This window comes from Monodelphis domestica, chromosome X (assembly GCF_027887165.1).
Source record: "Monodelphis domestica isolate mMonDom1 chromosome X, mMonDom1.pri, whole genome shotgun sequence".
Classification (NCBI taxonomy): Eukaryota; Metazoa; Chordata; class Mammalia; order Didelphimorphia; family Didelphidae; genus Monodelphis; species Monodelphis domestica.
Window position 1 is genome coordinate 12470850 of NC_077235.1, and position 144179 is coordinate 12615028.

General features: G+C 40.5%; 1 long non-coding RNA gene across 2 annotated transcripts; it reads right to left on the reverse strand.

Moving 5' to 3' along the window:
- Positions 1–29037: 29037 nt before the first annotated feature.
- Positions 29038–104121, reverse strand: LOC103098577 (uncharacterized). 2 transcript variants are annotated; one of them, XR_474896.2, is made up of 4 exons: positions 104054–104121; positions 93746–93792; positions 31614–31704; positions 29038–29449 (listed from the first exon to the last, which is right to left on the reverse strand). It is a non-coding gene; the product is annotated as an uncharacterized LOC103098577 (long non-coding RNA). The 2 variants fall into 2 exon arrangements; XR_474895.2 differs by having other exon boundaries at positions 31614–31727.
- Between the last annotated feature and the right edge of the window lie 40058 nt (positions 104122–144179).

Here is a 144179-nt window from a genome sequence, read left to right on the forward strand (position 1 = left end):
TCTCCATGGAACTCCTCCACTTTATTATTCCTTTTAGCACAATAGTATTCCATCACCAACATATACCACAGTTTGTTCAGCCATTCCCCAATTGATGGGCATCCCCTCGTTTTCCAGTTTTTGGCCACCACAAGGAGCGCAGCTATGAATATTTTTTTACAAGTCTTTTTGTCCATTATCTCTTTGGGGTACAGACCCAGCAGTGCTATGGCTGGATCAAAGGGCAGACATCCTTTTGTCGCCCTTTGGGCATAGTTCCAAATTGCCCTCCAGAATGGTTGCATCAGTTCACAACTCCACCAGCAATGAATTAATGTCCCTACTTTGCCACATCCCCTCCAGCATTCATTACTTTCCTTTGCTGTTATGTTAGCCAATCTGCTAGGTGTGAGGTGATACCTCAGAGTTGTTTTGATTTGCATCTCTCTGATTATAAGAGATGTAGAACACTTCTTCATGTGCTTGTTAATAGTTTTGATTTCTTTATCTGAGAACTGCCTATCCATTTCCCTTGCCCATTTATCAATTGGAGAATGGCTTGATTTTTTGTACAATTGATTTAGCTCATTATAAATATGAGTAATTAAACCTTTGTCAGAGGTTTCTATGAAGATTTTTTCCCAATTTGTTGTTTCCCTTCTGATTTTAGTTATATTGGTTTTGTTTGTACAAAAGCTTTTTAGTTTGATGTAGTCAAAATTATTTATTTTACATTTTGTGATTCTTTCTATATCTTGCTTGGTTTTAAAGCCTTTCCCCTCCCAAAGGTCTGACATGTATACTATTCTGTGTTTACCCAATTTACTTATGGTTTCCTTCTTTATGTTTAAGTCACTCACCCATTTTGAATTTATCTTGGTGTAGGGTGTGAGGTGTTGATCTATTCCTAGTCTCTCCCACACTGTCTTCCAATTTTCCCAGCAGTTTTTATCGAATAGTGGATTTTTGTCCCAAAAGCTGGGATCTTTGGGTTTATCGTATACTGTCTTGCTGAGGTCGTTTTCCCCCAGTCTATTCCACTGATCTTCCTTTCTGTTTCTTAGCCAGTACCAAATTGTTTTGATGACTGCTGCTTTGTAATATAGTTTGAGGTCTGGGACTGCAAGGCCCCCATCATATGTGTTTTTTTTCATTATTTCCCTGGATATCCTTGATCTTTTGTTCTTCCAAATGAACTTTGTTATGGTTTTTTCTAAATCAGTGAAGAAGTATTTTGGTAGTTCAATGGGTATGGCACTAAATAGATAAATAAGTTTGGGTAGGATGGTCATTTTTATTATATTGGCTCGTCCTATCCATGAGCAGTTAATGTTTTTCCAATTGTTCAAGTCTAGTTTTAGTTGTGTGGCGAGTGTTTTGTAGTTGTGTTCATATAGTTCCTGTGTTTGTCTTGGGAGATAGATTCCTAGGTATTTTATTTTTTCTAAGGTGATTTTGAATGGGATTTTTCTTTCTAGTTCTTGCTGCTGAGCTGTGTTGGAGATATATAGAAAAGCTGATGATTTATGTGGGTTTATTTTGTATCCTGCAACTTTGCTAAAGTTGTTGATTATTTCAATTAGCTTTTTGGTTGAATCTCTAGGATTCTTTAAGTAGACCATCATGTCATCCGCAAAGAGTGATAACTTGGTCTCCTCCTTGCCTATTCTGATGCCTTCAATTTCTTTATCTTCTCTAATTGCTACTGCTAGTGTTTCTAGTACAATGTCAAATAGTAGATGTGATAATGGGCATCCTTGTTTCACTCCTGATCTTATTGGGAATGCATCTAGTTTATCCCCATTGCAGATGATATTAGCTGTTGGTTTTAGATATATACTGTTTATTATTTTTAGGAATGACCCTTCTATTCCTATGCTTTCTAGTGTTTTTAATAGGAATGGGTGTTGTATTTTATCAAAGGCTTTTTCTGCATCTATTGAGATAATCATGTGGTTCTTGCTAGTTTGCTTGTTGATGTGGTCAATTATGTGGATGGTTTTCCTAATGTTGAACCAGCCCTGCATCCCTGGTATGAATCCTACTTGATCATGGTGTATGATCCTTCTGATCACTTGCTGGAGTCTTTTTGCTAGTATCCTATTTAAAATTTTTGCATCTATATTCATTAGGGAGATTGGTCTATAGTTTTCTTTCTCTGTTTTTGACCTGCCTGGTTTTGGAATCAGTACCATGTTTGTGTCGTAAAAGGAGTTTGGTAGAACTCCCTCTTTGCTTATTATGTCAAATAGTTTGTATAGTATTGGGGTTAACTGTTCTCTGAATGTTTGATAGAATTCACAGGTGAATCCATCAGGCCCTGGGGATTTTTTCTTAGGAAGTTCTTTGATGGCTTGATGGATTTCAATTTCTGATATGGGATTATTTAAGAATTCTATTTCCTCTTCTGTTAGTCTAGGCAGTTTGTATTTTTGTATATATTCATCCATTTCTCCTAAATTGGTGTATTTATTGCCATATAATTGGGCAAAGTAATTTCTAATGATTGCCTTAATTTCCTCCTCATTGGAGGTGCTGTCCCCCTTTTCATCTTTAATGCTGTGAATTTGCTTTTCTTCCTTCCTTTTTTTAATTAGATTGACCAGTACTTTGTCTATTTTGTTTGTTTTTTCAAAGTACCAGCTTCTTGTCTTATTTATTAAATCAATAGTTCTATCACTTTCGATTTTATTAATTTCTCCCTTAATTTTTAGGATTTCTAATTTGGTTTTCTGCTGGGGGTTTTTAATTTGATCGCTTTCGAGTTTTTTCAATTGCATTTCCAATTGATTGATCTCTGCTCTCCCTTGTTTGTTAATATGAGCTTTCAGGGATATGAATTTGCCTCTGATTACCGCTTTGGCTGCATCCCAAAAGGTTTGAAAGGATGTTTCGCCATTGTCATTTTCCTTGATGAAATTATTAATTGTTTCTATGATTTCTTCTTTAGCTAAACGGTTTTGGAGTATCATATTGTTTAATTTCCAATTGGTTTTAGATTTGGTTTTCCATGTACCATTACTAATCATTATTTTTATTGCCTTGTGATCTGAGAAGGCTGCATTCATTATTTCTGCTTTTTTGCATTTGTGTGCTATGTTTCTGTGACCTAATGTATGGTCAATTTTTGTGAATGTGCCATGTGGTGCTGAGAAGAAGGTGTATTCCTTTTTATCCCTATTTATTTTTCTCCATATGTCTATTAATTCTAATTTTTCTAAGATTTCATTCACTTCTTTTACCTCTTTCTTATTTATTTTTTGATTTGATTTATCTAAATTTGATAATGGTTGGTTTAAGTCTCCCACTAGTATGGTTTTATTGTCTATTTCTTCCTTCAATTCTCCTAGTTTCTCCATTAGAAATTTGGGTGCTATATTATTTGGTGCATACATGTTGATTAATGATATTTCCTCATTGTCTAGAGTCCCTTTTAACAAAATATAATTACCTTCCCTATCCCTTTTGATCAGGTCTATTTTTGCATTGGCTTTATCAGATATCATGATTACCACTCCTGCCTTCTTTCTATCAGTTGAGGCCCAGAAGGTCTTACTCCATCCTTTAATTCTGACCTTGTGGGTGTCAACCCGCCTCATGTGTGTTTCTTGAAGACAACATATGGTAGGGTTTTGGATTCTAATCCATTCAGCTATTCGTCTACGTTTTATGGGTGAGTTCATCCCATTCACGTTCAAAGTTATGATTGTCATTTGTGGACTCCCTGGCATTTTGATTGCCTTCCCTAATTCTAACCTTTTCTTCTTCGGCTCTACCTTTTAGTCCAGTGATTTACTTTGAATCAGTCCCCCTTGTCCCCTCCCTTGATGTTTCCCTTTTTAGTCCCTCCCTTTTTGTTCCCTCCCCCTCCCCCCTCTCTTTCCCTCCCTTTTTGTTCTCCCTCTCCCCCTCCCCCCCTTGGTTTTCCCTTCTCCTTACCCTTGTTGGGTAAGATAGAATTCAAGATCCCAATGGATCTGGATGTTTTTCCCTCTCAGAGTTGATTTCCCTGAGATTGAGGTTTAAGTAAACCCCCCCCCTCTCTTCCTCTCCTTCTTATAGGAGTTTTCTTCCCCTCCCCTTCCCCTGTGAATCTTTGTGTGAGAACCATTATTCTATTTGGTCTTTCTTTACCCCCTATTTATACATTACATTTTCCCCACATATTAGTATACATAGGTTGATATAAATGTAGTCCTTATAGAAGAGAGTTTGAGTAAAAGAAGATGACATTTTTCCCCTTTCCTTAATATTTACCTTTTCAGGTATTCCTTGCTCTTTGATTTTCGGTATCAAACTTTCCACAGAGCTCTGGTCTTTTCTTTGCAAAAAGTTGGAAGTCTTCTATTTTGTTGAATGCCCATACTTTCCCTTGGAAGTATATAGTCAGTTTTGCTGGGTAGCTGATTCTTGGTTGGAGACCCAGCTCTCTTGCCTTTCTGAAGATCATGTTCCATGCCTTACGATCATTCAGAGTAGAACTTGCAAGGTCTTGTGTGACCCTGATTGGCATTCCTTTATATCTAAATTGTCTTTTTCTGGCTTCCTGTAGGATTTTTTCTTTTGTTTGATAGCTTTGGAATTTGGCAATTACATTCCTGGGAGTTGTCTTTTGGGGGTTTAGTGTAGAAGGTGTTCTGTGAGCTCTGTCAGTGGATGTATTGCCCCCTTGTTCTAGAATCTCTGGGCAATTTTCTTTGATTATATCTTGTATCACCATGTCCAGTTTGGTGTTTATTTCTGGCTTTTCTGGGAGTCCAATTATTCTTAAATTTTCTCTTCTCCCCCTGTTTTCCAGATCTATCACCTTGTCGGTGAGATATTTTATGTTCTCTTCTAATTTCTTGGTGTTTTGGCTTTGCTTTATTAGTTCTTGCTTTAAAGCCTGGTTTTCTTTTACAGTTTGGTCAAACTGGTTTTGTAGATGCGTGAATTTCTTTTGCATCATTTCCCACTTTTCCTCCCAGAGGGCTTCCATCTTTTTGGTCCTTTCTGATTCAAATTCTTCATGGGTTTGTGGAGAGTTTCTATTTCCTTTGGAAGATTTTGGAGAATTTTCTTGTATATCTTCTTCTATCTGCTCTGTATTTTGTATTTTGGCTCCATAGAATGTGTCCAGAGTCGCCCCTTTCTTCTTATTTTTCTTGGTATTTTGGGGCTTCTGTGCTTCTGTGGAGTTTGTCATCTCTGAACGTGGAGGATTGGCTTTTCTTGTCTTTGTCTGGTGATCAGAGGCTTTAGTCCTGGGCAGATGTTGGTTCTATGAGCGTTCCCTGGGTTAAACTGAATATGCCTCACTGGAACTGGAATGGAAGGGTCGGACCACGAGGCCACACTCTCCCCCTGGCTCGATTTCCGGAAGTTGCCTTCAGAATCCCTGGCCGTGAGGCTGTTTCGTCGGCCTGCGGGGGGATGGGCTGCCGCTTCCCCAAGCTCCGAGAGCACAGACTTTCACTGAGACTTGGATAGCAGGATCCAGCCCGTGAGGCTGTCTTGCCCGCCCTGAGGGTTGCTGTTGTTTTGACCAGCTCTCTGCAGCGGAGGCCCCAGGCAGTAACTTTCACCCGGACCGACAGGCTCTTTGCAGCGGAGGCCCCAGGCAGTAACTTTCACCCGGACCAACAGGCTCTTTGACTGACCGGCTCTTTGCAGCGGAAGCCCAATGTGGAGGATTAGCTTTTCTTATCTCTGTCTGGTGTTCAGAGCCTTTAGTCCTGGGCAGATTGTCGGTTCTATGAGGTTTTCCTGGGTTCAATTGAATATGCCTCACTGGAACTGGAGTGGAAGGGTAGGACCAGGAGGCCACACTCTCCCCTGGCTCTCTGGGTTGGGTTGCTTTCCAGAAGTTGCCTTCAGAATAGCTGGCCGTGAGGCTTTTTCGTCGGCCTGCGGGGGGGATGGGCTGTGGCTTCCCAGAGCTCCGAGGGCAGTGACTTTCGCTGAGGCTTGGATAGCAGGATCCAGCCCGTGTGGCTGTCTTGCCCGCCCTGAGGGTTGCTGTTGTTTCAGACAAGCCTGCTCTCTGCAGCGGGTAGCTCCGAGGGCAGTGACTTTCACTGGGACTTGGATAGCAGGATCCAGCCCGTGAGGCTGTCTTGCCCGCCCTGAGGGTTGCTGTTGTTTCAGACAAGCCTGCTCTCTGCGGTGGGGAGCTCCGAGGGCAGTGACTTTCACTGGGACTTGGATAGAAGGCCCTGAGGGTTGCTGTTGTTTCGACCCTGCTCTCTGCCGGGGGAGCTCCAAGGGCAGTGACTTTCACTGGGACTCGGATAGAAGGCCCTGAGGGTTGTTGTTCCGAAGACCCTGCTCTCTGAGCCGGGCGGGGCTGCGGCTTCCGGGAGCTTTGGACTCTGCACTCCTACCCCTTTGGTCCGAGTGATCTCGGGTTCCGGCTTTTGAGGGGGCCGTACCTTTTGATCCGGGTCCAGGTCCAGGAGGGTTCCCAAGGTCTATGCTGTTGATCGTTTTGAATTTCGGCGCCTTAGGAGCTTATAGTTTGAGATCGGTCGGGAAGGGTTTTCCGGAGATCTGAACTTCAGCTTTCTCTAAGCCGCCATCTTAACCAGAAGTCAATCCTGTTTTTAAATGCATCAAATTATTCAAAGAAACAAATTCTCAGACCCCAAGTCTACTGTCCCAAATGTTCAATGTATTGACTTGCCTGTTATCAGTACCCACAGTACCATACTGTTTTATGTGGTTTGCATTACAAGATAAACAATTGCAATAAATGGGAGCTCTTCAGGAAAACCTCCAAGAGGTGCCTTTTCCATGTAATGGACCTCGCCACTCTCAACCATTCAGATTGGTGTCTGCTTCTGGCAATGGGAAGCTTTCTAGCATATCATAATCCAATGGCTCCTCCTTTTCACTTCACCTAAAGTCCATGGTTTTCCCAAGAGAACCAAACCCAAAGAACATGGCATTAATTCCTTGTCATTGATTTTTATTAAGCGGGACACATTGCTAGTGCTATATAGCAAGACTGACTCAGAGTGGCCTCCGTAGAGCATTTGATGAGCTCATTTTATTATTATTTATTCTTCCTTTCCATTTTTTCACATTAGGTCTCTTTTGTGTTGAATCTCTCCTGAGGGTCTCAAACTTGGCAAGAGTTGATCTTTTACCTTGTGATTTTTTAAATTTTTTTTTGGTGGGAAAGGGAATAAGTGTGTTGTTTGTTGATTTCTCTCCCTCCCATACCTCCTCAGGCTTTTACCACTTTCCATTTCAGCTTCTTTGCTTAATGAAAGAAGTTGGGTTGTTTTATGGACACTGGCTTTGGCAAGGAGCCTGATCACACTTGCAGAGTAAGTAGTGATGGCAAGGAATTAATTGAAATGCTGAGACCAGGGTACCTACCCAGAGGGGCTACAAATGAGAATTCTAGAAAATAACTGTCTTCCCTTCTCCCTGTGTTTCTTTGTTGATTTGTGGCAATACCTCTAGGATACAATATACGGGCTTCCATTTCAGTCTGCAAGGTGACAGGAGGCAATGTGACATGCCAGTTGTTTTATGATAAAATTATAAGGGAAAAGATTCCACCTCCCATATTCTTTGACTACATGATAAAGCTGCTTCAAGAACCAAGCGAAGTTGCAGCGCCTGCAGATTCCTTTCAGCCAATCAGGAGCCTGGGATCCTTGGAAGGAGAGCTTTCTCTTTGTGCAACTACTTGAGTGGGACACACTTGTGAACACTTGGGAGCCAAGCAATTTGCTACTTTCCGTCACTGGCATACAACCACAGTGTGGTGTTTGGAGTCCACTATTCAGGATGTGTGTTGTATGCTCAGAGGGGCTAATAATCAAATTAGGCCTCTAACAAATGGCAATTTATAATGCTGAAACTAATGAGAGGTCAGAGATCTCAGCTCTGCTCGGCATTTTAATTATCCCATCCGATGTGACTCCATAGGAACATTTTTAGAGGAACAATGTCACACAGCTTTCAATGGATACTTTAGGTTTCATTAAGAAGATTTACGCAACCTATTAGAGAAATGTGAAATATGCTCTTTAATTCCAAGTAGGGGAGAGACTTAGTTGTCCACTTCAGGGGTGGGAAGCAAACAGCCTTAATTTGGTGTTCCAATAGAGTCACATTTGTGGAGCCCCTGCTTTCCCATAGATGCTGTGAAATGAGGCATTGGATAACAACCCAGGAGCTAAAGATGCAGGTTTTGAGGTAAACAGCTGCAGAATTAGGTAGGGCAGTAACTACCTTGGGCTAAAAATCTAGGAGCGGTAGCTGCCCTTAGATAGAATGGGCTTTCTTGGTAATTAGCACATTGGTCATTACTAGGAATCTTTGGACACAGGCTGGATGACAGGCATGTTGTGGAGGAGATTACTGTTTAGAAGTGAGCTATCTAGATGACCTCATTCTTTCCTTCATTTCTACAACATGCATCAATTAAACACCTGCCATATGCAAGATATATGGTGACAGATGCTATGGATACAAAAACAAAACAATTGAGCCCTCCAGGAAGCATTTAAATGGAGAGGCTAAGTACTCTAAGAGGTGAAGGTGAGGAGGGGGTACATTCTAGACATGGGATACCACTTGCCCAAAGGTATGGAGGTGAGAAATATAATATCATGTCCAAAGAACAGCACATGAACCTTTTTACGTGGAGCACAGAATATTGGGGTGGGTGAGAAGAAGAATGTGTGATTGGTCTAGAGAGATGGATTTAAAGCCTATCGCAGAGCTGTATGAATGGAGAGAACAGGACTTGTATGAAAGATGTTGTATTGGCAAAATTTAGCAACTGATTAGACATGGGGAGGGGAGGTCTAAAGGACAGAGAGAAATCTGGGATGACTTCAAGGTTGCCAAAGTAGGTGGCTCTAAGTTTGTGCTGTCCACAGAAATATGGAAGTTAGGATGTGATGGATTTGGGGGGAAAGACAGCGAGTTCTGTTTTGGATGTGCTAAATTTGAAATACCTATGCATCCTCCAGTGGAGACAGTCTAAAATCAGTTGGAGATGTAGGCCTAGAGTTCAAAAGATACAGAATCTTTGTGTGTGTGTGTGTGTGTGTGTGTGTGTTTATCTGAGAGACCCTGCATACAGATAACTGCACTTTGGGGAACAGATGATTACCAAAAGAACAGATATAAAAAGGGAAGAGGACCCTGTTCAGAGACTTAGGAGGTACCTATGATTAGAGAATAGGACAGGGATGATGGTCCATAAAAGATAATTAAGAAGCAGCCAGTTAGGGAAGAGGAGAATCAGTAGAAAGCAAGACCCCATACACTTTTCTGGAGGATTTAGTAATTAGGAAAAGGTGGTCAATAATGCTAAATTTGACGTAGAAGTCAAGCAGGATAAGGACTAAGAAACAAGTCATTAGGTTTAACAGTTAGGAGACCCCAGAAGTCCTTTGCAACTCGGAAGATTTTCTCCTCCAGAAGCTGACTTTCTAAAATGGGCAACATAGATAAAAATGAGAAATGGGGGTGGAGGGAAGGGGGTAGCTGGAATTCTAATTCATTGGATAATTGCATTATACTTATTCACTTTCCCTTTCTTATGTATTTTTCCACTACCATTAGGTTCCTCTCTTCATAGGATGAGATTACCAAATTGAATTTCTTGTCATTTTGCTATCTCCCCATAAAAGGAAAATATATATAAGTTTGAAGTTCCCTGTTTAGCAGTGGTGTGGATCCTTCCCTATGTCATTCACTCAATAAGCACTAATTATGCATATACTTTGTTCCAGCAACTGTACTAAACACTGGAGAGAGAATAAAAGGCAGTTACTCTTCTCAAAGAGTTCGTAGTCTAATAGGGGAGGCAACCTGAAAACAACTATATACAAACAAGTTAGGTGTAGGATAGATCAGAAATAATCAATAGAGGGAAGATACTAGAAAAAAGAGGCATTGGGACAGGCTTTGTTTAGAAGGTGAGACTTTTACTGGGATTTGAAGGAATCCAGGGGGTAGAAATGAAGAGGGAAGAAATGTATTTCAGGACTGGAGGATAGCCAGTAAAAATGCCTGGAGTCTGGAGATGGAATGTCTTGTGGAAGGAATAGCAAGACCTCAGAGTACAGGGGAGTGGGCAAGGAGATATAACAAGACTGGAAGAAGAGTGGGGGAAATAGGGTAAAAGTGATGAAAGGCTTTCAATACAAAACAAAGTGTTTTCTTTTTGATCCTAGAGGTGACAAGGGGCCAAAGGACTTTATTGATTAGGATGACTCAGTTTAGAATGATTCACTTGACACATAAATGGAGGTAAGCAGACCAACCAAAAGGCTATTGTAGTTAGGTCCTGATTTGTGGGGATGACAGATTTCTTCTCTAGGTGGCACAGTGGATAGAGCATTGGGCTCAAATTCAGGCTCAGACACTTAACTAGCTTTGTGACCCTGGACAAGTCACTTAACCCTGTTTGCCTCACTTTCCTCATTTATAAAATAAGCTGGAGAAGGCAATGACAAACTATTCTAATATCTCTGATAAAAAAAACACACACACAACAAATGGGTTCACAAAGAGTCACGCAGGATTGAAATAATGGAACAAACAAAAAGTGAGAATAATGAATCCCCTGACATGGTTACATTATTTGAATTCATACTGCATACTTCCATTAGGATGCAAACATCTACCAAAATGTACATAATTATAACTTCTAATAGTGTGAATGACTGCATATAACCACTTCAGCAGATTTATTATTTGTGCTAATCAAGACTAATTGTAGCCCAGGTATGAGGTGATAAAGGCCTGAACCAAGTCATCGCAGCATGAAAGGAGAGAAGGGAGGCATATCCAAGTGATGTTAGAAAAGTAAAATCAACCTTAGGATCTAGAGTAGCAGGGAAGCAAACTCTGCTTGTTATATTCTACAAGTGAATGCCATATATGTGTATATTTGCAAATATGATCTACTGAAAAGAGTTCCAAAAGCCAAGGAATAGAGAATATAAAATATTTCATCTTTGGTCTAAAAGAACAGTGAGGGAAAAATCTTGCTAAGCTTGAGTGCCATGAGTGAGATGAAGTTAAATCAGTGGAGAATTTAGTCTCAATAGGACTAAGTCTTATTGGATTAGACAGGCCTTTTTTCTCCAAAGGCGTTAACAAATGGTAGAACCCACTAGTCTAAATACTTTGAGGTCAAAGATGCAAGCTCAATTCGGCAAGGATTTTTTGAGTGTCTACTGTATGTCAGGTACATAGTAGGTGCTGCCTTTCTCAGTGTGATTATTTGGTGAAATACATTGAGAGTAATGCTGGGAATTTGAGCATTTAGGTATCAACAGGTCCACAAGTTGACCAGGTCAAGTATTAAGATCAGCTGACCCCACTTGCAGAATCACCTCAAGAATATGAATGAAAAAGCAAGGAAATTTGAACCTAAGCTCCTAGGAGATTTGCCTTCATGGGTGAAAAGGCCCAATGCATGAATTTCCAAATTCAAAACCAGGAGAACATTGTACACAGAGATGGATACACTGTGGTACGATTGAATGTAATGGACTTCTCCATTAGTGGCAATGCAATGATCCAGGACAATTCTGAGGGACTTATGAGAAAGATGCTCTCCACATCCAGAGAAAGAACTGTGGGAGCAGAAAGGCAGAGGAAAAACAACTGCTTGATCATGTGGGTCGATGGGGATAGGATTGGGGATGCAGACTCTAGGTGATCACCCTAGTGCAAATATCAATAATATGGAAATAGGGCTGGATCAAAGACACATATAAAACCCAGTGGAATTGCTCATTGGCTATGGGAGGGGGTGAGAGGAGGGGAGGGAAAGAACATGAATCATGGAACCATGGAAAATTTTTCTTAATAAAATTAAATTAAAAAAATAATTTCCAAATGTCATCTATTATCTTCTTATGTTTCTTCTTCATGTCTTATCTTCTTAGTTTAGTGTTTCAAATGTGTCTCTCCAGCTCTTGTATTTTTCAGTCATTTCAATCATGTCTGACTTCATGACTGCATTTAAGGGTTTTTTGGCAGAGATAGCAGAGGGATTTTCCACTTCCTTCTTTAGCTCATTTTATAGAGTCTAACAGGGTCAAGTGACTTATCAAGGGTCACACAGCTAGTAAGTGTCTATGACTGGATTTTGAACTCATGAAGATGAATCTTCTGGATTATGGACCCAGTGCCCTATCCTCTATACCACCTAGCTGCTCATGCCTCTCTAGCTAGTGAGAAATTTTGAAAATCACGAATGATTTCTTATATGTATTATTTTAAATGATTTGATTAATGGTCATTGGTCAGATCCTATATGTCAATTAGCTAATATTCATTGACTAATAATCTTGTGCAAGGTACTGTGGAAGAGACAGAAGGATGAAAATGAAGCCCATCCTCTTAACCACTGTGTCTAGAGCAGAAGGGTCAAAATCAAATAGAAATAATAGGCCACTTAAAAACATACATAGGGGGTGGGGACAAGCAGCTAGATAGCTTAGTGGGTAGAGAGCCAGGCCTAGAGATAGGATGTCAAATTTAGCCTGAGACATTTTCTAGCTGTGTAACCCTAGGCAAGTCACTTAACCTCCATTGCTTAGCCTTTACTGCTCATCTGCCTTAGAACCAATACCTAATATTGACTCTAAGAAGAGAGATAAAGGTTTTAAAAAGGTCATACATCAGGATATTTATTAAATATTTCCCAATTACTTTTTAATCTGATTTGAGCTGCATCTGGGAATGCTACAAACTGTGGGTTTGACACCTCTGGTTTAAAGTAAAAAAGAGCCTAAAGAAAGGTACGATTACTAAGTGAAGTATTAGTTTGCATTACACAGAAGTAACATCTCCCATATACGAATTAATGAGAGTACACCATGTGAAACACTCCATTGATTTGGGGGTAATCTGCTACCAAAATGGCATAAAAAATTCAAAGGATTCAGCAAGTGAGAGAACAAAAAGATTAATCTCATGAAGGGATTGGCTTACAATAAAAGATGAAAGGACTTTAAAGTGTAGCTTTTCTGTCATCAGTAATAGTTTACACATATTTGAAAGATATCTGAAAAAGTGTAGGAGGAATTTGTTATCCAAGAAAAAGAAGGTCTAATTAATTTGTTAAGTAAAGGAATTTAATTGACCAGTTTCTCAATTGGTTCAACTCAATGAACAAAAAGCCTACTCATTCTCTTCATCACTGTACTATGCCATAAGAACTACACATTTTTTTTCTGAACTGAACCCTTGATGAAGAAATTATCCCACCAGTCCAGTTTTTGCAACATACACACTTATGAGACACCACCAGTGTGGTAGGTACCAGCAATAATAGCAGAAACAGCAGCAAAAATTAGATTATAGTGAAGTGAAGGAAGTATAATACTTATGGAAATATGCATGATATGTAGCAAAATGTGATTAAGGGCAAAGGAACTATCCAGACAAAGTGTACCACGCAAATCTGAGACAGGAAAATCATTTTCAACTTCAGGCATCAGGGAAATCTTCACAGGAGAGGTGGCTCTCAATTCTTAATTTAAGCAAACAATTATTAAGTAACTTCTATTGCAAACTCTTAAGACACTAAGTTGACAATCAGTAGCTCCATTTGTCACTTACAGCAATGGTTTCTTTGCTGAAAATGAGTATGAAATGACTTCGTTGGAAACTTGACAAATCCCAAATGAGGACTTCTAAAGAGAGAACCAAGATGGTGGTAGGAGGGAAAGCATTCAGCTGGGATCCTCCTAAACAATTTTATTATATGCGCTGCTGAACCGAGCACTAAACAGTTTTAAAATAATGCCTCAAATCAAATTTTTAAGTGGCAGAGCCAACAAAGGGTCATAGTGTGACATTCTACTAGGTTAAAACAATTTAGGAGGTCAGAAAAAGAGATCTGAGACGTGGAAGTGGAGGCTGGCTGGCAGACCAGTAGTTGAAATACCAGTGGTAATGGTGGCAACAGAAACAGCAGTAGCTTCAGCAACTCTCATGCTACAGATGGTAAGGGAACCTGGCAAGTGATCAGAAAGAGATTACAGATGGCAGCTAGGTAGCTTAGTGGATTGAGAGTTAGACCTAGAGATGAGAGGTCCTGCATTCAAATCAGGCTTCAGACACTTCCTTCTCATTGCCTAATAGAGATTACGCAGCACTCCACTTCCAACCCTAAAGAATCAGGGAACCTGGAGCAGTCCCAATGTAGCAAGAGTCCTGAGGAACAGTAGTAAGAATCAAAGCCATCTATAGTCACATGAGAAAAAGAAAATCATTATTAATTTGAGAAATGCAAATTAAAACAACTTTGAGGTACTGCCTTGTATCAGAGTGGCTAGCATAACAGAAAAGGAAAATGGCATATGCTGGAAGGGATGTGGAAAAATGGAGACACTATGTACTGTTGGTGGAGCTGGGATCTCATCTAAGCATTCCAGAAAACAATTTGGAGCTGTAAAAAAGTGTGCATATGCTTTGACCCAGCAATATCATTACCAGGTTTGTACCTGAAAAAGATCAAAGAAAAGGGGAAATGACCTATTTGTATAAAAATATTTATAACACCTCTTTTTGTGGTGGCAAAGAATGAGAAATCATGGGAATACTCATCAATTCAGGAATGGTTGAACAAGTTGTAGTTTATGTTTGTGATGGAATTCTATAGTGCTATAGGAAATGATGAGCTTGATGGTTTGAGACAAAGCCTAGAAAGACAAATTAATTGATGCAAAGTGAAGTGAGCAGAACCAAAGGACCATTGTACATAGTTAACTGTAATACTGGAAGGCTAATCAACTGTGACTTATTAAGACAATGATCCAAAACAATTCCAAAGGACCCATAATGAAAATTACTATTTCCTCCCTGAGAGAGAACTGATGAACTGTGAGAGAAGATGGAAGCATACTTATCTTTATTTTTCTTGTTTTACTTTTTGTCTGTGCTTTCTTTTGCAACATGGCTAATATAGAAGCATATTTTGCATGACTTCACATATATAATCTATATCAAATTTCTTGCCTTCTCAAGGAGTAGGGGGATAGGAATGAAGATAATTTAGAATTCAAATAATTAAAAATTATTTTTAAATAGTTTACATATAATTGAGAAATATTTTAGGAAATAAATATACCCTTTTTTAAAAAAGACCCAACTAAGCTAGATCTTCCAGAAAATGTTTTTGATAAAGCTAGAAAGGACAACAAATGTGAAATGATACAGATCTGCCTATATGACTATAGTGATCTATTCTTATCATTGCCATTCTTGGATTTTCTCTTTTCACAATTTACTGCATTTGAACATAAATATTACCACTCATGTTGCTCTAAGAGGAAGTGAAAATGACTTTTGAAAGAGTGAAAGGTCCTGACTAAACAGATCCAAGAAAAATTCAGTCCAGAAGCAAGACAATTGAAAGGTATTCAAGATATTCCAAAGAAAGGAAAATTCCAAAATGATGGAAAAGATTACTCCCTTCCCTAAGGCTTATGTAAGCATTTATCAGAAGCTAAGAACCTAGACTCCCATTTGGTCTTTTAAATCCTGATGAGAATATGTAGAGAATATCTTTGATGAAAACATGAAAACAGAGGAATTTTTACATTTGATTTCCTAAAGTAGACTATCTTTTCATAGTCACACAATTTACTGACAGATAGAGAGAAAAATAAAATACCATTGTTTATTTGATTGCAAAAAAAGCATTCTAATTGGGAGAACAAAAAGCAGCCTTAAAGGCTTTTTGAGTATATTTAAGCAACATTTATTAAGCATGTCTTGTGTGCAAGGTACTCTGTAATTAGATGTCCCCAATACATATATTAAGATCTTACTCATTGATAGATATGATCACATAAACAATATTTAGCTTATTATCAACATCAGGCTAGACAGACAACGGGGAGGACTCACTGGAAGTGTTCACCATTTGTAGAAGCTATCTTGTGCAAAGGCCAAGTCAAAGAGAGATTTCCTGTGAACATTCCCTAGGAGTTCTCTTCTGTGAATAGCGTTATGCCACTTGGATCAAGTGGTAAATTCTAGGACTTCTTCATAGTCCCTTCAAAAAGATCATCCTAGAGATCCACACAGGAAATACAAAGTGGATAAAGAATATATTTTTCAAATTATATGACATGTGATTGAATGGGAAAGTCAATGAATTAGGTCCTAAGTTTACTTACGTGTTTGCATGTGCTTTCATGTGTGTATGTATGTTTGTTTATATGCAAAAGTGAGTATGTGTACACAAGTGACTGTGTAAGCAGAATGTGTACACTTGTACATATGTGAACACATGTGACTATTTAAGTGTGAATATAAGTATACACGTGTGTGTGTGCTTGTAGGCTTATACACACCCCAGAATTGATTGATTTTTATTGCTTACACCCATAATTTTCACAAAATTGATCCTATAATTTTATTTGTTTTGATTTGCCACTTTTTAAAGGACAGATTTCTATAAAAAAAAAGCTGGCATGTGCTCTTGGGCTATCTCTAGTTAAAGAGCCCTCCCCACTTCAGTGGGCCATGAGGTTGTTACAGCTTAGTACAATAACTAACATTAATAGTAATAACCAAGTCATTAAGAAAAGATATATTTTGAAAGGATTTCTTTCTATCATGATCTAAAAAAAATTTGATGCTTAAGAAGGTAAACCAATCAGTTGAGAAAATTTACCCATGTGGTAAATTATGCTTTAAAATGATAGTAATAATCTGAACCATAGAAATGAAGTATTGTTAGATGCATAAATCCTCACCATCTGTGCCAAAATGGCTGAACTAGATTAGGTTTTTCCACAGGCTATTATCAATCTATGACATAATGGATAGAATCAGAGAGCTTTGTAGTCAGGAAGGCCTGGATTCAGGTCCTGCCTCTAACACTTGCTCTTCGTTTTAGCAAGTTATTCAGTATCTTTCCAGTATCTCCCTGCCCCTCTCTCAGACTATAAATTGCATATGAGTTGCTAATCTGTGTAGGTGACAGGACTTTCTGCCCTGGAGTTCTGAACACTATTGGATTCCCATATGGTTCATGGAATACTGGTACTTTGATCAGAGACTAAAATGAAAGTGTGGAAAGGAAGGTGTTTCCAGCTTATTCTCTTTGTTACTTCTTAAGGCTGTTGTAGGCTTTTAAAAAGTATCTCAGAGCCTCAAAATCTATCTTGATAGGCGGCCACATCATTTGACTGTCCCACCTTTGATGTGTTTTGAGTTTGGGCTTTTTTTAAGTTCCAAAAGCAGCCATTTCCCATCCAGCAGAACAGGTCATCACCAAGTCAACCTCACTGTCATTAAGATGGATGAAACAAGCAGACATTGTCAAGATATCTTTGGAGTGACCAGTTGTGTCTAGGTCTGAAAGGAAACAACAGGAAGTCTAAGGGTACCTCCATGGCTCCAATCTGGCAATGATTACAACATTCCCAGGCCAAGGTGAATTCCCAGGCCACTGTAACTGGGGTGAGAGAAATAGGGTGGAGAAGAGTAAAAGGATTGGGAGGCAAGGGTATGCCATATTGCTTAAAGAGCAATTGGAAAACCCAAAGGCTTCTCTCTGCCTTAGAACTCTGCTTGGCACACAGTATCTGTTCAGGAAAAACTTGTTAAATGACTGGCAAGTCTTCATTTCTTTACCACCACTCCCAATTATACAACAAAGAAGAAAAAGAATTTCTAAGAGTACTTCCGTTAAAGTATATACACACCAGGGGGTACTGAGGCTCCATTGAATTGAACTGGGTTGAAAATTAGTCTCTTTAAAGGAGGCATTTTTATCATTTTTTTTATCTTGAAATATGAACAAAGGGTTTGATTAATGAGGAAACATTCTCTCCAACTGCTCCAGGTGTGTACATCCAAGGGAGGTACTTTTAGTAGGCATTCATTTTAATGCTCACATCCTCAAAAAATACAAGTGGTACCTCTTGTGTCTCAACAACTCTGTTTTTCAAGTCATCGGTTCTACTTGTGTCATAAGAGTGCCAAGAAATAATTGGTTGACAATCAGTGACCTTAAATAAGCGAGTGCCACCTCTTCAGGTAAGAAGCAATTTGAAGCACCATTCATGGACAGTATCAAAGTAGGATGTTGTATGCCTCTTTGTAAAGAATGGATCATAGCTATTGAATTTGAATTGCAAATTACAAGTGGGAAAACAGTGAAAGTTGAGGCTACAAATCTAAGTGGAACCTTAATGTTGGCCTAAATGTAGTCACCTAGGAGCAATCAGAAGTTAAAGGCTGGACAAGAGTCACCTCTGACTCAAGGATCTCCTAAAGGCTCCTCTTGAAGATCTATTTTTCTACCTGGCTTCATTTCCACATGCATGTTTGACTTCCCTAGCAAAAAGATTCCTTAAATGAATTCAAGAAAAAAGCCAGTAAGAAATCTATGAAATAGAGCAAAATGATTTATATCTGTCTTTGTATTATTTATCAGTTAGACCCAGAAAAAATGGCTTCCAATGTGCATCTAAGCCTTGAATTCCACTAAAATCCTATGACTTTAGCATTAGCTGTTAAACATTTGGGTTTAGGGACTATAAAGACAGAGCTTGGGATATGAGGGAGTGGGGCACTGGCCATGTGGCTTGGGCTGTGTACCTTTTTAAGGGGTTATCCCTGAATTTCAGTTGTCAAAGACTCAAGGGCCCATTTACTTCAACCTTTCCCTGCCCAGGAAATATGGTACAGTGGAAGACCACTGGCTTTGGAGTTAGAGAAACTGGCCCTGGGCAAGTGGCCTCTCCTTTGTAAAATGTAAAATGATGTAGGATGATTTCAGAGATCCCTTCATGGCTCTACTTCTCTGATCTCTGTTTGAGGACCTCTGGGAAGCAAAGATTCCACTACCTCTCAAGGCTTCCCATTCTACTAACAGACAACACTAAATGACAAGAAAAAATGTTAATTATATCAACCCTAAATTGTTCTCTTTGCAGCTTGTACCCACTGCCCTCTCAGACCAAGCATAGCAAATCCAATCTCTTTTTCACATGTCTTTCATTTGCTTTTAAAGACAGTTATAATATCCCCCACCCAAGACTTAACCTTCTCCAACCAGTTCATTCAATTCATATGATATGGAATCTAGAATCTTCAGCATCCCAGTTGCCCTCCTCTGGTCATTCTCTGTGACCAGTGTCCTTCCTAAATTGTGACACCCCAAATTCCACCAGATGTACCATTTGTGCTCTGACTGGGGTTAAGTACTATGGCAATTATTGTCATCGTTACTCTAGATGCAGCCAAGAAGCCTTATTGGTCCTTACGAAATTCGATGAGACGCCAAAGCAAATGTGCTCAGTAGGATTCCTTGAGAACGCTTATGAGTTTGACACTGAATCATCACCTTGGTCACAGTCAGTCTGAACAAGGCAGTGACATTCTGGGAAGAAGAAGATAACTCTGTCTTGTGACAGACTGTTTTGTCACATTAAGATTGTTTTTTTGACGCACCCCAAACCCTGTAGTCACACTCTGACCATAATGCTGAAACATAATTTTGTCTGGAATAAGCCAGTATAAAAGTGATGGGCAAAATGTGAGTCCTGGGCTCAGTGGCAATGGAAAAGATAATTGAAAGAAGAGCCATGGAATCACATTATTTAAAGGGGAAGGGATAGAGGTCATCGAGTCCAATTTACAAATTTACAAAGTCCTCTTTTACAAATGAGGAAACTAAGGATCCAAAAAGGGAAGCTCCCAGGCTAAAACTAGACGATGTCCATCCAAATGAGTCACTGGATTCTGGATCTTACCTCTTGGCTCGATCTTTAGTTGTTGGGGCAGTTTGTTTCTTTTTAAATTAACAGTTCCTAATACTTCATGTTTCAAGATCTAAACTGAGCGACTTTTTCTATGTACTGTTCCTTGGTTCTGGACTCTCTGAAGCTCCCTGGTACCATCAAGTTTGCTTAAATAAAAGAGGGTTTAGGCTAGGATAACACTCTTGGGATCTGTAAACTGACGTTTTTTCCAAGCCTTCCTTTCCTGTGTTCCTTGTTCCCTCTTGTCTATGTGACTTAAAAATTAAACCCAATTTTAACTATGACATTCAAGATATTTGTGTCCAAAAAGACATTTGTTTTTAAAGGAACAGATGAACCCTTCAATCCCTTTACATCTATAAAATGCTCACATATAAGAAATCCACATAACATTTTTTGTCTCAGCCAGCATGACCATATGCAGATAAGGGGCCACAATTACTTCTACCCTCTTCCCCTTTCCCTAAGGCGTGACCCAGATGAGGTATACATGTCTAAGATTCTCTGGGGCTCACTTATGTCCAGCTGAACCCATGAACAGTATATGTCTGTGCCCACATTCCAAGTACTGCACTCAGAAGGGGTTTTTTGTTTGTTTTTGTTTTTAGCAGAGGAGGAAGCTGGAGCTGACTGCATGAAAGTGACTTACCTATGTTCACATAGCTAATCAATGAAAGGCCTAAGCTTAGAATCCAGCTGCCCTAATTCCTGATTCAGTGTTCATACCTTAGTTCTACCACTCAGAGCATTACCCTACCACACACCCACATTCCTTCAATTTTAGGAAAGCTGAGAGAAGAAAGCCACTGAATTTATAGTCACTTCCAGTTTTGCCATTTGATCCCATAACCCTGAGCAACATAGTACTGTTGAGAGCAAATGTGGCCCATATATGAAAGCATCATTTACTCACATACATTGGGCAGTTGATTAGATTGGCCAGAATAATGAGTTATCTGGCCATGGCGTCTCTGGAAGACATTTGCCAACCTCTAGGGAATAGCTGGGAAGAGTTATAGTACATAGAATGCTGGACTTTTAGTCAGGAAGACTGGAGCTCAAATCCTGTCTCAGTCCCTTACTAGCTGCCCAAGGTCTCACAGGTAGGAAATGTCTGAGGCCAGATTTGAACTCACGTCCTCCTGACTCCAGGCCACTGAGCCACTTAGCTTTTCCCTAGGCAAGTCTCTTTCCCCTCTGTCTTCCTCAATTTCCGCTTCTGTGCCATGGGGATAATGATAGCTGTGTAAGGATTAAATGAGAGAACATCCATTTTGAAGCACTCTAGAAATACTATTTCTTTTTCTTCTTCTTCTTATTGAAGCAGAACTTATACCAGTGAAGTCACCAATCCTGAATTATTGAGAAGTTGTTATTTGGGTTTGCTCAAAACCTTTGATTTCATCCATATGGGCAGTTCTATCTGTGCAAGTCAACACATTCTCTGAACTGAATGTCCTTGGAGAGTTGAAGTGATCTGCTCATGATCACATAGCTGCCCTGTGTCCGAGGCTGAGCAGGACTGGAACCCAGGCCTCCCAGACTCCAAGGCTGGCTCTCTCTCGATTATGCCATTGTGCCCTTCTGACATGGTATTAAAAATACAGCTCAGAAGGATGAGGATGTAAAAAAGTTAAATTCGGATGGTACATCAGAGACAAAGAAAGCATACTTTTCAAATTTGCAGATGAACGAAACCTTGGGAAAATAAAAACACTGGAGAATCCAAACTCAAAAACTTCTGTAGGGGCTGAAACTAACAAGATGGAATGTAATAAGGATAAATGAAAAATCTCGCATTCAGGTCTAAGGTCCCTGCCAGCTCTGAAGTTCTAGGCTTCTCAGGCCAGATTAAAGGAAAATGTGGGAGGAATGAAGGACACCTTTTCCACCCCCAGCGTATGGAACACATACATTTCTCAGCATAAAAAGAGAATTGATCTTTTCCAGGCCTATAAGCATTTATTCAACACTTCCTGTGTAAAATGCACAGTTCTATTTTGACCACCACTATAATCAGTCCAAAACTGCAGGGGGTGAGGGTGGGGGTGGGGAGTGCATCGCTTCTTTTAATAGCTTTCATACTGATGCTACCATTTAGTATTTATAAAAGCAAGGACGATTTGCTACTACTTCAAATAGGAACAAAGCCTACTTTCAGGATGCAAAAGTGGGAGCACTAGGAGGAACCTGGAAATAAAGTATGCATGGCAGACCCTTAGATATTGAACTGAAGGATGAGGGTAGTATGGTTTGGGGAAGGAGTGTTAGGTTCTGCAAATAAGGAATCTGTGGTCTCTGCCTTGTTCTGCTTGATGCGGGTGAAAGAGTGATGTGACAACATCCTCACATCTCATCTGAACCAATCCCTCCCTTAGAGCATCTTTTGTAGGTGGCCATCTCAACAATTCTAGAGAACCTGGAGAGATGGGAGAGACTCCTAAAGAGGCATCTCTTCTTCTGAATATTCCTTAGTGTTAAGCACTTGTTTCCTTAGGTCAGACCAAAAGATGCCTTCATGACTTCACTGATTCTCATTTGGGCATCTAGGACAGGCAAGTCAAGCCAAGGTCTTTGTCCCCTTAACATCCCTTCTGATGCTTGAAGACTACACCATGCCATCCTCTAGCTTTTCTGTTCCAAGGTAACTATTCCCACTTACTTCAACTAGCCTTCATTAAAAGTTCATGGTTTGAAGTTTCCTCGCTTTACCCTTGGCTCACCCTTGGTTTGTGAATGGTGTTCCCAAAATATGGCATCTGGAACTGGACATAATACCCAAGGTATGTTTAGTCATCTCCTCTGCCCGAGGAAATTTGATTCCACAGAGGAAGTTTAAGAAGGTACTAGCTTTGGGGGTGACTGTGTCATGTTCCTGATTCTTGTTGGGCATCATCAAACTGAAGGAAGAGTGCTGGGTTTGGGGTCATGGAATAAGTATTTAAATCCCAATTCTGTCACACTACTCTTATGACCTTGAACAAGTCACCTAACTTCTATGGGTATTAGTTTCCTTAAAAATAAGGGATTAGATGCCCTCTGTGGCCCCTTTCAGGTATTATCTCTGATACTGTGAGCCTGCAGTCCAATAAAATGTCACGTCTTTTTTAGCCATAACTCCCCCCATACTATACCTGCACTGTTGATTTTTTAAACCCAGCTGAAAGAATTTATATTTACCCCTATTCAGTCTTGTTGAATTCAGCTCATGAACAAATCACTTAAGTTCTAAGTGCCTTGGTTTGTACTTCTGGTAAAATAGCTATAAAATAATACATACCTCATGAGGTAGTCCAGCAAAAAAGAAAGAATCCTAGCCTTGGGATCAGGAAGATCTGGGTTTGAATGCTACCTTAAATGTTTTATTACTTGTTCAATCCTAGGCAAGTCATTAAACATTTCAAAACCTAGTTCCATATGTAATCCCAATACTAAGTTGCACTGTTAGGAACTCATTCCTTAATTGGAGAGATGAAAATATTATTCTATGGGAGGGACAAGGCAGAGTTGGGAAGAGGCAAGAGCTGATTCAGTTCCAGACCTGTTTTCTTCAAATAGCAAATTGCTCTGGGTACTTTGGGCTTTTACTGAGAATGATAAAGGGAGAGGCTTAAGGAGAAGGCTCTAGGAAGACACAAGAGGAGCTGGTAGCCTCCATCATGTCTTTATTCTTAGCTAGCTTCAATAAGAGACTTAGGGGTTTCCCCTTGGGTAAGATTCGGCACTCATTTTCTCACTTTCTCTCTCTCTCTCTCTCTCTCTCTCTCTCTCTCTCTCTCTCTCTCTCTCTCTCTCTCTCTCTCTCTCTCTCACACACACACACACACACACACACACACACCTCTTCCTTATTTCTCTCCTTAAAAAGCTCCTTAACATTTTATTGTCTGGAATGTAATCTTTTATGCATATGTTCTGATTTCAGTTTTGTTACTATTTGTTTAAATGGGTTTTCTTGGCTAGATGCTATGTGCATTCACTGTGGGATTGGTGTGAGATAAAAGAAGAGGTCAAGCCTAGGATATAAAGCTTGGGGAGTCATTCTTCCCCATCAATAAAGGCCTAGTGATCAGAAGTTAGCATGAATCTGACCATATCCCCTGGACTAACACTGAGAACAAAGATATAATTCCTACTAACCTCTCTCTTTTTAAGAAGAGCTGAGTAGTGGCTTCTGACCCCAATCTCCTGCTTCCCATCCTGGAAGAAATTAATCTCCCTTGGCATAGGGTATGGGGAGAAGAGGCTAGAGATGCCTCTTGTGCCTACTTCAAGCCATACACCACTCATGTGTTGCAAGCAGGAAAAATCCTTACTACACATGGGGTCTCATTACATATAAAATAGGAATACTAATAGCACTTACCCACTTATCCAGGGTTATCCACAGGCTCAATAGAGACAATCTATGGAAAAGGCTTTGCATAGCTTTTAAAGGTGATATATAAATGTCTGTATTAGTGCTCTATCCAGTCAAGCCCCTCAAGGGTCCCTTCTTTGTCCCAATATCCCCCAGAGTTTTGTCTTCTGCAGTGTTAATAAATGTGCCATCTACATCTTCATATAAGTCACTGATAAAAAATGTTGATCTCCAATCTACAAATGGTCAAGGGACATGAATAGACAATTTTCAGTCAAATAAATCAGAACTATTAATAAGCACATGAAAAAGTGTTCTAAATCTCTTATAATCAGAGAGATGCAAATCAAAACAACTCTGAGGTATCACCTCACACCTAGCAGATTAGCTGATATGGCAGCAAAGGAAAGTAATGAATGCTGGAGGGGATGTGGCAAAGTTGGGACATTAATGCATTGATGGTGGAGTTGTGAATTGATCCAACAATTCTGGAGGGCAATTTGGAACTATGCCCAAAGGGCACTAAAAGACTGTCTGCCCTTTGATTCAGCCATAGCACTGCTGGTTTGTACCCCAAAGAGATAATAAGGAAAAAGACTTGTACAAGAATATTCATAGCTGCGCTCTTTGTGGTGGCCAAAAATTGGAGAATGAAGGGATGCCCTTCAATTGGAGGATGGCTGAACAAATTGTTGTGTATGTTGGTGATGGAATACTATTGTGCTAAAAGGAATAATAAAGTGGAGGAATTCCATGGGGATTGGAACAACCTCCAGGAAGTGATGCAGAGTGAGAGGAGCAGAGCCAGGAGAATGTTGTAGCAATGCAATGATCCAGGACAACACTGATGAAATTATGAAAAGAACACTATCCACATCTAGAGAATGAACTGTGGAAACAGAAACACAGAAGAAAAACATATGATTTATCACATGGTTCAATAGGGATATGCTTGGGATTTTGATGTTAAAAGATGACTTTACTGCAAATATGAATAACATGGAAATAGGTTTTGAACAATGATACATGTTTAACCCAATGGAACTGCTTATTAGCTCCAGGAGGGGGGATGGAAGATGGGTAGGGGAAATCATGAATCATGGAACCATGGAAAAATATTCTAAAGAAATAAATAAATTGTAGAAAAAACATTGATCAAAGATAAAGCTCGTGACTACCAGAAACCTCCCTCTATGTTTACACTTTTTCATTAATTACCACTTTATAGATTTAGTTATTCAAGCAATTTAGAGCATACCTAACTACCTGTACTGTCATCCAGCCCATACATCTTTGTATTTCCATCTTATTCAGGATATTGAGAGAAAGGTTTACGGAAGCTGTGCTGTATTCCCTAAACAATCTTTTTGCCCTCTTAGGATGGCCATCTCTAGCAATATTTCCCTATTCAGCAGTTAAAGCAACCATTTTACTTCCAGTTCTTTGCTTACAACATGCAAAAGAACCCGAGGGAATGACCCATACAGGCAAGGATTGCAATTGTTCCTTCCTGACTCCCTCTGATTGTTCCTCTACTACGTCGTTCTATTCTCCAGGTTGCCTGTTTTCCACTTACCTTACATGTTGATTTACAGTGGCTTTAAATCATTACCCAATAGTATACCTCCTTCTCCATGTAGTCTAGGTGGGGTTCATAGAATCTGAGTTCTTAAAGGACCTTAGAGGCAAACACATGTAACTCAGAATCCCCTCTACAAGTTGACACACTTTTCAGCATTTGTAAAAAATGTCTAGAGACCTGGAACAACTGTAATGGCTAGGGAATTTTTCCTGACATTGAACCTAATTCTTCCTTCCTTCAATTTCTACCCACTACTCCTAGTTTTGCCCTATGGGGCCAAGCAGAGGTAAGCTAATGCCTATTTATTAGAGATGTCTTTCATATGATGACTCTTCAGATACTTTGAGGACAACTAACATATCATCCCTAACATCTTTTCAATGCTAAACACCCCCAATTCCTTTAATCAGTCCTCTACACTCACATAGCCACCACCTAGTTAAGACCCTTATTGCCTTTAGCTTATACTACAGAAGTTTTGGAACTGGTCTCTCTGCTTCATCTTCCCTTTCTTCAATCAAGCCTCCACACAACTGCCAAAATGACTTTCCTACAGCATTTGGCCTTTTCTTATCCATGCCCTGGCTTCCCAGCTACTGTTGTCTCTTCTTCACAATGGTATTTGTGCTAATTTTCCATATGTGTATACATGTTGACCATCTTCTCTTGGTCTTTTGAGTGAAAGTTGCTAATCATTAAAATGAGGGGAAGAATAGCACTTACCTTCCAGTGTTGGTGTTGGGTTAAAATGAGAAATTTGCAAAGTGCTTGTTAAATCTTGAAATTGCCATATCAATACTAGATGATGTTGTTGTCATTGTCAATAATTAATTCCTCAAGGGTAGAACTATTGTAAGCTTTTGTCTTTGTATCTTTAGCCCCTAACATACTTCCCTGCACCTAATGGATGCAAAATAAATGCTTACTGATGTATTAGTGTCCGGTTCTCTCACCATCCCGACCCTCTTCTGAATGTAAAGTACTTTGTCATTGTCCTTTCTAAAATATGACACTGAGAACTGAACACAGTACTCCATACGTGGTTTGACAAGGGCAAAATACAGTGTAACTATGGGTCCCTTGCCTTCTCTCTGTCTAGGTCACTATTAACTGTTCTGGCTGCCATACCATTCTTTATTCACACTGAATGTGCAGTCCCCTAAAATGCCCATATTCTCTTCAGAGAAATTGTTATTTAGCCACCCATCCTTGATACTGTGCTTGTGAAGTTGATTTTCTGAACCGAGATTATATCATGCCCATTATCTTCCTTGAATTAGACTTAGTCTATTGTTCTTGCCTGTTAAGATCTCTTTTGATATTAGTTCTTCTTTGTATCATCTGCGCCAAAAATAAAAATTTCACCTTTAAGTTGATGTCTTTCAAATGGCATTAAGCATGTAGAAGCATGGTCCGTTTTGAAATTGTAAAATCTGCTTGCGAAGGATTCCTGAGAACCATGTCGCTATATTGCCCTCTTGATTGGAAGAGTTCACAGGAAGGTATCATCTGAGGAACTAAGTTTTTGCAGGGCAAGTCTACCCAAAGAGATGACAAGTTCTCAAGGGCTAAGCAAAAACAATTCCAATGAGGAAGAAAAAAAGCTTTCTAAAAAGACCATTAAGGGAGCTCACCGAACAATATCAGCTTTAAAGAGACATGTACAGAAGTTAAAAGCAAAGGCAGGTAAAAAAGGCTGAATACAAAAGCACGGCTTAGTCCTGTCAGAACCATGTCAAATGTGTGAAGAATCTCCGAATGAGAGGAAAGCAAATGGCAAGGATAGAATTTTTTAAAGCTGGATTGGGGAAAGACAGAGGATCAATGAAGGTTAGGTCCATGGCTTATGTAATGATGATAACTGGTACCAAGAGGAGGCAGAGATGCTTGATTTTTCTTTTGTTTCTGTTTTCTCTACCAAGGAGAATGACCTTTAGTTTGAAAGGAAGGACTAAATATGGCATGTCAAGGAGTTAATATCTCAGAAAAGGAAAGAGTAAAAAGAACATCCAGATGCCTCTGATGTGGTTCACCGTGCCTGACCCAGGTGAACCTCAGGCAATGGAAAAAAATGGCATGCATATACTGTCAGTGAACTTTAAAAGACTGGGAGAAGTCCTGTAACACGAGTAGGAAAATTTCATGATTTCCCAAAAGAGATAGAGAATGGCTGCCTCAGTTCTCTAGGCCAGTGGGTTTTTCCTCAGTCCAAACTGTGACACTAACAGGCACTATTAGTAGTGGCCATTTAAGAAAAAAGAATAATCTTTATCAACAGCAGGACACATTGGATCTACTTTATTTATGGTCACCTTCCTAAGATGGCAGTTCAGGAAAATGCTGCCAATAATAGTATGACTAGATGTCAGTAAAAAAATATTATAAAATCTCTTCTCCTGTTCTTAGGGAGAAGACGGAGAGATGTGTGCTAAATAAAAGTGCAATTAAATGTAGGCTAGATGAAAGTGCATTTACCTGGCTGAAAATATTTGGCCAGATGAAATAAGATTAAATGTAATAAGGATAAATGTAAAATTTCACACTTGGGCTCCAAAGTCAACTTCACATCTACAGGGTTTCAGTTCCTCTGAAAAAGATCTGGGAAATAAACCACCAGCTCAGTGTAAGTCCAGAGTGCAAGGAGACAACTTAGAAAGGTAATGCAATCCTGGGCTTTTTATTAAGAGGCATACTCTCCAGGAATAAAGATGGGACAATCCCATATTCCTAAGACCATAGTGTACTGTATTTGCTTCTGAGCCATGTATTTTAAGAATGATTAATATTATTAATATTATTAATTAGCCAGATTGCCATGAAGAAGATGATGATGGTGATGGACCTCATGATGGTCTATGAATTGATTCCGTATAAGGAATATATATATATATATATATATATATATATACATATATATATATATATATATATATACATATATATATATATATACATATATATATATATATATATATATATAAATATAAAGAAAATGAGCAAGTTTTGTCAGCAGAAGAGGTGATATAGGTGGGACAAAGTAAGCTATCTTCAGGAGTTTGAATGTCTGATGTATGACAAGATTAGAACTTTTCTGTTTGGTCCTAAAGACTAGCTCTTGGAGCACTAGTTCTGAGTTCAAGGGAGACAAATTCGAACTTATCATTTAGAGCTAGACCACAAAAGAATAAGAGTTAGCAGGCTGTCCCTTCAAGGAAGGGCTCAGTGACCACTTGATGAATATGGTATAAGTGGGCTTTTTTTCAGATTTGGGTTGTATTGCAATGGCCAGTGAGGTCTCTTCTAACTCTGAAATGTAACACACTGTTTTTAGTCTGAAAAGTACCAGAGGCTCATTTGCAGAATACATCTTTTATTTCATTTCATACAGACTTGGGAAATGCTAATCAATGAGTAGCCCCTGAAGGTTTATAATATCTCAAATTCTCCTGGTACATTCTTTCAAGTTTTGTTATTTGCCACAGAGCACTTTTGGGAGGGAGGACGGGTCACTATGTAGATAAGAATTACAACAAAGAGAATCAGGATAACCATTGTGGGTAGCACCACAGTGGTGACCTGTCGCCGGGCCTCCATCATTGACTTTCTCCGTTCCCTCTTTTCTCTTGCGCTCTCCTTCTTCAGTTTCCCTCTCAGATGCCTCATCCTGCCAGGAAATCTTTCAAGAGCCAGAATTTGCTTCTAAGTGAAATCCTCTTCCTTTAGTCCCACCACCACAGCTGGCAAATTGACAAGCCAGCCGGTTGAGTTATCCTGTGAAAAAAAAAGGAAATGAGGTTAGTATGGCACAATCTGGTTTTGATGAAGTCGTACTGGCTGAGTGAATTAGTGATTCCCTAAGTGCCCACAAACCATCTCCTTAACAATATGTTGTAGAATTTAGCCATAAATAGGAGTCAAGTTCACCAACCAATAGTGAGGTCTCATTTTTGGAAATAGAAGCATCATTTGCCCTTTTCTAGTCCTGTAGCACCTCCTCTGTTATCTACCGTCTTTTCAAAGAGCATTGAAGGTCAGCAATCAATCACATATCAGTTTCTTGTCACTGCCTTAGGATGTCATTCCTAGGATGATTTGAACTTACTGGCCACAGCTTGGTTCTCTTAACTTCTCCCTTATCTTGGTTCTCAATTTCCTATTAATCATCATTGTTCCAGCCTTCCCAGATCAACAAGAAAATAAAGAATGGAAAAATGTTTGTTTTTATCACTACATCCAATGCAAGCAGTGAACCTATCTTTTGTTTGATACTGTACTTTCCAATCAATATAGCTTTAAAAAAAGAAAAAAAAAGAACAGGATGTGGGAGGATCATGCACAGAGGAGATGCTCTGTCAATGGTCGTAAGTGCCCCAAGGGAAAGAGGAACAATATTGACTGTGTGTTTTTATGGTGATACTCTGCTCTTCAACAAAACTTATGTCTAAAAGCAAAACAAATCTACAATGTGATATCAGTTAACAACAGGTATAACAGTTTAACCAAATGGATGAAAAAAAATTACTTCTATGTCTTATATTTTGTAAACCTTAAAGCACTACATAAATGCTAAATTGTCATTATCTTACTGCATCACTCTTACTGCAACCAATTCTAAACTGTAATTGACTTTCGGGACTCAGCAAAATGACAAAAGGTATCAACTGGTTCCAGTCCTACTGAGTCTTTCTTTGATCTCACTGGCCATATAAACTGGCACAAGCTAGGTTCCTGATAGTAGCCATCAAATGAATGCATATACACTGGCATAGGTTATGGTTTCATTGATGCCCTCTTTTCCTCTTTCTGAGAGATCTCAGGCATTCCAGGTTCCTTGAGAATATCCATCCCTTCCTTTAGCTATTTCTAACTCATACTTAACATACTTTGGAAATGACTATTTGGTCTCAACAGTGGAGAAAGGCTTGGGCTTTTTGCCAGGCAAGTGTGGGTTCAGAATTGTAGTAAAAACTTAGCCCTCCACCCCCAAAGAGTAGTGCCTTGGGAGTGGCTATTTAGAGTAAGCTCCCTGGACCACTAGGGGAAAACCAATCCAATTCCTTCTAAATCTGTTTAGCTTAAAGTCTGTGATCCTGATTCTGCCACTGAGTTACTTAAGGATTAGGAGCATGGTTGACCCTTGTTTGAATGTAAACATGTTAGCAGCTCTGAGCAGAGGGGCGCTGAGGCAGACAGAAAAAAGCAGCCCACTTTGTATTAGAATCAGAAGCCCAAAGGCCATGCTTGATGCTGGTATAATTTGTAAATGGAGATTTACCAGAAGCCATGAAGGAGCCACAGTCCTCTGCAATGAACTCCCCCCCCCCAAATCAAATGCCCAAGTTTGGGTTCTCTGACCCTTAATGGAGCCACTGATTGCTTCACCTCTTCCAGAACAGTGTAATACAATAATTCCAAAGCTGATCGAAGAACAGCAACTTAGCATGTGTGTACCCAAGTAGCTGTGGGGAACTAGGGAAAGTTTGATTTCATGGTTGAGATCATTCCCTAGTTGATTGAGCATTTTGCATTCAGAATCTTTGTATTGTTATACCTTCAGTGCTACCCTCTCTCCCTATCTCCTCTAAGTCCCACCTCTGTTTGACTCCCTAGAGCCATGGTGGCAAACCTATGGCACCGGTGCCAGAAGGGGCACTCAGACCCCTCTCTGTGGGCTGTGCACCATCACCCTAGCACAGTGTTTCCCAGAGTTGCTAGAAAGCCAGAGGGATGAGGCCAGACTGCATCCCTTCCCCTCTCCAACTGCATCTGAGGACATCACCCACCCCTCTAAAAGGTTCACCATCATTGCCCTAGAGCCCATTTTTTATGTTTGGGTTGGTATTCATTTCTCTGGAAAGGGATACCCTGGTGAGATGAGTGTGCCAGCAGTTGGCTTTGGGATGTAAATTGAAATCTGAGTTAGAGGAAAGTTCACCTAGTACTGTGTACACCAAGGAAAGATACCAGCTGAATCCTCTGTAGACCACCTGCCGAACGGACTCAGTGATCTTCAGGAACTTCGGAACCTGTTAAGAAATAAGTCCAGCAGCTGAAAGACACAGAACAAGTAGGAAAGCAAAGCCAATTAATGGAAGAAGGCAATAGTCATTTTCTTCTTTGAACAGCATGCATAAGCAAACCTCCTTCCCCCTTCACCCTCTCCCTCTGTCTCCCTCTTTTTCCCTTCAACATGCAAATGAATATTGGCCACTTCCCTTTTAAGGCTCACTGACTAATTCAGCTGTTCCTTGAAACTGAACTTTGAAACATATGGGCACACAGACCAATCTATATGCAGAACGATTCTTTGAACAGCATGAGAACAGTTTGGCATTACATGCTAGGTATCACACAAGCACATTTCTACCACACAAAAGAATGCAGTTCCTTATTGTGACACTTGAGATAGCAATAGAAGTAGCATAGAAAAAAAAGACTGAGCTCAACTTGAAATTGTTCCACCCAGTTTTTGTGTGTTTCCTGATAAGAGTATTAGCCTTCATTAGCTTCTTGTTCCTTCTTTTAAGTATGGAGATCCAGGCTCTAGGATGGGATCATTCTCTGGATCCAGAGATCAAGAAACATACACAGGAGCTAGAGATCAAATCTGACCTCAATTTCAACTCCCTAAATCTAGGACTCTCATCTCAGAGAACATGAAGGGTTCCTCATTGGCCTTGTGTTCTCTGACTTATTTCTGTTTGGGAATTAGGGTGAGAGTGAAAATTTTCTCCTCATGGGACCTTCTTCCATGAAAAGAGACCAAAATGGGGGCAGCTTTTTTTTCAGAATTATGGGAAGGCACAGAAAAGAGATAGCCATGAGACAGGGTTTGATCTATATTACTAAAGAAGACTTGAAGATCCTCTAAATATCTAAGTATTAATTATAAAATTTGGTGATTTTTCAATCACCAAATGTGTGTTTATGGCTCTCTGTATCATGTGCACATCTCAGGTGATATGGAAAAGAAATTTCCATGGGGGCAGTTAGATGGCACAGTAGATACAGTGCCAGGCCTGGAGTTCAGAAGACCTGAGTTCAAATCTGGCCTCAGATACTTTCTAGCTGTGTGACCATCACCAATCATTTAACCCCAGTTGTCCAGGCCTAGCCCTTCTGTCTCAGAGTTTTTACCAAGACAGAAGGTAAAGGGTTGTTTTTTTTAAAGAATTTTCAACATTTATGGGAGGCATTCATATCATATGATTTAGAAATGGGACTATGCGTAGGAACTCCTAAATAATACAATATGGGTTATTTTGGCTCATGAATTATTGCTAATGGTTGTCTTGTGTCTCTGAAAATAACAATGAAGAAAGATGACAAAAGTGTAAAAAGTCTTCAACCGATGAGCCCTATTGCTCTTTTCTTAATGATGAAAAAAAATCACAGTGCAAATGCTCATTAGTTTGAAATCCACTAATCAGTTTTTTTAAGTTTTCTAGACAATATATATCATGATTTTAGAAAAAGAGGGATGAAATTATTTCTTTCTCCATGAATCAGTAGTCTTATATCTTAGTAAAAGTCAGTAGCTTCATCAAACCAAGGGATCAAAAGAAAATGAAATATTGCATCCACGTGTCTCCAACTTCTGGGTCTCGGAGTTAATTCTTTTACCTTAAAAAGACTTTTGTGGTTAATGGATATTATTGTATAATTTAGATCTGGAATGAATCATTTTCCAATATATTTTACATATTAAAACAACAGCATGAAAAATGGCACAATATAGTAAAGAACTAGCCCAAGTCATCATGAACTGGGTTAAGATACCACCTCATATGCGTGTCAAATGTGTATTCTTTCTTTTTTAAAGGAAAGAACCCATATGTTCTGTCTTAGAATCAATTCCACATATTGGTTCCAAGGCAGAAGAGCAGTAAGGGCTAGGCAATGGTAGTGAAGTGACTTGCCCAGGATCTCACAGGTAGGAAGTGTTTGAGACCAGATCTGAACCCAAGACCTCCCCTCTTAAGGTCTGACTCTCTATCCACTGAGCCTCCCAGCTGCTCCCTAGTGTGACTTTTAGATTTACTCCACCCTGATTAGTCTTTAGAATTCTAGCAACCAGGAATGTATACACCCCCACTTAAGGATTAACTGTGAGGAGGATGGCCTCTGACTGACATGTGCTAGCAAATGACAAATCAGAAACAACTGACTGACACCCCTGAGCTGTCCTAAGCCAAGCTTAAGCTACCACTGGTATATGTGAGACACAGGAAGCGATGTAAAGAACTGCTTATATAATTCGCATCACTTCCTGTGAGCTCTCTCTCTCGATGACGTTGGGAGCTCCGGGTGGCATTTTGGTGTGCTTGCAGCATTTGGCTCTATAGCATGGTTTAGGTGAGGCACCTTCCCTGAGAGACATTGGTGAGTAAACCAAGGCTTATTCCTCCTTTCCTTGACCTCCTGAAAGGCACTATCCTCTGAGGAAGCCCCTCATCTTGGAGGAGGCCTCATGGCTGAAAGCTGAGCTATATTTAATCTTCTGAGAAGGCCCCTTGGCTTAGGCCTCTGAACTTCCCTTGGCTTAGGCTAGGCCGGAGAAATCTTATACCCTTTCCTCTCTCTCTCCTTCTTAATTTCTTCCTACTATTGTAATTAAACCACCATAAAAATCCCAAAGTGACTTGAGTATTTGATTGGGATTGAATTTAAATCCCTGGTGACCACTAATAAAATATATTCAGTTAACAACCCTAATTTTACCCTTAACACTAGGTATGTGCTCTTGGTATGTGACTAAATCTATCAGTGCACTAGACAACGCTTTAAAGATTCCACATTGAAGAGCAGTTGCCACTCTGCATGCAAAAGACACAGCTACCATTCTGACCTCCACCCTCTCAAATGCATACTGTCATTGCTCTCTAGTACTATGGTCTCCAAATTATCCTCCTCACAACACTCTGGTTTGGTATGCTAAGTATTCTATTTCATCTTCTCCTTATTCTCATTCATGTGGGCCCTTACTGGCGAGAGCCACCCATCCCTGTTTTCTCATTCAATGCTGATATTATTCATTTTGTTTAACTGAGACCCAGATGAGGAAAGTTTGGAATCCTAGAATCTTTAGGGCCAGAAATAACCTTAGAAGTCATCTTATCCAATTCCTTTGTTTTACAGATGAGTAAACTGAAGCCCTGAGGAGGGCTACAAAATCTTGACACCTCACATAGCACAACACTGTCTGGGTAACAGGGAGAGTTGGGACCTGAACATAGCGATATTATTGTATTTGAAAATAATGGATCTACATGCCTTTAGAGCTCTTCTATGATTCCCACCCTCTCATTAGTTAAGCCAGATTGGCCTCATCCCCCCCCCCAAATTATTTGGAAATCGTGATGTGCTACATTGCTGCACTACTTGAATATAAGCTACAAGCAGCAGCAAAGTAATTAATTTGCAAGTGGAAGGTAACTTCAGACCATATGATACCATATTGGGTTGTAAGGACAATTCTAAGTTTACTGATAAAATCAATTTTTATCAGCTTACTTACACTCCATAATAAGGCCACTGTGGCCCTTCCTGCTCAAGGCACATAAGTGAGAGCTAGTGCAGATTTGATTTTAATAAATACTGTCTGTGGGAAGCATGGACAGGGAAGAACAGATGTTGGAACCATATGATAACAGTGTGTCAGGATAAAAAACCTGGGCATTTCTATGGCACACCTGGTGTTTATGATACTTCGGCAACTTTTATAGCTAAAGCATCTGGCCCTGTGCTGCTGTTCTTTAATTTTCAAATACCCAGGATCTTATGCCTCTTGCAGTGTAGACATGTCCATCAGGGAAAAAAACAACATCAACAGGAAACCTGGCATGAGTCTCACAGAGAGACTGTTGCCTCCCCACAAGGAAAACATGTGAAATCTGTTAGTGGAATAAACCAATACAAGAAAGTGTGACAATTCATATGTCTGTAACCTTTTCAGTCAGAATATTTCTCTGAAGAAGAAAGAAGTGTTTAATCTAGAGCAGAAGAGGCAAATCTTTTGCATTCCTGATTCCCCTGTCCCTTCCATCTTATCTCTGAAGGCAAGCTAGAGCACTTGCATATGAGTGTGTTCAAAATAAATGTAACAATATATTATGCATCCTGTACTAATCTGTCCAAGGGCTATTGGTTGCCTTGGGACAGAGAGGATGACACTGTCCACTTTGACTGACCAGTGTGTTCTAAGCTATTTTTTTAATCTTGTCCATGGGACCAAATATACCAGATTGAAACATGCCCCCTCTGACATTTCTGGATGTCTTGGCAGCCAAGTGAGAATAATACAACAACCAATTCAACTTCTGTGGAAGAAAAATATTAATAGTGACAACCCACTACTCTAGTGCTCTCAATTTTGTAAAGGGCTGTCCTCACAATTACCCTATGAGGTAACTAGGGATCTTCTACTTTTATTTAAGAGAAAACAGATGCTAAAACTAAGTCTCAAGGAGGTCAACATCCATCCACTGCTCCCAATTCTGCCTTTTGGAGCCAAGCAGAGCAAAGCTAATTCTTTTGCCATTGGACTGCCCTTCTGATACTTGGATGTATTTCCCCTAATTCTTCTCTACTCTAAATTAAATGGGCCCAGATCCTTCCCCAATCCTCACATGGCATGATTTGGAGGTTTTGCCCATGGTAACAGGACTCACAAGTGGCATAGTCAGAATTCAAACCTAGGGTTCTTGATCCCCAGTTTCTAAGTGTGGTTGATTTTACGTGCTGAACCCTGTCAACTCCACCAGCCAAAACCAGATCAGAATACGAGAAAAATGATCTTCCCACCCGAATGGTGCTGCCAATGTGGACAACTGTCTGCTCGTGTTACCTTAATCTCTCACTCAGAGTCACTTGTGGGATATTCAGGTCTAAAATCAAAACTGACCCAAGAACAATGGACTGAAAGGGCTGGAATGGAATGTAAAATCATAGACTTAAGTGAACATACAATCCAGAATCTAGGGAATCATATCTGAGCTTGCGGGCTCTCTTCTCCAGTACCAGAACAAGAATCCATATTCAGCCCCTTCAACAGGAAATTATTCAGCTTTGTTGAGAAGGTAGATTGCCCTGACTCCTGGGGCAGTATGTACCACCCATAGGGCAGTCAAGGCAGCCTAGCTAAAGCAGCTTGGTACCGTGTGGGAGTGACAGGATGCACTACATGCTACATAAATGAAATCACCGCCATGACTACCTCATCTACCATTTCCCCTCATATCCCTAAGATGATAGTTCAGAACCATGGACCCAAAAGGGATCCAGAATTGGGAATAGTATTGTCCCCAACTGTATTCATCTCTCTGATGTTTAGCCTAGCACTTGAATACAGTAGATACTTTTCTGATCATTAGGATGATTTTCTTTATATCTAACCTAGATTTGTTTCTAATTTCAATTCAATGCTCCCTTTGGACCAAAGCTTAATGCCTATTCTTTATGACAACCCTTCAGATATTTAAACCCCCTTCTTGCATATCCAGAATAAACATACCTAGTCCCTTCAACTGTTCCTCATATGATATCACCTGGAGTCCTCTCACTATCCCTGTTTCTTTCCCCTGGAGCTCTCTTGCTTATAGTATTGTCTTTCCTGAAAGGCAATATCTAGAACCTAACACAGAAGGATCTAGATATGTCTGTTTCACTTGAAGAAGATAATACTCAGGGAAAACATGATAGCTGTCTTCAAGTATTTTAAGGGCTCTTATTTGGTAAAGGACCTAAACTGGTTCTACTTGGCCCCAAAAGGCAGAATCAGGAGCAAAATTTTGACGAAGTCAATTAGACTTAATAGCAGGAAAAACTGCCTAACAAATAGTGTGGCCAAGAAAGAATAATAGGCTACCTAAGGAGGTAGTGAGCTTCCTCTCCCTGGAGATTTTCAAAAAGAAACTGGATGACCACTTGTTTGGTCTATTATACTGGGAATTCCTTGTGTCAGGATGGGATGGACTCTGATTTCTGAGTTTCTTCTCAGCTCAAGAAATTCTGATTGTGATTCTGAGGGCCTGTTCAGTGACTTCCAAGGACACCAAACTGTACTCTCACCTTTTTGCTTCACCATCTTGTCCACAAAAATTGAACGAAAAACTTTCTCAGATGTTTTCCTAAAAAGAATATTCTTGATGAAGCAGTGTTGCCATTTCTGTAACCACCACTTCCTTTTTAAGATGTTCACTCACCATCCTCTTAATAAAGGCATTCTTTCATTTTCCTTAGAAACAAATTCAATCTCACTAGTCGAGTTCCAAAAAATTTATTCTTTTTTTGTTTTTGAAAATTAAATGAGATGTGAATTTTCAGAAATCACTAATGGTGGCTTAAAAATCACATCCGTTAACTCTTTTGATCTCCTAGGATGTAGATCATTTGGACTCAGTGAACCAATTTCACCAGCCTCTACCTCTAATTCCCCTTCCTATTTTTGACCCCAACTCCAAAGAGAGAGAGTTCACGCTATGAAGCTGACCCTTACCCTACTAGGAAGCTCTTTCTGACATGTTGCTCTGCTCCATCCTTGGGATTATTCAGTCTTGAATGGTTAGTTCTCCTTATATAAATGGTAAGCCCCAGGCCTGGCCTATTACTGATTTGTACTCCCCCTTGCCCATCCAGTCCTCTAGCTCCTGTTTGCTAGTTTACCGCCTAGTCAGAAGTCACCTCATCTAGACACCTAAACCTTCTACACAATGTACTCCAGCCATCTTCTTGCTATACTATGGGCCACTGTCCCCATACTGCACCCCTTCTCTCTTATAAATAATTTTTCCATTCATTTCATTCACTGAAGTTAGCTCAGTGGTCACTTACTATCTCTTTGTCTTCAATTACAGCTCCCTCTTAGGCATTATTTGATGTCCTACATAGTCCAGTGATCAAGACAGAAAGAACAATATTGAATGGTTCTCCCTTCTCTTCATCTGTTATCATTGTCCAGACAACCCCCAGCACCAGTCCTATCCCTCCTGATTCTCCTCTTTTCCCTAATGGAGATTTTAAAAACCTTCCCCTGAGTCCCTATTTTGCTGTCCTTAGCTTTTATTGGCTAGCTCAGTCCGTAGCACCCATAACACAGTAGTGTTACAGGCCTTTTGCACCTTGTATTCATTCTCTTTATTTGCCCTTGCTTCCATCTTCTTCTATATCTTTTTAGAACCTCAGTTCAATCAATGAATTCAACATTCTCTTTGGGTACTATTCCTTAGTCTTCTTCAATGAAATTTCTTTGTGTCTTCAGAATTTCTATTCTTTAGTTTCCCATCAACCTAGAAATAACTCCTATAGAATTTTAGGACATGGCATACCTGTCTTTCCTCTGAAGCATTTGAAATCTGCTCTGCGGAATCTAGGGCACACATGAGACTATGCCCTGTTTTCTTCTCATCTATCACTAATTTTAAGATAGAGTGGACATTTTCCCCCTAAGGTCTCCAACATTTTTATTGCAGCAACTAGTTCACTGTTGGTGAGAAATCAGTTACAGAATAACAATTCCCCCTTGATAGCTAGCTGGCATAGATTGGAGAGACCACTGGACTTGGAATAAGGAAAATATGAATTGAAATACTAGCTCAGATACTTACTGTCTATGAACAAGACTCTGAGCAAAGCTAACCTTTTCCAGTCTCAGTTTCCTTACTGGGAATAATAAAAATAGTACCTATTTCACCAGGTTGTTTTGAGAACTGAATGAGAAATATGTGTAAAGGATACTGCAACCCTCAAAGTGATATAAATAAGATACAATTATTATTATTGCTTCTTCCACCTTTTGAAGGATGCAGTGATCATTGACATTGAATCTAGAAAGGAAAGGACTACTGTTTGAGGTTGACCAAATAATTAAAATAGCTGATATCCAGTAGTAGCCAGGATGATGGAGCTGATTTGAATCTCATCTTATTTCCATGGGATTTTAATCTCCTCTGCTAGGTCTATATAGTTTGAAAACTTTTCAGTCTAAGTAGCTTGGAGATTGAGTATAGACAGCAACATCAATTTAATGTTCTCAAATTAGTAAAGATCAATGTTATGTCTAGATAGTTATAAGCTTAGTGCAGGATTTGATTCTAGTATAATTTATTTGTTTAATTTTCTAGAGTATCTGTATTTGAGGTCTGTATTTATAATATGGGGATTTGGAATCTGTCAATCCATTTGGAAATAGTGAACTTTTAATGTATAAGTTTAGCCACAAGGTCATGACTTGCTAGATATTTTTCAGCCTATGGTGAGTAATGTATTCCATATCCTTGGATAATATGCATTTTGATGATCAAGCTCAAGGTCCTGCAGGATAGTCCTTCTGTAATTTTTGGTGATGATAATCTGGTCACTCTTCTCCATTAGCTTAAGTCTACAAGATATAGCCTGTTTATATAGGCTACCTACCATGTATAAACAGTGATGCATTCAAGAAGTGACAGGAATGATGTAATCAAGTATGGCCAGAAAAGGAAGTGATGAGTGAAATAGCAAGACTAAGGAAAAACTGATGGCCAGACTGGGCCTAGCTCCAGTATCCATGAAGAAGATTTCTGATACATTGGGAATTCCTCAATGGAAGACATGGACAAGACTCTAGAAGGCTGAAAGACACAGACTGATTGTGATCTGCCATAATGGAGGCTTAGTCATATAGTTACTCACATTGACGAGATGACACATCCAGAGAAGTATACTTACATCTTTCAAAACTAGAATTATTCTCTTTCTGAAGTACATTAAAAGTGTAATTATAAGTCAATAAGATATAACAAAGTAATGTGGAGATTGGAGAGGCTGTCCAGCCCACCCCTCTTAGTTTACAGACAGTTGAAATTACAGACAGACTAGACCAAGGTCACATAGGGTAATAAATGCTAAGGCTGAAATTAGAATTCAGGCCCTCTCAGTCTAAATTCAGTCTGTTTTATGTATACTAGATAGTGGGAAACGTTAGAATCTGCTTCATTTGTGACCATTTACCACTCTTTAGTTTAGATTTTTCTTAAGCAGTGTATATTAGTCAAGAACCACTCACAGTTCCAGCCTTCAAGAAGTTTACACTTGATTGAGGAGTATCCTGCCCCATACCTTTGTGAAAGACGAGGATAGGCTGCTCCACAAACAAAGGCCCAAACACCCCTATCATGTCTACTTTGAGTCACAGTGGCCCACACACAGCACAGGTAACTCATTTCTGCCAACAGCCTGGGACTAGAAGAGTAGTATGACAAGGCTACTAGAAAAGGTATTCCCAAGGCAGGCCATGAAGGCATATTTAGCAATGCTCCTTATTTTGGAACAATGGATTTCACTGTGAGGTAAATTCCCTGTGCTCAGAGTCTCTGTTTGTCTGCCCTAGATCATCAACCCAATAAATAGGAAACATCAGCATTTTGTATGGCTTCCAAGTAATAGCAAAAGCAGACCAAAACAACTACACATGGGCTATTATTGACATCGACCAGCCTTTTTGAGCCCACAGATGTCTACTATAGTCTCTAGGGAGCATACTGTTGAAAAATTTGCCAAGGGTCTTCATATGGTTGGGGTAAAGAAAGCAGAAAAAAATACACCTGTTATTTCTAAAGTCTTCTACGCAATTTAAGTGAAAACAATAAAAGTTTGTTCCCCTTTCAATTAGTATTAATAAAATAATACCACTGAGATTGCTTACTATGATAAGCGCCGAGGAACCAATGAAAAATTATTAGCAAATAATTCCTTATTAGCAGAGAAATTACACAATCATGCCATTATACATAATTTTGAATAAGCAGCTTCTCATAATTATGAAATATAGAGTTATGGAACCTAATTTAAATAATTCTACTATTCTCTAAGGTTCTTAATCACACCTATAATTTTGTTCAGGAAGAACAAAGATTATAGGTTTCCCTTTTGTGGAGGAAGACAATTTACTTATCAACAAATTTTCTTCGTATAAAATGGCTATGTCTATTTTCCTTTTGGCATTGGTTTTAAAATCTTTAATTATACAAATGTTGCCATTATTTAATACTGTAGATGAGCTTTGAACCTGACATTGTATTCTCTTCAGAGTCACTTCTGATCAAAATGTCTCAGATAATATTCTATCTGTATGTATGCTTATGACAGAAGATGGGGCTGCTTGCTGCTGGCGAGCTCTTTTCATGGGTGTTTCTATAAGAGGAAGGTGATGGGGTCTCCACTTACCACCCTGATAGCTAGTAAAGTTTGATCCCTTGGTCAGAGGCTTCAACCATCACTTGGAGAGGGTTGCCACTCACTGTTGACTACTCTTCATGTTCAACTCAGAGTCAGTTTCCATAGCAGCGTCCATACCACCTGCTGTTGGTTCCTCAGCTAGCTGCAGTTAGGCTGCCTTGCTAGAAATGAGACTTCAGGGTCTCCTTAAAATATTTCCCTCACATAGCAGATTATTCCCAGGGAAAATAAGGAAAGAAAAGGAGGATCTACATACATTGATTTTTTCATGACCATTAGAGTCATTAACTTTTATTAATTAAAAAAGGAAGTTTCTCACTTTTATGCCTAGTGGACCTAACTGCTCCCCATTGTACTCTAACTACAGTACAGTAAGGGCACAGTATGGATTTCTTTCATAGAACTCACTCTGTGTCTTCCTTCCCCAGGATTTAACCACATTCTTCCCTCAGACTGAACTGTAAGTAAGTTTAAAACACTCACTACGTTATAATAATAATAATAATAATAATAATAATAATAATAATAATGGGGCAGCTGGGTGGCTCAGTGGATTGAGAGCCAGGCCTAGAGACGGGAGGTCCTGGGTTCAAATCTGGCCTCAGACACCTCCTAGCTGTGTGACCTTGGGCAAGTCACTTGACCCCCATTGCCTAGCCCTTACCACTCTTCTGCCTTGGAGCCAAAACACAGTATTGACTCCAAGACAGAAGGTGAGGGTTTTAAAAAATAATATTAATAACCTTTTTTTATCCAGTCCTAGTATTTCCATAAACACTCAGTGAAATCGTAATCCTTTATGACTCATTGGAAATGATTGGCTTGGTCAGGACCACAGTGACTCCCAGCAAAATTCCAGGCACCTTTATCTGGAGGGATGCTCTTCCATACGGGGAAAAAGCTGTGCTGTCTCTGTCACTCTCAATAAGTGTTTCATCAAATGAACCTGTCTGCTATGAACCCAAACTACTAAGAAACCATGGACTTAATTAATTGACTTGTAGAATATGGCCTGCAACACCTTGGTTTCTGTTTGAGCTGATGTTTTCTAGACGAGTTCAGGGGTCATTATTCCAAGACGGAGGTGAAGGCTCTTATCTTGTTATTGTTTTGAGACCTCATTGAGTGTTTGATGTAGGTTAGAAGCCACAGAAATGATGTAGCGCTGAAATCCGTTTTCTACACCATTAGTTGAGTAGTTGGAAACTAAAGAAAATTAGGACCTCTGCACTGATTACATCTCTACTGTGCTGAAATGTGTGACTAGTAAGGAGCCAAAGATCAAGTGTGCAAGGCCAGCTTTTGCATCCTCCTGCCTCGGTTTGGGCAGAACCATTTGTAAATATAAGATAACATCCCAGAGTAGATGGGAAGCCATCTGGGTCCACCTTCCCTGCATTCTTCTACAACTCTGAGTGCTTGGAGTGTTCGTCTCCTCTGCAATACCTAAAACAAAGACTCACACTCCCTAAGGAGCCCACCATCTTTTTTCCTTCTCTACCTAAAAAGCCAATAACGCATGTGTAGCTTCCTTACAGAAAAGGGCTTTGACATTCCCAGGGAACAGAGAAAGTCTTTGTTGTAGGAGGTTATTTGTTTCAGATAAAACAGTGCTAGTACACTGGGTCATCTAATGGGGTAGGATGATTACTCTGTGAAAATGAGTCTTTCTTTAGCTCTATTGTCTGTAATGCTCTACCTTTAGGCCAATTCTCTCTTTGTCCAGGCTCACATTCAAGCTAGGATCCAAAACATCTCCCTGATCATTAAGTATAACAACATCTCGCCACAATGGCAGTTGACCATCATTTTGCCTTCTGGAAACTTTATTTTCCTTCCTAAATAATAGCAGAGCAGGCAATTCTATTTCGCTCCCCCAGTCAGCTTGCAGCGCCTTTTTCCAGCTCGATTTCATTTGGTAAAAAGGCACTTCTGATTTAGTTACATGGCTTTAACCAGTAGCAAACATTTCTCCAATCTTCACATCCCCTTCTGCTAGAGCTTGGGTTTGTTTGTCTCTGCGAAGCAGTGTCTAAAGGAAGGCTCTGAATGTTTCGAAGTAGGTGAATTGCCTTTTCTCCCATCCTGGAGGTCAAGGAAGGAGTGAGGTGGCTTCATTGCACTCTTGATTTTCTGATGTTTCAGTGCAGTGAGTGCCCCCACCTTTATTAGCTTTCTTTGGAGGTATTAATACATTGGACTCAATCTTCTTGCCTTGGACTTGATTGATGTTTCATCATTTTGAAAGCTGTTCTTCCCTCCTGCACACATCGTTATCCTCAGGACCTAATCATCCATTTGAGGCTCTGGCTTCCTCTGTTTGGACTTAACCTCCAACAAGCCTCCTAGCTCCCTCCTCCCCCTCAAGTGCTTTGGCTGTGTCATAATGGATGTGTTCAATAGAATGACTTCATGAACTTTTCACTCTCTCTGGCTTTCATTTTAACAACATTAAGTCCCGCTGAAGTCATTCCCTGCTCTCTTAGGAGTTTTCTCTCTGTTCCACATTTAAGATAAGATAAGGTAGACTTGTGTGTCACACCTTTTTGGTCTAGTTCCCAGGTAGCTGAAGGCCAAAGTAGCTTACAGGCATTGAAAGCTGAGGCTATCTTGCAAGTTTGCAAAGGCCCATCTTGCCTACATCCTGAGCCATGAGTTTGCATTCTGAGTGATGCAACAGAACCCTCTGTACTGTTCTGGTGGCCATGGCAAAGCCAAGGAGGATGAACAAATCTAGGGCTTCTTAAACTATTCAGTGGTTGTGTCCATGAAATATAGCTTGATGTTCTTCACACATGGTGCTCATGAATCTGAACTTCTGATACACAGCTCAGATAAATTCTTGGACAGAACTGAGTTATTAGTTCTTAATGCAGGTGAATGACAGCTTAGGCCCTTTATCAGAGAACAAATGTTCTCAAGAAATTCAGGATAATTTGTGGGGCATTCATCTAGATGAAAGGTTCTTAACCTGTGGCCCAAGATTAAATCTGAGAGGGTCTGTGAACTTGGATGGGGGGGGGAATCACATCCTTATTCTTACTAACTTCTAGCTGAAGTTCAGTAGAGGTCCATAGGTACCTCAAAAAAAAACATGAGAAAAAAAGTTAAGAAATCCCTGTGCTCTATTCATTCACAGAAGCAAAACATCTAGCACGTTCTTTAACCAGAATTACCCGCCATCTGATGCCCAGACCCTGCTTTTCCAAAGTCAAACTGAACTCTAGCCAGCCAGTGTGAAGATTAAGGACTAACCTAGAATATGTCTAGGGAGCATATTAGAATATTCAGGGGACATATGCCCTCAAGATGTTTCCATATGGGTCTACTCAGTAGAAACTGGCACACTCTAATATGGGCATTAAGGAGGTCTCAGGGACATTAGCAAGGAGAGGGTACGAGGCAAATCTTGCCTACCACCCCAGTGCCCAAATGGATTCTGGGAATCTTGAGAGATGGACCATGAAATATGCTTTAGCTATGGGATCTTCACTATGACATTCCCACATCCTGGCAATAATACAGCAATGTTCCATTGCTAGAGATGGGGGCCTAGAGGAGACCAACAAAATGTTCTAGCTCACCTCTGGAGCAAATACCCTCTCTTTTCCTTCAATACTAAGAATACCCTTAATTCCTAATAGCTCCATGTAGGTCAAGAGTAATGGCACAACTTATAATTTCATTGGTAACAGAGAACTACCAGTTACTGGAAAAGGTCAGCACCTCTTCTTCCACTTACAGTCTTAGAGTTGCTGAGAGGTTCAGTGACTTAATTGTGATGACTGGGATGAGACTTGAACCCAGATCTCAACTCTGGGGCCAGCTCTCTCTCTCCTCCCCCACCAACTAGGGGAGATTATATGTATAAAGAGTCATATTGACAGTTACTCCTGAGAGGACAGAATCTTTTCCAGGCTGACAGTGTTTACTTTCCTCCTTTGAGTCCTTACTATTTCTTGTAGTAACCTGGTAAAGGATCTCTTTGCCCTTGTCCGTGGTCTTCACTTGCTGAGTGCCCATCACGACCCCGATGCCCTTAAGTACTTGAAGTCTGCTGGGCTCTTCTGCAACAGTGCTTCCATCTTTTGCAATTGATTTTTCTCACTGCAGCAGACAGAGGCACAATGTGCCCAGTGATCCATGGCCTGAACACAGTCTGCGTAACAGCCCTGCCACAGAAGATGGGAAGACAGCCACTCTCAGAGCCGCATGGAAGTCTCACAGCAGACAGGAGCGTCATGAAGACTTCTCTTCTGAGTAAAGTCGCAGGCAGATTGCATCACTGGAGTAAACTGGGAAATGCCATGGAGTTCCAGTGAAAGGTGAGGAGTTTCAGACTACCTAGAAAAGTCTCTTCTGGGCAGTGTTTATTCATCACAGTCTGATAGGCAAATGGTTCTTTTTGGTAGTTTCCCACTTGAGCTGCTCTCTCTCTAGATACCCAGTGCTTTCATGCTTCTTGCTAGCCCATTCCATACTCTACCACAGAATCTCCTGTTACTAACTGTTGTGAAATGGATACATGAATTCTTATTATAATGTAAATGACTCGTGTGGAGTTCATGTGCTATTTTTCCCACAAATGTTAACATTTTAATAGCAGTTAATCCTTTCAGTGGAATAAATCTAGTAAAAGCACATCCTAGTAAAGTGGGGGTAAAATGTGCCAGATGTGGAATTAGGGAATTTACTACCTTTGTGACCATGGTCAAATGACTTAGCTGCTCTAGGACTCAATTTCCTGATCTGTAAAATGACAGTAGAATAAATTCTGAAGTTTCTTCTAGATCTAATTTGAAATTAGGAAAACTTAGCATGAACTGCCTCTAACAGTAGCTGTCTATGTACAGCCTTCTCAGCCTCAGTTTCCTTATCTATGAAGTGGAGACAATGCCAGTAGTCATCTAATCTTTACTGAAAGACCTCAATCAAGACAAATCTCAGATTGTCAAAAGCCCTGAATTCCATACAAAGGGGTTGGGCCTTTACTTAGTAGATAGGTGGGAGCTGGCAAAGCTCTTTCAGGAGTGCTATAGCTGGATTTGTGTCAAGAATAATTACTTTGGCACTGGCATGGATGTCAGAGGAGGAAAAGGAGAAATGCTATTAGGAGGGAGTACCAGTACTAAGATGGTGGCTGTGGGAATAGAAAAGAGATGGATGTGGGGAATGTTGCAGAGGAATAATCAGCAAGATTTGGTAAGGGTCCAGGTAGGAAAGCTAAGGAAAAGGTAGGTTAAAGGAAGGTTAGTCACATGGTAGTAAGTGGAGAGTAAGTGCAGTGGCTAGAGCTTACTTACTAGTTGTGTTCATTTGGGCCAGTCCTTTCTCCTCCTTGGGCCTCAGTTTGCCATGCTACAAAATAAGAGGGCTAGATTCGATAGTGAGTGTTTAGATGAAGAAGAGACCTCGTGCATCATCAACCAATGAACAAGTATTTATTAGGCACTGAGGTGGGGAAAGAGGGCGACAAAGGCAAAAGCCAAATGTTTCCTATGCACAAGATGAGCAGAGACAGAGAGAAGGCATCCCAGACAAAAGGAGTGCCCTCAGCAAGGGTACAAGACACAGCATGTACTGAGAGGATGATACCAAGTTCAGTTGAGCTGAAATGTGTGTTGGGAGGGAGAGGGAAGAAGGCCATAATCAAGAGATTCTAGTACAGTTTAATTAGTATGGGGAAAGTCTAAGTGAAACAGTGTAAGATTTGGCCAGAGAAAGGTCAGCAGAAACAGTGATTTTATTGTTGTTCAGTCTGCAGAAGAACACAGTGCCTTGGTGGATCAGCCTACCATCTTCTTCCATTTCGCTCCTAAGAAACATTACCTTTAAAATGTTCTAAATCATTCTTTATTAGAAATTCAAATTAAGACAACTCTGAGGTACCGCGTCACACCTATCAGGTTGGTTAACTTGATAGAAAATAAAAATAATAAATGCTGGATGGGATGTGAGAAAATTGGGTTACTAATGCCCTACTGGTGGATCCAACCATTCTGGAGGGCAATATGGAACTATGCCCAAAGGGCTATAATACGGTGCATACCTTTTTGCCCAGCAATACCACTACCAGGTCTGTATCCCAAAGAAATTTTTAAAAGGGAAAAAAAACATATTTGTACCAAAAATAGTTATAGCAGCTTTTTGTGGTAGCAAAGAACTGGATACTGGGGGGATGTCCCTCAATTGGGACATGGCTGAACAAACTATGGTATATGATTGTAATGGTATACTACTGTCCTATAGCAAGTATGGAACACGTAGCACAAGGGATCTATGAACCACCCACTGAGCCCGTGGTTCCATGGAGCATGCTTGTACAATTCACTTCCTTTTCTTCTCCCCTTCAGGGATGTGGCTTTCGCTTTCCAAGAAACTCATTCCTCTTTCTTTGTGGAGCATAATTTCCTTTACAAAGCATAGTAGGGCAAATGAGGCATCAAGTCAAACAAAAAGGGAAAGGGTCAAAAACACCCACATCTGAATCTGCAGTCTGCTGTTTTCCCCAGGTTGCCATTTTATTTCTAGAGTATCAAAATTCAAAATTCAACTCCAGGCTTATACTGTCTTCTCCTTTGTCCAGTTGTTATTAATTAGATCCCAAAGTCCCAGGTTCTGTCTGAAACTACCTTTTTTCTCGCCCTGGGTTAAAAAACCTACTCTCTCTTTTCCCTTCGCTTCATTTATGAGCCTTCACTAAAATACATACCCAGCTTAATATTTCTGCTGATAAGGAACAAATCAGCTTGTTTAGTTGCCTAACAAGAAAAGAGTCAGAAAAGAGAAACTTAGGATTGGAAGGGGGCACCAAATTAGTCCTGTCTCTTTGGCCATCTCTTGCTGCACCAAAGTGCCACATCCCCAATGCTCCTGCCCTGGCTTCAGTGGAATCAAAATAAAGGATTAATCTCATTGCTTGGACAGGTCCCTCCTGGCTTATTTAACTCAGATTCTGTTCTCCTCCATGCTCTGGCTCTCACATCTTTTATTTCTTCTTGCTCAGTGGTGGATTTTTCCATCTTCTACCTACATATTCTTCAAGTAAGTAAGAATTTATGAAGAGCTTATTTTCTTCCAGGCCCTGTGCTAACATCTAAGGATACACAAAAAGGCAGAAACAGTTCCTACAACCAAGGAGCTTACACTTCTAGTCTAATGGGGAGACAACACACAAATGGTTACGTATGTGTGAGCTATATTCAGCTGTATACATCCCATCCAAGATCTATTCTCCCAAAGGTGGAAGGAGATGGGGAGAAAGGCTTGGGAGTCAATGCAACTGTCTATCTCACCATCAAAAACAGGTTTTCATCAAATAGAAATAGTTTAAGGCCATTCATCCTGTAGGTGCAACCCTAAAGTCTCTTCCCTTAAGAGAAATTACCCAGAGTCCAAATGAGCTACAAATAAAGCACACTGCTAAAGAAATGGAATGTTTGAATTTGGATCCAGTAATGTGGTTTCATGGAGGCAGCAAGAAAGAGGGAATAGGCAGTTTTGAGTGGACCTAAAATAGTTTAGGGGTCTAGCGGAGGAAACTAGAATTAAATGAGAAATAAAGAATAGATATCAAGTAGGTAGAACCTCAAATTGTCTCCATCCAGGAAATACTCTGTGAATAAGCCACATTTTAAAGCAGCTCACTAGAGCAACTTGAAAGTAATCAGGTGCTTTGGGGGAAAGACAGAGGGAGGTGAGTTTCCGTAAAATGAGTTATATCAGAGACTTTCCATCTCTGATATTCTTCATTTCATATTTAATGAAAAAGAGGCACAAGAAAGAAACTGCCCATTTCCACTCTTTCAAAAATTTTAATTTACTGCAGTGTTACCTATATAATGAAGGCAGCCCCACTCCCCACCACATTAGCATGGGGGTATCATCATATAACTCGAAAAGAAGTAAAAGAGACATTTCTAGCCTCTTCTCCCCACCCCTGTTCTCTAAAGACTTTTAATTCCTACCAGGAGGGAAAACAAGCTGTTGGGGCCAATGGCCACCACTCTGCTTTCCTCAGAGAGGGGGTACCCAGCTACAAGTATATTTATCTACCCACTTAAATACTGTTATATATTGTTAGTGTAGAAGATGTGGATTTTAGGTTCCTCATAAACTTCTGATCACTATGTTTAACTGCTGGAGTGGGATCCTAAGCTCTATAGTCAAAGTTTGCCTACTTTCCCTCCAAATATCAGTTCTACAATCAACATACATACCCCAAAGCTATGGAATTTTCCATTTTGATTCCTGGAATGCACAAGTTGGCTCCTTAATTTCTTGCTGTAGTGTATGGAGTGGCACGTCAACCAGCCTTTGGTGGGGATGAAGGCAAGTGCAGCCAACACCATGGTCCTGTCTTGCCTCCAGGCCTTTGTACTGGCTTGGCCCCCAAACCTGGACTGCACTCCCTCCTCAGTTCCTGGGATGCTTGGTTTCCTTTTAAAGCTCAACTTTGTGTCTAGCTCCCACACAAAGCTTCTCCTCATCCAACAAGTTGTAAGTGCTCTTTCTTTCCTGATATTCCTTTGCTTCTATCTGTTTCAAAGGCCTGTGTCATTCAGGTAAATTGTAGGCTCTTTGGTGGGGCATGAGGGAAGGGATGAGGGAGGAGGGTTTTATCCAATTATTGGATGTTACCATACAAAGTAAGGAGCAGAGACGGGAAATAATGGAGATAGTAATGCCTGGCCCCGTGGTCCCTTTGCAAAGTATGAAAAAAATTGTCTATGTGAACTAGCAGGGCTGACACTGGCCACACCACTGAAGGTTCTCAAAATGCTAAGTCTGACAAGCCCTGAAGACAGTCCCAGAGTTTGAGGCATTCAGAAAGAGAACAACTCTGTGGAAGGTAACCTCCCAATACTGGGAGGGAGGGTATCTACCTTCCCCGCCCCAGATCAGCCCTGACATCTCACAGCAAAGCCATCTACCTTTGTAGGGGAGTCTCACAGTTTGAGGCTTGGAGCAGGGGTGCAGATCCTCTAGACAGATATAGGCAGAAAGATACAATAAGAATCAGAGAGAGATGGAGAGAGAGACAGAGAGACAGAGACCGAATGTCCAACCTAGAGTGCACTATGGTAGTTATGTGTCTAGATGTCAAAAGAAACAGATCTAGGGAGCCCAGTTGAATGACCCACCTAGCAGAGATGCCATGTTCAGGGAACAGTAGGATGTAGACTCCAGAAGAGAAAGAGAATGGGATAGAGGTGGTAGGTAAAAGTCCTATCTTAAGGAATTGGATTAAGAGTGGAAACTAGAGGTGTATGGATAAATTTTTAGCAGCCAATTCTCTGAAAACAACACACTTAAAAAAAAAACAACCCTGACCTTCCATCTTAGAATCATTAATGTGTATTGGTTCTAATGCAGAAGAGAATTGAATGCTAGTTAACACTTTTTCACGTGCTTACTGATAGTTTTGATTTCTTCATGTAAAAACTGCCTATTCATGTCCCTTGACCATTTGTCAAAGGGAAATGGCTTGATTTTTTATAGATTTGACTTAGTTCCTTATATGTTTAGGAAATTGAACCTTTGTCAAAGAGTTTTATTATAAAAATGTTTTCCCAATTTGTTGTTTTCCTTCTAATTTTAGTTGCATTGGTTTTGTTGGGGGGGGTTCCTTCTACATTCATACAGTAAAGTTACACTCCCTCTTCCCACTTAATATTTGTGGGAGATTTGCACCATTTTTTACTAGAGGGTATGTTTTGTAGGTACTGCTGTCTTGGTAACAGGCTTTGCTTTAAATGTCTATTACAGTGGTTTGTAGTTAACTCGGGGTCCATAGACCACTAAAGATTCTGTGGATAGATTTCAGGAGGCCCATGGGTTTGAATGGGAAAAGGAAAAATCTTGCTTTATTTTCACTAACCTCTAACTGAATTTTACATTTGCTTTGATTGTTTAAAATATATTACTCTGAGAAGGGGTCCATAGGCTTACCAAGACTGCCTGCCAAAGGGGTCCACACACACAAACAAAAAAAAACCCACAAAAACAAAAAAAGGGTAAAGATCCCCATGTCTGTTGGTTATGAGAGACAAGTTTGTAACCAAGCCTGCGCAAGTTGTATTGTAAAGAACATGGCCTACATCCTTGAATCTGAGAGTAATAGCCACCATCTGGAGGGCGGCCCAGGGAAGGTACTCCATTGTCTGTCTATATTCCTCAAACTATAACTCACAAGCTTCAAACCCCAGGTAGCCATCATCCCTCTAGTGGACCCAACGGATAACTGAGAGGTTAGGACTAGTTCCTGAAGGGTGAATTATAAGAGGATGATAGCTACAGAGCTAGAAAGAAACCCTGGAGGCCAACTGGTCCAAGTCCCTCATTTTGCAGTTGATGAAACTCATGCCCAGAGTTGAAATGACTTGCCCAAGGACACAGCAATAGTAGCATCAGAGGCAACATTGGAATTTGTGTCAAGTAGCAGAGTCCACACTGTTGGACTGTTCCATGTTGCCTGGGCTCTCTCATTTTTGTTTCTAAATCTCCAGGATCTAAAAGAGGTAAACCTTTAATATAGTGGACACTAAAATAGCTGTCAAGTTGAATTAAGACTGTAACTAATTTGAGACAGCAAAAAACACTAGCTAGAGGAGAGGCTGGAGGTGGGGGCAGATAAAGGAAGGCCTCACTTAGGAGACTGCACATGAACTCAGCCCTAAAGAAGGCTAGGGGCTGAACATGCTGAATTTAGGCACAGCTCACAGGCCAGTTTAGCTGGAATGTAGAGAATAAGCAAAAGTTTTGCTGTTTATCATTGGCTTTTTTTCAGTCAAGTTCAAAGTTTTGTGACCCCACTTGCAGTTTTCTCAACAAAGATCCTGAAGTGGTTCACCATTTTCTTCTCGAGATCATTTTACAGATGAGGAGCCTGGGGACAACAGGGTAAATTGACTTGCCCAGGGTCACAAAACTAGTAAGTGTCTGAGGCCAGATTTGAATTCAGGAAAATGAGTCTTGTTGACTCTAGTCCACTGTGCCATCTAGTTGCCCTAATGTGCAAGAAAGTGGCATGAAATAAGTAAAAATGTGAATGTAGTGGAATTCTCCAATTCCATGTGGAATCCAATGAATCTTTGATATAGACCAGGGACAGGAAATTTGGGAATCAATTTTGTTCTTCCCCTTGTGGTGGAATACATGCTCATAATTTCCAATGCAAGAAAATACAAAGTTTAATCTTGTTCATGGATATAAGCCAAGGCAAGGAGAAGGATCATTTTCCTAAGGGGCAAGTGAATCTTTGAATAGAAACTACTTCCCAAAGGTATTTCAATTCTATAGAAAACAGTTAGTCAGGCTGGGCTCACAGTTGGGGCAGGCAGTCTTCCCAATCTGCTATGCTGTCATTAGCCTTTGGGGAAGAGAACAGGAAAGGCATCGGGGGGAAAAGTGGAGTGGACCAAGATATGGTAGATAGTGTCTTTCAGGTGGCCTTGCAAAAGGGCTTGGTTGGATAGTTACACTTACTTTAGAGTAGTGTTATTCATGTCAAGGAAAAGAAAACACAGCTACCCCTCACTCCCCACCATCCCACCCCCGAACCACTACACCCTTAGAAGAATATGGGTCATTTACCAAAGTTTCTATTCTGCCAGTCTATGTTGCCTTGGTGGGTACCAGTCAAAAAAGACCACCAGAAAATAATGGGTCTGTCATTTCCCAGAGTAAGCATCTTGGATTCTCTCTGATGCCAAGCTTATTCAAAGTGATACACTTTTAATAAACACTGAGCTAATAAAAATAGTCCTATTTTGACCTTACAAATTGTTAGGACTATTTTTTGTAATGATTAATGAAGAATCATTTTCTAAAGCTTGGGTTATTCATCAAAGGAACAGCATGCCCTTAACTTGGGTGTTCTGGGAAATCTTGAGTTTTACAACACAAAATTTTAATACTCCTTGTAATGGGGGAATTCCTCAGTCACCCCAAAATGTGAACTCAGTCACAGGAAAATGGAAAGTCTCTACGCCTAGCTCTCTGCTACTTCCGGTCTAGAGTGATCTTAAGAAATTCAACCATTTCCAAATGTAAACTACCTATGGAGTCCCATTTCAAAAGAACACTAGAAATGCTATCTGAAAAGGCCTATGTGGTACTTATGCCATTCTCCTTCTTTCAAGTGCTCTGGACCTGCTGTGTTACCTTAAAGGATTAAGAAAACTGAGATAGCAGCAAATATGGGTCTGCCCTAGAGCTCAGATGTTTAAGAAAAAAAGAGACCATTTTCATGGAGTCAATCTTTAAAAGGAGGTTCATTGGTAAACTTTATTTGAAATGGAGGAAGGAAGATAGGTCAAATACCAAGGCAAAGAAGGAGCCAAACCACCTGGTAGACTATGTTCTTCTGAACTCAAGAAAACTATCATGGGATGGATTGAAAAATAATGATCATAAAGAATGCTCTCTTAAGCTTCTTCCCCAATCCCAACCTGAGATTTCATTGGCATAGAGTTCTTTTTTAATAATTTTATTTTTTATAATTTTTAGATCTCTTTTCAGAAGAGAGACTTTTCACATCCCCATGCCAAACCCTAAGTTAAGAAACTTTGACCTGAGGCCATGGTACCTAGGCCTATTTGTGAGTCAGCATCCCCCCCTCCCACTCCCGGGGTACGGGATTCATCTTTAAAGCAACTAGGTGGTTTAATGGATGGAGTGCTGGATTTGGAGTTCTAACGACCTAAGTTCAAGTCCTGCCTCTTACACCTACTAGTTTTGTGACCCTAGGAAAATAATAACTTCTCTTTATCTCAGTTTCTTCATCTGTAAAAAAGCCTCTAAGATCCATTTCATCCTGAAATCTAAGGTACAGGGTGTATTATCAGTGGCTCATGCTTTATCCAGGGTTTTCCCTGGAATAGTGTTGGCGAACCTTTCAGAGATTGCTTGCCAAAACTGCACTTTCAAGCTGCCTTTGAGCCCGCCACATTACCCCATACAGTGGAGGGAGGAAGTACTCACACTGGGCTGCTGGGCAGAGGGGCAGGGCATGTGAAAAATGTCCTCAGGCATGGTGGAGAGGGAGAATGGAGCAGCTTTTGCCAATATAGCCCTGGAACATCAAAATAGTTTTCTGCCTTTTTCTCTAAAAGGGCCTTTGGTTTCCATGAAAGCACTCATAGTAACAGTATATCAACTACAGGACAAGTTTTATTTAACTTGAGAGAGAATACAAAGGATTCATATCCAAGATCGTAAGTTAGACGGACTCTACTCTCTCTGGTGAGCTCCATCTCTTCTAATATGTGTATTAGAATTATATATATATATATATATATATACATATATATATATATATATAAAATATTAATTAATTTAAATGAATAAAATTTAAAAATAAAAATTATTTAATATTAATATAATATAGCCTATTTTGTGTATATTTATATAAATAAATCCCTCTGGGGTTGAGGGTTCCCTCCATGTGGGGAAAGGAATCAGATTTCCTAGGGAGTCAAGCAAAACAACCTTCCAATCTCATGAATTCCATGCTCTTTCAAATTTTCTTTCCCCTTTTGTGGCCTACAAGATTCTCTCCAGGTCCCAGTGTGATCAGTCTTCTCCATCACCTTTCCTATCTTCTCTCAGTGAGGGAGCTAGGGGGCATGGTGGATAGAGTGCTGAGCCTGGAGTAAGAAAAACCTTAGTTCAAATCCAGCCTGACAAGCTGTGTGATTCTAGCAAGTAACTTAAAAAACTGTGCCTGACTCAAGTTTCCTCATCTGTAAAAATTATATATTTGTGAAAACACTTTACAAACCTTAAAGAATTATATAAATGCTAGCTCCTTATTAATATTAATTTTGCTACTGCTACTGCTACTACTACAGTTATCTTTCTTTGTATGTCTATACTAGCAACAATCTCTCTTATGAGTGACCTCCCTTCAGATACTTTACCTCTAATTTCCCATTAGTTGATGTCTCTACATCAGTGTGTTTCTCTGGAACCCTTTCAGTCTGCAGTTCCTTGTAATGCCACTATCACAGTTTGTATGGTATCATGAGGGGTCTGGGTGAATTCAAAATCCTTAGTCAGTCTTGTGACCCAAAAAAGCTAGGTATGAATTGAGTCTTTACAAGACCAATGGCTTCAACAGTTAAGCAAGAAGGACCCAGGACAAGAAAAAGCTATACCTTATTCAGGAGATGAAAGAGAAAAAAGAACCATATCTGAATTCCCTCTTCATGTGCCAGGTGTGTCCCATTACACAGCAAAATATTTTCACCCAGTTACTATTTATTAAGTCATTTTTTGTTTCCCATAATTACTTATTCCTTTTCTTTATTGCATCACATAGGGGTTATGGGAGTTTTTTGTTTGTCACTGGTATGCATTATGATTTGTAGTGTACTGGATATCTGTTTTTTCTGTATTTGCTTATATCATCTTTGTGGCCCAGCGTATGATCAATTTCTGTATAAAATCTGAGAATCTAGGAAAAATATGAGTATACTCTTGCTTTTTCCTATTAAATTCTCTCCACATATTTATTAGATCTAATTTATTCAATAGTGTATTTAGTTCTGTAATTTTTCTTATTTATCTTTTTGTTATATTTATGATATACTGATAATAGGATGTTAAAAATCTCTGACTACTTCATTTCTTTTTGCAAAGCTATGCAGGTTCCCTTTATGAATTTTGTTGCAGAATTAATAAGCGCATATGTATTTAAGATTGATATACTCTAGAGAGCCTTTTAAAATAATATAATGTCATTTATCTCCCTTAGTACTTTCTGGTTTGAATTCAACTTTATTCAGTACCATTTGTGTCATTCCTACACTGCATTGTTTGGCAGCAGCCTGGCAAATTTTAGACCTGCTTTTCATTTTGAATTTATTTAGATCTTTCTAGGATAAGGCATACTGTTTAGTACTCTGACTCTTTTGCACTTATTGGGGAGATTTATCCATTTTCATTTAGTAATACAGTTAGGCCTGTCTTTTATTTGACCACTCTAAAAGAAAGGAATACATACCTTTTATTCTTCATATTCTTATCATTAATTCAAAATTGACAAAGCCTTTATAAACAAAGTCACTATGCCTAATAATAATTGTTTGTTTCTTTACCTTGGATTTCCAAATCAGTCAAGGGAGTTTCACTTTGAGGATTATGCTGACCCCTCCTTGCCCACTTTAAAAAAAAATTATCTCTTTAAAATCTTTAGAGATTTATATTTAGGGCTATTACTTTTTCTACTTGCCAATGATTTTGTCTTGATTTAAAAAATACTTATCTCTTTTGGTTGGGAGATGTGTTTGTTGTTTAAAGATTTCCTTGAAGTGGCTATTTCCCTTTAAACTTTTCAAAGTCGGTCTGCTTCTCAGATATCCATCTCTCCTCTTCATAAAGCTTGCTCAATTTTGTTGGGTGAATAATTCTGGGCGCCTGGTTTGTACTGCTTAATTTTGCAAATGTTATATTCCAAATTCTGCATCCTCCATTATCCCCCTTGAAAAGTCTGCTTCTGATTCTTATTCTTACAGTCTGTGATTTTTTCACTTTAAGCAGCTTTTTTTTTCCTGTTCTCATAGCCTCGGAACATAACTACGAGATGGTAAACGTGGGGTTTTTATACCAACAACAAAAGACTGACATTTATTTAGAACTTTACTTACATTCTAATTTGAGCCTCACAACAACTCTACAAAGTAGATACTGTAGATATGATTATCCCCATTTTACAGATGAGGAAATGGAGGCTACGTGACTTGACTATGGTCACATAGCAATTAAGTGTCAGAGGTCTTCTTAATTCCAGATAAAGCACTCTATTCACTTAACCACACTGTGTTTCTCACCAGAGCCTTACAGATTATTTCTCTCCTTTACAGTTATTCCTTTTTGGCATTTTCACTTTCTGAGATATTAAGAGTTCAGATCATCAATAATGGAAATCACTTACTAAGGAAATGTTGGTTGGTTATTATTGTTTTTTTCCATACCTATGTTTTCCTCCCAGTTTTATCTGTAAATGCCCTTATGATGACCCTACTCTATAGGTTCATTCTTCATCCACTAGTTTTTCTCTTTTGTTGTACCTTTAAATCTTCTTTCATCTTCCTCAGTGATGCTCTAAAGATGAGCTCATATTCTAAACTGGTCTTTTCCTGGGCTGCTAGCATTTCTTTCCACACCCAAAAGAATGAAGTTGGGAGGAGATAATAAAATACATTTGGAAAAAGAGATGGGCACTGAGAGATGGGCACTGCAGGATGAATTTTGAAAATCGTTCAGACGGCAACAGATTACAAAAATGACATTTGTTCAGAATAATCTCTAATTTCATAATCCCACATAATAATAATAATAATTACTAATAGCCTCTTCCATCCTCTTAGGAGAGCTAGTTAAGGGCAACAGACAGTACCATGGAAGCACTGGTTAGAGTGGCAGGATTTTTATGTGTTAAATGTCACGTGAGAGCTGGAAAGATTTCTGAAAAGTTGCAGGTGTCCAAAGGCACGAGGATCTCTGCCCTAAGATCGCTCCCCATTCCTTTTAGATAGTAAGCTCTCATTTTGGCATCCTTCACAATGCCTGGAGCAGAACTAATATTTATGTAAGAGATTCGACAAAAACTCAGTGGAGTGAGGAAAACCAGTTTCTCTAGAAGGTAGGATCAGTGCTTTCATTAATGCTTGTATTTTGGAGGGGGTCGGGAGGGTGGTTGTAGCTACTTTTTAATAATTTGACAGTTCTCTTCTATAAAAGACTTGAGTGCAGCAGTAATAGGCACTAAATAAGTAAGAGAGAATGGTGCATTTGTGTTTTAAAAGCCCTTGAAAAGACTATTAAGATAGAATATATACTTGGTATATAATCATAATCCTATTCATAAAAGTCTCAGAGATATAAGCATGCTTGGGCTCCCTGGGACTAATAAACAAAATTGAACTTTACTTCTTGTAAATGGCACTTAAAAAAATCAGAGCCTGTCAATAAGAGAAAGCACAGGACATCCAATTACCCAGAAAGACTCAGCCTTTTTATGATTTCCAAAATGCTCATAACCAAAGGTGAACTGAGGGACTGGCCTCCAAGATTGGTTTGTGAAAGGCAGAGCACCCAGCATAATGTCACAGAGATGACCATGAAATGAATGCCTCTCCCCACCCCATTGGCAGTCTCATCTCCACAGGCCAAAGGGCTTGGGGAATCAAGAGAGTGCTGTAGATTGCATGATCCCAAAGTTCAGTGGTAAGGAGGCCCCGGGGTGATTGCAGGTACCTCCAGCCTTATCCAGGGAGGAAGTCTGTAGCAGCTTTGGAAATACTTATTAGACGAGAGAAGGGAAGCTGAGGCCCTGACACGATATTTTGGAAATGAGGCTTCCTTCCACTGGCATAGCCTCTACCTTCTTACTTCCTGGGGTGCATATGATTAAAACAGATTTTCAGCTGCTTTCTACTGAAGCCGTCCTCTCACCCCCTGGGAAGGAGAGGAAAAGGGTTCAAGACCAGCGCTATCTTTCCCCAAGTAGGTGGCACAGTGAGTGATCCATTCATCAGTACAGAAAGTCTGAAAGCATAGGAGCTAATATCAGGAGAGCCTTTGCTTGAAAATAAAAATTCTACCATACAATGTATATGATAAGGCCATCAACAGGCAAAAAACACCCAACAAATCCACACAACAAGGAGACATTTTATATCAAGCCCATAGCATTTTACCAAGCATGTCCAAATAAATGACGCAACCAGAGAACAAGCCAAGGGTTTCTTTTGTTCTGTGCCTTCTTCCAGGTGCCTCTGAAGTTAAGCTACCTCAAGTCTACTTGTGTACCTTTGGTCTCTAGTGCTGCTTCCTGCCGCCTCCTGCAGGTCTTTCCATATTACTTCCTTCTACACATCAAACTCCGGGGTTTTATAGGACAACTTCCCAGGGTTCCACCACAGCTGGGGGACCTAGCAGTGCTTTTCCAAAAGAACCAGGCACGTTACAGAAAAGTAAAAGACATTTCCTTATGTCACTGGTGCAGGTTGTACAAGAGGAGGCCTAGGGCACAGGATGAAACCTCTGGGATGAGCCAAGGACAAAGACAGGGTCAGGAAAGGGATAGGGGTGCAAAGTTCTGGAAACTACATGCTTGTTCCTGAGCACAGCAGGATGCCGAAGGGTCCATGGAAGAGGCTGTTCAGGATATGTCAGTCCAATAATACTAACCATCACTACTGTCTGTGAGGGATGCATGGGTGCCAGTCATTTTTATGCCAGGGCAACATAAATCATTAATCTCATAGGGATGGGTAGGTTCTTTGCCAAATATGTCTGATGGCTCTCCTCTCTTTAGTGTCACAGGGAGGAAATGTGATGTATTGGCTAATGCAAGGCACGTGGATGACTCAGACAGAAATGACAAACATGGGATATGGGAAGGTTTCAGAAACTATCAGGGATACCAAGAACAAAGAGGGGGATAGCCAGGGTCTGGAGCAAAGACAGCCTTCTGCGATAGATGAATAGATAGATAGATAGACAGGCAGGCAGGTAGGCAGACAGACAGCGGGACCCTTTATAGAAATAATATTTACTATGCACTATGTGTGGGGGATATAAATACAAGCAGGCAAGATAGCCTTGCCCTCAAGGAGCTTATATTTTGGAGGGAAAAGACTATATATAAGGAGAAACTAGGGGAAGGGGTACATAAAATAAGGCCAAAGCAGGCCTCTCAAAGTCCACGGTGGCTGCAGGAATAGAGTCCAATTAGAGATTTGGGAGAAAGTAGAGGTGATGGCCTGAGTTGAGATAAAATGGCTAGAGATGTGCAGGAAGACAGGGTGAAAAGCTCTACATCATTTGGGATTATCACCTTCCAGCATTTATTCATCTCTTTTGTAATTATTCAGCATTGAGCCTGCAGACACAATTGCATAGAGCTGGGAATTTGTAATAGCATCCAATTCCTAGGTGCTGTGACCAAAGTACTTAAATCTCAGTATTTTCAACTTTATTGACCAAGCCCTGAAATAAGACAGGAGAACCTAAGAAATTGAGACGCACTGGGTGCTAGCTAAGCAAAAGCTTAATAGTCATAATGAGGCTACATTACAATTTTAGACTGCTGAGGGTTTACACTCTCTTGACTCTGTTAATATGCCCCTTGATTAAGGACATATGGGTCAAAACCTTATCATTCAAGGTCACTCGAGATTGCTCCTTTTGCTCAGACAGGGTTTAGTAGCCCAGACAAGTCATGAAATTCAAATGTTTTTATTTGCAAAATGAAATGAAAGATATTTAAATTGTTAGAGCAGGTCAAAATAATTTGTCTAATGGTTCGCCATGCAGTCGCTGTCCTCTGTAATCTAAGTTGACACTGCTGAGAATGGCATTTTCCCTAACAGGCTCTTCCCCATCTACATCACAGTGCCCGAAGTCAAACCCAAATGGCTAATGGGGCAGAGTCGGGCCCAGGAATTATAATAGGGGGCAATGAGAATTTTCTGGTCCTTGAAGGTCAATACAGACTCAGTGGGAGAAGACTATATAGAGAAAAAAGAAGGAAAGAATCAGGGCAGTGAGGAAGAAGAAAAAGCTCTGCAGAATGCTTCAGTAGCTGAAGACCCTTGCTGAGGTCTTCTTCTCTTACTTTGGGTGTTCCTTCACCCAAATGGAAAGAGCTTTTCTAAAAGCTCAGGCAGGAGCAATCTTCACAGATAGATGGTGTTCGGAGGGCTCCCAAATATGGTGGATTCTGAGGGAGGGAGTGGAGTTAAGATGGCAGCTTAGAGACAGCAATAGCTCAGACCTCCTCAAACCCTTCTTCACCAATCAGAAACACAATGCTTTGAGGTGACTGAAAACCAAATTTAACAACAAGACGGATCTAGGGAACCCTCCTCCTGGTCCCAACTTAAAAGTATGCCCCCCCCAAAAGCCTGAACTCTAGAACACGCAGGTTTAAGGGGAAGGAAGAAGGAAGGTCCCAGGACGCCTCCCCCACCTACAGTGCTGAGCCTTCAGCAGTGGCTGGAATCTCTGGGTGGGCAAGGGTGCTAGTCCAGAAGGGAGTACCTTGCTGACAAAGCTGAGTCAGGATCAGAGCTTAGGACACAGGTGGTGGGGGAGATAGCTGGAGAAGCTCAGAGGAGGCAGCCCAGTCACAGCCAAGATGTTCCATCTTTTTCCGCCCCTTTTCTGGAAGTTTTGGCCTCAGGGCACATCCAGCTTTGCAGATCAACTCTTCTGCCCTGGCTCAGTCTCATCAATAGGGCAGATAAGAAGCTTTCAGAGGGCAAGGGAAGCTCAAGCTCCAACACCCCGCCCCCACAGACTGATCTGAGAGCCTTGCTGACTAAGCTTCAAGGGGCAAAGGCAGCAGCAAACTACAGGCAACAATGTTGACAACAGGGAGGGAAGCCCAGCTCCTTTTCAGTTCTGCTATCAGCCAGGGAAGATCTGACTAACCTGATCAAACAGCAGAACAGAGAAGAAGCCCCTTCAGGACAGAACAGCCCAAACTCATAGATCTAGCATAAAATGAGAGGAACAAGACTTCAGGCAACTACAGAGAGGAAAGAAGGGGGGAAATATGAATAAACAACAGAAAAAGAAAAACGAAATTATTATTGACCAGTTCTATCCAGGCAAGGAACAAAGAGCAAACAAAACAGAGGAGGATCAAAGAATGCCAAGCAAAAACACAGAAACTCCAGTGAATTGGACACAGGCTTTGGAAGAACTCAAAATACAATTCAAAAAACAAATAAGAGAAGCTGAAGGCAACTGGGGAAAGAACTTAAAAAGCAAAATTAATCATCTGGAAACAGATAATGGTGTCTTGAAAGCCAAAATTCATCAGCTTAAAAATGAGGCAAAGGAGATGAAAGATCAGAAGGAGAAGGATGACCCAAGAGCCACGGATGAAATTCAGTCTTTACAAACTAGAATCCAACAGTTAGAAGCAAATGACTTCTTCACAAGGCATCAAGAAACTATAAAACAAAATCAAAAGAATGAAAAAATTGAAGAAAATATGGAATGCCTCATCCAGTAAACGGAAGATTTAGAAAACAGGTCCAGGAGAGACAACAATCAAACAATCATTGGTCTACTGAAAGATCATGACAGAAAAAAAAGCCTGGACATCATTCTACAGGAAATTATCCAAGAAAACTACTCCAACGTTCTAGAGCAAGAGGGAAAAGAGGAGATTGAAAGAATCCACAGATCACCTCCTGTACTTAATCCCCAACTGACAACACCCAGAAATGTTATAGACAAATTTAAGACCTACCAGATCAAGGAAAAATATTACAAACTGCTAAGAAGAAGTCATTCAGATGCCATGGAACCACAGTTAGGATAACAGGATCTGGCTACATCTACACTGAAGGACTGAAAGGCATGGAATATGATATTCCAGAAAGCAGGAAACTAGGTTTACAACCAAGAATCAACTACCCAGAAAAACTGACAGTAGTCTTACAGAGGATGTCATGGTTATTTAATAAAATAGAAGACTTCCAAGCATTTGTAAAGAAAAGACCAGACCTGAACAGAAAATGTGATGACCAAACACAGAATTCAAGAGAATTACCAAAAGGTAATTAAGAAGGAAAAAAGAAAAGCAAAAAAAAACCCCAACTTTTTTTAAGAGACCCAATAAGTTAAAATATGTATCCCTATAAGAAAAGAAGTCATTGGTAATTCTTCAAAATTGTTATTATCACTTGGGTAGTTAGAAAAGTTACTTATACTTAGAGGCAACAGTGACAAATTGTATAGGATGGAATGCCAAGATATAAATAGGTATATAAAATATATATATGCATAAATATATAGAGAGTTAAAAAGAGGTTAATACTAAGAGAAATGGGAAAAGAAACAAAATGGGGTAAATTTATATGTCATAAAGAAGCTCATGGCGTGAGTGAGGGAGAACACCAATACACTGGAAGGGTAAAGACGTTGGGAGATCAGAAATATTTAATTCTTACGTGCATTGAAATTGACTTACAGAGGGAAGAAAAACCAAATCCATTGGGGCAGAGAATTTATTTCTGCCCTATAGAGAAGTAGAAGGGTAACAAACAGACTGGTGGGGAGGGAAGCAATACAAGGGAGGGAGAGGGTGGGGGAGTAGTTTAAAAAGACCATAAAGAAAATAAGAGGGGAATAAGAAGGGAGGGAGGTAGAAAGGGAAGCAAAATAAGGGTAGGAATTAGGGGGGCTAATTAAAAACAAAACACTGGTGTAGAAGGAAACAGTGAAAGAAGAAAGGGCAGGACTAGGAGTAGAAATCAAAATGTTGGGAAATACACAGCTGGTAATCATAACTCTGAATGTGAATGGAATGAACTCACCCATAAAACAGAAGCAAATACAGTGGATTAGAAACCAAAATCCTACCATATGTTATCTATAAGAAACACACATGAGGAAGATCAACTGAGAAAAAGAAAGCAGGAGTCTCAATCATGATATCTGACAAAGCCAAAGTAAAAATAGATCTAGTCAAATAGATTGGGAAGGTAATTACACCCAGATAAAAGGCAGCATAGACAATGAGTAAATATCAGTATTCAACATGTATGAACCAAGTGGCATAGCATCCATATTTCTAAAGGAGAAACTAGTGGAGCTCAAGAATGAAATAGACAGAAAAACTATACTAGTAGGAGACCTGAACCTTCCTCTATCCTTACTAGATAAATCAAACCAAAAAATAAATAAGAAAGAGGTAAGAGAAATGAATGAAATCTTAGAAAAATTAGAGTTAGTAGATATGTTGAGAAAAATAAATAGGGACAAAAAGGAATACACCTTCTTTTCAGCAGCACATGGTACATTCACAAAGATTGACCATTTTACTAGGGCATAAAAACATTGCAAACAAGTGCAAAAGAGCACAAATAATAAATGCAACCTTTTCAGATCACAATGCAATAAAAATAATAATTAGGGTACATGGAGAGGCAAATCAAAAATTAGTTGGAAATTAAATAATACAATTCTCCAAAGTTGGTTAGTCAAAGAATAAATCATAGAAATGATTAATAATTTCATTAAAGAAAATGACAATGATGAAACATCCTTTCAAAATCTATGGATGCAGCTAAAGCAGTACTTAGTGGGAAATTTATATCCTTGAGTTTATATATTAACAAATTAGGGAGGGCAGAGGTCAATGAATGAGGCATGCAAATTAAAAATCTAGAAAGTGAATAAGTTAAAAATCTTCATAGGAAAACTAAATTCGAGATCCTATAAATTAAAGGAAAAAATTTTAAAAATTTAAAGTCAAAGAACTATTGATTTAATAAATAAGACTAGAAGCTGGTACTTTGAAAAAAAAAACAAATAAAACAGACAAAGAACTGGTCAATCTAATTTTAAAAAAGGAAAGAAAATCAAATTAACAGTATCAAATATTAAAAAGGAGACCTCACCTCTAATGAAGAGGAAATTGAGGCAATCATTAAAAACTATTATGCCCAATTATATGGCAATAAATAATGGCAATCTAGATGATATGGATGAATATTTACCAAAAAAAAATTCCTGGATTAACAGAAGAAGAAATAGAATACTTAATCCCATATCAGAAAAAGAAATTGAACAAGCCATCAAAGAAGTCCCTAAGAAAAAATCCCCAGGGCCTGATAGATTCACAAGTGAATTCTAACAAACATTCAACGAACAACTAATCCCGATATTATACAAACTATTTGACATAAGCAAAGAGGGAGTTCTACCAAATTCCTTTTATGACATAAATATGGTACTGATTCCAAAACCAGGCAGGTAAAAACAGAGAAAGAAAAGTACAGACCAATATCCTTAATGAACATAGATGCAAAAATCTTAAATAGTATACTAGCAAAAAGACTCTAGCAAGTGATCACAAGGATTATTCACTATGATCAAGAGGGATTTATACCAGGAATGCAAGGATGGTTCAATATTAGGAAAATCATCCACATAATTGACCATATCAACAAGCAAATCAATAAAAAAATCACATGGTTATCTCAATAGATGCAGAAAAAGTCAAATATGGTGGATTCTTTTCTTGATGCTGCCCTCCATCAAACCTTGTCCTAATCATGCCCTGTATCCTCAGCACTAAAATCTTTTTGAAGTAAGTAACACCTTAATGAAATAGACTAACCCCTGCTCATGTGTAACATCAATCATCAACCAACCTTCAGGAATTGCTCACTATGTGCCAAGCCCTGGGCTATGTAATTACGGACAGGTACTGAAGCTATGATTTCACTGGTACAAGGAACTCCTAGGGAGGACACTCCTAAATAGAGCTCAGCATCTTCTTTCTAACTTATCATCCTAAACTAAGGCACTGAGCCGGCTTCAAAGTGAGGAAGATGTGGATTCAAGGCCTATCTCTGAAACATACTGGCTTTGTGTACCTGAACAGGTCAAGTGACCTCTCAGTAGCCCTGAGAGCAATGTAAGGTGCAGAAATAAAGGTACTTCCAGGGGAAGAGGTACTAGCAAATGGAAGGAGCTGGTAGAAACGAGGTGACATAGTGTAAAGAGCACTAGATAGACTTGGACTCAGGAAGTGCTGAGTACAAATATGGCCTTAAACACATAATAGCTAGGCCCTGGCAAAGTCACTTCACCTCTTTGTGACTCAGTTTCCTCATCTATAAAATGGAGATAATTATAGCAGGGGAGGGGTCTTTGTAAGTACCAAATGAGATATTTATAAAGTGCTCTGTGACATTTAAAGCAATATATGAATGCTTGTCTATTACAGGCAAAGTAGAGGAGTGGAGTCATTCTAGGTATAGGAGATGGAAGGTCAGGTGAGAAACAGAACAAGAGTTTAGCCAAAAAAAGAATATGTTAATGGAAACCATATAAGGCTGAAAAGAAAGGCTGAAGCCTGGCTTCAAAAGGCTTTAAAAGCCAATATGAGGGGTGCGCCAGCTAAGTGGTTCAGTGGATTGAGAGCCAGGCCTAGAGACTGGAGATCCTGGGTTCAAATCTGGTTTCAGATACTTCCTAGTTATGTGACCCTGGGCAAGTCACTTAACCCCCCATTGTCCAACCCTTACCACTCTTCTGCCTTGGAACCAATACACAGTACTCATTCTAAGATGGAAGGTAGGAGTTTTTAAAAAATAAAATCAAAGCCTTCATTTAATCTTTGAAGAGTTTACTGAGTACAGGAGGGCCAAAGTCAAAACTGTGCCACAAAAATATCATTGAGGCAGCTATATGGAATATGGAGAGGAGTGGGAAGAGGATTGTGATAAAGAGATCAGTTGGGAATCTATTCTAGTAATCTATGGAAGAGGTTGCTGTGGGCCTTAACTAGGATGGCACTCCTGTGATTGCAGAGAAGGGGACAGATATGAGAGATAAAGAGATGTCACTAAGAATCCACAGCAACTACTTCGGCATAAGGATAGAGAAAGTAAGGCTGAATCTGAGGATGTGAAACTGGGTGACAGGAAGGATGAGAGAAATAAGGAATTCCTAGTTGGTGGGCAAGTGCCAATGTGGCCTTTGGCTCTCCCCAATCAATAAGTGTCATATACACCATCACACCCTAAGGCACTCAGTAACCTTGTATGCAGTCTCTACCCCCCAAAAAAGCAAGGAGGAGGAGCTCAAAAATTCGGTGGGACCCTACTGCATGAGACAGAACTGACCTCTTACAGTAAGGCCTCTCTCTATTGACATTTCACTAAAGTAGGAGGACAATAGGACCAAGGTCACATCCCTACCAGGACATAATGGACAGCTGGGTATATACTCTTACACTCTCACATGTGACTGCTAAATTCAAATTCACTCAGTCATTGCTAATTATTCTCCCTCTTCAAGGAGTCTAAGGGCTCTTGCATCAAAACAAATGCTAGCTAGCTCAAGAGCATCAAGTCCTGCCCTACCCCCAAATTGGCTTTTAAAACCTTTCATAGGAGCCTTTTAGAGGGGTGGAGCCAAGATGATGGCTTATTAGTAGCAAAAGCTCAGAATTTCCCCAAAACAACCTTAAAATGGCACCTAAAAATGACTGAAGTCAGAAAACCAGCAAGGAGACAAAGTGAGAAGATTCTCCTACAGAAAACAACTTGAAAGTTCAGCAGAGAAGGTAAATTTTCACCAAATAAGGGAGGACCAGAAGTAAGACTGCACATAGGAGTGTGGGCCGGGCCCACCCCACTGCATTAGGTTCTGAATCCGAGCATAAGCCAACTTTGGGATCCTGGGACCCTGCCTAAGGCAAAAGCAGAGTACCCTGCACCCACCCTTAAAAGTCCAAAGTCCTGGTACTAACCTGCAGTGAGGCACTGAAGTCCATAGCAGTTGGCCCTTTCAAACCTATGGTGAAATACCTAGCCCCAGGGCAAAATAGTTCACAGTGCTGAGTCTTGCAAGACATCCATAGAGGAGACAGAATCAGCAATTTTCGGAATGCCTATTCCACAGGCAAAAATGGCAAACAGCAAAAGAAACACCTAAACATAGAACATTTTTATGGAGACAAAGAAGAGCAAAGAACTGATTAAGTAGGGAAGGTGAGATCAAAGCAACCTCATGCAAAACTTCAAAGAAAAATTTGAAATGGTCTCAGGTGCTAGAAGAGTTCAAAAATCAAAACTGAAAGGAGGAAGAAAATGGGAAAAAGAAATGAAAGTAATACAAAAAGAAAATAACAGGTTAAAGAGCAAATTTGTTCAACTGGAAAAAGAGGCACAAAATTCCAATGAAGAAAACAGTTCCATGAAAAGTAGAGTTGTCCAATTGGAAAAGGAGGATCAAAATATCACACAAGAAAATAAGTCTTTAAAAATTAGAATTGGGCAAATAGAAGCTAATGACTTCATAAGATACCAAGAAACAAGAAAACAAAATCAAAAGAAAAAATAGAATAGGAAATGTCTAATTGATAAAACAACTGACTTCAGAAATATATTCAGGAGAATCTAAGAAATATCATGAAAGTCATGATAAAAAGCCTACACATCATATTAAAGGAAAATATCAAAGAAAATTGCCCTGATGTCCTTGAAAGAATTGGGCATGCAACTTAAAAAAATAGAAGACAAATTAAATGTCCCCAATTAAAGATTAAATTGGACATCCATTTTGGACATCAATTGGACATCAAAGGAGAAATTAATAAAATTTAAAGTATATATAATATATATAATATATAATATACAAGTATAATAAATTAAAGTAAAAGAACTATTGAACTAATAAATAAAACTAGGAACTGGTTATAGGAGAAAACAAAATAGATAGGGCATTGGTTAATTTGATTTAAAAAATGATAACTAGAGTATCAAATTACCAGTATCAAAAATGAAAAGTGAGATTTTACCCGCAATGAAGAGGAAATTAAAGCAATCATTAAAAGCTATTTTGCCCAATGATATGACAATAAATATTACAATTTAGGTGAAATAGATCAATATTTACAAAAATATAAATTGCCTAGAATTACAAAAGAGGAAATTAGAATACTTAATTAATTCCATCTCAGAAAAAGAATTGAGCAAGCCATTGATGAATTCCTTAAAGGAAAATCCCCAAGCCTAGATGGATTCACAAGTGAATTCTATCAAACATGTAATAACAATTAATCCCATTCAATATTACATAAACTATTTGGCAAAATAAGCAAAGGAGGAGTCCTACAAAAGTCTTTTTATGACACAACTAAGGTGCTAATACTAATACCTAAGCCAGAAGACTAAAAACAGAAAAAGAAAATTACAGACCAATTTTCTTAATAAACATTAATGCAAAAATTTTGAAGAAAATATATTAGGAAATCTACAAGCATAATTGACCATGTCAATAATTAAACTAACAGAAATCCCATGATTATCTCAATAGATGCAGAAAAAGCCTTTGACAAAATACAACACAAATTCCTATTAAAACAATAGAAATCATAGGAATAAAAGGGCCTTTCCTTAAAATAATGAGTATCTATCTGAAATCATCAGCAAGTATCATCTGCAATGGGGAATAAGATAGAAGCCTTCCCTATAAGATCAGGGGTGAAACAAGGATTCCCATTATCACCACTATTATTTAATAGAGTTCTAGCAATAAGAAAATGTGAAGGATGCCTAGCAGTTCCAGATCTTAAACTGTATTATAAAGCAGCAATCATCAAAACAATTTGGTACCAGCTAAGAAATAGAAGGGTGGGTCAATGGAATAGACTAGAGGTAAATGACCTCAGCAATCTGGTGTTTGATAAACCCCAAGGTCCTAGCTTTTGAGATAAGAACTCACTACTTGACAAAAAATGCTGGGAAAACTGGAAAACAGTATGTCAGAAATTAGGTATCAATGATTATCTCACACCCTCTTCCAAGATAAGGTCAAAATGGGTATATGATTTAGACATAAAAGGTGATATTATAAGTAAATCAGGGCAACACATAATAGTTTACTTGTCAAATCTATGGAGAAGAGAAAAATTTATGACCAAATAGGAGATAGAGAACATCATAAGATGTAACATGAATAATTTTGATTGTATTAAATTAAAAAGGTTTTGTACAAATAAAACCAATGTAACAAAGATTAGAAGGGAAACAACACATACTAGGTAAAATTTTTTTATAACCAATTTCTCTGATAAAGGTCTAATTTCTCAAATTTATAGAGAACTAAGTCAAATTTATAAGAATACATACCATTCCTCAGTTGACAAATGGTCAAAAGATACGAACAAGCAATTTTCAGATAAAAAAAATCACAACCGTCAATAATTATAAGAAAAATTGTTCTGATTTTTTTGTTTTGTTTTTGGATTTGTTCTAATTTGTTCTGCTGACTAGAGAAATGCAAATCAAAACAACTATGAGGTACCACCTCACAACTATCACACTGGCCAAAATGAGAGTAAAAGAAAAATGATAAATGTTGGAGGGGATGTGCCGAAGTTGGGACATTAATGCATTGCTGGTGGAGCTGTGAACTGATCCAACCATTCTGGAGGACAATTTGGAATTATGTCCAAAGGGCTATAAAATAACATAGACCCTCTGATCCAGTCATGCCACTACTAGGTCTGTATCCTAGAGACATTTTTTAAAAGGAAAATATATATATATAAATATTTGCAGCTGCTCTTTTTGTGGTGGCACTCCCAAGAAGAGTCAGTCTAGAGTACAAAGTCTCCCTCGACATCATTCCCCATCCCCAGCACACTCCTTTTCTGATTCCCTGCCATAGCATTCCAGATCTATGATGTGGGAATTGACTGGTCTGAGATGTCCAGGCTAGATTTCATTGCTAAGTTATAAGAAATATAAAATATCGAATAATTTTAATCAGCATGGCAGGAAACATGCTTTTTAAAGAACATGCCATACTTATTATCATGATCACAATGAATTAAGCAGAGAAAGACTAAAAGAAAACAAGACTCTCTCTAAAACACCCCCCAACCCTACCTCTCTTTAAGTTAAGCTATGACAATTTCCAATTGATTTCAAGCTCTTTCTCTTAATCACATATTTAATTCCTCTATTGAATTGCCTATTTATGCGTGTGCACACACCCAATTACTAGCTCCTGCAGAGAATTTTAACTCTGCCAGCTAGCTAGCTACCATGCAAAATCCTCTGCAAAAAGCCAAAGGGGTGACTTGATCAAAATCCCTTGGATTTCTCTTCCTCACTAAAGCAAAGATGTGCACCTTGGCCTCCAAGCACTTGTCCCCAGGATTGGGCCTATTTAAGGAGGGCCCAAAGGAGGTGGCTGGGCCTCCCCTCACCCTCTTGGCTGCTGGAATACATGGCTGATGTAGGCTGGGGCTCCTATCTATAGGCAAAGTGATCTTGAAAAATGAGACTGCCTGGCTCAAATGATTTTCACCCAAGCGTGGGGATTTCGGGGGCTACTTCTCACACTCAGCAGCAACTTCTTTTTGGACACTGAGGGATTACTTCTTCACTAAAGCCAACAGGATAGGCTGGGTTTCTTTTTCTGTGTGCATACAAATGAAGAATGCTATTCTTGAAAAGAAAGCCAAATAGAGAGCAATGAAGAGGAGAAGGAAACTTGCTGTAATTGCAGGACTATAGCAACCTGGGGTTCTTGATTACACTTTGCTATAAGAATCCATTAAATAGGGACCCAGACATCTTAAGAATGTGGAAGGCCATGTTCCCACTGACCAGATACTAAGTCATGCAGTAGGGCAGAGTTGGGAAGACCTAAGTTCAAATCCTACCTCAGATACTTATCTTTGACCATGGACAAGTCATTTAAGTTGTCTGCCTTAGTTTCCTCATCTATAAAACGGAGATAATAGGAACTACCTCGCAGGTTTGTTATGATGATCAAATAAAATATCATATATAAAGAGAATTGCAAACCTTAAAGCACCATATAAATGTTAGCTATAATTATTATTATTATTATTATTATTATTATTATACTCTTGTGCTAGAAATTTAAGGCATTTTTAGGGCCCTGGCCTCCATAGCTCACCCTACGCTCCTTGGCCCAACTACCACATAGTACCAGAGACTGGGTCCACTTTCTCAGGTTATATATCTCACTTCACTGTGATTTCCTTTAAGGGAAGTCATAAGAAACAATATACGATGGTCACATATAATTGCAGGACCCTTGGATCCATTTTCGGGGTTACCAGAGACTCTACTAGTACTAGTATTCAGTGTCATAGAGAGAGAAGGAAATGGAATAGAAGTGGTCTTCTGGACCCCAAACAGACAGGGTCTCCCAGAAGTCTCTACAGCACCACCCTCCCTGCCGCAGACACTAGAATGACAGACCCCAGGCCTTTAATGGTTCCAAAGAGTTGATTAAGGCTTTGCAGCTATCTATCAGTGAGCCAAAGGATATCTTCAACCCTGAGGGAGTTGAACTCATTGACTTTTTAAAGTGTTGCTTTATGATGTTTAGGTATTAATATCATTTTCATTTCTCATAATACCCACTCATCCTACTCTAATGCTTTCTCAGGATGTGTAGATAAGCCTAGCTTCCCAAAGGCTATGCCAGTGGAACATAAGCTCAGAAAAGTGCTTTGAGTGAGTCAGAAAGACTTTGCATTCTAGCCTCCTGACAGAATGGATCTCTATCATTAGAGGCCAGTCTACCCATGTTCCCAGGCTGACCACAAGAATGGTGATGGTGACAACTCGTCTATGAAATGACAGAGGGGTTTTGATCTATACTGGCAACACAGATCCCGTGCAGGTTGTTTACTGAACGTCTACAGGCTGAATGGCCAGGATAAAGTAGGCCTTGTTTGGTCCAAATTAGTTTGTTTTTGTTTTTTTAAAGGCTGCATGAATTCTAAACCTGTTCAGTGTTCAATAAAAAAAATGTCAAAAATCTGCCAATTGGTTGCACAAGGCAGCATTAATTGCCCCAAATTCTGTAGCATTTTGGATTGCTACCTAAACTTCTAAATGTGAATTTTGGTAGGCTATCATACAAAGTTCAAAGTAACAGTAAGATCTTACATTATAAATCTGTCTAGATTTTTGTGTGCCACAAGTCAGTGTGTTGGTCTCATACTTTTGGCTTAAATATTTTATTTCCAAGGATAAAAAAGATCTGGCGGATGATATAAAACGTGGGGAACTTGGCAGTTAGTCAAAAATGTACCTGCTAATAAGCATATGCTCTAGCAACCAGGAGAAGCCTTAGGCAAAGCGATGATGATGGCTTCTGTGTTTCTAGAAAACGAGAGCAAAGCCTAGAGAACAGACTGCTGCCCTCATTGGCAATCTACAAGGCAAGTGTCTAGCTCCAAGGGACTAAGCTTGGGGAAGGGCTCCCCGCCCCATCACACAGCTCAGCCTTCTGTCTACTAGGAAGGCCCCAGCCCCACAGAGGCCATGCCCACTCATTAAAGCCCAAGAGAGGTCGACAACCCAGGGCAAGTTACAGTAAGACCCAAGAAGCAGACATTGTAGTCAAAAAAGGCCTCGGGCATTTCTTCATGTGTGTGCAGTTGGAACAAGTGAGCTGAATGGCAGGACTCCTGTTCAACGAATGTTTCTGGAGAGTAGCTGTATAGCAACAGAAAGTCAGTGAGTGTGCAAGAGTGAGGACCTGCTCAATGACCATGCCTGTGACTGCAGCCTAGTCTCCAATGTCCCCCTTCTCACAACACCAGGTGTGCTGGGAAAAACAATGACATCAGCCACAACTTAGCACATACAAGTTATTTCCTTTCCCAAGAAATGGCCTGAGAGGGCACCAGGTGGGGAGAAAGAAGGAAACAGCAAGGGTCTGAATGATTTGAAGGGAAGCTGAGGGTCCACGGGAGGCAACGGAGGAATGGCTTTTGTACTTAGATTGCCAAATGCACCTAGTGAGAATCTCATAAAGAAAACACACAGCCAAGACGCCAATGCGCAGGTGAATGAGCAGGCGGGCTGCTAGCAGGTGTACCAAGTCATAAAAAACCCAGCTTTTGCTCACTCACCATTCTGTCCTTGATAGCTGCTCTTGCTGCTTCTCTCCTGGCATGCCAAGATTGTTTCAGTGCCCGGCCTTTTGAAACACAATTATCCTCCACAGAGGAATCCAAAGGATCTGCGTTGGTGGGAGTTCAGGGGGTCACTAAGCTGTTCTCCCCATGACCAGAGAAGCAGGGCAAACAGAAGGATTTAATAAAATGCTTGGATAGAAAAAGCAGTGGCTAAAGCAAGCACTGTATGGTGATCAGAGAAGACCTGGTGGGCACTAGGGCACTCCCACAGAAGAGAAGCCAAGTCTTTGCAGGTTCTAGAGAACCAAGCCCACTGAGGCTAATAAAGTAAAAATCAGTTCCATTTTTGTGACATTATTCAACTTACTTGTGGACTGCCTACTGTTTAGCAATAGCCTATTTGCTTATGGCCATAGGTTCCCTCACCGCCAGCCATCAACAGCCTCATCTCACCCTCAGCCTCTTTGTGGACCATCACTATTGGCCAATTCCTTCTTTCCCGAGTTCCAGAAGAAGACAAGTGAAGTCCTTTGTCCTCAGGGATTTCATCTTAATATTTGTCATAGCAATAAGAAGGGACAGACTACTATCCATCTGAGCTACTTTAACTGACAAAAAGGAACAGCAAGTCTGACAGCGAGCATTCACTGCCCCAGCCATGTCACCTACATTGTGCCAAGCACAATGGGGATACAAAGACCAAAAGAAATTCTCTCTCGATGGAGATAAAGCATGTATACATGCCTATACAAACAGATGTAGACGTTTAATGCAGTAAAATTTCATTGCACAAGCAACTTCACTTAGAAGGTAAATATTGAGGAGGTTTGAGGGAAACTAAGGATTCTCCAAGACAGAAATGAGGAAGATGGTGCATTCAGGATACAGGGGCCAGCCTATGAAAAGCGCAGAGACAGGGACGTGCAAGGAAGAGCAAGATGATTTTGGCAAGACTATAGTCATGAAAAGTGATATGTCATGGTTTCTAAAGTGAGAAAGGGAGACTGGAGCTAGCTCATGAAGGCATTCAATTAGAGAAGAGTTTGTAGTTGATGCTAGGTCATAGGGAGCCAATGCAGTTTAAATGAGCAGGGGAGCAACATGGTCACCCCTATGCTTTAGGACTAAGAGGGAAGAGAGACACCTCACTCACCTGACATATGCATTCTGTCATCAAATCTTGTCATTTCTACTTTCACAATATCTCTGATTTATACCCTTTTCTTTCCACTCACAGAGCTATGAGCTTCATACAAACCTTCATTCATTACCTTCCCCCCCACACTCTGGTCCATTCTCCACTGAGATGCCTAAAGGATCTTTCTCAAGTACATGACCTGATCATGCCTCATGCACACACACACACATAGAGCTGTAATGGCTCCCTACTACCTCTAGGATCAAGTATAAAATACTCTTGGGTGAGCACATAGTGCTTCTCATCTCCATTACTCGACTGGATCCCTACCATTTTCCAAACTGTGACCTTGTCAGCCAGTGGGGGTATCATGGCCTCCAGCACTTGGGAGCATTTACAGTCCTTCACAACCCAATTCCTTCCAACCTTCCCAGAGTTCTTCTACTTTCCTCCCCTCTACACTCTACAAACCAACTATGTTGGCTTCCTTGCCATTCCATATCCACATCCCCTCACCCTGTGTCTTTGTATGGGCTACCTGGAATGCTCTCCTCAATTCCACTCCTAGATTCTCTGGTTTCCTTCAATTCAATAAACATTTATTAAGCACCTGGTATGTGCTAGATATCTGTGCTAAGCCCTGGGGAAACAAAAAGAGACAAAAGACAGTTCCTGCCCTCAAGGAGGTTACAATCAAATGAAAGAGATAACACACACACACACACACACACACACAATAAACAGATCTACAGATACTGGGAAAATAGTCTGGCTGTGGTGTGAAACATGGATTGGTTGTGGGGGTAGGGGGTGGATAGGAGTGTAAGGGGGGAGGGGGTGGAAAGGACAGTTAAAAACACAAGCAGACTATTTAGGTGAGTGACCATGAAGGTTAACTATGGATAGTGGAAATGAAAAGGAGTGGATTGATGGGAGATATAATTGCCAAGGTGGAATGCACACCCAACAATGCGTTTCTTTATATGTGTTTTTCTATTTCTCACTGCTTCATACTCATGGAAATGCATATTAGGCAGTCCGTGAGATGCCACTTGGGCTCTGTCACCCACCCATCCCCACTGATGTTCAATTCAAAGAACCATCCTAAGGCACCTACCAGAAGGGTTTGCCCAAGAGGTCTGCTAGTAAGTGAAATGTCTCTCTTCCCCCTTAGGCCTAAATGTTAGACAACCAGTGTTCCAAGGGGGAGAAGTCCACATGACAAACCTTAAGTTTGATCTTCATTATTAACATTTTCTCTATCACTTTCTTAAGTCTGCTCAACCAACAAACAATACTTGAATCCCTGATTCATAGCCTTTGCTGATTTTGAGGTACAAATGCTCTCACTGTAAATTTAACAATCTGTTCCAGCCTGCCCCTGCTCCCCTCTCCCTCTCCCTTACAGCTAACAAAGAGATGGCAGGACTCTGAGGTCCTACTGTAAGCTGCAGGTAGCAAAGGCCTCTCTGGCCAGATCCTGACCTTTCTTTGGAGAGCTTTGCTTCTCCATTTTATGAAGGAAAGCTAAGATTTGTTTAAAAGGCCTTCCTGGACTAGATCCTACCTTCTTTTGTCTGAGACTCTGGTTTCTAATACAACTAATTACTTCCCTCTGAAGTGGTAAATCAAGGTGGCTTTATAATGGAGATGACCTGGTGAGTTTAATTATTCTCTAATGTGCCTCAAGTGGGAAAGGTGTGTTTACTACATAAATAACTCTTTAAAGAAAAGAGAACTCTGGCTTTTTCCACTGTTTCCGTAAAAGCAGAGGCTGTGGATTTTAAATCCTAAGTTGCTGTTCTCTCCAAGGCAAAAGACTTTAAGTGAGGAATTATTTTTTATCACCTTTGGGGGTCCTGATTTCAGTTTGGTTTGGTTTTTCAGGGTGGTGGGAGAAGGGAAGAAGGGGCAGGATCAGGAAAGTGAGAAAGAAGAGATTCAAAGCTCCTTCCTTCCATCTCAGAGTCCTTTTCTCTCAAGAATCCCTCTAAATGTAGATGCTTTCCTGCCCTCCCTAACTTCTTGGTATAGATTTGTGTCTTCACTTTATATTTATGCTGTGAATTTTTATCAATTTACTAGTCTCTCCCATTAGAAGGTATATTCCTTTGGAGCAGAGATTATTTCATTCTGTCTTTCTATCCCCAGTGTCTAGCACAGTGTCTGACACACAGTAGGTGCTCAAGAAAGGCCAGTTGATCATCTCTAGGGAAAACAAATCAGTTACCTTCCTCAACAATCTATCAGTAGAATGGAAGCCCCTTGAGTTCAGGAACTATTTCTTGTTTTAGGTTGTTGTTTTGATATCTTCAGTCCCTAGTGCTGTGCCTAGCACAGTGATGGTGAACCTTTTGGAGATGAGTGCAATGCCATGTCCCCTCCCCACCAGGTGCTGGGCCTGCCCTGCCCCCCAACCCCTCCCCTCCAATTTTGCTGCCTGTGAGTCAACTCCCTTACCCTCTGTGTGTTCCCATGGACCTGCTGGGCGGGAGGGGGGGGGGGTGGAGATGTGAAAAAATGTCATCAGTCATGGTAGAGAGGGAGAAGGGAGCAGATCCACCTGAGGTCCTCTGCCTTTCTAGTAATGAACTCTGAGGATGGGGGGTGGGAAGGGAGGGTGGCCAAGTGCGCACAGAGAATGCTCTGCATGCCATCTTTGGTACTTGTGCCATAGGTTTGCCATCACTGGCCTAGCATATAGCAGGGCTAAGGATGTAGAGCAGGTGCTTATTAAATGTTTGGAGAATCTAAATGAAACCCATTATCTAATTCTTTTTTTTCTACTGATATACATGATGACCATTAATGTGCTATAGATAATATTTGATATTCTTTGCAACGTGTGATTGATAAATGTATACTGAATCCCTCTATATACAATGTGCTTATGGGTATGTGAAGTCATGCATAATACAGTTTAGTACTGAGAACGGGAATGGAATATGCATTTATATACATCCTACTATATTGGCAAGAGCTCTCCCACAAACTACACTGTTTCTTTGGAGATGGTAGTATTTTTGTTTTTAAGTAGAGTTAGACCTAGCTCCAAGAACACTTAAAGCAGATTCAAAAGATCTGATTGGCTTGAAATAGGAGTTTTAACTTTTGGTGTGTTGTAGATCCACTGCTCTGCTGAAATCAACTTGTACTGTGTGTGAGAGCAGATTGTCAAATTTTCAGTGTGACTAGTTATACCTCAAAAATTGGTAAAGGCTACAAATCAAGGCTTGAATTGTTGTTGTCTGTTATCTAAATGTGAGAAAGTGGTGGAGAAGAGTTAATAATGTACATTAAATTTAAGACTTTGTGTATACATATTCTTTGGTGAGCCAGTTGTTAACCATTTACCAGTACATCCCTGCATGAACCTCTTTATCAGTCTGGTTAAGCCTACATACTCCTTTCTCAGAATAATGTCATTGAATACATAAAATCAAATGTATGGCATTACAAAGGAAGTCAATTATATATAGTTTCTTTTTCTAAAGCTGAATTCATGGACCTCAGGTTAAGTATCAAACTTTGAGCACACCAAGTAGATGCCCAATCAGCAGTGCCTAAGGCCAGTTGTATCACTCAATCATAAACATTAAGCATCTATGATGTGCCAGGCACTATCTGTAGGTGGCTTAGAGATCAAGAAGCTATTGGAAGCAAATGATCTCAGCTACTAATTCCAACAGGAAAACGGCTCAATTTGAAAGTGGCCAAGAAGCTAGGAGCAGCTGAAATGGTAGAATACTCAGCAATAGCCAAGTAGAAGGATGAATGCTCAGTGAAATGAGTCAGTGCTCTAGTTATTTTAAGAGAGATGAGAAGGGCAAGCTTGTGATTGTCATTGATGATGCTTGTTTGGTAGGGCTGCCCTTGCATCATGCTGAATGATGGCTAATGAATGAACTGTGGAACTATAATAACCAAGATAAACTAGAAGCAGACAAATCTGAGAAAGGGAGAGAAATAGCAGCTAATTGTTCATTTTCGTAAGACTGAAAGTAAATTTTCTTAATTTAAAATTCATTTGGTAACTCATTCTATTTTTTATTTGCTGAAGTTGAATAAAATAAACTTTTTGAGGAAAAAAGGTCCACAAGGAACACGAAGGTTTCTCACTCTCAAAGGTACATGAGCAGCCCTTTGTTCTTAAGCATTCTTATTTTCTCTATTCAGTATCCAGAGACAGAGTCATATCAAGGGAGTTTTTGTTTTCTCTTTCTTGAAGAAAAAGAATCTTTGAAAGAACCTTCTTCCACAAATACTGCCTTGGGACCAACTTTTTAGGGACCTAAAATATTCCCCACTTTACTTCCTGGACACATATTGCTACTTGTCAAAACCTACCCAGTACCAGGACATCTAGAGGATGACTGAGGTGTGTGTATCTTAGGAATTCCTGGAAGAAAAAGAAAATCATAGTCCTGAGGAATTCAGCTCTTTTTAATTTTTGTTCATCTAATCTTTCCACCTTGACAGAATCTAGAATTTTTTCATACTGAAACAAAGCAGAACCAGGGAGTTACTGGGGGTAAAATCCATTACTCGATAGGAACAGAGAAAGAATTTGGGACAGAAGAGTGGCATGCTCTCATCATAATAGAGGTGAACCTTTTGAGGCTCCATTTATTCTGGGATCATTGGTCCCCATACTACCTCCAAATGTTTAAGGCATCAACATTTGCTCCCCCCTCTCCCTGCCAAAACAAGCCTACCTGTCAAATTATCAATCAACCTGGTGTTCCACTGCATCACTGGATTCCTATTTAGATGACAGTATGAGAAACTCTTGGTTGTCCTTTTGGGAACTCCCATGAGTAGAGATGACACAGGATGGGTAATCATAAGGCCTAGTATCAAGGTCTGGTTCTGCCACTAACTAGTCCTGAGATCTTAGGCAAAGAATTGAGCCAGGATCCTACTATGTAAAATTGAGAAGGTTAAACTAATGATTTCCAAGATCTCTCCCTACCTATGATATTCACTCATGCTTTCACCATTCCCCACTCCCTCTGAGTCCATCTACCAAGCCTATGGGAATTCCTGTTTTGCAGAGAGATACTCTCAGAACATATCTCCAGCAACATGAATAGAACCAAAATTCAGTCACCTATTTCCCCTTATTTTAATGGCACAGGCCAGCTCCTTGCCTTGCTAATCACAAACCTTATGGCCCCTCTGAGGGGAGCATATTACCCTGGGAGCTCCAAGACTAAGAATAAGTAAGGTGCCTACACTAGGAAATCTTCCGTCAACTGCTGTTGGCTCTTCTTCTGTTCTCACCCTTTGTATTGCTATTGAAAGTCTTGCTCTCAGCCAAAAGGGTAAGTTGTGCTTTTTATAGATTTTCAACTCAGTTTTTGACCAAAAATCTCCAATACAATCACTAGACCAAACACTGTAGGAGTATAGCATGGTATGATATGATAACATCTTTGGCCTCAAGGAGCTTGGAATCTTTGACGAGGAATGGCTTGCACACAGGTTAACTAGATTGCATGAAAGGAATGACATCTAGAGAATCCAGCTCATTTTGGAGAAGACACATTCATGAGCTAAATTCTATCTAGAGAAGTATGAGCCTAAGGAGTAAAGGGTCTTGAAACTATGCCATTCAAAAATTAGTTGAGAGACTTGTGGATATTTAGATTCGACAAGAGAAAATATTGGGAACCATGAATTATTTTGTTCTCTTTTCCCCTAGCACTTTTCATGGGGCTTTTCCCTCAGCAGGTCTGTAAGGAATATTTGCTGAATAGAACATTACTGAATGGAATGCCATCTTCAAGATATTCAAAGGGTTGGAGTGAGTGAGAGGGCTGGTACTTGATATCCTTAGCCTCCCAGAGGCCAGAATTAGCACTAGTGGGTAGATATTACCAAGCAGTCCAAAAGTAGAAAGTGTCACCTCTCCCTGGCAGCATGAAAGCAGAGGATAGGTGAACACTTGTAGTTTTTGTAGGCAGGATTCATGCTTCAAGATGGGGATGGGCTAAAGTGGTCTTATTTTAAGGGGTATCATTTCAGCAATATATTCTCAGAAAGAGGGACAGGTTGGCAATGGAATGAGAGCCATGGGTACCAAAGGTATCACCTAAGAATTGGTCTCACACTCAGGAAATGGAAAGATTGAATAGTATATAGAACTGGAGGATGCCCTTGGAGTCCAAAAGACCTACCTTCAAATCCCTCCAAACAGTAGCTGTGTATGCGTGGGCAAATTTCATTTCTTAGAATACTAGCTTTGGGAGCCTTGAAAAATCACTTCATCTGTCAGTTTATCAACAAAACTGGCTATGAGAGCCTGGAAAAATCTCTTTGCCACAGTTTCCTCATTTTACAATTGTAGGAGATTTTGACTTGATGATCTCTAAAGACTCTCCTGGCTCTAAATCTATGCCATAAAGATCTGATGAATGTTAAAAGGTCAAAAAGAGGTCCTTTATTACTAGACCTTCTGTGAGAGGACATGTCCAAAAATGTGCAAGGTAGCAAGGTGTGGATAAATTTCAGTCTGGACTGAGAAAGAAATAAGAGTTCCTACATCAATGAGTGCATCATGCAGATCCACAGAAATAAGCATAGTCAGATTCTGGATGATGGATGGGATTCAATTAAATACCATGATACACCATGCAGATAATATGTGCACTCTGTGAGCACTTGGAATACTAGAAAAAGCGTCACAGAGGAAGTTAGACTCAGCATTCTAAGCAAGGAAGACAAGATGAGCAAAAGTACTGAAATCAGTTGGGGAGAAAATAAAGGTTAAGAAAAATTTTAAAGTACTGAAATCAAAATGGGTGCAGCACATTTAAGGGGACAAGGGACAAGTCTTACAGTAATAGGAAGTGGAAGACTTTCCACTATTTGGGGACTTCTTGCCCTGTCAGGTTTATCCAGAGGTAGAATCTCACAACTTGGCCTAGCCAGATTAAAGTGGGAATTGGATTTCTCTTTCTGACTTTGCTAGTTCCCAATCCAGTTTCCAAAAGCCATTGGGAAAGTTCTTGTTTCTGTATGATAGACAAATGATTACAAAATAATGGAGTATTTAAGAAATGTGTTGTTATGCAGGAAACTAAAATGGAAGCTGGTTAAGTCAAATGATTGGATAGCAAACTCTCTTATATTTCTTTAAATATATACTGGTCAAACTTCTTCATGTTAGCTTACTTGCTTCCCTCCATAACCATGTGAGGTTGATAGAATGGTCTGAATTTCCATTTCAACTTCACAGAAGAAAAGCTCTAAGAGAAAGATGTTAATTAACTTGTTCAAAGTCATTCATGTACCAGGGCAAAATGTACAGTTGAAGTAACCTCTGAACCAATCACAACTCCTGCCAGTGATGTTCTACAATATGTCTTAACTTGTTAGATGGGTCTGGACATGGGCAAAATTGGGATCTTTCTAGTATCCAAAATTCTTTCCCTACAACAACACTCAGAGATTATATTATCTCTGTTGGAAAGACTAAATGCTCAATAAGATCAGATGACAGGCCTAGGGACAATAGGAAGTATCTTCTCTAGAGTCCAAACTTGGGTCTTCTGGTTCCAATCCATGCTAAAAGAGATGTCCTGGACTCAACGAATGAGCATATCCCACATAACTAGCTATATCCACTTCCCTCACAAGGAACACATTTCTCAAGGACCCTCCTCAGCACCAAGGGATTCAACAACTAGAACCCCATAATCATAGTTATGCTTGGGGAAAAAACCTCTAAAAGTCTTATGCACATAATTAGAAATAATTAAAAGATTGTGAGAACCTTGAGGGCACCTACTCTTTTTTGTAACTCCAGAACTTAGCTCAGTACCTGGCACATAGTAGGTGATTAATAAATATTTACTAAAAATGCCCTCTTACTATGACATAGCATCACACAAGCATCTTCTGAACTCAGGGAAATGAAGGACTTCCACGTGCCACAATAATAATGTTGGGGAAGAAAGCTGGAATCCAGTTACCTTTTCATTGGCCACTAAGCCTCACCAGTAGTAAATGATATGTGTTTTACCTGAAAATTAGATTGGCCTAAAATAACAATTCCGGAAGGTACATAAACTAAGACATTTAAATTATCTCTAGGAAGAAAAAACAGCAACAGCATAATCACCTCAAAAGGATTTGAGAATTACAAATACCACAAATCTAAAGTAAATACATTAGTTCATGCCACTTACTTGCCACAGAATATTAACAGATATTCTATTCATTGGTGTGAATATTTTTGGAAAACTCAGTGACCTCTTTCTGTATATTTTTTTCTTGGCCCAGTCCATATTTAATCCGACTGAATTAGGAAAAAAATTGAACATGCTAAGATCATTACATTTTCACATTCAGGAGTTTATCATCTATGGAGTCAGAGTTACAGAATACACTCAAACCTGGGTTCACAGTAGCCAATTTGCAGACCCAGGCATGAGGAAACTTTTGGAGAAGTCTACGAAGAGTCCTCCGCTACCCCACCAGAAGTCTGCTGCATGAGCCCTTGGTTCTACCAATATCTGAGGTCAGTTACCCTGTCTACATGCCAAGGGTAAGCAGCTTGTTTTCCATACTGGGAGTTCTGCACACTGATTAAATCATGTGTTCAGACAAAAACAAAATGAGATTTAGTGATTTGTGTGGCCCTAGGTTCTCAAAGACTATGCCAACAGAGCACAAGCTCCCTACCAAGCTAGAAAGGCTTTGAGTTCAAGCCCAGTGGTGTTTGTGGTTAGAGGATGTTCCGAGAGACTTGCCACTGGGTTGAACACTTAGTGAGAAATGTTTTGGGCCACAGCACCCTTGAAAGTCTACAGAGTGCTTGGGATCTGCACCAACTCAAATACTGTCTCCCCTCCCCCTGAAATTACCTCATATTTATTGCATATACCCAGATGGATCCCCTTATAGAGGATAAGCACCTTGAGGGCAAGGAATGTTTCATTTTTGTTGTTTTCTCCTCAGTGCCCAGTATAGTGCCTGACATACAGTCGTATAAATGTTTGCTTATTAAATTGACTGATCAGTGGAGGGAATATTTCCACTTACAAAATCACAGAACCTTGAAATTTTGAAGAAGTCATTTGGTTCCACAGGGAAATTATTTTAATTGAGTGTACATTTCAGAGGAATAAAAAAGGAGTTGAAATTCACTGAAGGGAGGGAGAGAGTAATAGAGAAAGAGGAAGGAAGGAAGGAAGGAAGGAAGGAAGGAAGGAAGGAAGGAAGGAAGGAAGGAAGGAAGGAAGGAAGGAAGGAAGGAAGGAAGGAAAAAATGAGTTCTATTTGAGGTACCAATTGTAGCTTTGAGAGTGGAGATCCAGAGTGACTGGATCCAGCTATGATCTACATAGAGATAATAACTAAACTCAGGGACCCCCACAGAAGTTTAAAGAGAGGGCACCCTCTCTTGGAGAAAGAACTCTCAACTCCTCTATAATTTATAGATGGCTTTCAAGAGTTGCTTTGACCTCCAAACCCCTAACTATATGACCCAATATTTGAAGACTATTGTTATACTTCTCCATGGTCTCCTTTTCTGGGGCTTGAAAATCCTCAGAGTCCTAATATTCTTTTTTTTTTATAAATCTTACCATACGTCTTAGAATTAATACTGGGTATTGGTTCTAAGGCAGAAGAGTGGTAAGGGCTAGGCAATGGGGGTGAAGTAACTTGCCCAGGGTCACACAGCTAGGAAGTGTTTGGGGCCAGATTTGAACCCAGGACCTCCCATCTCTGGGCCTGACTCTCAATCCACTGAACCACCCAGCTGCACCCAGAGGCCTAATATTCTGATTTGCCCCTGCTCACAGCTCATTTCTGAGACCTAGAAGTTCTCCTTATCCCTTTAAGATGTACTTTGGTACTACAAATGCAGAGGCCAACTATTAAAATGACTAGAAAAATGTGGATAGTGACTGCCTTTTAGCAATCTGATTTCTACTCCCTCCCAGTCTTGCTCAAAATGGCTGAGATGGGCCTGTACCCTTTTTCCATTAGCGTTGTCGATGAGACCGTGGAACAAAGGGGAAGAGGCCTTTGGGGAGAACATGTTCTTCCAGTTTTTCAAATATACTTTTCTAGCCCCCTCCCCACTGGTCTGTGCTAGTCTGGATGCACAGTAGTGCCTGTTGGCCAGACTGCAGCCTGCTGCCTCCTTCTCGAGGGACGTACCACTGCCTTGTAAGACTGACGGGAAAAAAATCAAGAAAATCATTTCTAATTACTGCAGAATCTGTACCTGAGCTGACCAGAAGCCTCTCAAATCCAACCTTCTTTCTCACTGGAGTGGAGAGCCTTAGAGCTGCAGGCTGCTTTTCTTGTTCCATGACACTGGGTAGTTTTAAAAATCTGCTTGGGTCTCACTAAGCAGCTTTGTAGATTTTAACTAAGTGGGAGGAGATGATAACAGAGGTTTCATGACTTAATGGTCACTCCTTGCTGGGTGTTGTTTGTTTATCCAGCCCGAATGCTTCAGAAAATTGGATTTTTCATAACTTGTTGCCCTTTACCTCCTCAGTCTCCTCTTATTCCCATGAAAGAAATGCTGGTGTAAAACAGAGCGTGTGTGTTAATGCATGTGTGCCCTGAGAAGACACAGTGGACACACAGGCTGTCGCTCTGGGAAATGGCAGGCATAGTCATTTGCTTCCAAAGAATGATCATAGACCAAAATGGAAGTAGGTTGACTACTGTGAAATCCTTAAAGGGAGGAGTTGGCAGGAGCTGCTGTTAGCTCTTCTCCATGTGGCACCAAAACCCACCTGTCAGCCTGCCCCGTGCCCACCTCCCAGGGCAACAGTATTCAAATGACTTCACATTCCTCTAACCACGTGGGCCTATTTGTCCATTGGATCCTGTGAAGGAAAATGGAGGCTTTGGGCCTAAAAGCCCCTTAGGCTGACCTGGGCAGGTTTGGTCAGACTCTTGACTTTCTCTGGGAGGTTGAGAAGGAAGAAGGGTCCCTTGTTCTAAATCTGCTCCAGCGTCCTCATCCTCTAGGAGGAGGAGCATTTGGGCTTTTTAGAGGGTTTTCAAATTGTCTCCCAAGCTTAGGACCACCAAGATCTCCAAGTCATTTCTTTATTGCAATGATTAATTAAATTTAGGCCTGCCTTTCGCCAAGATTTCAAAGTCTTGGGTGAACAAGAACTTTCCCCACTCTCAGAATTGTCCAAACTCTCTGGTTCTGCTAAATTGCTCTGAACTGGAAACTGTGCCTCTTCCCTCTCTCTGGTTGCCAGGCATGGAGTGGGGATTTTAGGAAGGCAGAGAGGGCTGGCAGCAGGGAGAGGCAGTCACTCCAGGGTCCACTCAATGTGACTTCCAAGTAGCCTCCACTAAACACCTAGATTGTCCTAGAAGAATGCATCCCTATCCCATCTATATCAGGGAAGAAACAAGCACTTCTACTCAGCCAGATTGATCAGTCAATCAACAAGCATTTATTAAGGCCCTCTTTTTGGAGCTAAGGATACAGAGACAAAAAAAAAATAGTCCCTGTTCTCCAGGTGTTTCCATTCCTGCCAAGAAAGACACGTATGTGTGTGTGTGTGTGTGTGTGTGTGTGTGTGTATTCGCTTGTGCAAAGTAGATGCAAGATAATGGGGGAGAGGGAGAGGGTCTAAAGGTGAGCAATGAAAGACAGGAGAGATTCTGAGAGGCTTGAAGGTGAATTTCAGGTGTGGGAGCCCAGACCATGCCAAAGCAGAGAGGAGAGGAGATGCTCCATTCATTCTCCTACCAAATCCCTGGAGTCTTTGTGCAACTCACAGAATAGCAGACAGATATCCTCCTTCAACAGCTGTATCAGAGACACTGAGAGGAGCATTTTGATATGTAGGTTGTTTTCATGAGCCTAATCAAGCCATTTGATTCTGTTAAGTGAGCTGGGATGTGGGAAAATCCTGTGCAGGCTTGACTGTCTGGAGAAGCTTATCTACACTGTGTGCTCACTCCACTAGGGAATGATGGAAACAATTGTAGGTACAGGAGAGATATCAAAGGGATTTGCTCTGACTGATGGCACTAAATCAGTCGGCCTCCTTGTACCCTGATTGCTTTGTATATACCTCTCAGCAGTACATTACAATTCAGGTATTAACTAACTGAGTTGGGGCAAGGGGAGAAAAACCATGGTGGGTTTGTGATCCTCAGTGAAGCAAAGGAATTAGACAGGCCAAGATTATTCAAGTGTGGCGACTGGACAGAATAGTGCATGGCAAGTCTGTAATTGCCTGGCCCAGCAGTCATCTTGCTGAGCTCTGCCCATGTCCAGTGGGACAGCCTTCTCAAAGTACTGTTGAACCGACACATTTTTTAAAAGTCAGATATGCTTTTACTGTCTCAATCACGACAACCTGGTACAGTACGATACACACCGAAAGAGAGTTCCGTGGTTTGGGGCCAAAATGCCAAGAGTACTTGAGTTACCTTGGCCAGATCCATACATGCATGTTCATGTGTTGGGGGGGGGGTTTCATTGATAAATTCTGTTTTGATACACGAAACCCCAGTATGCTCACAACTGAATGCCCTCCCAGTGCAATCCCCCCAAATACCTAAGTAAAAGGACACAATATAGTAACTGCAGTAGCTTGGACCTGCCCCTTTGTACTTAAGGAAGTGTTTCCACTTCCTAAGACGTTACCCACATCATCTAATGTGTTTATCCTAGTTTTTGTAACCCTCTAAGTATGTCTCCCTAGACACAGCTATAGTCACTGTGTATAGAGTTCCTTCAGTTCTGTTCAACTTGACTGAGCATCACTTTACTCTGGCCTTCCCATTCTCACCCTTTTGTTTTGAATCCTCCATGTTCCCATTCCTTAAGGCACAGTAAATAGGCTGTGGCATTCATATACCACAATCTGTTCAGCCATTCCACAATCACTGAGCACACAGCTTGTTTCCAATTCTTCGTGATTACAAATAGTGCTTCTGCTAGTCTTCCTAGATAGATCTTTCCTGATTGTCAAAAATAGCCTTAGGGTAGAAAGTCCAATACCTGGATCTCTGGGTCAAAACGTACAGACAGTTTTGTAATTTTTCTTGCATAATTCTAAATTGTTTTCTGAAACAACTGGGCTGATCAGCTAAACCAACAGCAAATGAATTTGCCCATTTTCCCAACCACTCCACCCCTCTTAAATCTGTCCATCTTTTACTCTCTCTGCCAATTTGATGAGTGTGAAGTTCTAACTCAAGAGTTGTTTTATTATGGGTTTCTCTAATTTCTTTGTTGTTGTTTTTTACCTATTTATTAGGATGTGAGCCTCCCATTTAGGGCTGTATTTTTTTTCTTTTAAGGATGCTTTGATTACATGAGACTTAAAATCTACAAGAGACTCAACCTCCTCAAAGCATGTTAATTCTGAGACATCCTTTACAGTCTACTATACGTTACTCTGTTAAGTTTCTGCTACGTGGTCAGTTTGAATGTCAAAAATCTTGCTTGGTACTCACTTTCAAAGTAGTAAAGATTAAGATTTTCTGATCTCACTAAAAGCCACCTTTCCTCATTAGGTTCAGTTTTGCAGGGAAGATCATTTTAAAGTACACGGGCCAATCTCCTTTTCGACCTTCTGGATTTTTTTAGTCATGATTGTCTTATACACGACATTTAGTGCTTTTTAATACATGAATTGTTTCCTTCTGGTTGCTTAAAATATTTCACCTTTGTTACTAAAACTATGGACTTCTGTAAATGCATTGCTAGTTGGTTTAAGCTTGGGGTTGTGCTTTCTTTTGGTGGTTGTATATTTTATCAATTTGTACTCTCTCCTTTGTTTGCAGCATTTCTGGGTATGTTTCTTGTATTATCTCCTTATCATGTGATGTTAATATACGTTGACCATTCAGGAGCAGCATACCAAAATTACCGAATAAACTTTTTACAAAGAGAAAAAAGCCACAAAAATCAGACCTTACTGTAAAAACTAAAGAAATTGAACAATAGAAAACATTATTGATGTCAAGTATTTATCTGTCTCCTACTTTTTAGTGTCTATCTCTAATTGCAAAATTATTTCATCCTAATATTTGCATTCCATCTTCATTATTGTATGGTCAAGTACTTTTTTCAAATTACCAAGTATTTTTGTGTTGAAGGCAAGTACATGAATTAATACCTAAATATTAATTAGTGATGTGATTAGCTTATTATGGAAATGTGGGATATCATTATGAAAGTTCATTCAGATGAAAATATAAATACATGAATAAGTTATACAGCCAGGACAAGGACTGAGGGAAAAAATGTAGAAGGCAAAATCACAATCTCTTCCCCAGCCCCTCAAATTTCCTTAGGTTTACCATTCTTCTCTGCTCTCTCTCACCTGCCTTCTTCCTGATACTAGCTCCAAATGAATGTAATCACTCTTTATCTGATCATCATACTTCTCTCTAACTTCCAGTGTATCAATTAATCTGATAACAGGTTTGGATGTCCTCCTTCAGCATACAGGCATAAAGTACATCTTTCAAGAAACAATGTCCTGTCTTTCTTGTATAATCTGGAAATATGGGCTATAATTATAATGGGCTCTTTTGGTTTTATGCAGAGAGGGAAGGGAGTAAGGTGGAGAATCACGTGGGTCAATAGGAGAGGGATTTGTGGATAGATGGTGCCTCTTTATACCTTGTTGTGAAGGTCAAAATGAAGAGATATGACAGCAGTTTGGAAATGTAGGGTCAATGAGTGAAAATTTAAGAATAATATAATGTTGCAATTCTACGTGACTGGGAGGATGGTGATGCCTCATCAGTAAGAGGGAACTTATGGGGAAATTTTAGGGAGAAATAAAATAAATTCTATTTTGAATATATATGTTTGCAATATCTCTAGAGCTTATAGCATGACATATCCAAAAATAGTTGTTAATATGGAACTGAGCTCAGAAGAGACTTGGGACTAAATCTATAGCTATATCTCTATATATTGATAATTGTGTACCTATAATTGGACCCACAGAAGCTGATAAGATCAAGTGAGACAATAAAGAGGGAAAAAAGAACAGGGCTCATTTCAGAATCTTGGGATCTGAAATCCATGGTTGGTGGGTATTACCTAAATGAATAATTAGCAAAGGGGAATGAAAAGGAGTGGTCAGGCTGGTAGGAGGAGAACCAGGAGGGAAAAGTGGCACAAAAACATAGACAGGAAGGAGTATCCAGGAGGAGAGGGTAACTGGCAATGTTAAATCAAGAAGGATGAAGACTGAAAAGAGGTCATTAGATTTGGCCACTGGTAACTTTATAGAGAGCATTTTCAGCTTAATGATGAGGTTTTTGTACTCCTAATACTTAACATAGGACTTGTTACATAGCAGGCTCTTGATAAATTCTTGTTGTTTGATTTCCATTCATCTTAAAGCTAAATAGTCCCCCCTCTCTTTTGGGGAAACAGTTTAGGTATTATTTTTAAAATTGTCATGAAATGTATTACAATGAAATAATGGAGGAAGAGATTGCTTATATGCTTATGTCCCAGATATATCTTTCCTACATGACCAGGTGAAGGATCATAAGTTCACTTGAATGTTTGACTATTTACTTCTTGATAAAAAGAACTATAAATTTGCAATTCTTTTTATAAACATTAACTCTTGTTTCCTCTCCCCAACTGAACATTTTTTTTTCAAAAACCCTCCCATCAAACATACACTGTCCAGAAAAACAATTTCCCTCCTTGGCCTTGGCCAAAAATGTATCTCATTCTGCATTTTAAATCCATCACCTTTTTGGCAGGAGGTGGGTGTTGTGATTCATCTTAGTCCTCTGGACGCATGAAATGATTGCATTAGTCAGTACTTGGAAGTCTTTCCAAGTTGTTTTCTCTAAAATGTTGTCATTGTGAAAATTGTTCTATTTCTGTTCACTTCACTATAGATCAGAACATGAAGGTCTCTGCAATTTGCTTTGAAACTGCCTACTTCCCTTTCCCCCTTTGTAGTCTAGATCAAGTTGACAAAGCGTGAATACTTGAATTGGTCTCCCCCACCCATGACCACCCTCTCTGCCTTTTCTGTTCAACCAGTCAGTTAACACATCTTTATGTGCCAGATGTTATGGTTCGTACTGGTCTGCAATGTTCCTGTTCTTCAATGACAGGAGGATTCCAGGCATGCAGCACCACACCAACAAAAGTTATCAAGCAAAGAAATCTAGGTTATCAATAGTCCTATGAAAAATGTTCCAAATTACTACTAGAGAAATAAATATTAAAGCAAGTCTGAGGTTTTACCTGATACCCCCTCAGATTGGCAAAGATGACAAAAGTGAAAATAACAAGCATTGGAGGGGCCAAGAGGACAACAGAAGCACTAATGCATTGTTGGTGGAGCTGTTAATTAATCTAGCCATTTCTGTAAAGCAATTTGGAAGTATAATTCAAAGAGTTAGTAAACTACATATAAAATTTATAATTACATCACTGCTAGACCTCTACTTCTAAGAGATTAAAAAAGAAAAGCACTGATATCTACAAAAATATTGCCAAACCAAAACTAAGGGTTGTGTCACAAGAAATGATGAAATGGACATTTCAGAGGAAATTGGGAAGATCTTTATAAAATTATATAGAGTGAAGTGAGCAGAGATAGGAGTATAATTTATACAATGACAGCTTTATTGAGAAAAACAACTTTAAAATGGCGATCAGTGATGACCCATGAATCCAAAAGAATGAAGATAAAATGTACCACTCACCTCCTGATTGAGAGGTACTTAAACAGAGAGCAACTTGAAATTCAGAAGGAGACAAGCATTTTCCAACATGGCTAATTTAGGAATTTGTTTTGCTGTACTGCTATGTATTAAGGGCTTTGTTTTTCTTTTCCTTTTTTTTAGATTTGCCATTTGGTAGTGGAGGTAATGGGGAGATAATTTTTCTTAAAATACTTATTACTTGAAAAAAATAAGCTATTTTAAAAATATGATGTGAAAAGAGAAAACAATATCTATACAAATTGTATCCTGGAGGAAGATGGTAGAGTTAAAAAGGTAGCGAGGAAGGGCTAAGAAGATTCTGGACTAAACGCTTATCTTTTCAGGAGAAATATGAAAGAAAGAAAAATCTGGAGAGAGAAAAACAACCAAAGTAAACTCACTTATTAATAAGTAAGATAATCAAGAGCCCATGGTTGAAGACAGGGATGAAATCTGTTTAAATAAAATAAACTATAGGGACAAAATAATTTTAAAGAAAAAGTTCAAATTAATAACAGAATTTAATGCAGGAGTGCATTGACTTTTTATTTAATCCTTAGCTTTCATCTTAGAAAAAATACTGTCTATTGATTTGAAGGCAGAAGTAAGGGTAAGGCAATTGGGGTTAAGTAACTTGCTCAGAATCACACAGCTAGAAAGTGTCTGAGGTCAGATTTGAACCCAGGATCTCCCACCTCTAGTCCTGGCTCTCAATCCACTGAGCCACTTAGCTGCCCATGAGGTGCATAAACTTAAAAATTTTTCCCCAGTGTGTGAATGGATTAGACTCATTATATATAGCAAGTGAAAATGAATGGTAGAATGCAGAGGAAAACAAAATGCAACAACTTGATAAATTCAAGAAAAATGAACACAAAGATGCATACAGGATGAATATGAAATGCGAGAACTAAATGTGTTATACTTCAGGTGGTTCCAAAAAATCAAGGAGTTATAAGCATGCTTTCACTCACGACAAAAATGAAAAATTAATTGTGTCAGAAGAAACAGGAAATTACACTAAAAGGTACCATAGAACTTTGAGCATCCATGCACCAAATGACACAACATCTTCATTCTTAAAGGAAAAATAAACTAAATTGCCAAAAAGACACAATAATTGTAAAAGACTTGAATTTTCCTTTTTCAGAGCCAGATAAATCTAATAAAGATGAACTAAAACTGAATAGTGGGATGGATTATTGAAAAAATTACATTAGAGAGCTATGATGTTTTCTGAGTTGGAATATTAAAGAATATACATATATCTTGCCATCATGCAGTACTGTTATAGAAACTAATCATATGCTGGTGTATAAAGAATTCATAAGTAAATATAAAAAGGCAAGAATATTAAACACATAATTTGTATAGATCATAACATAATAATTTTAAAATCTGTAACAGAAACATGAGCAGAAGATACAAACCCAAATAGAGACTAAGGAAAACAACATACTTTAAAAAATGAATTAGTCAAAGCAAAATAAAGCCACAAGAACAATAAATAATTAAGGTAAAAGGAAAAATAGTGATAACAACTTACCACAATTGATTAGATGCAATGAAATTCCTCAGAGGAAGACGATCTCTCTGAAAACATCATATAAAAAATTAATGAGCAAACATACAATTAAAATTTTAGGGGAAAAACAAATTAAGAACCCCAAAATAAGTACAAGAAAGGAAATATGGAAAACAAGAGGAGAAATTTAAAATAAACTGGGGGGTAAAAGGCTCTCGAACCAATGAAGAAAACAATCCTTTTTAAATTGACAAAACTATTATCTAATTTCATCCTCAAAGAATAAGGAAAACAGTTTTCCAAAATAACAAAATGAGAATAAAAGTAAATTCACAACAAATATTGAGAATTATAAAAAAAAAACTTTTATATAACACAATTCAATGAAAAAGAAAGTGATATTTCATGTATTTATTTTTTAAAACTTATAATGATGGTTTAGTTTATGCATTCTGGTATTTTCTGGGTGTATTCCATCCTTCTCTCCCAAGAAATTAAACCCTCTTTGTATCAAAGGAATTCAGTTAAAAAACAAAAACACAGTGACGACAACTGTATGCCGCATTCTACCTCTATTATCTACTGTCTAACAAAGAGGAAATTTGTATTTTCTGCTTTCTAGGGTCTTTTAAATTATTTATATTTAATTCATTATCATTATTATTAGTTTTATTCAGAATTGGACTTTTTAAGACCTGCTCTTTCATTTACACTGATGTACACTGTTATTATGTATGTTCTTCTCATTCCCTTAACTTTATTTTGCAACTGTTCATAAAAATATTCCAAGAAAAATGAAATTTTATAAGAAATAATTAGCTACAAAAATATAAAATACCCCAAAGAAGAACTAGTGATACTAAAAGCACTCAGTATCACAAGAGAAATCAAGGTAGCCAAAAATGAATTACCAAAGTTAAAAAAAAATTTTGTCCAGATAGATTTACAAATGACTCTTAGAGCCAATGTTTTTAAAGACTGATTAAAGTCATCATAGCATAAGAGAAAAATAGTGGATCAAGAATCAAAGGACCTGGGTTTAAATCCTGCTTCCAGTATTTACTACTTGTGTGATGTTGAGCAACAACCCTAGGTCTCAGTTTCCAATCTTAGCTCTGAGGAGTTAGTAGTAGAGTCTCTTACTGACTATAATCCATTTTTCTTCATAGTGCCATTTGGTCCTCCTCTTGTCTAGTGCCTACCATTTTTTTTCCTTAAAGAAAGTGCTTGTGATATAGAGGTATGAGGCCTCAATGTAATCCACAGATCTTTGGCCTCTTTTATTCCTTCTTCTTGAGCAATGTTTTCCCATCTATTTCTATCCATCCTCACTTTTTCATATGTTTACACTGACTTTTTTGTATTCAAGCTGATTTAATTTGGATAATCTCAACAAATTCTTGATTCGAGGAAGATCCTAAATGGTCCACTGAAGTGTGGGATATTAAAAAACCCACAAAATCATTAGTATTTCTATATAGTACTTCTAAAAGCAAGGAGGAAAAGGCATCTAGGTAGCACAGTAGATAGAGTGCTAGGCTTGGAGATGGGAGGTCTTGGATTCAAATTCACTCAGATACATCCTAGCTGTGTGACCTTGGACAAGTCACTTAACACCAACTGCTTGGCCCTTACTGCTCTTCTGCCTTAGAATTAACTAGTATTGTTTCTATAATGGGGGCAAGGGTTTTAGAAAATAAAAATAAAATAAATTCCACGAGGGATTACATGCAAAATAACTGCAAAAATCATTATGTATCTTTGGAAAAGGCTAACTTTCCAAGATCTATACAGGTCTCATACATATAAAAGTATTAGAACATTCTTTTTTATATGTGTTATTTTTTGAATTACTTTTAATAACAATTTTTGTCCCCATCTCCTTCCCCAAGAGATGGTAAGCAATTTGATGTAGATTATACTGTATTATCATATCAAACATACTTCCATATTGGTCACTGTCGTAAGAGAGTACTCATATGAAACCAAAACCCTAAAATAAAAACACAAATAACCTAAAGTGAAAAATAGTATGCTTGGATCTGCATTCTGACTCCAACAGCAGAACATTTTACAGAAAAAGAAAGGATGATTCCTTTTTAATTGGAGAAATAATAATTGAACATTGTTAGGCAATGCCAACATAATAAAAATGATACACTACAGATTAATCTATAGATCTAGGATTGTGCCAGACTACCAAGGAATTACTTTATAGAAATAGAAAAACAATTGTCTTAACTTTTCTGTGGAGTCTCATAGTAATTCACCTTCTCCTTTTAGGTTGTCTCTCAACTATAGGTTTTTGTGTCTGTATTGGTTCTCCTATCTGTTCACCTGCTCCTGTTTTCAGTCTTCTTTGTTGGTTCATCATCCATGCCATGTATCTTGTGAGGCACTGTCCTAGACCTCTTAGGCTCCTTACTATCTCACATATTAATCTTATATGCTCCCATGAGTTTCACTATCATCTCTATGAACATGATTCCCACCTAGATCTATATATCCAGCCCTACTCTCTTTCTTGAGCTCTAGTCACATGTCTCCATTACTTCTCGGACATCTCACGTTGAATGTTCCATAATCATCCGAAACTCAATAAATCTTTCCAAAACAGAACTTCTATTCTCCTTCTTCCCTATTACAGTTGAGGATATTATCACCTGCCCAGTCACTTAGGCTCCCAAATTCAGTATCATATTTTTATCTTTACTCTTACTCCCACACAGGTAAATCTTGTATTGTCTAAGTTCACTGTATTTCTCGTATGTGTCCCTTTCTCTCTGCTCAGACAGCCACAATCCTAACTCAAGGTCTCACCTAAGCTCATGCAGTATCTTCATTCTAATTGGTGTCTCTGCTCCAAGTCTTTCTCTATTCCAATCCACAGCTGCCAAGATCATTTTTCTAAAGTGCAGAACAATCTCAATGAAATCCTCTTACTTTCAGTATTGTTTGTCATTTAAAGTCCTTCCAAATCTGGCCCATTTCTATCTTTCCAGTCTTCTTACACTCGGCACCCCTCAATGCACCCTGGAGTCCAGCTCCACTAAGCCACTTCGTATTCCATCCTCATGTCTTTGCCCTGGCTACCTCCCTTGCCTGGAATGCTCTGTTCTTCACTTGTGACTAGCCTCCTTCAGGAAAGCTGGATCACTCTAGCTGTTAATGCTTTGTACCTACTCATGTACATGTTACCTCCTGCATTAGAATGTAAGCTTCCTGAATACAAGGACTATTGTTTGCCTTTCTTTGTATTTCCAGTGCTTAATGTAGTAAGCAATTAATAAATGCTTATTGAACAACTAATGGCAAAATTCATTTGGAGCAAGGAAAGGGCTAAACAATCTAGGGAAGGAATTTTTTAAAAGTAGGCCTAGGGGGCAGCTGGGTAGCTCAGTGGACTGAGAGTCAAGCCTAGAGATGGGAGGTCCTGGATTCAAATCTAGCCTCAGACACTGCCCAGCTGTGTGACCCTGGGCAAGTCACTTGATCCCTATTGCCTAGCCCTTACCACTGTTCAGCCTTGGAGCCAATACACAATATTGACTCCAAGACGGAAGGTGAGGGTTTTTAAAAAATAAATAAATAAAAATAAAAGGTGGCTATGTCGTACTGATTTCAAAATTTATTACAAATCATTAACCATCAAAACTAATAGTGATTAAACAGCAGAAAATGGGTGGCTTAGTGGCACTATAGTAGATAGAGCGGTGGGCCAAGAGCAGTGTTGGTAAACTATTGGCACATGTGCTCAGCTGGCACTTGGGGAATTGCTCCATTCCCCTTCTTCCCAGTGCCTGAGAATCTTTTTCACATGCCCTGCCTGTTCTGCCACCCAAAGCTAGCACTTCCTCCCTAGGTGTTCTCTGATAATTCGATAATACATGGGACTCACAGACAGCATGAATTTGCCCTCTGGGCACTCAAACTCAAAAACCCAACACTGGCCTAGAGTCAGGAAGACCTGAGTTCAAGTCTGGCCTCAGACTCTAGCTTTGTGACCCTGGGCAAGTCACTTAACCTTGTTTGCTTGATTTTCTTCATTTGTAAAACGAACTGGAGAAAAAATGGCAAACCATTCCAGGATCTCCATCATGAAAGCTATACATAGTCATACCAAACTGAACAACAACAGAAAAATAGACATGGAAAAGAAAGGATTCAGAAACAGTCAAAAATCACAGCCCACAGGCCTGGAGATGGGTGGTCCTAGTTTCAAATCTGGACTCAGACACTTCCCAGCTGTGTGACCCTGGGCAAGTCACTTGACCCCCATTGCCTAGCCCTTTCCACTCTTCTGCCTTGGAGACAGTATTGATTCCAAGACGGAAGGTAAGGGTTTAAAAAAAAAGAATCACAGCCCAATATTTATTAAGCACAAGGACAGAAGTTACTGGGTAATGGCACCCAAATCCACAAAAATCTCCTGGCACAACCTGCAAATGATTTGGGAAGAATTAAGTTCAGAACTAATTTTTGGACAAAAAATCACATTACAAATAAATAAGAGCCTTTTGCAACTACGGTTAAAGGGAGAATTCATAATCCACCAAAGGATAGAGGCAATCATAAAAAAAATAGTCATTCTTAATTACATAAAATTAGAAGACTTAGACAGGAATAAAATCAATGCAGCTATAATCAGAACAGAAGCTAGTGAATGAGTTTCAAATTTATGTGAAAAAGTTTGTAAATATGTGAAAATTACATAAAATTATAAGACCAAGTACATTCTCCAATAATTATGTACCCAAAGGATATTGATAATTTTCAAAAGAAGTTCAATCTATAAACAACTACATTAAAATTCTTCAAATCACTAACAATGAAATACAAATAAAAGGTATCATGTCATGTCTGTCCAGCTCATAAAAATGATAAAAGATAGAAATGTAGAGGCTGCAGAAAAACAGATAAATTAGTGCCCAGAAAGCAGAGTTGTACATTGGTCTAACCATTCTAGAAAACAATTTTCAATTGTGTCAGTTAGTAACTTTGTTTATAATATTTTATATTGAGCCCATGATACTAATTATTGGATAGTCACGCTATCCGTGGCAAAAAAAAATTAGGTCCATTGCCCACCACAGCTCTTTTTGTGTGGTAGCAAATGAATAGAAACAAAGTCCATTGGAGAATGGCTGAACAAACTGTGGTTAGACGAATGAAATGGAATATTACTGCGCTGTGTGGAATGACATCTTAGAAATTAAGATAAATATATAAGTACTTGGAGGAACTGACAGCAAAGAAAGTTGAAGGAGGCCACAAAACAATATACACAATGCCTACAAGAATATGAATTCGGTTAACGAAAGACAATAGAACTCTGCTCTGATGTAATGATCAATATTGGTCCCATATGACTGAGGCTATACCATATCTTTTTTTTAACCTTTACTTTCTGTCTTAGTAACAACTCTAAAAAAGAAGGGCAAGGGCTAGGCAAGCAGGGTTAAGTTACCTGTCCAAGATCACACAGCTAGTAAGTGTCTGAGGCCAGTTTTGATCCCAGGTCTTCATGACTCCAGGCTTGGCACTCTAACCACTGAACTGCCCCCATACTTCCTTCTTGGTAGAGTATTTTGTGTACTCAGTTGAATGTGAAGTTTGTAGACTTGCTTAATTATTGCAGTTTTTATTATAAGAGAATGTATGGGGTAGATCAGAATGGCAATATAATTTTGGAATACAAAAGGAAAGTAAAATCATCGATAAAAGAAAGAAAAATAAATCTATTATATTTCTCTTTCTCATTTATCTCTTATTTATAAATAAATACTTCTCTCTGTATTGCCATTCCTTGGATGTCAAATAGTCTCACATAGGGAAGGGGCCATATGTTCTTTGTATTAATTCCATAGAGTATCTAGTCCAATACCCACTGCCTAACAACCTAATAAATATTTCATCATGATTATCCTTCTTGATTTGGAAAGGAAATACAGCCTCAATTTATGCTGAAACTAGAGAAGAACAAAATGGAGAAAGTGTTGGAGTGGGAAAACCAGTAACTTTAAAGTCTACAGGGAGGAGAGGAGAGAAGGTTTAGAATGCTAAGCACACAAACAATTTGGGAAATCTGTGTCCCTCATAAGAACTTGATCCGGCTCCCAAGAAGAATAATGAAATAAGAAAGCACCATCCAAAGGCTGTCAGGGGAAGAACACTGCTGCGAACCTCCTCTAAGGGCTGTTGGCTCATCACATTCTAGGAAGGGTGGACTCTTTCTCTGTCTTTCAACAGTTAAGACTTTTTCATTCCATGGTAAATGAGGACAAAGTTGGGAGAGGTAACAAATGAATGACACTGAGCTCAGGAGAATGCCCATTATTTTTTCCCTTTTCTTTCTTTTTGGGAAAAAAATAAAACCAAGTGTGGCCTCTCTTAAGAACAAAAGCATTTATTTAATTCTACTGTACTTTTTTTTTCTTGACATGAAGTATGTGGTGGCTGGACACACTGTAATGAGCCAAATGATGGATTTGGTGGCTAAATTATTTTGGTAGCTCATGATTGTCAGTCTGTAAGTGATATATAATGACAGAGAATATGCTTGTTGACGATTGACGGGCAGGAAAAAGGAAGAGAGAAAATCAATTTGGACATAATGACTTAGCTTGCTAATTTTACTAAGTGACTTAATAGTTACTGTAAATTCCTCTTACACTTGTATATCCCTATCAAAAAAAAAGCCCAGCATGATGGCCTTGAATGGTTCCATGTATTGTACAAATAATTCCTATCTTAAAGGAGCAATATAATTATGGAGACTAAAGGTCTGGGAGAACTCATGTGACTAACCTGGACATGGTGGAAAACAATTGGCCACCGTTGGTAATTTAAAGCATTTTTTCAACATAAACAACAAAATATACTTTTTTCAAGTCCTTGAAAAATAATAATAAATCATTACAAACTATTTTGTCCAATTATATTATGTGACAATAAATCTGACAATCTAGGTGAAATGGATGACTACTTACAAAAATATAAATTGCCTAGATTAACAAAAAAGGAAATAGAATTTTTAAATAATCCCATATCAGAAATAGAAATTGAACAAACCATCAATGAACTTCCCAAGAAAATGTCCTCAGAGCAAGATGAATTTACAAGTGAATTCTACGAAACACTTAAAGAACAATTAATCTTAATACTACACAAACTGTATGGCAAAATAGCAAAGGAGTCTTACCAAATTCTTTTTATGACACAAATATGGGACATATTGATACCTAAGCCAGGGAGACCAAAAACAAAGAAAGAAAATTACAGACCCTTAATGAACATAGATGCAAAAATCTTAAATACTTGCAAAGAGACTACAGCAATATATCACAAGGACTATTCACTATGACCAAGTGGAATTTATATGAGGAATGAAAAGCTGGTTTAATATTAGGAAAACCATCAGCATAACTGACCATATTAATAATCAAACTAACAGAAATCACATGATTATCTCAATAGACACAGAAAAAGCCTTTGACAAAATACAATACCCATTCCTTTTGAAAATACTAGGAGGCAGAGGCATAAAAAGGGCCTTTCTTTAAAGTAATAAGAAGTATTTTTTAAAAACCATCAGCAAATATCATCTGCAATGGGAATAAGTTAGAAACCTTCCCAATGAGATCAGGCATGAAGCTGGGGTGCCCATTATCACCACTATTGTTTAATATTGTACTATAAATGCTAGCTATATCAATTAGAGAAGAAAAAGAAATGGGAGGAATAAAAGTAGGCAAAGAGGAAACTAAATGATCATTCTGTGTGAAGATGATGGTTTACTTAGAGAATTCTAGAAATCAACTAAAAAGGTAGTGGAAATTATCAGTAACTTTAGCAAAGTTGCAGGATACAAAATATACAGAAATCATCATCATTTCTATATATTTCCAACAAAAATCAACAGCAAAAGTTAGAAACTCCATTAAAAATCACTCTAGACAATATAAAATACTTGGGAATCTATCTGCCAAGACAAACACAGGAACTGTTTGAACACTTTTCACATAAATAAAATTAGATCTAAACAATTGGGAAAGCATTAATTGCTCATGGGTAGGCTGAGCTAATATAATAAAAATGACAATCCTACCTCAATTAATTTACTTATTTAATGCCATACCTATCAAACTACCAAAAACTATTTTATAGAACTAGAAAAAATAATAACAAAATTCATCTGGAGGAACAAAAGGTCAAGAAGATCAAGGGAAGTAATGAAAAAAATGTGAATGATGGTAGCATAACCTTACCAGATCTTAAACTGTACTATAAAGCAGTGATCATCAAAATTAAAAAATAGAAAGGTAGACCAATGGATTAGACTAGGGGTAAATGACCTCAGTAATCCAGTGTTTGGTAGACTCAAAGATCCCAGATTTTGGGATAAAAACTCACTATTTGACAAAAATTGCTAGAAAATTGGGAAACAGTGCGGCTAAAATCAGGTTTGGATCAGGAATCAATATCATGACTTCTTCCCTAACTTTGGCAGCTAGACAAGTCAGTTTCTTTCTTGCTTATCAAGAATGATCATCTAGTTTCATCTAGTTAATAATATTCAGGTCATATTTAGATGTTATATAAAATTTTTAGTCAATTTCATAACCAATTTTCCCAACAGATGTAAAGAAAGTGAGTTATTTTCACAAAGTGTGTTAAATTCATTCCAGATACCAGTTCATAGATGCTATAAGCTATATTATATTATGTATATATAATATATGTATAATACTATATATAAATATAAAAAATATATATATAAAATATATATAATATATATATTATACTGGCACATAGAGTGATATAAAGAGAAACAGATTAGGCATTAGAAAACATGATTTAAAACCCCACTCTTTTACCAACGTCCTTTTAACCATGACTAAATCTTTTAACCACTATGACTCCTGGTTTTTTCATCTGTAAAATGATGGGATTACACTCTAAGATCTCTAAGATGCTCTTGAGTTCTAAATTCTTGATTAATCACAGGAACATAAACATAAGGCTCAAAGGAACTTTAGAAATGGTGTCATTTCCCCACTTCACCCCATGCCCCTTTACAGATGAGGAAACTGAGGCATGAGGTCCAATTATAGTCTTGAGGGAGTCACTCCAATTCTGGACCTCAGTTTCCTCATCTGTAAAGGGGAATGGGGTGAAGTGGGGAAATGAAACAAGGCTCAAAGGACAACAAAAGGCTAATTGGTGCAATGGATAGAACATTCTGCCCGAGTCAGAAGGACCTGGATTGAAATCTAAACTCAGATACTTCCTAACTTTATGCCCCTGAGGAGGTCCTGTCCTTAACCTCTATCTCCCCATCTATGAAATAATGCTAATTATAGCATGTGTCTCTGGGTGTTACTGTGAGGATTAAATAAAATATGTGTTAAGTGTTTAACACAGTACCCAGGACATAGTGGACATTTAATAAATTCTTTGTTACATTTTGCCACGGTCCTTCCCGAAATGTAGGAATGAGGATTCAACACGCTATTCCAGGTAGTTGTTCTGGAATCGGTGGAATTGTTACCTACCCAAAACTATGAATATTAAGCCTGATGCTAAGATGCCTTTTTTTCACTGCCCATCATATCATTGACTCAGATTAGCTTGTGGCCCCCCGGAACCTTAAGATCTTTTGGCTGTGAATTACTGTCTAGCATATGAATAACTTCTGTTCTGAACGCGTGAAGCTTATTTTTTAAAGCCACATTGGGGCCCCAGTCATTTAACACAAAATAGTTTCATCGTTTTCGGTTCACCCATTTTGTCAGACCATCAAGATCTTTTTGGATACCAAATCTGTCAAATGGAAAATTCACCATGCTGCTTGGCTTTGTGTCAGGGCAAATCTGACAAAATTTATGCCTTCATCCAAGACTTCGATAAAACCAAGGATGAGAGCAGAGGCAAGCGGGCGGCTCCCCGCCAAGCTTCCCGCCTATTCACGGTGTAGCACAATCTCCCTGCCTCTCTTTCTCTCCTCTACCTCATTCTCAAGAATGGCTTGTAAAACTTTGTCCAAAGCTTTGAAGAAACCTCGGAAAACCACAGCATTCTCCCTATCTAGGGGTTCCCGCCAAAAGTAGTGTGCCACCACCAGGGCCTATCCTAGACGAAGGCGGCCATATTGGCTTGCTCCTTCCCCCCCCCCCCCATCATGCTTAGTCCCGCTATATGTTGAAATATTGCCTCCCCATAAGAAGCCCCTTTTGGTCCCACTTTTTAAGGCTGGAGCTCTTCTCCCCACCACCGCCCCCAAACAGCCTCCTCATCAAACTTTTTCAAAGCTCTCAGAAAAGGACTTACCAAAGGTGCACAAAATGCAGAGCCTCACACTCTCACAGCTCCTCAGCCAAAGCCAAGCTTCGGCTCTGGCCCCACCCCTTGGAAGTCTCGCGCTACTTAGCCACGCCCTGCTACTCCCAGCCTCCAAACTGGAGCCCACTGCTCTGATTGGTCCCTGTGTAATCAGTCACATCAAGTTAGTGCTCCTCTTCTGCTTCTACCTGTGGGATGGTTCCCCTGCCACTCTCCCAGCTACAACCCTGCCTTCTTGAGATTTTTTTTTTCACACACGCCCTTTCCTGTCCAAATCTTTTATTCCCTAGCACCCACATACCTCACCCGAAGCACTGGCTGGCTTGCTGCTGGTGGCTCTATGGTTTGGGTCCAAATTCAGCCTCATAGCTATGTGACCCTGGACAAGTCACTTAACACTCATTGAATCGCCCTTACCACTCTCCAGGCTTGGAAGCAATACACAGTATCAATTCTAAAGCAGAAGGCAAGATTTTAATTAAAAAAAATTTGTAACTGATCAACGTTCATGGGAATTTGTAGGTAGCGGAAAGGGCATAATTAAACGATTGAAGACCTCCAAGGGAGGGGACCTCATGAACGCTCCACAAAATTGGGCCAAACTGTAACATTAGAGAAAGTTTGCCCGGGTCTGGTAGCAGGAAGGTTCGGGGTGGCTGCTAGTGATGTATAACCTAGAAAAATAAAATAACAGCCTCCGGTAGAGGTCTGGCCTCCATATGGAGAAAGAGGGAGCCTGTTGTGACATGAATATGTTTTCTAGAGTCAAAAGGATGAAGTTAGGAAAATTATGTCTTAAGGTCCAGACACCTTTCTCTTAACTGTAGTCCTGACTATAGTCTCTCCAGGCCCCAAGTCAGGAAAATCTGAGCTCATATTTAACAGACACAACACTGTGTGATCCTGAGTGATTCATCTAACTTCTGACTCAGTTTCCTGATCCGGAAAATGGAGATAATCCTTAAGCACCTACTTAACAAGGTTATTGTTAGGGTTAAATGAAATAATATTTATAAAGTGCATAGTATAGTGCTTGGAACTACTTATTCCCTTCTCTTGCCTTCTTCTCCACTACATTTACAGTTACCTAGATGTGAGGTGGTATTTGACAGCTCATTCTACCAGGGACACTCAGAGCACCAGCCTAAGCAGGCTGTGCTTCACCCCAGTGACCAACATTTTCCTTTGTCTTCTGTATTTGTCTTAAATCAGAATGATGGACGAGGTACCCTGTGTAGCCACTTCCCACTCCCACCCCCCCATTACTATTAGAATCCTTTACATTGAGGCAGTGACCATTTGATTCTTGGCAACTTTCCTTCATCCTTCATGATTGTATTGCATAGGGAATAGAGCATAAGTGAGCCTCTGATTATGGTATATGATGGTGTCCAGGTTAACTTATGACCATTTGTTAGTTAAATGGTGGTTGTTGAGTCATTTCACTCATGTCCAAATCTTTGTGACTCTGTTTTTCCGTTTGTTTGGCAAAGATACCAGACTGGTTTGTCATTTTCTTCTCCAGCTCATTTTACAGATGAGGAAACTGAGGAAAACAGGTTGAAGTGACTTGTCCAGGATCACACAGCTAGGCAGTGTGTAAGACTGGATTGGAACTCAGAAAGATGAATGTTCCTGATTCAAGACCCAGTGCTCTGTCCACTGAACTACCTGGCTGCTCCAGTTAGACAGTTATCAAGTGTTTATTATGGGCTGAGCATCAGTTATCCAATGTAAATAGAAAACATCTGGCCTCACCCTCCAAAACTTCCTATGTCTCTGAATTTTCACTTTGGAAGTGACCTCAGAGCCCTTCTAGTCTAGCCTTTCCTTCATACCCAATAAGTGACCAGCCCTTGCATGAAGACCTCTTATTAAGGGGAACCCACTCACTGGCTCCCAAGGCAGCCCATGCATTTTGAAATTGTTCTTATTGGAAAAGAAAATCTCACCTGATCTCAAGTCTAAATTTTCTCCTTCCTTCATGACTTTTCTCCCTTGCTCCTATTTCAGACTAAGTCTAAGTGATGAGCCTTCCTTAAGACAGTTCCAAATTATCCCTTAGTCTTTTCTTTTCTGGTCTAAACATTCCCATATTCTTCAATTAATCATCATGTGGCATGAACTTGAGAATCTTCGCCATCCTGGTTATCCTGCTCTGGACACTCCTGCTTGTCCATGTCTTTGAATATATGTGGGGCCTAGAAGAATCCAGATATGGTCCAATGAGGGCAGAGTATAGTAGAACAATCACCTCTAATCCTAGACACTTGGCCTTTCTTGATGCAGCTTAAGATGGCATTAGCTTTTCTGGCTGCCATAACACATGAAAAATTAATCCATACATGAAACATTTAAATTTCAGGATGAGACAGCATATCATTAAGTTAAATTAAATCCAGAGACAGTCATAGGATTGTGGATTTTGAAATGGAAGGGACCTCAGAGTCCAACTTTTATTTTATAGTGTAAGGATAATTTTAGGGTTGTGACCTAGTCTAAATTAATTTTGGTCACCACAGAATATCCCAAATAAAATACCCAAGTCAGCTGGAAATTTATGGTGATTTTAATTAATATAGAGGAAAGAAATTAAGGAGAAGTAAGAGGGAAAAGGTGTAGGATTTCTCCTGCCTGGCCTGTACCAGGGGGAAGATTAGAGGCTTTCTCTAAGAGGATAGTGTTTGAAAGGTAAAGGAGAAAGTATCAGTCTAAACTCCAAGAGAGCTCAGTTAAGATGCCTCAACCTGACTAGCTACTCAGCTTCTCCCAGTATAGTATCAAGAAAAACTCACCACCAAACTGGACAATAGCTGCCGCCATGCCAAGATGCCAAAATGCTCAGCATGCTGCCAGCCAGAGACCTCTCCGCAGCCAAAGAGACTGAAGAGAGGAAGTGACACCAAATTTATAGATGGTTTTACATCACTTTCCTGCATCTCACCTACACCAATGGTAGCTTAAGCTTGACTTAGGACAGCCCACGGTTCTGTCAGCTGTTTCTGATTTGTCATTTGCTAGCACATGTCTATCATAGATCATCCTCCTAGATACTTAATTCTTAAGTATGGGGGTAGACATTCCTGAATTTGTTAGACTAAGTAGGGTGGAGTAATCTAAAGTTCACAATCCCCCCTAATGATTATTGGGAGACTAGTCTCCCCAATTGATCACTAAACCTAATCATCCTGCACCTCCAAATTTTCTAACTGTAGGTGCATACATAATTTCACCTTCTGAGAGGAAATTACAATAGGTAGATAGAAGAGGAAAACATAAAAAAGACAGAAAAGCCAATGTTTGCTGGGCACATTGACAAAAACCAATTAGGGGGCAGTCCCGTTTTGGCATAGAAGTATACGTTCAAATAAATGTTCAATCAAATTTCAGTTCAATCAACCACACCCAAAGTTCTTTCTGGATCTTCTTGATGTAGTGAAGGTTTTCTGGCATCTTTCTGCAACAGTTCATTCTCTGGATTTAGGAGTTAGCAAGCTTCTTTCCTTTAAGATCTTTTCTCGAACAAAAATTTCAAAATCTTGAATTTTTATTAAAATACAAAAGATAAAGAAACTGAGGTCCAGACAAGTTCAGTGACTTACTGAAGGTCACAAATGCCAGATAAAAGAGCCAGGATTCCAAGTAAGAAGACTGGCTTTAGGCCCCGCTATCCTTTCATTGTGCCAGAGGAACAATCAATCAGTGCTACGGCATTTCACAAGGAACACAGGAACATTTAGGGTTGCTCTGGTTGGGCAAGGTTTCATGGAGGAAGTAAGACCTTTCCTGAGCCTGTTCGCAGGTAGACAAGGTTGTGATATATGGCAAAGAACTAGCAAAATTTACAGGAGCAAAGGTATGTAGTTAAGAATAGCCATGTCTGGAAATACCTCTAGGAATTGATGCAGAGTGAGAGGAGCAGAACCAGGAGAACATTGTACACAAAGACTGATACACTGTGGTACAATCGAATGTAATGTACTTCTCTACTGGCAGCAATGCAATGATCCAGGACAATTCTGAGAGACCTATGAGAAAGAACGCTATCCACATTGTTAAATTTAATTGTGGTTGAGACTGAATATATAAATTGGTGGTTGCCAGGGATTTAATATCTAAATCCCAAAATGAATTATTAAAGTAAAATGGAATTTATGGTAGTTCATTTTACAAGAGAGAGAGTGAGAGAGAGAGAGAGAGAGAGAGAGAGAGAGAGAGAGAGAGAGAGAGAGAGAGAGAGAGAGAGAGAAAACTCACAGCTTCCTCTGAGCCAGGTAGAAATTCTAATCAGGGAAAAAAGTCTCAAGATGATGGGCCTTTCTGGGAGGTTTACACATCCAGAAAGGCAGGGTCACTAAGTCAGCCTTTCACTCGTCAGTGGTGACCATCTAGAAGGAAAGCAGTCTGAGGTCTCCCACATGAGCTCCTCCTGGGGTTTAGTTTCACAGCCAAATCTGAGTGTCCATCTTCCAGTCTCTCCTCCTAGTGACTCTTCTTCCCTCCAAGCTCTAGAGACTGATCCTCCAGTCCAAATCCAAGCCAGAGTTCTATCATCTGTGTCTTGAATCTCGAATATATCCTGTGGTCCTCTATTTAAGGATCTTTTTCTCTTGTGTTACCTTCTCTAAATTTCATGTTTACCAATCACAGCAGATGCTCCTCTCCAGGACTGCCCATTCATTCACACGTGGGTCACAGACCTCCCACTCAATGCATGAAATGGGTGTTCACACCTTTCTGTGGTTAGTTATACCTTTTGTGGTTACTTAACACATTTTTGGTTAGTTTACCTTTTGTAGTTAGTTAACACCTTTTTGTAGTTAAAATAGGTAGATGTACTTCAAATACTGTTACCACCTTTTTTGTAGATTAAAATGGGTAGCTCTACTTTAAATACTGAGTTACCACCTTTTGGGGATTAAAATATAAAAATAGATTGTGGACTATAAATCAATCTTCCCAATAAAGGAAAAGCTAAGTACCTTCATTGTTACAATCATAGGATTACAATTTAATCTTCACAATAAAGGAAGAGCTAAGTATCTTCTTTGTTATAATCAGGAGATAGCTAAATCCAATCTTCACAACATCCAAAGGAAGAACTATGGGAGCAGAAACACAGAAGAAAAACAACTGCTTGACCACATGATTCGATGGGAATATGATTGGGGATGTTGACTTTAAATGGTCACTCTATTGCAAATAGTAATAATATGGAAATAGGTTTTGAACAATGATACATGTAAAACCTGGTAGAATTGCCCATCTGCTCTGGGAGGGGAAAGGGAGGCAGGAAAGAACAGGAATCATGTAACCACAGAAAAATATTATAAATTAAATAAATAATTTGGAAAAAAAAAAAGAATAACCATGGTATGTCCCTGCGAAGATGAAGTGGATGGTGTGAAAGGGAATTTTTTCTCTTAATTAAGTATTTGGAGTGCTCCACCCTTTTAACTTAGTCAGGAAGTCGAGGATGCCTTTGATAAAAGCTCACATCCTTGGAGGACTGAAGGTGGATCCCATAGGCACTGCCCAATGCCAAGCAAATTAAGAAACTTTGATTTCTGAGATGTGACAGGGAGAGCTGATGGGTAGAGAAAACTGCGTATAATCAAGAGCCTCTAGGACACTTGGGTCAGTCTTGGCAGCTCAGCCTCACAGGTCTTTTGTGACTCAGCCTGGTGCAGGTCAGCTTGATTAGACTTTCAGTTCTGAGTTGGATTCATTCTGGGTTGGAGGGACTTTCGTGGACTTCCACCTGGAGATTGGAACTTGAAGGCTGAGACTCTCTTGCTCTTCTGGCTGGAGATTGGAACTTTGTTGGGGAGTGATCTAGATTTCTTCAGAGCAGACTTAGAGTTGTGGGCTAGACAACTCCCCAATCACCTTTCTACATTTTCCTCTCTTTACTATTTCTACCCTGCTGTAAAAAAGCTACTAACATACTTGTAGTTTGATTTTTAATTATTACAAATGGTGACCACAACTTTTTAAATTCTTATATTTGTCAAACCCATTTTAATTATTACAGTGGCACATATTGGAGAATAAAAATCAGATCTCCTAAGTAGAATAAGCTTAGATATACAGAAGGGCTTGGCTGCCCAGCTGAGAAGTTTGACTTTATTCATCAGCATTGGGATGGTTAGAATTACCAAGATTTTTTCCTGTCTACATTGGTTTGGAGGTAGCTGTGGCTTCTTGACATAGTTATACTGAAGATGGCCATTGAGGTGGTACGTACTATAAAGTCCTGTGTTGAGGGAACCTTAAGGATTTATGTGGTCCTCTAAGAAGCAACTGTGGTTTAGTGTGTGCACAGAATAGCTGGGCACAAATCCTGATTTTTCCGTTTACTGAGTATGTGGCCTTGATTAAGTCATCTCCTTTGTCAAAACTTCCTCAGGAAAATGCAGATGACCATGTTTGCTCTTCCTTCCTGAGGCTTTTGGAGGTCCAACTAACAGTAGTTTGTAAACTCCTCCACTAGATTGTAAAGTCTTCTCATTAGATTGTAAGCTCCTTGAGGGCAGGAGCTGTCTTTTGCCTATTTTTATATCCTCATCTCTTGGACTGTTATTTGGCCCATAATAATTGCTTAATAAATATTGTTTGATTGATTTATAATATTGATAAAATACTTGGCAAACCATCATTTGCTCAATCCTGTAAATGTCTGCTAGAGCTCATCTCTTTTAGCTGAGGGGGTACCAGAATGTGGAGCAGAAATCCAAGTATGGCTACCAGTCTTCAGATTGATTTGATCCCCTTCATCCTAAATGTCTGCCCTATGTCTCTGGGCAGACTTCTGAGTCCCAGGAAGATCCCTTGCCTTCAAGGAGAACTGAACTGGCCATGGCAAGTTTCCATGAATACTACATGGGAATTTTAAATGTATCGGCTATAGTTAGAATTGATTTCTTCCAGAAAATAGGTATTGGTTCCATCTGAAAAAGTACTTAATAGAGAAAATTCTCTGATGTAGCAACTGTATATTCAAGTGATAAATAGACTGAATGCAAGTACCTGATCTTGGTGGCAGTTTCGATATAATTGATTGTCATTGTTTCACTTAATGGGCACAGCTTTCAGGACAAATTGGCTGGTGTGCACATGAACTGGCTGGGATAATGTGCAATTGTCATGTTTCTAAACTAACGTCTTGTCCTTTCTGTAACTGATTTCTATAATCTCTTTCTTAGAGCATCCTCTGAAATGAATGTGAGTGAGGCACAATAATGGGAGATGGCCAGAAGGCCTCAATGGCTTACAGGCAGGACCTTTTTTAAAAAAAAATGGCATTTCAACCTAAGGAAGAGCAATCTTGACATTTACTGGACTGCTTGTCTTGGATTCTAAATATCGGTATGGCTCACAGCCATGGGTAGCTGGATTATAGGATTTTGCAACTTGGCTCTCCTATTGACAACCCTTGATCAAAAGAAGAATGTGGTCAACCATATAAGGAAGGGTATCTGGGGGTCCCTAGAGAAGCATGGTGGTACTCTCACATGCCTCCCTCTTCATTGAGTTCTACTTTCTCCCACCTTCCTCCCTTTCCTCTCCCTTAACCCACTGTCACTCTACTATTCTTTCATCTTTCTCCCTTTTCTGCTATTTTACTTCATCCCTGTCTCTTCCTTAGACCTGGCCCAGTGTTGACCTTGGATGACAAGATTCCATTCTGGGAGAAACAAAGTGGTCCTGAGAACCAGCCTTGAGGAGTAAAATGACTTTGTTGAAGTCCTTGGAGCTCTTCCATTGACAGACCATGTGTGTGATTGTCAAGGTCAAATTGCTTGTTGGCATTAGGCACGGTCTAGTGCATGGATTCTCGATGTGTCATTTGGGAGTAGGACAAGAAAGTGCTTTACTCCATTAGTAGGGGCTATGAGGGGGTTGATGGAGGCAGAGGATGAGTGGGAAAATGAGACAGGGAAGGTGGAGAAGAAAATGAGCAAATGTCCAACTTGGGCTCTCTTTTAAATTGGCTGGGTCCTAAAAGTTCCTTGAAGAGGGTGCTGGGGAGAGGGAGGAGGAAAGAGAAGGAGGAATTTGCCGTGTTTTCTCCCCTGAATTAAACATTTATCCCATGTTTTAGCCAGCTGCTTCAGAGTCTCTTGCCGTTGGTCACTCAGCAGCCTGGTCAAGTGTGTGGCAGAGCTTAGAATATGACTGTTTGGAGACTGGGGGTCTGGGAAGCTATGATTTGTAAGTGAAGCCTTTAGAGTTTCTAGTCTGATGTGTCTCTTTCCCCAACAAAGACTGATGAGATGTAGAGAAGACTGTCTGGGTGTAGCTGAAATCTTGCTTTGTGCCCCATCCATCCTTACTGAGAAAGAGAGATGTCAAGGCAGGGTTAACATTTTCCCTTTCCCATGGGGATTTGTATCAAGGCAGCCTCCTTTTACTTTCAAGCCGGAAGTCACTTAGCCAAACCTGATGCATTGTCCCTGTGTGTGGCATGTCCTTCTGCAATGTTGGCATACAAGGGGGCCAGATTTCCAGGAAATGCTTTGACAGTAAAGTAGAAAGTCAGATTTCATCTGTCAGAGCTCGTCGTCATGATCTTTTCCCCCCAGTTAACCAACTTAACCAAAAGGCTCTTCCAGCCTTGGCCCCCTCAGCTCAGGGGGCAGAGCAGAGAGGGGGGAAATAACTGATGCCATGACCTGAGAGATGCTTGAGGAAGAGGGAGGGCGTAGCGTCGCTCCCTTTTCCTTGAGGGTGATGGGTTCCTGAACCTGGAGACTTCCTAAACACCTCCCCTTTGTCTTCCAGCTACTTTCCAAAGTGGCCAAGAAGCTCTTGCAGCCCTGGGCTCCTCCGAGAGCGTGTGGGGCCTGGAGCTAGCGCTCCTCTTCGTGGCTCAGAAGGCAGTAGGCTGGATCCTTGCTAATGGTTTTGACTCCACAATTAGTATCCAGCTTTTTCCCTGGTGAGTCTGTCACTTGAAGGGCTTTGCCTCGCTCTTCCAGAGTAGACTCATTGCTGGGAAACCTGAGAGCACAATCCAGGAGTCACACTATGAGCCCCTTTTATTAGGACATGGAGTAAGCAGTGGACTTGAACTCTGGAAGGCAGGAGAGTCTCATTTCTTAGCATAATGATCAGAAAGCGGAAAACAGTCGAGGAGCTGTGGCATGAAAGTGACGTCTATCAAGTGTGCAGTTAAGCATTACCTATATATAATCAACTGGAGGCAGCAGCATCCACCCAGTGCCACACAGGCAGATTACTGCCTTATCCTTTTATATTACAGTATGACAAAACCACTTTCAGAGAGAAATTGGGGCTTCTTCACAGCCCGTGCGAAGTTATTACAAGCTTAGCCCAAGCCACATGGGCTGCATCGACAAGCATGGATCCTTTAAAATAAAATGACATTAAAAACAACGCCACCAACAACTCTCGCTGCTTCTCTACTTGACAAACGGTCCCTGCTGGGCCTGGTGACCCTTATTGGCACCAACTCATATTCCTGGCTGGATGCTAATTTTATTTCTCCTATGCTTTGGAAAGGGAGAGGCTGGGAAGTTCATTCCTCTTAAGAAAAGCAAAAGCCTGGTACTGGAGGACCTCCGAGGTGAGGCTGCTCAGATGGGACCTATGCCTCCGTGCCAAGATAGAGCCCAATTCTTGGGGAGGAGGCCCTTTCCTGGGTGCAAAAGACCTTCTGATTCTGCGATCCATTTCGGGGAGTGGGTCAGTGACACAGCTTGGAAAAGTAGAGGACAAAGTACCAATCACAGGCTTTTGGCAATGAACTTGGGGTGCTCCTTTGGTCCTTAATTAGGTTCAGGGCAAAGCAGATCTCCTGGAATTAGGGAGAGACAGTGATTTCCCAGATGATGCTCACCAAGCCTCTAACCTTGCTAACTCGGGTGCGTTTTTTAGGAATAACAGAAAGATGCCCACCCCAGCTTCAGAATGCCACTACCTCTATAAAGAGCCTGGTTCTGATGCCTGCCATTGTGCCATTGGCTTTAAGATACTGATGGCCAAGAGCAACGAGGCGGCTTAGTGGATTGGGAGCCAGGTCTAGGGACAGGAGGTCCTGTGTTCAAAAGTGACCTCAGACACTTCCTAGCTGTGTGACCCTGGGAAAGTCACTTAACCCCAATTGCCTAGCCATTACCACCCTTTTCCCTTGGAACTAATACACAGTATTATTTGTAAGACAGAAGGTAAGGAGTTAAAAAAAGATGCTGATGATCTATTAAATGCAAATATACCTCAGAGAGCGTCAATCCATTGTCAATTAGGAATATCTTTATTTGCCATTTTATCAAAGCTTTCCCCACCTGACTGCTAATGGAAAGCAGTTTCAGATGCTCCCCTGGGGACATCATGGAGGGCACTGAGCAATCAACGGAAGGGGGATGGATACAATCACCAAGAAAGCTAGTAGAAAAGGGGAGATGTTAATGTGTTGTAGACAAACCCAACCTTACAGTTCTGCCAAGGGCTGATCCTGCCTCCAAATGGCAATACCCAGGTATCCACAGGAGGAGTTGGAGCATCTTTGGTCCATAATGAGGAGTTTCCATCCCAGGGGACTCCTCTGAACATAGAGCACTCATTGTCTGTGGCCTAGCTCCATACTCAAAACCAACTATTTTGTGTAGTGCTGGGATTCCTTTACGCTCCATGTTTGTCCTCATCTCTCATTGCCTTTCCTGCCTCATTCCATTTCCATTTGGAATCCAGAGCCTCCTGAGGAGTAGTGACGGGGCCTGTGATTTCAGTGATCTAGAGGGCTCTCAGATGAGGAAACCCCACTATCTATGCAAGTTGGCTGGTTCCTTCTCTTTGATTTCTAGCCTGGAGTCCCACGCAGCTAAGTGACTTTCTCAGGGTCACCCAAGCCAATCCATATCAGCTGTGAAAATTGTGCAGCCTTCCTGGCTAGAAGGCTAGCTTTTCCTCCATTATGCCAGGCTTCCTCTCAAGTATCTCCCACCCACCCCATCATTTCTGTTATGAATTGCTCATGATTACTGACAGTCCCAGGCCGGCTTGTTGTCACTAGCTTCCATTCCTGAAGAGAAATCATTAGCTGTGTGGGGAACAAGCTTCTCTTCTTGTTAAATGCTAGGAAGCCAAGCCTTGTGGGCAGCTGTGGCTGATTATCAGGATTTTCAAATTGACTTCACTGCTGAATAGAAGCAACTTAATTCTGTATCTAATTTTAATCTGCATCTCATGTCCCGTCCTGTTGTGTTAAAGCATTTGTTAACATTTAAAGAGGGGGAGCTGATGAAATTGATCAATTTGGGTTGTAAACTTTTGATGTTTAAATGCATTACCTTAATACCACTTAAGTGTGATCAATTGTCAACCCAATTAACCCATAGTGTACAGCCTGGATTTGGATTTAATTCAACCTTTCCAGAACGATGGCGTATAGTGAGCATTTTAATAGTTCTCAACCAAAGCAAGTGGGGTTGGCTCTCACAGCCTGACTGGTTCCCTGTGGGCATTGTCTAAAGTAAGCAGGCAGCCTCCCTTTCCTTGATCTGTTAGAGCAAATGACTGAAATTCTACTGCTCCTAGTATATACCCTTCCATCAACCCCTGCAAAAATATAATGCCTGCAATCACCAGAAAGTCAGCAAATGTGCCTTATCACCATCAGAAGCCCTCGCATTAAGGAAATCTCAGAATTTGCAAATAAGAAGGAACCTCAAAAGCTATCCAGTCTAAACCATTGACCAAAAGAATCCCTGCTATCCCATACCCAACTAATGGTTGTGTAGCCTCTGTTTGAACCCTTGCCGCCGTAGGCACCCCATCCCATTTTAGACAGTTCTTATTGTTAAGAAGTTATTGCTGCCAAATTGGGACACTCATGCATTGCTGGGGGAGTTGTGAACTGATCCAACTGTTTTGGAGGGCAATTTGGAATTATGCCCAAAGAGCTTTAAAACTGTGCAGACCCTTTGACCTAGCAATACTGCAAGAGATTTTTCAAAAGGGGAAATTACTTGTTTGTGCAAAAACATTCATAGGAGCTCTTTTTGTGGTGGCAAAGAATTGGAAACTGAAGAGATATCCACCAATTGGGGAATGGCTGAACAAGGTGTGGTATATGATTGTAATGGAATACTATTGTGCTCTAAGGAATAATATAAAGGGTGATTTAAGAAAGGTCTGGAAAGACCTACATGAACTGATGCAAAGTATACTGAGCAGAACCAGAAGAACCTTGAACACAGTAATATCAATATTATATGATGAGCACGTATGAATCACTTAGCTATTCCTAGCAATACAGTGATCCAAGAAAATCCTCAAGGACTCATGATGAAAAATGTTATCTGCCTTCAGAGAAAGAATTGATGGAATCTAAATGCAGATTGAGACATACCAAATTTCTCCTTATTTCTTCACTTTGCTGTCATTTGTTTGAGCTCTCTTTAACAAAGGGACTAATATAGAAAGAGGTTTTATACTTATACATGCATAAAATCTATATTAGATTGGTTGCCATCTTGGTGAAGGGAAAAGAGAGGAAGAGAGGATAAGAATTTGGCTCAAACTTAAAGAAAATCAAGGTTTAGATTTTTTATGTAGTTGAGTTTAAAAAATTAAATAGAAGTATGTGGGGGAGGGGGGAGAATTTATTGTTGTCACCAAGCCTTAATTTGTCTCTTTGCAACTTCTACCCATTCCTTCTGGTTTTGGCTTCTTGGCTGGGCCAAGTGGAACAAGTCTGATCCCATAACCACATGATACTTTCTACCTTCCAATGCTTGGTTCAAGTTTATGTTCAGCGATGCTCTTATGACATTGATTCAAAGTCCTTCTCCATCCCAGTTGTACTCCTCTGGAAACTTTCCAGCTTACCAATGTTCTTCTTAAATGAAAGTGTTCAGAACTGGCTCTAATACTCCAAATGAGGTCTAGTTAAGGCTGAGTACAGGAGGATTGTCACCTCCCCATTCCTGGAAGCTCAGTCTCACCTAATAATGTAAGCCAAGATCTCATGAGCATTTTTGCCCCACTCACTTTTCTCCGCATGGACAGACTGGATAATGTACCTTTTCGGAAATCTTGCTAAAACCTAGGTAAATCACCTCCCTCACAGTCTAATTTATTAATCTTGACAAAAAGAGGAAATGATGTTAGTGTGGCGTGACTTGTTCTTTTTTTAAACCCTTATTTTCCATCTTAGAGTCAAGTATTGGTTCCAAGGCAAAAGAGAGGTAAGAGATAGGAAATTGGGGTTAAGTGACTCCCCCTGAGTCATAGAGCTAGGAAGTATCTGAGGCCAGATTTGAATTTAGAACCTTCTGTCTCCAGGCCTGGCTCTCAATCCCCTGAGCCACCTAGCTGCATGACTTGTTCTTGAAGTCAGTTTGGTTCTTTGAAATTGCTGTTTCTCTGTCTAGCTGTTTGGCAGCCATCTCTTTATTCATCCTGGAATTTTCCTAGGGATTGAATTGCATCTTCTTGATATGTTGGCATATTATATTCTCTCCCCTTTTGGAAAATTGGGGTATTTGCCCTTCTATATCTTCCCTAATCCTTTGATATCATACTTAATTGCCCATGACCTTGCTTCTCTTACAACTTAAAAGTGAACCCCATATCAATACATGCATCTAGAAAATGGTCTTGAGATGTTCTTCAGTTTTTCCCAAATTTTGCCAAATCTCTGCTCCCTTAAATTTAAATCTCTTATCAAACCCCTCCAAGTCAACTATATGATTTCCTTTTCCCTTCTTATTTGGCTCAATTTTTTCTGTCTTCTGTTTCTTCTAACACAAACTACTCACTAAGAAGCCAGAAGTCAACAGCCTTTTTTGGGTTTAATAGCACCATCTGTTGCTTTATGTATCATTGTGGAACTCATTTTAGTCATTTGTAGGGCCATTATTGAACTCATGATGACCAAGTGTGTAGCAGGAAGTACTGCTATGATTTTAAATGAAACTCCTATTTATGTTTAATAACGTTGACACAACCTCAATCAGCTTCACATTCATCTGGTAAACCTTGCCACCATTTAGATATTCTTTAATTTTTACTTTTGTAAAATGACTTGATGAGAGATATAATTTGAATTACCTTTGAAATTCTGCAGCTTTGAAATAAACATATGATTGTGGCTTTCCATGACGCCAAGGAGAGTGAAATAATGGCTCAGGATACACTAGCTGATGTAAAGAAGGGGCTGATGAAAAATTATTTATCTGTCCTAGCAAATACTCTCTAGACACTGCACTTCTTTGCTGTGATTAAAACAAGTATCCTAGCACAAATAAGTTATTAGAAAAGGGTCTTTCTCATCCCCCTATAATGATATATTAGTAAATGTTTAACAATCAGCTCTCTAGAAAAAGTAATGTATGTCCAACCTACTTTTAAGTTTAAACTATAGTATTAATATTTTATCCATCACTTTCTAAGTCCAGAGAAACAAGAAGACGATAAATCAAGTATTCAATATGTGACATTTGCCAATTTCTGAAGTGGAAATACTCATGTTAAAAATTAAGCAATCAGGTGCCACAAGACTATGGAATCTGGTTCCAAAACATCACTGCTTCTCTCCGTGTATCAGAAAGATACGTGATTGCTTTTTCTTTGCACTGTTGCTTTGTGCTGGAATTGCACTTTTTACAATTGTTTTCATTTCCCCAAGTATTAATAACTGTTCTTCCCTTCCCAACCACTTGAATAAAATCCACATAGAATTGAAAACTATTTAGCAAAATATCATCCCAAAAGGGAATTCAGGGAGTGGGGAGTGGAGTAGGGAAGTTAAGATATAATCTCTTTTCTTCCAAAGTTCTAAGCATTTCTCCTTCCTTACTTGATCATCAAATAAGACTTAGTCATGAACTTGGTTTCCCCATTAGTTCAGTAGTCTGGGGAATGGGATCCATTGCGATGAGTTGATTATGATGTTTCATTAAAACCATCCAAGTGGACTTTTCAAACAGAGATTCTGCCTATCTAAACCCAGTGTTTAGATAAACATTGATTGGCTAAAATTCCAGTGGCTAATGCCCTCCGCCATTCCCTGCCTTTTTCTTGCCTTAGGGCTTTGCCTTAGGTTCATGATCCCCTCAGTAGGGAAATTAGGCTCTTTCTCACATTCATTGGCTCTTTGCTCCCACCTCAGCTATGCTGGACATAGTCCTATTTTGTCTCTAATCAAAAGACTCTCGGGGTCCCTTCCCTAGTTAGCCTGGAGACTCAATAAAGCTTCATTGGAATCCAGTTTCTTTGCAAAGCTTCTTTTACATTTCACCTCCACTGAACACCATCTGATTAAACCCCAAGCAGAGGCTTTTCTTCCCCACCCCATTCCTCTCAATATGATGCTTTCTTTGTTAGGAACCCAAGGCCACTACTGCTACTGGAATCTTGCTGCTATCCCAATTGGTCCAGTAGATACTGTCCTTATCACTGAACCTCACAGGCTATCCAGGACTTTTGTATGTTTACAAGGTTAATGATCAAGGAAAGAAACTCCAACAAGAGAGGTAGAGTAACCAGGATCCCCAGGTATAGGCCTTGAACCCGTGTTTCATATGGGCAATGGGATCCCACTATAAGGTTGGGATGGGCTGAGGAAGAAATTGCATCCTGTCTTCTACAAACCTGCCTCCAAGGGTTCTGCCAGGAGGAAATTGTCTCTTCTTCAGTCCCATTATGGTGCTCTGCACTATCAGGTTTTTCAACTCTGCAACCATTCCGGAGGGGTAGGATTAGACTGAGCTGAAAGGGTTTAATCCAGAAATGAGTCATACATAGTCAGAAGCAGGCGTAGAATATCTGCACATGTTCTGCAAGAGGACAAAATTGACGTGCCTGTCTGGGGATGCCTTTGAGGGAAGGAAGGGAGGAAGCTTACCACTTGGGCATATTTGCCTCTCTGTATAGACCATTTTGGTACTCTTAGAGGATATCAGGCCACCTATGCCAAAGTACCCTAGTCACTTAACTCTGGTTGCCTTGTCCTCACTCTTCTGTCTTTGAGTTGTTACTAGGATGGAAAGTAAGGGTTTAAAAAAAGTCATTAATCTCAAATTTTCCAAATTGTGGCCTTCCTAAACTTTAACTCATCTGAATAAGTGGGGTTTTCTTCAACAAGTATATACTCATATCCATGCAAAGCAGAACCTATCTGGTCTGCACAAATGAGCTAGTTGCTACCTAAATGCAGGAAAGCATTCAAGGCCATTGGAACCCAAATTAAATGGTATCGTGCTTTAAAAGAATTGAATGAAAGTGCTGGTGAAACATTCAGATTTGGAAACCATGGTTTTTGATGAGTTAGGCCAAGAGAAAGAGAGCTAGGTCCCTTTTGGGCACTAGTTCGTTTATCCTGATAATCAGAAGGCAAAGCCAATAATCCAGATGGGTTAGAACGAATACAAATATTTCTTTGTATTTCAACAAAGTTGATCAGCCCCTTCACAAATGGACCAGTTTTTGCATATGGGCAGCAAATGGCTGTGTGAGCAGAGAGAAAGCTCCTATGGTAGGCTGTGCAACATTTTGATGCTGAGAAAGCCAGAGGGATATAGATGACATCAGAAAGCTACACTTCCTTTGTGAACTCTGTAGTCTAGGCTCACTGCACACTGGCCTTCTTATCTCTTTATCTTTTCATCTCTGTGACTTTACACAAGCTAGCTCTGTGCATCCATCCTTTCCATCCATGGAATGGACTTCCTCCTCTTAGAATATGCCCTTACAAACACACACACACACACATACACACACACACACACACACATGTTCTGAAGGTATACCTGGCATGCCCAGGGATTTTGTCTAATTCTTCCAAAGTTTATCACAGGTACCATATCCCATAAGAAGGTTTTCTCATCCATTCCTACTCTCCCCCCTCCCCCATCCATCCTTAACTCTGAAATTACTTAGTATTTACTTTGTATATGTTGTATTCAGTCTTTTTGGCTGTATATAACTCTTCATAACCCCATTTCGGGTTTTCTTACTGGAGCAGTTCACCATTGCCTTCTCCAGATTATTTTTATATGTGAAGAAATTGAGGCAAACAGAGTTATGTGACTGGGCTAGGATCATAGATTTAGTAGGTGTGGGAGGCTGGTTCTAAACTCAGGAATATGGGTCTTCCTAACTCCAGACCCCACACTCTATCCACCATGGCCACATAGTTGCCCACTTTGTATATGGAAGAAGAGGCACCCTTGTGAGACTCAGTAAAAGGTAAAGGTATAGAGGAACAGAGGAGAGAGGGAGGCCTTCAGATGTACAATAAACATTCCCTTCGCTTGGAAGGGTCTGAAGCAACTTGAACTGTTAAGTTGCTTAATGAAGAGGACAACAAGATCATAGACTTTTCTCAGGGACCCAGAATGCTCTCATACCTTCATCCGTAACTACTAGATTTCATTATATTCTCAAAGCAGAGGTAGACTTAGAGAATTGAAGCAGAGCACCCTTACTGAGCCAAGGATGGAAAAGCTGAAAGGGATCTTCAAGGTCGCCAAACCCCCTCCTTTGACATATTAAAAACCTGAGCCCCAGAGATGTTAACTTACTTGGCCAAAGTCACACAGATGCAGTGATAGATTCAGGATTTAAACTTAGTTCTGACTCCTCGGCCACTGCTCTTTCCGCTGTCCTACACTGCCTCTTGTGCTAAAATATAATTGAAGAAAAGGTCCTTTATGATTTTTGTCCATAATTACTAATTCCTATATTTTAAACTAGAGGTTCCTTGTATCTCCATTAGCCAGCTTCTAATGGGACATTTAATAAATCCATGTTTATTTGAGCTTCTAGACTTTGAGATCCTCTGGGCTGCATTAATTTAGTAAGGTAATAAGGGTAACTTCAGTAGAGAGCAGGCCATGTCAAAGGCTGGAAGGCCACGTGGATATAAGGCAGTTACCATCGCCTGATATGTCTCTTTTCTTCTGCATTTGTGTGGGGGCATTAACCTGGATCCTCAAGTGACATTGGGGAATGTTGGGTCCTTTGTAGTAAAGGTATATTGGTACTTTTCTTGCCATTATCCTTTTGATAAGAGGATGTTCCTTGACAGTTATTACAGTGTTGGTGTGTAGCTGTAAGCACAAAGGCTAATGGAGGACCTTCAAGCCAAGTGGGTGTGAAATCTGTCCTTTGATCAGTGCCTAGGGCTGTCCAGATTCACCATCAGCTGTGACACCTGAGCTTCTACTCTCAGGGCTTTCAAGGCCTGTATACAGGCTGCAGGGAGACTGGTGAAAGTGAACAAAGGTGAAAGTGCATTGTGGGAAACACCATTGGCTTCTGGACCCTTATTTGATAGCCCTGCCTTTCAGAAGGTAGCATTCATCCTTCTTCTGAATCTTAAATCAAAGCATGCTGAGTGACACATTTACCAACGTCCTCTCTGCTGAGACACTTATCACTACCCTACCCAGGGATTTCAAGAATGAGCTCATTGTCCCTTCAGACACAACCTATGCCAGTTAAAAGAGATAGAATTGCCTGAAAGAGAGGAAACCGAAGTTCTGTAAGGAGAGCATGGCTATGTGCTGCATGGCCCCCGAAATTTTCCCTCAGAGTGGCAGGCGAGTGGAAGGTGGCATCTAGCAGAACTCAAAACTGTGCCCTTTAGGTCTTGAGGTTCATTTTTCCAACTAACAGAAGTTTTAAAAAGTCTTTTCCCAAGAATCAGAAAACATATTCTGGGGTAGTGGAATACCCCAAGTACCATCATAAATGCGGACAGTACTAGGCCTGGAGGCAGGAATACCTGAGTTCAGATCTAGAATCAGATCCCTGCTAGCTGTGTAACCCTAGGCAAGTCACTTAACCCCATTTGCCTCCATTTCCTCATCTGTAAAATGGGGATAATGAAGACACTTACATCCAAAGTGGCTGTTAGAATTAAGTGAGATAATTGTTAAAATGCACTTAGTCTAGTGTCTGTAAGCAGGATATAAATGTTACTATTATTATTATTATACAATTAGAGCGATTCTGTTCATGTCCTGGTTCAAATGACTTGCTACTGACTGTGGAAGAAGTCAAAGAGCCTGTTACAAAGGGGGAAGCATTGCCATATATAGTCCTCAGTTTCCTTCTGAAGCATTACCTTTTCACATTTATCTGGCAGACTTCATATCTTTATCTTTTAATAACTAGGTAGCACAGTGGATAGTGTGTTGGACTTGGAATCAGAAGACCTGAGTTCACATCCAGCTTTCTGGATCTAGCTTTCTGACCCTTAACCTCTCTTAGCCTCAGTTTCTCTCTCTGTAGAAAGGGGATAACAGCACCCATCTCACAGACTGTATGACTCATAGCTATTGTACCTTAAGCAAAAGCTCTTTAAGTAAGCCATTGGGTAGGTCTCTCCATTTGTGAAAGGGGAGAAAACCCAGTGACAAGCCTCACTGAAGCATTGGAGGGGTTAATGAATTCATTAACTATGAAGTACTTTTTCAAAAGACTAAATAAATCCACAGTAGTTGTGTAAACACAGGATTCATTTAAAGCAATAGCTAAATAATGGAACTGGGGCCACCATTTATCATGACTGTCATGTACAGAAGTGAATGACTCACTTTGGTCTGCTTTCATATGCATGGGCCCAATTTCCGAATTAACTCTCTGTGTCCCTTCCTGTTGCCTCAGTTGATTTGCCCCCTGGATACTGAGATGGATAACTCTGAATTGTCCTTGGGATTTCCTTAAGCCAGTCTGTTGGCAAGCAGTGCCTGGTGAGGAAGGAACCTCTCTCTTATCATGCACTGTCTAAGATATTGTAAGCCTAGGAAGGACATAGAACATTACAGAGCTACAGGCAAGACAGCCAGTTAGCCTGGAGTGGGGAAATAGATGGGTACTGTGGATTAAGGCCAGGAATGCAGTGAACAAACTTGTAGTGGAAGTTACTAGACATGAAATTGAGTGGATTCCCCACCGCACGTGGGTATAAACTAGGGTCCTTGATGAAAACAGCTACTCTTACTCTTCTGTTTTGCTATGGTGATATTCATACCATGCAAGATTTTGTTTCAGAAGCCAACAACCCCATTCAAGCCCTCTCACATTACCCATACCAAGTGGGGCATAAAACAGAGAGACAAGCTCACTGAAGGCATTCTTCACTGAAGATGCCCCATGTAGAATCTAATTGGGAAAAGAGCTACTTTGGAGTTAGTGAGGTTTATTATCTGATCGTTTTTGTGGATGATTCTGTGTTGATTATATCCAGCCTCAGAGCCACTTAAAGATCAACCTGATAATCCACATAGGAAAAACAAGTGGATGAAAAGTGTGTGTCAGATTTTCATCTGAATGGACAGCTTAGACAGTATTAACTTGCTCTATCAGTACGGATTTCTTTGTCAAGTACCAATAGAAGGCAATGTTTTAAATAGGAAGGTATCAAGTTAAATTGCCTTTGGAAAACTGTATGGTACTTGTAAATTCCTTCCTTTTGCAAAAACCCAGTATCATACATCAATTTTCTTCTGGTTGTGCTACATAGCACATAAAGGAGAAGGAATAAACCTTTTTAAAGCACCTATTGTGGGCCAGGGACTGGGTTAAGTACATTATGCCTTTGAGTCTCACAACGCAGGAAGATAAGTGGTATTATTAATCCCATTTTATAGTTGAGGAAACTGAGACAGACATAGGTTAACTGACTTGCCCAGGAATACACAGCTAGAAAGTCTCTGAGGCTGGATTTGAACTCAGGTCTTTTGATTCCAGGCCCAGCACTCTATCATCCACTGTGACACATAGCTTCCCAATAACAACCACACAAAAACCACGAGTTCAACAGGATTAATACTGCAAAGGACATAGAAGATAATGGACACAGGCATAATTAACTTTAAATAGGCTATAACACAGCATTGGCAAAGCTTTCAGAGACTGCATTCCTAAACTGTACCTTCAAGCCTCCTTTGAGCTTCATGCCCTCCCTCCCCCATAACCCCGGAGAGCAGAGGGAGGAAGTGCTCATATTGGGCTGCTGGACAGATAGGCAGGACATGTGAAAAACATCCTCAGGTGCTGTGGAGAGGGGGAATGGAGCGGCCCCCTCCAGCACACTAGGGCCTACATGCCACATCATGGCTCTAGCATGTTGATAGTGATGCACGTATAGTGGATTCCTTTACTTTGCCCACAGAATATGCACAGATATTCAGTATCCACTTCTGGTGGCTTAGATGGGAATTTTCTGTTGGCTTCTGACCACTTATCACTGAGAATCCCCATTTTTCTACCGAGTGGGATAAGCTGACAATTGGGGTGTCACATTTGGTAAAAAATAAAAATAAAGAGGGCAGCAAGGTAGCTCAGTGTGTTAAGAGCCAGACCTAGAACACTTCTGAGAAAAGTATGAGAAAGAAGCTCTCCACATCCAGAGAAAGAACTGTGGGAGTAGAAACACAGGCGAAAAGCAACTGCTTGATCACATGACTCAGTGGAGCTATGATTGAGGATATAGACTCTAAACAATCACCTAAGTGCAAATATCAATAATAGGGAAATAGGTCTTGATCAATGGCACATGTAAAACCCAGTGGAATTATGATCAGCTATGGGAGGAAGGGAGGGAAAGGACATGAATCTTGTAACCATGGAAAATATTCTAAATTAATTACATGAATAAATAATTTTTTTAAAAAGAGCCAGGCCTAGAGATGGGAGGTCCTGTATTCAAATCTGGCCTCAGACATTTCCCAGCTATGTGAACCTGGCCAAGTCACTTAACCTCCATTACTGCTCTTCTGCCGTGGAACCAATACACAGTATCAATTCTAAGACAAGGTAAAGGTTTATTACAAAAAATAAATAAATTGGCAATTTCTGCTTGTGCTCTCTTGGCTGAAGGGAACAATGGAGTCCTTCTTCTGTTCGCAGTGTTCTGGGGGTCCTACCCACATGGCAGTTAATGTTGGAGGCTCCTCTGTGAAAGCTTCTCTCTGGGTCACTGGCAGCCCTTGCCTCTTTGGGATTTCCTTTCCTTGGATAGGTGATATCACATGCACTAAAATGTCTGGAAGTCTATGGTGCCAGTGGGCAGTGGCACCACCATCTCCTGGCATGGCACAGGCAGCACAATACATCATAGCAGCAGTAGTGGCTGGTGTTAGGGGAGAAGCATCTGAATTGGACCCCAGCCACTGGAAAGAGGACTGGTCAGCTTGGTCATTTCACTTCCATCTTGGCCCCAGGAGCTGATCAGACAGTCACAAGCAAGGTAAAATTTGAAATGCCCAACGAATCACCAAATCAAATCAAGCCTCCACTGATGATCGTTGAGCTCATAGGAGCTGATGAGATGACCAAGTGAGAAAGAGAAGAGCGCCCAGGATAGACCTTTGGGGGACACGCAAAATTAGCTGGCATGGCAGATAAAATGAGGCTGAGGAGCAGTTGGACAGGTAGGAGACTCAAATGAAAGTGATGATAAAATTCCACAGAGGAGGGAACGTCCAAGAGGAGAGAAGGCTTTTCAATTGTTCTATGTCTTAATGCAACTTAAATACCAGTTTCCCAGTAGCTTGTAACCATGGTTATGAGTTGTTACTGAATCCTGTTTAAATAGTTCTGTTAGCGCCTGCTGGGATTCCTTGAGGTTTAACATTGCTTTTCTTGTAAGAATCAATGACCTGTTCCTTACCTAATTCAAATTGTGCATTTGGTATTTCTTTTTTATTCCCCCCTTTTTGAGCCCCCCAATATTTCTAAGTTGCGAGTATTCTTAATAAGTATTACTATAATTAGCAGCTTTGTTTGGGGTGCTAGAAAATCATGAGACTGAGAATGGGCAGCCCAATTCCCTAAGGAGAGAAGCTGAACCTGGGCAAACTTCAACAGTTAGGTAATGGCCTCTTCTCAGTCTTCATCCTTCTCGGTAGCACTGGACATTGGTGAGCACCCTGTTCTCCTGGATAAACTCTCCTTCCTGGGTTTTTATGACTCTGCTCTATTTTCTTTCTCCTGCCTGCCCACCTGCTCCTTTTCAATCTCCTTTGCTGTTTCATCATCCATGTGGGTGTTCCCCAAGGCTCTTTGCTAGGACCTTATCTCTTGTATACATTCTTTCTCCTGGTGACCTTATCAGCTCCCATGGGTTCAATTATAATCTCTCTGCAGATGGTTCCCAGATCTGTGTATCCAGCCCTAATCTCTCTCATGCACTCCAGTCCTGCATTTCCAATTGGCTGTCTCATAGATAGGTTTCAAACTCAGCATATCCAAAACACAGCTCATTATCTTTATCCTGCAATCCACTGTGCTTATACACTTTTCTATTATGATGAAGTGTTTTGTTGTTATTGTTATTCAGTCCCTTCAGTCATGTCTGACTCTTCATGATCCCTTCTGGGGATTTTCTTCTGGGTTTTTCTTGGCAAGGATTCTGGAGGCTTTTGCCATTTCTTTACCCAGCTCATTTTACAGATTAGGAAACTGAGGCAAACAGAGATAAGTGACTTGCCCAGAATCACACAGCTACTCAGTATCTGAGGCTGGGTTTGATCTCAGGTTTTCCTGACTCAGCACTCTATCAACTGTGTTACCTAGCTTCCCTTAGACTCTGTACCTATGCTGTATCTGTTTTCTATACACTGACCTATGTTTGTGGTTCTTCCCCCAGTAGAATAGCAGCTCCTGATGGGTAGGGATGCTTCCATTTGTCCCTTGTATCTCCACCAGTGCTTATCACAGTTCCCAGCACATCTTATTGATTGAGTTCTTCTTTTAGATTACATTTTCCTCTTGGGTAGGGACTATATCTTATTCCTTGTGTGATCCTCGCCCTCCACACTGTAAGAACTCAGCGAAGGGTTAGTGAATGAATTAATCTACTGCCTCAGAGTTGGAGCCCTGAACTACCTTTCTCTCTTGTCCAGCACCACAGCAGAGATACTCGGTGAAAGGGAGGTATTGGTGAACATGGAAAGATGGTGACACTCGTGAAGAAGAGGCTATTTTCAGTTGCATTTTGTTTAAGTTGGTTTTGTGTTCTAGTTATCATTGAATGGAGTAGAGATGGCGCTTTCTGCCTGTACATGTGAAAGGGTGCTTCTTAAAGAGGAGGATGATGAAAGAAAGATGTTGACAAGTATTTCAACTTGAAAGCAGTTAATGATTGAGCCTGCTATGAAATCATGCTTGGAGATTGACAAAGCTAAATGAAGCTAGACTTGGTCTTGATGTCATTTCCATACAAATGTGCTCTGGCTGAAAGCTGAATAGCAGAGCGCCCAACAAGGTTGTATAATGAACATATTCCTGTAGATCTGCATGGTAACTTGAGTACCATTTTATGTGTAGGCAAGAGATCTTTCCATAGAAAAGTAGTCAATGAGCATGGCTCCCTAGGGTAAAGGAAGCCCAAGATTCAAGAAATTCAAATATTCCTGTGAAATGCAAATACAATTTCACTTATTAACAAGTACTAATGTCCTATAATCAGAGTACAAGTGTTAGAAAACCAATTCTTTTCTTCGAGCTGTAAATTATTTGCTATTATTCCTAGCTATGACATGCCCTCTTCCCACAGTCTCACTGAAATCGTAGTAAAAGGAAGATACCACCATTCATTTTTTGCTTTTGCTATGTCTTCCCTTTTCTTCCACAAAAGCCACACTAATAAATTCTGAGCAGCTGTTCAAAGTTTTTCACCTTAAGGTTGATCGCAGTGTATTGTCTCCTTTCAAATGATAATAACAAAGCTCTCTTAGGCCTTTTTGAGCTGGCCCACTAATGGGATCCATTTCCCACCCTATGAAATTGGGCTGCAGCCTCTCGCCTCTCCCTACTCTCCCCCAGATCACAGATAGATGCCCAGGCGTTCCATACCAGCCTCTCCGATGTGACTCATCCAGGTTAGCCATGGGGACTTACTAAGAGTGTTCGAAAGAGAGAAAATCTCAGTGCACTGCCAATATGTGAGGCTCACCATGAGCAGCTTCCAGGCCAGACTTCTGGGCGACTGCCAAATGAATCTGGGGTGGCAGGGAGGTCATGCAATCTCTGGCAGTTTTCTAGTATACCAAATCAAAGTAACTTATTCATGATGGGCTCCACTACAATCAGGGAGAGACTGAAGTGAGAGACAGAAAGGCAGTGAACATTATCTGGGCAGGTATCTGACAGTGAGAATGCCTGGCTTAATGCCCACACTTCGGTGCCTTAGGTGTGTTGGAGTTGGGGGGAGGAGAAGAAGGGGGCACCCCAAGGATTAATTAGCTGCTGAAATGCTCCGAATCCGAAACATAGCTAAGCAAAGTCATGACAGACGAGTCCCACTAAGAGAAGAGAACAGAGAGGAAGGGGTGGGAGAAATGGAATGGCAGAAGATTTAATATTTGTTTACTCTTGCTATCTTTGGGCCAGAAGAAAGAAAATGTAATTATGGGATGTTTCACTTTAAAACAAACCGAAGGAGGAAAAAAGCAAACAGAATCAGAAGCTAATAGGATCCTCTGCTCCATGGCTGGTAACTCTTGGTGGGAGGCTCCCTGAGGAATGGACGAAATGGAAACCCTGTGGTCTCAAGTGTTAAAGCTGGACCTAACCTATCTTTCAAGAAATGAGACAGGCCACTGATCTCAGGGCCATCAAATATAAGCACAACAAACCCGACAGTGAGAAACAAGAATGGGCAAGTCAAGAGGGAAATGAGATTGGAGGAGGTGGGAAGTAGTTATGCTGGAGGTGACAGGATGATAGCTTATTGCACTAATGCAGGACCAGGTCCAAATCTCAGGGGTTGGGGGTGGGGAAGGAAGCAATGATGTGGTCAAAAACCAGGGGAGGTTATTGAGGAGGTGGAAAGAGGTAGGACTGGAATCTAATAAGCTCTACGCAGCGATGTTGATCAGATTGAGGAGTACTGAAGAGTGAAATGCAGAAGGAAGACTCTCAAAGAGGGGAGGTGAGAGGACATAATGGGACCCCAAATTGAGTTTGAGTCAGGTGTTAAAATCTGAGGGAAGGAGAAAAGGCAGAGTAATGTGCCAGCTGAGAAGAGCCCTGAAAATGAGATGGCACCCGGAGAGAGGTAGAAGAGATCTGTAGAGTGATAAGAGTCAGGCCTGAGCTTGGCTGCACCCTGGCTCTAAGAGGAGGATGTGCTATCTGTGCTCAGTGCCTAGTAGCTCTTCTCCACGTTTACCTTGTACGACCTAGCCTGCAGCTGCCTCTCCAGATGTATGCCTGCCTGCTGGAATAACTGTTCTATTGTCATATGAGCGTGGCCTCCAGGAAAATAATAAAATACCACTGGTGTTTTCAGCACAAAGGAACATGGGATCCCACCGGCACCTGTTGCGGCGTGGTAGCTTGTGCTCTTGTCCAGCGGGCTGACCTAGAGGGCCGCAATCTCATTCCTACCAGCTTGGCCCTTTGGATTCAGGACTAGAAAATTTGAGTTCAGACCTTGGTTAGAAGCCTGTCTTTGCTTCTCTTTACTCTACACAGAGTAGTAGCAGCCACTTGAAATGCTTACCATGCATTTTTCAAATCCTGATGACGGGAAAATATGTCAGTGACTTAGCTAGTTACCTCTTCTGAAATGGGCTGATAAGTAAGCCATAATTACGGAATGAAGTTTCCTTGGAAATATCCCCATTCTTAAGTCCGCTAAGTTTTGACAGACTCTAGCCAGCAAGGTCCCACAGGGGACTCCCAGATGTGCTATGTGGGAGCATGCTGGCATGAAAGGCTGAGGGAGTCCTGCGTTCGTTCTGTCACATGTGGCCCAGCCTTAGGTTGGGGTCTGGAAGGAGCCAATGCCCTCTTTGGTTTGGAAGGAAAGTGCAATGCTGTGTATTTTACTAGCAGCTAGTAAAGCCTGAGTGGTAGATCACCCTCAAGGAAGTCCCCATTAGTTCACCAGGGATTGGCCCACCTGCCTGAGGCAGTACATGGCATCCACATGTCCTTATGGGGAGATTCCATTAGCCCATCCATGAAGGAAATGAGCCCATTTGGGGCTCGCAATTAAGCCCACTTGACTTCTGGTGAACAACCTCTGGTGAGTACACCAAGAAAGAGACCATGAGCAAGCACTGGTATTAAGGAGCAGATTGTTATCACAGACAAGTGGCATTGCTGCTTCTCTCAAGACCACCCCTTCCTTATGATGCAGCGGAGTTTTCAATACCTGTGGGCCCACTTGAAAGCAAGGAATCTGGCTCCAAGAGTCTCGTGTGTTAATAACCTTGCATGAGCTACTCGATTGCTCATGCATAAATGCTCAGGGAACAGTTCGGCTTTATCTATAATCTTGGAGAAATTTTATGAGTTTTACTTGTCATGTGTCTTCACTGGTGTTAAATGCCAGTCACTGTATAATGTGGTCCCCATCAGGAGTCTATTTGTTTTCATTACCCAAATGGCATCAGTTGGTATTTTCTTCGGTTATGAACCGTCCCCAAGCAGTGGGATAGCTGGCCATTGGGGACTCTCTAGAGAAATGTCAGCTGAATTCAGTAAACATTTGTGTGCCTACTATGTGTAAGCTACAAGGAAAGAGCATGGAGGATCTGTCATTGGCAATAAGCTTCCATTTTGGAAAACGGCATCTTGGTAGATCCCAAGAGACCACACATTCAAAGACTGCTTCTTGAATTTGATGCCCAAAAGCCTTTGGGAAGACGGTGTCTTAGCAAGTTCTAATGCCCCACAACCACATCGGTGAGAAATGGAACTCAGAGACAAATGAAAAAGAGATGCTGTCACTTTTCCCCTTTCGTTCTTAAACATAATCTTGTTGTTTCTTTTCATGTTCGCTGTTGGGAGCTGGAGACAGCCATGGTTTCCGACAAGTGGCTTCCCCCCTGTCAGTGCACACACAAAGGTCTGCTAATACAGCATTAGGAGTAGCAGTCTTGTTCTTCCAAGAAGCCAGGGGAATATTTTCCCCATTTGTTAGAGCACCACATGGGCTTTGCATACAGGCTTAGCCAGGAAAAAAAGACTCCGGATGCCCAGTCACTCTGGCTTGTCAGTTTCTCCAGCTTGACAGGTTCTCTGTATTTTAAGCTCCTCTCCCATGACACCAGCCCACACGACCACCTGACCACAAAGGGCAAGAGAACAGAATTTTCTTCACGCCTTCTACCTTGGGAAATGATAAAGCCCCTTCTACCTCTTCAGAATTCCCACTCTTGAGCCCAGAATAAATGCCGTTGTCCCTTCCCCCTCCCCGTCTTTTTCAGGTAGAAGGAACCTAGAGGCTGTTTCAGATTCAAGGCAGCTGGAAAGTTTTCCTTTCCACAGGCTAGAAATGGAAGATTTAGAGCGTTTGGCTCCCCCACATAAACATTTTCGTCTGAGACCTCTGATTGAGTATTCTGTCATCTCCTTCCAGAAAACAGGGGACTCGGGGTTTTTCTCATCCAAATTCTGGCCTTTATCTTTGCCTTGCCAACCTCCCAAACGCAGGTCCAGGAACTTTCTTATTTGTGGGCACAGAAAATAGAAGGAGGCTGTAGGGAAGCCAATCTTTCCAGCCCAGAAATGGGAAATGAAAGCGAGATAGCACAGTAATTAACACAGATGAAAATGGTTTCATGTTCTCCCCCAGATTTCTCGTGGGTGATAAATAGCCCTAGCTGGAGACGATATTTTCAAGCTGTAAATCTTCATACCACTTGCCTCTCTTTTGCAATGAAATTAGAGACCAAATATAAAGATGCCTGTTATTAATCTGTACCATTATAATAATATAGCAGCAGCTCAAGTCCCTACATGAACCTGGGGCTCTGCATAGTTACGTGAAGGCTCTTCTCTCTATCAAAGGAAGCTTGGCCCTGGAGAAGAATCTCTCCCTCTCCTGTTTGGGTGGGGCAGTGAAGGGCGCTGCATTTGTCCTGTGTACTGCCTTACCCACCGCTTTCCTTCCCCCCCCCCTCCACCTTGTTACAAGGGCTAGGCAGCTGGTTAGGGTTAAAGGAGAAAACATCCTTGGAAATTAAGATGGTGGAAAGAAAAAAGATTGCAATCCAGTCGTAAAAAATAAAACCAACAAGAAGAAATGGGCACAGCTGGCCCTGGTACAGTGCTAAAAAGTCCACACTGGCTTTTTGGTCTCTAAATTTCAAGGTAAGTGCCAGCTCCAGGTTCTGGCCCCTGTTTGGGTGAATAGCATCTAGGTCTGGGGGAACATTTCCAGCTGAGAGTATGTGTTATTTTGGTGGTTTATTTATTCAAGCCAACTTAATCTGTGAGAAAAGAAAAAATCAAATCTGGGTGGTGGAGGGCTCTGAATCGACTCTCCAGGCACTGATGCTCTCTCGATGACTTCCCAGATGCTAAAAATGTTCCACTGAGCAAAAAAGCAGAGGGATGTATCCCAGGGAGCTGCCGTTCCTTGTGAAAGGCCACAGTCCTGCCCTGTTTCCACATCTGCTCTTTATAATGTGCCAGGAGTAACTTAAATGTCCAGAGTGCCATAAAGCTACAAAGAGGGAACATTCTTCTAAAAAAACCCTCACCTTCCATCTTGGAGTCAATACTGTATATAGGTTCCAAGGCAGAAGAATGGTAAGGGCTGGGCAATGGGGGTCAAGTGACTTGCCCAAGGTCACACAGCTGGGAAGTATCTGAGGCCAGATTTGAACCCAGGATCTCTGATCTCTATGCCTGGCTCTCAATCCACTGAGCTATCCAGCTACAAAGAAGGAACATTCTTACAGGAGCTATCTTACTTGAACACATAGCCATTCAAGCCCGGGTCTAGTCAGCCAAGGCTATTCTCATAGCCTGAGCACTTCTGACATTTATTAAGCACCTACTATGTGCCAGGTGCCCAGGATAACAATTCAAAAGGAAGCAGTTTCTGCCTCTAGTTGCATGAGTGAGACACCTTGTATAAATGTGGATGCAGGATAGAAGTGACTTATAGGGGCAGGACTCCAGTACCAGAGAAAGGAAGAAAAGAACAATTCACTTTTAAACACCTACTATGTGTCAGATGCTGCACTAAGTACTTTAAAGATATTATCTCATTTGATCTTCATAATGATCCTGAGGCAGATGCTATTATTGTCCCCATTTGACAACTGAAGAAACTGAGGCAGACAGAGATTAAGTGACTCTGGGCCCAGGATCACATGAGTAAGAAGTATCTGAGAGATCTGAACTGAAATCTTCTTGACTCCAGGCCCAACACTATATTTGCTGTGCCAGGAAGAAGGTGTTTTATTGTTAATGCACAAGAGAGTTAATATTGGCAAGGTGGAAAGACATAGCAGAGAAAAGTTGAGCCTTGAAAGAAACCAGAGACTCTGCGAGGCAGGGAGCTCACTCCAGGCATGGGGGACAAGCACTTCAAAGGCGCAGAGATGGGAGACAGCATTCGGTATAGAAAACAGTCATAGATGATAAAAGGTAGGAAGATGACTACTACGTATTAAGTGTGGGAAGATAGATTGAGGCCCAGCTGTGAGGAGATTTAAATGCCGGAGTAGTGTATATTTGATCAGAGAGGTAATAGGGGTCCTCTAGACGCTTTTATGAGTCCTTTTAGGAGCCATTTGGTTTGAAAGAATTTTTAGTATGGGCAGTCAGTACGCATTTATTAAGCACCTACCATGTGCCAGGCTTGTACACAAGGAAAAATCTCTTTGGTAGATGAATGGGAGATGGTCTGAGGAGGGGATGGGCTTGAGGCAAGGAGCCTGATCAAAGAGGTGATTGCAGCAGGGCACAGAAGAAATGGTGAGGGCCTGGACTAAGTGGTTATCTAGTTGGAGAAAAGAGGTCAAATGTAAGAAGTGGTGGGAGACAGGAGTGACAAGATTTGACAACTGGGTTTGTGGGGTGAATGAAACAGAAGAGCTGAGAGAATTACTGAGGTTATACCCTTGGGTACCTGGAAAGATAATTGGTGTCCTTCACAGGAAGGCAGGGAAGATACTGATCTGGGGCATGTCTATGGGATTTCCAAATAGAGATGTTCACCAAGCAGTAGATGATTTGGGACTGGAGCTTCTGAGAAAAACTTGATACGTCTACATACATCTGGGAGTCATCAGTATTGGGGCAGACAACCAAACACATGAGGGAAAAGGAGAAGAGAAGAGAGGCAAGGAGGGTGAGAGAGGGCTGGCCAGGAGGAGGGCCCAGGACTGTGCATAATAAGGGTGAAAAACTACTAAAGGGGACCGAGAGAGAAATCGGACAGGCAAGAGGAGATCAATGGGAGGACCCTGTCACGAAAATGCAGAGAGGAGAGGGTATCTAGGAGAAGAGGGGATGGCCAATAGTGTCTAATGCTACAGAGAGTTCAGGAAGGATATGGATTGACAAAAGACCACGAATCAGATCTGGCGATTAAATGATCGTTGGTATCTTTGAAAAGTGCGCTTTCTGTTGAGTGATGAGGTCAGTAGCCAGGTTGCAAAGACTTGAGGAATGAGAGGAGAGGGCATGGCTATAATCTACCTTCTGGAGCCTGGAGTTCATTGATTCTTGTAACCTGACAGCCTGAGAGCTGTGAAATCTCTATACTATCCTTTGATCCCTGAAAATTTTATGGAACTGACTATAGTGATCTCATGACCAAGGGGCGGAATTGTGGGTGAGCATTTGTAACTGGTTGCACCACCCACACCCATACAAACCTAGTAATGGATGTCAGCCTGGAATGACATGTCTAAGGGAAGACCACAGGACTGAACCTTTGGCCTTGGATAGATGGAAACCCAGAAAGTGTTCTTGGTGAGTTTGTGGAGCACAGTGTAACTCAAATAGACATGAATCCCTGAGGGCTGCATATTGACTTAGAAACCCACAAATTGACATTATCTACATTGTATTGTGTTTCTCTTTATTTTGTCCAAAATTTCTCAATTACTTTTTGATCTGGGTCTAGCTGCCTGGGGGAGTTTTGCAGCAGCATTTAACCCTGAGTTTGGCACCTTTATGTGGAAGGACACAGAACTTGGCAGGGCTAGGCTGGGTGCCAGAATCAGGATTCGTCATGAATTGGCTGAAAGACAGCCTTAAAGCCTACCAGACAATGTTTATGATAACTGCCAGCGTTGGGATATTTCCTGGTTTGCAAGTTCTTTGACTAAGTACCATGAAATTCAACTGGACCAGTATAGGTTGGGCGGCCTGGGTTGACATCAACCAGGTCATGAGAAAAGGACCTGGGAGTCTGAGCTGAGCACAAGTTCAGTATAAGTCAGACAAACATGTGATATGGTAGCTAAAAGTCATAAGCCTGCTTTGGCCTTTCCAGGTAGTTTCATCAGGATCGGTGTTCTCCCCATATCCATAGATCTCACACTTGGTAGATGGTCTTCAAGAGCTTCTATAACTCTGAAACTTGCAGTCATACCCCAGCCAACCTGGTGAGGCCATCCCCAGGCCTGTATTGGAGGCCCTTGCTGTTTCAAGCTTTCCTCTGAAAGCATAGCCTTTCCAAACCACACTCATACTCAATCTCTCGTATGTTAAGTCCCATGAGATGTAGAGAGGCCCAAAGAGGGGCTAAACTTATGCTCACAGTATGTCTGGGCACAGTGTCCTTTGGGATCACCCAGTATAACCTCTTCATATTTCAAGTGGGAAACCGAGGCCCAGATAATGAAGAGACTAAAAGATGTCCAGGATGGAAGGGGTCATGAGATCATAGATTCTGTCCTGGAAGGATCTTTTGAAACCAATTTGCCCAACCTCCCCTTGTGATGGAGTAAGAGACTGAATGCCCAAGATGACATCAGCGTGTGACAGGGAATGCCAAGGCTCTATCTTGGAGTCAAGAACTTCAGGTTCAAATACCAGCTCTGAAACATACTAGCTTTGGCCAAGTCACCTCACTTCTTTAAGCCTCAGTTTACTCATTTGTAAGATGAAGACAAAAACCGCATATCCTCCTTGTCTCAAAAGGCTCCTAAACCTTTGAATAGTAAATAAAAGTGTGGTCCATTTGCAGTTTCTTTTTTTAACAAATTGTTTTTGCCAAAGAGTCTAATCTGTCAGACTTCCTTCCCTCAAAGGTTGAACTCCAATTCAGGAAGCACTTAAAGTTTTAAAAGATACACATTTCAGATAAAACAGCTCCCTCATGGCGTTTGGACTTTGGCGAGGGAATGCATACATGCATGGACACATGCACAAGGGACTAAGATACAGAGTCGTGCTTAATCGACATTTATTAAGCTCCTAAACTCTGTTTAGGGAACATGCCACACAAAACAAAGCATGAGAGGGAAGGCTACAGAAGGGTTGGGAAGGTACTCAGGGCTGAGACCTGCTGGAGAAGTCCATATAAGTGCAACTGGGTGGGAAATGAAGAGAGAGCTGGCTTGGGCCCGCTCATCAAATGGCAATCTCATCTAATGTCATCACTCTTACCCCTTTGCTCTCCATGCAAGTGGAAACTACCAGATCACTTGGTGCTACCACGTATGTTCTCTCCCCATGTCTTTCTGATCCTTCTGAGCTCATGCCTTTTTACCATGGAAAGACACCAAAAGGCCCCCAGTGTAGCCATTCCCTAAAGAGGAAGTAGATGAATTAAATGAATATACCTTCTCATCATTAATGTGTGGGTACCCATTCTCCTCTTTTCCTTGGAGCATATCATGGACTATCTATCCTTCAGGAGTTCACTGGTACTAAAACTCTAGAGATCAGAAAGAGGCAAAAGACAGTCCCTGCCCTCAAGGGGCTTATAATCTAGTGGCCTAAGAACTACATAATAATCTGATAGAGAAATAAATATATACAAAGTCATACAAAGTTGGAAGGGGAAAAGGTCATTAGATCACTTGATAGAAGAATCAAAGGAGTTTTGGAATTGAATTTATTTTTTATTTTAATAACAAATTTCCACAGAAGTTTTCCAAAGTCATATGATCTATAGGGTCTCCCTCGTTACTTCCCTCCCCCCATCTCAGAGCTGATAGGCAATTCAATTTGGGTTATGCATGTATTATCACACAAAACATATTTCTATATTATTCATTTTTTAAACCCTCACCCTACATCTTAGAAAGAATGCCATGTATTGGTTCCAAGATAGAAGAGTGATGAGGACTAGGCAATGGGGGTGAAGTGACTTGCCCAGGGTCACACAGCTGGGAAGTGTCTGAGGCCAGATTTCCTGTCTCTAGGCCTGGCTCTCAATCCACTGAGCCACCCAGCTTCCCTCTTTATTATTCATTTATGTAAAGGAATAATCTTTTAGAGTCCCAAACCCAAAACACATGCCCAAATAAACATGTGATATATCCTATGCTTTCTTCTGGGTTTCTGCTCCCACAGTTCTTTCTCTGGAGGTGGATAGTCTTCTCTTTCATACGTCCTCAAAAATGTCCTGGATCATATTGTATTGCTCTTAGTAGCAAAGTCTATTGCATTTGATCATTTGGAATTGAATTTTTTTAAATGGCTAAGAAATGAAAGCTTGTTGTAATGGTTCAGAAAGACCTGAATTCCAGTCCTGCCTCTGACCTGGCTGTTTGTCTTGGGTCACAGCAATTTAATCTCCCAGTGCTCCAGGCAGCTGTGTAAGACTATCTGTAACAGAGGAGGTGTCAATCTGCATTGGGAAAGGCATTTCCCAAACAACAGTTCTATGTAGGATTGAAACTAGAGGTCTGGTACAAAAGAAAAGAATTCAGTAGTTCTCAGTGGCCAGGGCTCAGCAAAAGTCATTCTAGATGCTGCTAGGGAATCATGTGAACATAGGTGTAGAGTCCAGACATAGGGAGGCCCAGACACTTAGAGGCTGTGGAGAGGAAAGAAAGTATAACAAAGAGAGGCTAGGGAGGAGGGGTCAAAGGAACTTGGACTAAGGCATTATTGTACATGAGCCTGGGCTAAGGCCTCTGCTTAGGCAGCTCAATGGTTTTCTGGCCCATTTCCGGAAACTTCCCATTAGATAATGAGGCTTAATGTCTAACGCTAAGAATGGCACTTTTGGCCCCATCAGCTAACTTCCCAAAGGCACCAGTGGAGAAACGAAAGATTGCACCTTCCACAACAGTGCTCAGAGGAGGATGTTGAATGACCAGTCAGTTCAGTCAAAACAAATTAACCAATTCAGTTCTGTAGGTAAGAAGTGATTCATTAAGGCAGAGAGTCATGGTGACCAGGGGACAAGGCTTCGAGTCGGGAAAGGGGATGTTAATTTGGGGGAAACAGCATGTAGCCCACTTGAGAGTCCCAGATAGGCCCAGGCTCAGTCAGTGCTACTTACCGAGTGCCCACTGTGCAGAAAAGTGAACCAAGCAGGGGGGCAAGCCCAATCTCTGCTGTACAAAGGAATGGATGGAACTCTTCCTGCTGTTACCTCAATGAGAGAATTCTAACTGTGCAAAGGATCCTCTTGAACCTAGTTCTCGCCATGATATTCTGTTGTCCAAGTGTTAGGGAATGGAAGTATGAGGAAAGGGCTGTTACTTAGGAAAGATCAGGTTGGCAGTGCCTAGAATGAACATGAGATTATTCTTATGTGAGTGGTTTTCCAGCTGGGCATCACGCCTATACATCCTTTTGGCCCCTAGTATTCTTTCTCCTTCCAGCAAGCACTGAGGGATAGCAGCTGGTTTTTTAGTAGTGGTGTGGCAGGACGCTGTCTCCTGGTGGCCATTTGGCATCTGGTTTGACCCAGCTCTGTAACCCCACCTATGGTGGCAGTCGTCAGAAAGACCCAGGTGTTGGGTCACCTGCCTCATGTGCCTGGCTCTGGTTTTCTAATAGGGAAGAGTTTGGGTCAGTGTGAGGCCTAACATTTTGCTTGCCCTCTACTTTGCTCTTAAGAAAGGCCTTGCTACGTCCTTTGAGCAAGAAGTCAAGACAGAAATAAGTGGTAATCTTCTCTCCTTCTTTCTATAACAAACCAGAGGCAAACTTTCCCAACTCCCTTGCAATACTAACACCAGTGATGACTAGTAGGCCCAGGACTGATTTAAAACAGGACAAAACAACAGCCAAAAATCATCTTGCCCCAGAAACCCATTGACAGAGCTTTCATCTCCCTGGCATTTCTCTCAAGATGGACTGTAATGGCAGCTTTGAAGGAAAAAAAAGAGCAGCTGTGTCCACATCCTCTCATTTCTGACAATCCCAGAAAGCTCTGCCTCAGCCCAGGCCTCTGTTTTGCAGCAGCGGCATGGCTCCCTGTGAGACCCAGAGGTGAGCTGGCCTTGCCGATCCTGCAGAGGAGTGGACCATGCCAGGCACAGCCACTGCCGCCACCACTGACGTCACTGGATGCCGTTGTCTTCCTGACCATGCTCACTTGGGCAGCCTCTATCCCCTCCCCGGCACATGCCCAGCCAGCTGCTTTTGTTCTAGCCTAGGAAGAGTGAAATAAGCCCAGAAAAGGCCCATCTACTTGAACCCAGTTAGACTGCTGCAGTACAGACAGTATTCCTCTGGTCAGGAAAAATTGATGGGTCTGTGGCAGAGACCTGAGAAGCGGACAGGAAACGGAAGACTCTTGGGGCTGATGGAATTCCTGCCCAGCTGTGTCCGTCTGTATCACAGGCTCCATTTCTGCGGCATCCACCAGAGTGGAGACAAAGGCTGAGCTAGAAGCTCTGCTTCCAGAGGACGATCACATTCCTAGTGGCTGCCCAATTACAGCAGGCTTAAGCACAATGCAATACTCTATCGATTATGCTAATGATGTCCCCAGAATTAAGATGAAAATATTTTCTAGTATTCTAATTTGTCAGATGTGCACATTGATTTCTAAAAATCAATCCTGCATAATCTGAGTAACATGTACTTAAAGGAGAACTTCATTGCGGGAGTTCAGTCCCATCATGCATCTAATATATTTCACTGTGGGTTGTGTTACATGACGTTCTAACCCCTTGACAAAGCACATAATGAACTTGTACCATACAAAGAGAAATGATTAGCCTATTTCTAATTACCTTTGGCAATCCGATTATATCTGAGTTCTTCCTGAGCAATCACGTTTTAATTTGTGGGAGCAAGATCACCGAGACATCCTGAGCCTGCCCCACCCCCAGCGCCACACAGTAGGAAGGAAAGAGAGCATATGCAGTGTGCGCTCAGGCCTGTGGCCTCAGAAATGGGGCCCTGCCGTTGCCAGGCTGCTTCTTCCCCAAGACTGTGGGAGCTTCTCTCATGGCCCTGGGGACCTACTGACTTTCTTTCTGCATGGATTCTTGACCCAGTTTGCATGCCTAGTTAGGAACTGAAATTGTTTGACACTGGCAAAGTGCCTCCAACTCAACTATTAGACAAGACCAAATGAGGGAAATGAGGCATAAATAAATTCTCTTTGTCCAGGCTACAGACACAGGAGTAGGCAGGGCAATTTCTAGTTAATCTTCCAAGAGACCTCAGCTGCTGTTCCTGCTCCTGTTCACAGTGAGACTGCTGGGAGGGATGTGAAGATCTTGGCGCATTTCTTTCCCTCCCACAGAAGGGATTTGGCTCTGATTAGCCATTTGTGGCCCAGAAGTACCTGGATGGGGATTCGCATCAGAAACTCCATCCTGGGGCTCAGAACATCATCTGAGACACCTATCCTGTGAAAGCAGCCCAGAAGTCAGAGGATTGTGACTTGATTGGGAACATAGAACCCTTCCCTTGGTCCCCAGAAGTAACGGCGACTCATCTGCCCAGTGCATCATGAAAGCTGGTCAGAAGGCCTCCTGCCTAACCAGCCAATTGCTCTGAGCCCTACTTGTAGGAAACTGCAGGACAATATGCATCGAGTAGTTGGCTTTAGCAATTCACAGTGGGCTGTTTCCCAAGCTGGAAAACCCAACTTGTTCAAAGGAGAACAGCAGGTTGGGAGGCTTTCGAGGACTTTTGGAGAACGTAAATAGACATTCCTGAGGCTTCTGGCCTTTGGAGTCATGGAGGAAACACCCCTGGGACAGGGAGTAGAAAGACAATGGCACAGCAGATACAAAGCTCTCCGGTTGGGGAAGAGAGGGCTTGAAGAGAGGGGCAACAAGGTACATTCCAGAAGCAAGTCTTCCCGCCTTAAAAAGCCCCTCCCTTAGGAATTGAGTCAGTGTTTCCTGGAAGCATGTGGCTAATTATCACTTTGTCTCACCCTCATGGATGACTCTGAAGAGAAGGCAGGGCGCTAGTCAAAACTTATGTTGTCTCCAAGAGTGTTGGGACTATTAGAAGAACTGGATGGTAATTAGTTTCTATTGTTGATTGTCCAACTATCTGGTCAACCACCAATTCCTCAGCCATCTGCTTGGAAATTTCTAATAGGAGAAGATGGATCCAGGACTGCAAACATTATCTGAATGTCTTTGGAAAATGGCCCAGCTCGCAGTATGATTGCTTCCTCCTCCTCTTCTTTCCAGATTTGCACGCAGCACAATATGTCTGTCTTTCAAGAAAACTCCAGAACCAAATCCTCAGAGATTTGGGGCTGGAGAAATGGTACTTAGGCAAAGGCTATAGCAGGCAAAGTGGAGATTTAATCAAAGCAAAGTCTTGTTGCCACACAAAGCTTAGCGCTTAATGTTTTCATTCCGGATTTTCCTTTTTTCCTCCCACCTTCCCTTTGCCCCCCTCTGCTGGCTTCCTTGAGCTGCAGTAAATCATGTTGTGAAATAAGATGAGTTGAAATAGCAAAAGCATTAAGATTTCACATTCTGCAGCATTACAATCAACTGCCTTCTGTTAGAATTCAAGCTTGTTAGGGAAGCTCGCAAATATTATCGTCTCCTGTGGTGGCAATTTACTATCCATCCCGAAAAGTGGCTTTCACTAACGGAGCCAACATGGGCCATGCCTTGAGAACCGCAGCTGAGGTCTCATCCCGACACACCAATTCCACGTGGCAGGAAGTCCATTTCATAGTTGTGAGTTACAGAAATGGTATCTGGACGGAAGGTAGCTACAGTATTGAGTTATGGGAAGGGGACTTCCTTCAAGAAGGGATGGCTCTCAGAACAGCGGGGCCGTCTGCTAAATGTGGTCTGAAGTACAAAGGCAGGTAGTCTAGGCCACAGAAAGAAGGGAGGAGGCTTGAGAGATGCCCACATCCAAAGTGGTGTGGTGCCAGTCCTAGCCTTCCCTCTCCTCCTTCTCCTTCAAACCAACCCTGGGAGTTTGGAGGAAGGTTCGCCAATTCTCTAAGTGGGGGGGCCTGGAAGGGAGTGGAAAGGAAGCTCCTGGTTACAGCAGAATGTTGGATGCCCTTGGTCTCAGTCGAGCTACAGACAGAGAGACCTAGCAAAAGCCTCTAGGGAAGAGACATAAGCTTTTCCAGCTCACTTTTAAGAGGCAAGATTTTTCTTCCTCACCAAATGTAATGAGAAAATATGGTTGGGAGCATTGAGTGGGAAGGAGTGAATGGACATGGAGACTCTGACCCAATGTTGTAACTAAACTCAAAACCAAGTTCCTCCCCAAATCTGACATTTGGTACATCATGGATCCTTAATGAGGGCTAATTAGTGTACCTAGTTCACCTCCAGAAGGGGAAAAATGTTCTCAATTGACAGATCAGAGGATTATATGCTGATTAGGAACAAGTCTTCATTTCCCTAACAAGCAAATAGTTACCTAATTGGGATTTTGACCGGAAAGGTTAACCTGCAAGCTACAATAGAACAGTAATGTTTTTTATTCATCACTGAATCTGGAGTCTATTGGCTGTGAATTCCTTCTCCTTGGTCATGAATGGAATCTTAGAAGCATTAGAAAAGAGAGAGTAACAGTCTTTTGTGTTTGGATGAATGAATCCCAGCAGGAACATTGCTTCTCTGGGGTTTTGAACTCTCAGAAGCAGTAAGAATGACTGTAATGAAAAGCAGAGCAGTTGGTGTGGTAGGAGGAAGAAAACCAGGAGGAATTGGTTTCAAATATCACCTTGGACAATAATGAGCAATCATTTCACTTCTCTGGACCTCAGGCAGCCATGGAAGATTTTAAGTTTGAAGGAGGTCAGGATGTGCCACAATGCGGGCCACCCAAATCACATGTCCTGTATGTTGCCATACATGCAGCGATGGGCATCTTGCCAATCGGATGAGTTAACCAGTCAGCAGTTTGAGCCTTTGTTATTGATGGGGACATTTTGCCCTTGAAACCATCTGGATATGTGCCCTGGATTCCCATAAAGGTTGGGAATGCATCTCCAGTTTAGTCTTGGAGTCTT